We start from the raw sequence: 144,179 nt of genomic DNA, 5'->3' as shown, positions 1-144,179 counted from the left end.
GGGTGGACACGGAGATTTCAGAATTGACAGATGGAAGAGGCTGGGTGAGAGGTGGGAAGAAGGCAGGTAGTGGGCATGCAGGGACAGGTAGGCATTGCTGTGCACCAGGCCCCACAGATGACTTTTTTGCAGGGGGGGGGGGGACAGAACACACCAGGTACACCACTGAGGAAAACCAGTATTTTTTCTCCAAAAAAGGCAACAACCCTAGTCCCATTGCTTTTACCAACAAAGAAGTGTATTTTTAGTAGTCTAAACGCGGATGCAAGATGGTGATGTACAATATCTTTCAACCATTACATTAAAACTCTCACCGATACTTTTGTGTTGACATGAATTGAACGCATTTGCACTGCTAATCCTCTTCAGATACTGTCATTTCCTGTGCTCTGTGTCAACATGATGTCTGTGCTTGATTCTTTAGGTGCAAGTTTGCAGCAGAAAGGAAGACCCTTGGAATTTCCCCCTCAAACAGGGCAAGAATAGATGCCCCACTCACTGGGCTGCTGTGCACCCAAGCCTCTCTGATGAGTTTTCTGCAGGGGAAGCCCAGCGCGCTGTTCTGCCACTGACTGCAAAACCCCATAATGGTGTTTATGTGGTCCAGCAGCGAGGCCTACTTGAGCCTCTGCAGCCCACCTGATACTCAGGCACATAGCAATCCTTCCCCTTTTACTTAGGAGACAGACCCCCAAGGTTGGGGCAGTTTTCTGCTAACAGGAGCACCAGCCCAGGGTATCAGTAAGTAAGTGATTTCACCTTTCCTTCCCCTTTAAAGATAAATACAATCTCTTGTGTGTCCCCAGTGCTTCGCACCCAGTTCAGATGGGACTAGGTTAGATGTTGCTCATAATATCTGCCGCCCTAGGCTCAGGCCATCATCATAGATTATTGCCATCTACCCATACCATGAAATGGAACTCTCCCATTTCTCTCTGCCCCACAGATAATGTCTGCCTTACGCAGAGTGATAGCATCCCTTTAATGAAATTCTTGCTTCCATTGTTTACACTTATTGGCAACTAGATGACTCTACACCTGTTTTTCTAAATAAATAGTGACGTGTTGGTTTGTTAATGAAAGTTGTTAATCTGCATTGCACTTAGAGATAGCCTTAGACGAGAAGTGTCGTTCATCTCATTTTCTTAGGATTTACTTAAGAGATACAATGAAAAGATCCTCTCTAAAATGCTGTCACATTTAATTTATCTTCTATACACTCAGCATTTCACATTGCCATGAATGTGTTACTAAGTGAAGCTGCGGATAGAGTGCAGAATTTGCACGCTCAGTTGACTGTTTGTCCACTAGACATGTTTCATTATGACTTGTGACAGTCTGACAGCTAACAAAAATACCTCTTTTGCATGTGTTAGACAGTGGAGTTTTATCTTACCCAACTTTATTTTATGTTTCCCAAATTATCTGAATGTAATTTATTAGTTCAAAGCATAAGGTTTTTTTTTGGTTAGTTTTTTTTAGTATATATGGCTAAAGTAATGTCTCTGTAGGTGGCGTTCTGCACCTTGCACCCAATTAATAATCCAACATGAGGTGCAGAGTACAGTATTGTTTAGTACATGGAAGCGCTCTACTAAATGCACTGATTCTCTCACTGATTCTTGCAGCATGGCAGTGTTAAATCAGTTTTTATTGTGTTACTGCAATAACTGGCATAACTATAGAGGAAGCAGACCCAGACCGCGGATCTGCTTCCTCAATAGTTACACCACTGGTTGCAGTTCATTGTTTTTCCGGAACCTGTTCCAAATGATTGTAAATTATCACATCTTTGTGATTAATGGTGCAAAATCAAGAAAAAAGGAATAGCATGTAAAAATAAACCACATTTTATATGCAGAAAAAAAATAACTAAATATATTTTTTTTCCCTTAAAAATGGGCTGGCTGAATTTTCAATAGATAGAATATATAGAATGTTTTAATCAGCATTACACAACAATGACAGAATGTTAAATTAATTGTTCAGGGTAAAAATAAAAACTGGGTAAATAGATAGTATGTGCAAAATAAAAAATGTTTCTAATATAGTTAGTTAGCCAGCTTTGCAGCTTACTTGATTTCCACTGATTGGTTACCAGGTCAGTTACTTGAGGAGGGGCACATGGGTCAGAACTGTTGCTATTGAATCTGAGCTGAATGCTGAGGATCAATTGCAAACTCAATAAACAGTAATGTCCCATGTGGTGCCCCTTCAAGTCTCTGAATTAACTTAAGAGCTGAAAAGCAGGAAATAGTGTTCTGGCTATTATGTTAGACATCCAGTCACTCCTCTTTATAGATTACATTTTTGCCTAATTAACTATATTAGAAACATTTTTGATTTTGCACATTCAATCTATTTACCCAGTTTATTTATACACTGAACTGTTCCTTTAAAGACCCTTAAAACACAAACACTGCCACTGGTAATACCCCTGATTTTCAGTGACAGAATAAAGTTTTGGGCACTCTAGTTTAATTACTCCATCGTAGAACCCTGCCCTGGGTTTAGTGTTATGGTGTCATGAACATTGTTACCTTTGTGGACATTTGTGCTGGTCTAGTTATTTATATTTATTAAGGTGCCCTATATGCATTATATGTGATGTTCAAGTGATTATCGGCTCTGTTATTGGCTCAGTTATGCTAGAGGTCCTTCATGCATGATATATGACTTACAGTTTATTTGGTGTAACTAATTAGATGTCATTCTTATTCTGCTAGTTCATATATTATACTGGGATTAACCAAGGTTTCCTCCTCTGGAAAAGCCCCAAAAGCAATTTATAATCTTGCATATACAAATCGGCTGCTACATTACTATTGCATTCCAATGTATAATATACTTATATAGAATCAGCATTAACCAATCAACCTGCCTGTATGCTTTAGCAGCATTGGAGGCAACAACAGTGCCTGGAAAAAAAACGGTTCCCCCCAACATTTTCTAACATATGGAACATGAACTATACACTGGGCTCATGTGTAGGGTATTATAACAAATCTATTATATTTATTAAGGTTCCCTGGACTTGTGTTATGTAATGTATTTGCTGCAACAGATACATACATGTAACTTTATTATTTCCCGCCGTATGCAAATTAGGCAACGCTAACGCATCTTCACTTTGATTGCCGAAGTAACTGTCACGATCGCCGCCCGGAGCAGGTCCAGGAGCTCCGGGCGGCGCGTCCTTCCCTGCCGGCGTCGCTCCCAAAATGGCGGTGCCCATGGCCGCCACGTGGGTAGTGGCGCCGGCGCGATGACGTCAGCGCGCCCACGTCGGCGCAAGGACGCCAATGACGTCACTATGGCGCCAAATTCGAATACAAAAACGCTACCTAGACGCCAGAATGCCGCCCAAGTATAGGAAACATTTCCTGTGTGTATCCTGGGTTCCCTGTGAGTTATATTGCTAATCTTGTTCCTGATTTATATCCTGACCCTTTGCCTGGACTTTGGACTTTGCTGATATCTGCCTGCCTGTGAACTCTTGCCTGGATTCCGACTACTTCTTTGATTAACCCTTTGGACACCGCGACCTTGCTCGCTCAAGAGGGCTTCCTCCTCGATCCTGACTACCTCCCTGGAGGGAGCTCCCGGCTCCCTGACATTATACTTGGGCCATGGATCCTACTGAGGAAGCTACGCCTGATGTCGGACGAGCGCTCCGCGGACTGGCATCCCGCATGGAGGAATATGAAGCCCAGCAGTACTGCATAGGGCAAACACTCTATACCCTTCTCTCTCGAGTGCCTCCAGCGCCTCCTGCTTCTCAAGCTCCTGAAAATCCTCCCATGGCGGTCGTCTCGTCTACCACAGGTTTCTCGTCTGGTGAGCCTCGTATTCCGCCTCCTCCTCGCTTCAGTGGGGACCCACAGGCCTGCAGAGGTTTCGCTACACAGTGCCAGATCCAGTTCGAGTTTCAACCCTCGCACTTCCCCAATAAACGTTCCAAGGTGGGCTATGTGATGTCTCGTTTGGTGGGCAAACCGCTTGAGTGGGCAACATCTCTTTGGGAGAAGAATTCTCCACTGACTTTTGATGCCAAGGCTTTTCTTCAAGCATTTCGTACTGTGTTTGATGCCCCGGGTCGGGTCACTAATGCCCCGTCTCGTCTTCTGCAACTCCAGCAGGGGAACCGCAGTGTCAGTGACTATGCTATTGACTTTAGAACTTTGATGGCTGAGACTTCCTGGAATGACGATGCCTATAAGGCCGTATTCTATCAAGGTCTGTCTATTCGCATTAAAGATGATCTTGTCTCCAGGGAGTTCCCTGATCTGCTGGAAGATCTGAATGCACTATCCATTAAGGTGGACACTCGTCTCAGAGAGCATCAAGTAGAGAGGGAGCGTTGTAAAAGATTTCAACCCTTGTTGGCACCCCGCTTCCAGAGACCCCTCTTGCATACTCCAGCTTCTCAAGCTTCTACTTCTCCTCCGGAGGAACCGATGCAAGTTGGAAGGGCTCGTCTCTCTGAACAAGAAAGACTCCGCAGACGAATGGCTGGCCTATGTCTGTATTGTGGCGGACAGTCTCATTTTGCGGACTCTTGTCCAGTGAAGCCCACGAGTTCTGTTACCCGAGGTATATCTAGGGTAACTCATGTAGGGGGCACTACTCCGAAGTCTCAAGAGAACACTCACAGGTTTCTCCTCCCTTTACAGATTCGTCTATCCACTAAGACCATTGTCGGCTCAGCTTTCATTGACTCTGGAGCTGCTGGGAACTTCATGGACGCTCTGTTTGCCAAACACATGGAGGTTCCCTTATTCCCATTGTCCACTCCTCTTCGTGTCACTGCCATTCACGACAGACCTCTGGAGGCTGAATTTATCTCTATGACGACTGGGAAATTGCCTGTGCAGGTTGGGACTCTGCATAAAGAAAGACTATCGTTCCTAATTATTTCCTGCCCATCCGTTCCTGTTGTTTTGGGTCTCCCTTGGCTGCGCCTGCATAATCCCACCATTGATTGGTCCGCAGGAGAGATTTCCCGTTGGAGCCCATTTTGCCAGCAGCATTGTCTTCCTGCTGAACCCCTCCAGAGGGTGAATATCTCTATGTCTGATCTGAAGACTCTACCCTCCTTTTACAAGGAATTCTCTGATGTATTCTGTAAGAAGTCTGCAGAATTCCTTCCTCCACATCAACAATACGATTGTCCTGTCGATCTTCTGCCCGGAACCATGCCCCCTAGAGGTCGTACTTATCCTCTCTCTCCAGCAGATACCACTGCCATGAAGCAATATATCCAAGAGAATCTCCAGCGGGGGTTTATTCGCCCTTCTACGTCTCCTGCCGGGGCTGGATTCTTCTTCGTGGAGAAGAAGGATGGAGGCCTACGTCCTTGTATTGACTACCGGGGTCTTAATGAAATCACCGTTAAGAACCGGTATCCCTTGCCTCTGATTGCTGAACTCTTTGACCAACTGAAGGGGCTAAAATCTTCACTAAGTTGGATCTCCGTGGGGCGTATAACCTTATCCGCATCCGGGAAGGTGACGAATGGAAGACAGCATTCAACACTCGTGATGGGCACTATGAGTACCTCGTCATGCCCTTTGGTCTCTGCAATGCCCCCGCTGTCTTTCAAGAATTCGTGAACGACATTTTCCGGGATCTCTTGGGAAAGTTTGTGGTCGTGTACCTAGATGAAATCTTGATTTTCTCCAAGGACCTTGCAAGCCATCGCTCTCAGGTGAAGGAAGTACTCTCTCGTTTGAGGAAGAACTCTCTCTTTGCCAAACTGGAGAAATGTGTGTTTGAAGTGTCCAAGATTCCTTTTCTGGGCTATATCATCTCCCCAGAGGATTTCAAGATGGATCCGGTGAAAGTGTCTGCAATCCAAGAGTGGCCCCTACCCCTGAGCACTAAGGCAATCCAGAGATTCATTGGTTTTGCTAACTACTATCGGCAATTCATTAAGGGATTCTCTTCTCGTATTGCTCCAATCCTTGCCCTCATCCGAAAAGGGGGTAAACCCAGCTCATGGCCCCCGCCTGCTGTTGAAGCTTTTCAATCTTTGAAGGATGCCTTCACTTCTGCTTCGGTTCTCCGCCATCCTGATCCAGAGTTACCTTTCTTCATTGAGGTGGATGCTTCTGAAGTTGGAGCTGGAGCTATCTTGTCCCAAAGACATCCCTCTGATGGGAAGCTGCACCCATGTGCGTATTTCTCTAAGAAGTTCTCTCCCGCGGAGCAAAACTATGATGTAGGAAATCGTGAACTCCTGGCGGTTAAGCTTGCCTTAGAAGAGTGGCGTCACCTCCTTGAAGGTTCCTTGATCCCAGTCACGATCTACACAGATCATAAGAATCTTGAGTTCATTCAATCTCTCAAGAGGCTGAATCCCAGACAAGCAAGGTGGTCTCTCTTCTTCTCTCGATTCAACTTTGTCTTGACTTTTCGCCCTGGCTCCAAGAATCGTAAAGCCGATGCTCTGTCTCGAAGTTTCACTCCGGTGGATCGTACTCCTGAAAGACTAGAGCCTATTATTCCTCCTGTCAAGATCATCGCTTCTTTGTACCCTCAATTCGCTGATCAAATTCTGGCTGGTCAATCTTCTGCTCCTCCTGATACCCCCATTGGGATGGCGTTTGTTCCCTCCGAGTTACGTCTGCCCATTCTTCAACAGACCCACTGTTCCAAGCAAGCAGGACATCCTGGTCCTGAAAAGACTCTTGAACTCCTTCGACGTTTAGTCTGGTGGCCGACTATCCGAAAAGATGTCAAAGACTTCGTTGCTGCTTGTACCGTTTGTGCCACATCCAAGCCTAGCCATTCCCGCCCCAGTGGGTTATTGCAACCTTTGCCTATTCCCTCTCGTCCATGGACTCATTTAGCAATGGACTTCATAGTTGAGCTTCCTCCCTCTTGTGGGAACACGGTGATCTGGGTTGTGATTGATCGCTTTAGCAAGATGGCCCATTTCATTCCCCTGAGGAAGCTTCCCTCTGCTGTGGAGTTGTCTCAGCTCTTCATCCAGTATGTTTTCCGCTTGCATGGTTTTCCTGTGGAAGTTGTCTCCGACAGAGGTTCTCAGTTTACAGCAAAATTTTGGCGTTCCCTGTGCAAAGATCTGGGCATTACTCTCCAGTTCTCCTCCGCTTATCATCCCCAGACAAATGGAGCAGCTGAACGAGTAAACCAAGCTCTGGAACAGTTCTTGAGGAACCACGTCTCCCTTTGTCAAGATGACTGGTCTGATCTCCTCCCATGGGCGGAATTTGCCCATAACAATGCATGCCACGCTTCTACTGGAAGGTCTCCGTTCATGACGGTGTATGGTCTGCATCCTCAAGCCTTTCCCCAGGACTTTGTGTTGTCTGACGTCCCGGCTGCTGATGACCATGCAGCCCACATGTCTGCTATTTGGGCTGCAACCAAGTCGAACTTGGAGAAGAGCGCTCTGGTTCACAAGACGTTTGCAGATCGTAGACATAGACAAGGTTGGTGATAAAGTCTGGTTGTCTTCTAGGAACATTCGGTTGAAGTTGCCTTCTCCTAAGTTGGGTCCGAAGTTTTTGGGTCCATTCTCCATCTCGGAGGTGATTAATCCTGTGGCTGTCAGACTTCAGCTTCCCCCTGAGATGCGAATTCCCAACGTGTTTCATGTCTCTTTGGTGAAACCCGCTACCTCCAACCGCTTTTCTGTGAACCAGTCTCCTCCTCCTACGATCTCTGTGGATGGTCAACAAGAATATGAGGTGGAAAAGATCCTTGACTCCAGAATCTCCAGGGGCTCTCTTCAGTACCTCATCAAGTGGAAAGGCTTTGGCCCTGAAGAATGCTCCTGGGAAGGACACTCTGATGTTCATGCTCCTCGTCTTGTGAAAGATTTTCACTCCAAGTTTTCCCAGAAGCCTAGTCCTGGTGGTCCAGAGGCCCCCCGTGAGGGGGGTACTGTCACGATCGCCGCCCGGAGCAGGTCCAGGAGCTCCGGGCGGCGCGTCCTTCCCTGCCGGCGTCGCTCCCAAAATGGCGGCGCCCATGGCCACCACGTGGGTAGCGCAAGGACGCCGATGACTTCACTATGCCGCCAAATTCGAATACAAAAATGCTACCTAGACGCCAGAATGGCGCCCAAGTATAGGAAACATTTCCTGTGTGTATCCTGGGTTCCCTGTGAGTTATATTGCTAATCTTGTTCCTGATTTATATCCTGACCCTTTGCCTGGACTTTGGACTCTGCTGATATCTGCCTGCCTGTGAACTCTTGCCTGGATTCCGACTACTTCTTTGATTAACCCTTTGGACACCGCGACCTTGCTCCCTCAAGAGGGCTTCCTCCTCGATCCTGACTACCTCCCTGGAGGGAGCTCCCGGCTCCCTGACAGTAACACAAGCGAAAATTCGCCAGCATTCGGCGCCCTGGTTGCTACTTTGCACTTTAGTGAATTAGCGTGGTCGGAGTGAATTTACGACTGGCGAAGTGTTGCGATAGCTGCGAAGCCGTCGCTGGTGAATTTTTTGCCACTTAGGGAATTTGCCCCTAAGCCTTGAAAAGTGGACTTTTAGCTTTTTTTTCTCTAGTGTCTTGTAGATAGTGTGCTTCCGAGAAACTGGAATAGCAATCAACTGTTATTAGAAACTCTTTGGCATTCCAAGTGGCCAAATTAGTACAAACTTTTTTCGATAGTCTGTCTCCATATTTCACATTATGTTAGGAAATGTGTAATTTGCTCATTTATTCCAGGCCAATACATTCCCTTGCAAGATGTAAACACCCTTCTATGGCTTTATATGAGATGTGTAATCTTTTCATGATATATCACCTAGGACCCCTGGTATGACCCCTCTTTCTCCCAGGATTATATTGTGCCCGGGTGTATTGACAGTTCATCTCTGATTTGAAAAAAAATAAATTTCTACAGGGCTTTATCGTTTATTTTTGCCAACCCTGTTAGTTGTGACAGGGTTATACATGGCCTGTGCATTCACCACTTCCACTTGCCTGTGTATTTATTCTACACCCCAGGGTGCTATACAATTAGCTTTCAGGAGCAATGTGAACATATGTCTTGCATTTACCTTCTTATTTCTTTTTTTTTTTAATAAGACTGACAGTTTTGTCTTCAGAGCATTTTATCCTGTTTATTTTACAGTTAGAGGTGATTTCTACTTCCCTTTTCTGTGTAATTTTTATATTTTACAAGATATTTGCCCTGATTTTCTGCATTTATTTTAATCTACTTTCATGACTCAGAATACGTCAGTAGCACTTGTCACTTCCCTATAAATTATGTAGACTTAGAATAGATCACGCAGCGTTTTACTTCCAGAGGGTAGCATTTTTACATCACTTGCTTGCACAATTTGTTTTCAAAGAACAGCATTGTGATGCTGACTGAAATATCCTGCCCCCACCAGGCTTGCCCTGCTGGAGCATATGAAATAACAGGATTGATATAGTTCAGATTTAGCCATCTTGCAGGTTCAGCTGTTACTGTTGCCATTAAATATCCCCTTTCCCTGTATGGTTTCTTAATTATGATTGCCTTGGCACAGGAGTGTAAGTGGGTTGCTTCAGTATCATAGCAGATGAGTAGATAGCAACCTATGCACATATGTATGTTCTACTTTTACAGGTAAAACCAGAAGTTAGAAAGAGAGAGAGAGAGGCTCTATTTCAGTACATTCACATTCATGAAGCTGGTCTGTTATAAGCAAACATATGGCATCTCTTTATAACACTGATGATACTAGAGAACAAGAATTATGGTTTATCTTATTGACAGTTGCTGTTCAACTTCTTACATTTTGAGGGACAGTTATTTCTTGTACCACATGTCTGATTATACATGCATAGGACCTGTTATCCAGAATTCTTGGGACCTAGGGGTTTCTGGATAAGGGGTCCATTCAGATCATGATTCCTTATTTATTTATTTATTACTTAATGCTGCTCTGAGTCCTCTGTCAAAAGAAACATTGCATTTCTTTCCTTCTATTGTGTACACATGGGCTTCTGTATCAGACTCCCTGCCTTCAGCTTAAACCTCCTTGCCCTGGGCATGAGCATGCTCAGTTTGCTCCTCTTCCCCCCTCCCTTTTCTGCTGTAATCTGAGCCCAGAGCTATAAGTGAGCAGGGGGAGACTCAGGCAGGAAGTGATGTAGCAAATCCTATAGCTGTGTTAAAATGATGGGAGTTGTAGTTCTGCAACATATGGTACCTGGGATAGGCCCTCTCTGGGCAGTTTCCCATCATCGGGAGGGCCAGGTTTATACAATGGCCAACCACAAGTGTGGACTGTTTATGGTTGATGCCCCTGTGGTTTCGCCAAAAGAATCTGTGCTTACATTTTGATTATGGACAATTTTTTGGACTTTTTTTAAACCATATTTTCTTTTTGTATTTATAATGCATTTTACTATTTGCACTTATATGCCACATTGTATTAATAACTTATTCAATTTTTTATATATGAATGTTACGGTTTCAAAAAATGTGTATAGAATCACTGTGTTAGGAGATGTTCCAGCAAGTCGGAAGCTAACTGGCAATCGCAACTGGCCAATCAACAACAGTGGGCAGGGCCATGCCGGGCAGTCACCCTGGGCAACCTGGCCGGTCCGGTGGCTGCTAGCCGCGGGCATGCGTAAACTGAGGCTCCTGCCTGTGCATGCGCCTTTTGATGTTCGCTCGCGTATGCACCAATTGATGTTCGCGCGCATGCGCAGAAGCACAACTACGGGGCCACATAGAAGAAAATTTTGGAGAGAAGCATCCGGACATGGGGTAGGTGTCAGAGAAAATCCAAAAGTAAAGGTGGCTAAGTGTGGGTTAACTGTAGGCTCAATTCTGCAGTACACACCCCTACAGGTGTAATCGCAATTTGCATTAGGAAAACAGGAACTGTTAATGAGCCAATGAAGCAGTACTTGCTGCAAAAGTGTTTATTCCAACGAGATGTTTCGTGCACACAGGCCCTTTATCAAGTATAGTGTACAAATCACATAGTGCACATATTTATAGTGAAAACAGGATATGATGTCACCCAGAGAGTGGGGTGGTAAATAGTCCATTAGCATATCAGTCCATTAAATCCACCGTAGTGTATCTTCACATGTAAATCAATATTACAAAAAAAGTTTCCAGAAAAGTGTACAAAAATGATATACAGAAACCAAATGGAACTGCCCTGGACTCAAGGGCCTACCAATGACATGATATAACATTAATTCGAATAAACAATAGGAAGGAATGCCCGATTCTTACCATTATCCTGACTGGTAACTTACATTAATATTCGAATATTTCATGCTTGTAAAGTATGGGCATATAGATATATAACTTTATCTGTAGGGGAAAAAACACACATGTTAGTCCCTTATTGTTGAATTACCCCAAAAAACATTTAATTCTCCAGCTATCATTTAAACCTTTTGGTTGCAAAGTATCCAATTTCTTAATCCAAAAAGCTTCTCTTTGTAACCGATATTTAAGCATGTCTCCTCCTCTTGTAAGGGGTTTTACAATCTCCAGTACTGTACACTTCAGCTGGGAAAAAGGTTATGGTTAAAGGTATTGAAGTGTCGTGAGACAGTAGTATCTGTGGCAGTTCCTTGCTTAAAATTCCGTATACTACCTCTGTGTTCTTTTATATGGGTTTTAACTGATCTTAATGTCTGGCAACAGATGCAATTAAAACAAGGGAAGGTGCCCATTTTTGGTGTCCCCAGAAATCCTTGTGCGCCTTTTTTCGTGTGGCTAATTTCTGCCTGACATAAGGAATCCCTTAGGCTTTTACCTTTTGTATAGCTGAACAAAGGGGGTTTGGTTAAAACTTTTCTAAGGGTTTTATCCTGTAACAATATAGGTCAAAATCTATGAACAATGTGTTCAATTTCTTTGCTACAATTATTGTATTGGCTTACAAATGGGAAACATTTTTGGTCACTCTTAGCTTTGTACATAAGTAACTGGTCTCTTTTCATCTCCCCCACTTCTTTGGAACATGTTTCAACTGTTTTAGGTTTGTAGCCTCTTTTGATAAACCTTTCTTTCAGGTTATTGGCAGCTAATTTATAATCTTCTGCTTTAGAGGAGATTATTCTAGCTCGAATAAATTCACCCTTTGGTATGGCCTTTATTACATTATGGGTGTGGTAACTTGAGGCATGTAGGATATTGTTTTTGTCTGTGCTCTTACGGTATAGGCCAGTATTAATTCTCCCATCTTCGAATTTTAGAGTGACATCCAAGAAATTGATACTGTGGCCCCCAATTTCCGTTGTAAATTTGATAGTGGGGTGTGCTTCATTAGCCACTTGTATCATTTCCTCAAACCTCTTAACTGGTCCATCCCATATCACCAATATATCGTCCACAAATCTATAGTAACCAACTATAAACTGCGTGTAGGGTTCAGTTAAGAATAACTGTTTTTCTAGCTTGTGGACGAAAATATTGGCAAAGGTGATATCCCTTCTGGTTTTGGCGTTTGGTACCTTGCTTACTCTGCATTGACCTCGGACCGGCTCAGACTTCCCTTTGGTTTCCTCCACCAGAACCACACCGCTCGGCACTCGCAGTCCTCCCCAGGGAGCTTAGCGTGGTGCTGACGCTTCTTGCACACGATACCCTCCTCACCTCTGTCGAGCTGCAGTAATTCCGGGTTCCTTTCCCAGGGTGCTCCCCAGTGCAAGCTCACCAAGAAAAGGCTTCTAGCAAGAAACCATAGCACAATGTGGGCCTAATGAGGTCTAATTGAAGTTTTAACCCGGAATACCCTAGGTTTAGTTGGGTTAAAGGTTATTTTGGATATATATATACGAGCACATGGTAATGATCTTTGTACACTTGATAAATGTATCTACCTGAAACATGTCATGTAACCACAACCTGGAATAAAAGTTTTGCTGAGATTCTGCTAGAGTTCTCCTTCCTTTACTATTTTGATTTACTACCATACAAACATGTATGTGAAGGGCCTAAGAGTTTCTGGTTGGAAAACCCCAATTTAGACAAAAGGCACATCTGTTGTATTTTTTGCTGTCCTGGAAGTAATTTTTGTTTGCTTTTGTTAAAAACTATGCAGCTCTGTATCCTGATATTTATTAATATTCAAGTAACTTTGGCACCATATTTAAACAGAATCCCTTAATACTTTATTGCATATAGCGAAAACACCCGATACCCAGAGTGGTGATTTTCTAACCACTGTTATTAGAATGTTCTGTGTGCGTTTGTGCTTTTTTAATACTTGAAAAATGTTCCCCATTTCCTGGTAGACCTGCATACTTGAGTTATATCTGTGGGTGAATCTAGAAATTAATATGCTTTAAAGGAGAAGGAAAGCTATGATCACTGAGGGGTGACAAATGTTAGGCACCCCCTAGTGATTATAATCAGTGGCATAACTAGATATTTTTGGGCCCCACAGCAAATGATTTTTCATGCCCCCAAAATGTGTAGAAGTTGACCTGTTTTACCAATATTTATTGAAAATGTATATGACTTAGGGCGTCATGGAGACCCTGTAACTCCTGGGCCCCCTTGTTGCTGAAAGGTCTGTTTACCCCCGATGATAATTGATACAGATGCCAGTGCTTCTATTGCTTCTATTAGCTGTAAGAACTGCGCTGTCCAGGCACTTCCGTAGAACAGAGCATTGTAATCTTCTGAGCTTCTTCCTTCTTTGCGTCGAGTGTGCATGCACTATAGCGAGAAAAAACAAATTTATGCAAAAAGCTGCCTTTCTTACTCTATCACACATTTTCTGGTCTGGAGCTGCTGAGGAATGAAAATGAAAGAACAATATTTGCGTTGTTTATGCTCGTACAAAAGTATCCCAAGCTGGTGCCGTTTTCAGAAAACAGGAGCACTGGCCAAGGGTAAGCTATTATGATTACTGGAATTGCCTGATATTGCCTAATATTTGGAACCCCCAGGGATTTTAACTTTCCTTGTTCTTTAACAGGGTGGTTCACCTTTAAATTAACTTTTAGTATATTATAGAATGTCTAATTCTAAGCAACTTTTCAATTGGCCTTTATTTTTTAAAGTTTTATTTGCCTTCTTCTTCTGACTCTTTCCAGGTTTGAGATGGGGGTCACCCTTCTAAGAAAAATCCTCTGTAAGGCTACAAATGTGTTGCTATGGCTACTTTGTATTGCTCATCTTTCTTTCCAGGTCCTCTCCTATTCATATTCCTGTCTCTTATTAAAATCAATGCATGGTTGCTAGGGTAATTCGGACCCTAGCAACCAGATTGTAGACATTGCAAACTGGACACCTGCTGGATAAAATGCTCGAATCTCAAAAACCATAAATAATGATAATAATAAAAAACAATTGCAAACTGTCTTAGAATATCACCCTCTACCTAATACTAAAAGCTAACTCAAAGATGAACAACCCTTTTAAGACCAAAGGCCATTGTACCTTTACATTCCTCTGAGGTAGGTACTGATGTGAATGACATATGATCTCCGCATAATAATAAATAATAATATAAAATAATCTTGTTTGTATGCATCCCTGCCAGTTGTTTTCGATCCATGCTTATTTGATGTCAACCAAGAACATTTTAAGCATAGCAAAGCAGAGATATAGCAGCAGGTAAAAATACAAGTTAGAGTTATTTTTGAGCTAACCATTTATTTTCAGCTCTACAGACTTCAAACAGGATCGACAGCTACATGGTGAAAGCTCAAAGTAAATAGAATTTCAATAAAACAACAGGAGAGAGGTCCCCAGGGGGCAAAGGAATTGTGATTCTAAATTCAGAAAAGTGAAAGGCCAAAGCATTCATTGTAATAATAGCTTGTGCACTCAGAATTAATGCTATAAATAGAAGCGTGAAATAGAATTAGCACTGTACCTGGAAAATGTTACATTATAAATAAATGAGGAAACTGAATTCACCGAAGCCTACAAGGCCATGGTAAAAGAAAAGCATTCAATGTGACTTGGAAATAAGTTTCCAACCTTTCAAGTGCAAGAGTTATAATAATCCCTGTCATTAACAATATAAAAAATAAAGTTTATGTACATGAAACATTGGTGCGCATATCGGGAGAACGCATTTGATTGGAGAGAAAACTGGACTCATTGATTCCACGTCCTTCATGGCCAAAACCAGATTATGATGGCTGCATAGAAATCTCAGTGCCTCTCATTCTTTTTTGTCCAAGGCTTCACATGATTATCATACAAATAATTATCATATTATAATATATATTAGTGCTGATTTAGAAGAGTACAGTGTGAAGCAGCAGGGATATTGCCATGTAGGGGGGAGCATTGAGTTCCATCACCAGATTTTCAAGAGACGCTTGCATGCAAACGTTTATAGAACGTTTGATCACATCGGAATACTGTACATATACAGTAGAACCCCATTTTACGTTTTCAGGCGAGCAGAAAATCAATTATGTAAAATCCGGGAAAATGTAAAATCAGGGAAATGTGTTAAAGTAACTTTTTCTTCAAGTACTGAAGGATATGAGCACAGGAGTCCATTTTACTCTGAGATACAATATTTACTGTGTTAATAACAAGGATTTAGCATTGCAGCATTAAAGGGATACTGTCATGGAAAAACATGCTTTTTCCAAAACACATCAGTTAATAGTGCTGCTCCAGCAGAATTCTACACTGAAATCCACTTCTTAAAAGAGCAAACAGATTTTTTTTATATTCAATTTTGAAATCTGACATGGGTCTAGACATTTTGTCAGTTACCCAGCTGCCCCAGTCATGTGACTTATGCCTGCACTTTAGGATGGAACTACTTTCTGGCAGGCTGTTATTTCTCCTACTTAATGTAACTAAATCAGTCTCAGTTGGACTTGGCTTTTACTATTAAGTGCTGTTCTTATATCTTCCAGGGAGCTGCTATCTCGTTACCTTCCCATTGTTCTGTTGGTAGGCTGGGGAAAGGGAGGGGGTGATATCACTCCAACTTGCAGTACAGCAGTAAAGAGTGATTGAAGTTTATCAAAGCACAAGTCACATGACTGGGGGCAGCTGGGAAATTGACAATATGTTTAGCCCCATATCAGATTTCAAAATTGAATATAACAAAATCTGTTTGCTCTTTCGAAAAATGGATTTCAGTGCAGAATTCTGCTGGAACAGCACTATTAACTGATGCATTTTGAAAAAAAAACATGTTTTCCCATGACGGTATCCCTTTAATGTTACACTATAGGGGGCATGTGCAAGTCTCTCCGTCAGTCACATACACAACCTAAAGCAATAAGTGATTGGTGCAGGACTGCATAAGGGGCAGACTAATCGGACTTGACCATATACAGGCAGAACCATGGCAAAATATGCATCTGGTTAGTATTTTAAACCTCTTTATTTCACAAACAATAACATTCATAGAAGGAAAAAAAAGAAGTTTTTGATTACATAAGGACAAAATTTTGATGTAAACAGTACTTGAAATTAGGGTAATGCACCGATCGAAATGCATTATAAATTGGTGGGACCACAAATAAAAAATGTAAAATGCAGGAAAACTTAAAATCTGGGTACTTAAAATCGAGGTTTCACAGTATATCAGTTTGCTACCTCACTATGAAATTAATTACTAAACTTTCTGAACAGTTTGCCCAATATGCTGGTTTGTTACTAACACAATCTCTCACTTTTTTTTTTTATATTCAATTATTTTTTTTGATCCTTATAAATCTCAAAACCAACCACTGCAAAACTCAAAAGAGAAAACACTGGGTAGAAAAGCAGGATGCATAAAATATTTTGGCAAGTAAATAGCAAGCAAACAGAGGGACGTTTCTATCAAGCCTACCTTGCTGAACTGCATCGTTTACATTTCATAAAAATACAATAACTATTCAATCAGTGCAGCCCTAAGTGCATTTTTTAGACCTTACATATAATTGTTGAAGCAAATGCAAAGTTCCATCTTTTTTGCACTTTGAAAACTGCTTTTGCTTAGCACTCATATGCATAGTTTAGCTTCCCATAGTGCTCTACTTGTGCCTGGGGATTTAAAAATGTAGGTTGCTAGTAAATTTCAAAGGTGAGGGTCAGAGGGCTAGCAATAGAGGGCTACCAACTAGGCTAGCAACGTCTGTTAGTTGTGTCAACCACACAGAATCTGCCCCTTTTCCAGTAAATGTGGCATAAATGCAGAACAGAGCAACTGTGTTGGTGGTGCCACATCAGACTCCCTGGTGGTGATCAATCTGATCATCTAAATAGGATGCAGATAAAACACTGCTCTGCATTCTGGGATTCTGGGGTTGTGGGTGTGGTTTTGAGAGGAGGCTCTGTTTATTGAGGCTACTATATTTAAAAAGTAGTTTGGATGGCTAAAAGCCATTTTTCCCAAGAATACTCACATTCTAAGGATTATGGTTATCAAAGCATAATACACAGTTGTACAAAAATGCATTGAAATTCACAAACATGGAGTTTTCTTCTAATAAATGTTGTTTTTGAATTGCCACATGTGTTATAATTATGACCCCCCCTGTATTGGATATTCAACAGACACTGAAACTTCATTATGTTTACTCAAGTCACTATAAAAATGAAGTGGGGCAGAAGACAGACCTACAATTTAAATAAACATTAGATATGTTGACATTTATACAGTATGGACAAATGGTAGATCTATGGTCAGGGATCCAAAAGGATAGATAGATAGATAGATAGATAGATAGATAGATAGATAGATAGATAGATAGATAGATAGATAGATAGATAGATAGATAGATAGATTGATAGATGATAGATGATAGATAGATATATAGATAGATAGATAGAGGATAGTTGGATAGATAGATAGATAGATAGATAGATAGATAGATAGATAGATAGATAGATAGATAGATAGATAGATAGAGGATAGATAGATAGATAGATAGAGGATAGATAGATAGATAGATAGATAGATAGATAGATAGATAGATAGATAGATAGATGATAGATAGATAGATAGATAGATAGATAGATAATTTGTAGAAATACAATAAATTGTAAATAGCTAATACAATAGTTAATACATGCTTTCATGTATGCCATACTAATTCTGAGTGACTTTTTTATAAAGCCATTTCAACAAACCTTTAACAATCCTAATACTTTTGTTAAATAGACTATAACTTGAAGCTGTAATGACTATGCATTTGGAGGTGTATTTGAAAAAACCAGTCACTGATCAATTTAGCCAAATGATGGAAAGAAAAAGCATTTGTTCTGTCAGCTTTTCTGCGCACAATGATCATAAAACTGCCAGCATTATCAGTCTTGCCAGTTCGCTTGAATGCTTGGCTATCTTTCAATCATTTGCAGCTCACTGTGATTTTCCATCAGTGCAATTAGAGAATTTTAACATTGCCCATGAAATGCATTTGAATTTGAATGCATAGCAACCTAAACAAAGTAATAAGTGTTCCTTTCATCTCCATTGAGAATGAATAATGGAGGATGCCAATGGATGCTGATGTGTGCTGGAATTATAGTGGTGGAAAAAGTGTGGCAAATGTATTATAAAGAATAATGCTAATTATACCCCTTATTTATTTGAAACCTCTTTATAAATGCAAAAAAACTCTCAAAACAATAGCAATTATGGCTTTCTTAATGAATGCAAGATGTGGAGTTTTATTAAGCTGCCAGTGACCTTAATCCAACATAAATGTAACTGATAAGCCTGTTCTTCCCTGGCATGTCTAGTGACATCTAATCAAAACATTTGTGTTCTGTATTCACCTGAAAGCTTTATACATTTAAAAATGAGATATGTATATTATAATTTGAAATGGAGACTTAAAGTGATGGTTGGGTTGCTTGTCAGGTGTTTATTAATCTTTCACAACTGTAAGCACCAATCATGAGAGAGAGTTAAAGGTCAAATGGGCTCCAAAAAAAATCATCTTTAAATGACAATCTTAGTTTTATTTAATTTATATATGCAGCACTTTACAGAAGTGTATATTATTCACTTCAGACCCTGCACCAGCAGCATCTCTCTATCACATTCCAATATATTATGGGCAATTTTATCAGGAGTGTGGGAGGATAACAAAGTACAGGTGTGGGACCTGTTATCCAGAATGCTTGGGACCTGGGGGTTTCTGGATAATGGATCTCTGTAATTTGGATCTCCATACCCTGTCTACTTGAATCATGTAAACATTTAAGGGGACCCCTCACCCACAAAAATGATTCCAAATCCTATTTTATCATGTTAGTCAAGCAAAATGAACTTTAATTACACTGTATAAATTATTTGAATCTTGTTTTTGTCAGTCTGGGAACTCATAATTATAACAAGCAGGCAGGAGCCATTTTGTGGACACTGTTATAAAGATAACCCTTTCATTCATCTCAGTATCTTGATTGTGCACCAGAATGGGGGACCCGATGTCCATCCCCATGTCCTGCCTACACAATTAGATGGTAAGAGAACTGGGGGGGGGGGTGTGGAGAGCAGTGACCTCTAGAAAGTGCTGAATGGAAAGTGAAAGTAATTGCTTGCCCCGCCTCTATACTTAAGGCATAGAGGAGGGACAGGTAATACTTTATGACAGCTGAGATTTTTAAATGAGTTTACAGCAACTATGAACACTTTAATAAAAAAAGAATTTGGATTTCATGTGTAATTTGAAAAGGACTTTTATTATACAGCTTTTTATGTCTGGGGGACAGGCCAACTTTAAATAAAACCAACAATCTGCTTTTGCTTCCAATAGGCATTAGTTATATCTTTTGGATCAAGTACAAGGTACTGTTTTATTATTAAAGAGAAAAAGTAAATCATTTTTAAAAATTTTGATTAATTGGATAAAATGGAGTCAATGGGGTGGATTCACTAACGGGCAAATTTTCTCCAGCGTCAGCTTCACACAGCTCGCACCAGTTTGCCAGGCGCAAATGCGCTACGACTACTCCAATTTACTAATATGCAGAGTTTCACTGCGGGCGCCGAACGCTGGCGACTTTTCGATAGCATTAATTTGGCAGTGCGAGCATTTCTTAGCCAAGATGCACAAGCGTGCGTTTGTGCCTATCGAATATTCGCTAGTGATCTTGCGCTTAGGTCAATTTGCATACAGCGGGTAATTTAAAGTTGTATTGACGTCTTTATTATAAATGTTGTATCAAATGCTTGAAGTTACCAGCTTATATTACAAATGCCCAGGGAACCTTAATAAAGACAAGAGAGTTAATATAATGCCCTACACATGAGCCCACTGTAAAATGATTATGAAATGTTATGAAATGTTATGAAATGTTATGAAATGTCTGAGAGTTACCCAAAAAAAGTTTAAATTAGGACTTTTGCAGGCAATACCACTTCAAAAAAGGAAAAGTTGCCAACATTTTTGGAACTTTAATGCATTTTCGGCACACAGGATATGATGTAAGTGACAGAAGATTGAGGAAGATCTAGCTGCATTTTAGCACTTCGTCTGGTCTGAGGTGGCGAAGTCAACTCTGGCGAAAGAGGTAACGTTCTGAATTTGCGGAGTAACAGTTTTTCACCAGATCGAAAAGTCGACTGGCGATAGAGTGCAAACGAATGCTAGTGACGGCCTATTTCGCTAGTGCCTGCACCTGTTAGTGAATTGGCAATGTCCCTGTGGGTGGCAACGCTGGCGAATTGTCGCTAACATAAGCCACTTTATCTTTTAGTAAATCTGCCCCTATGGGAGATGGCCTTTCTGTAATTCAGAGCTTTCTGGATAATGGGTTTCCAGATAATGGATCCTACCAAGAGAAAGCCCATGCAGTCATAGGGAGAATACACAAACTCTTGCAGATATTGCTCTGGCAAGAATGTAACTCAGCCAACAGTGCTGCTTTTATCAGTTCATACCAACCCACCTTATATTTGGCCATACTAGAACTTGTTTTTTTCAATAGTTTTTATTTTGTTTTACAAGATTAATAAAAGAACAAAGCATCCAACAATGAGAAGTACAACATTCAGGAAAATTAACAGTTAAAGAACAAATGGTAAGAAGAGAAAAAATAGAAAGAAAACAACAAAAATGTGAACTAAAACTAGTTTCCATGGATCGGTAAGATGTACTGTAATAGCAGTATGCTGTTAAACAGAAAGGGATGGCAAACATGTAGACAAACATACGTGCAAACATTGCAAAATGCTATGTATGCATAAGTTGGGTGTTCAGGAATTCAACTCAATTCAATCAAATCCCTCCAGACTACTCGACAATTTACCCTAACTCATAACCTTTCTGATACAGCCCACCAGCATGTTGCTCTTCAGTTGTATGCTGTAAATGATATAAAATGGAATAACTGGCACATGTAGGCATATTTGTAGAATTTAGGAACAATTTTGTCTCAGGAAAGTCACAATAATGTTAAAGATTCCTGGTGGCTACTGGTCTTTTTAAAGTTCTAAACTAGAGTCAGTGGTTAAATTCAGTAAAATACATTCTATGGACCCCTAAATATGCTCACCTTGAATTGATTATTCATTTGGACCCTCAGGCCAGCCATTGGATCATAATTGCTGCTAGGCATGCAGTTGGGACAAGGACCACGTCAACATGCAGATATGGTCATCGATTTGATGCAAAAATAAAATATCTGCCCAATTTTTGGCAAGGTAATGGCTGTGCAGGCCCCCCAACTTGCACTATACACAGCCCCATAAGCTGCTGACTCAATTTGGAAGGCTGTTTTTATTGGCTTTTAAACAGGAAGATTTTTTTTACAGTTAAAGCTGTGAAATTATGAAATTCTATCCCTGAATTTATTTTTTTGGCAGATGCATTAGATAGCTTCAAAAAGGGGTCGGGTGTTATTTTTTTTATCAGATGAGGAAATACATGTTTATTAAAAATAGTTCTTTGTACGAAGTTGACATGGGAACTCATCCGATTGCCATCTCAAGAAGGGATTTTTTTTCCAAATAAGAGAAGCTTCAGAAGGGCTTTTTGCCTTCCTCTGGATCAACTAGCAGTTAGGCAGATTTTATATAGATATATAAGGCTGAACTTGATGGGAATGTGTCTTTCAACCTAACTTAGGTTATGTTAGGAGTGGGTGAATCAACATTACATCCAATGTAAATATACCAAAGGAATTTCCCACCTGCAGTTATTTGAACAGCAACTAGAAGCTGGAACTCAACAACAAGCATTTCATATACTGATTGGCTACCTGATTTCAATCAAATCAAAAGCTACATTGCTTCAATATTGTAAAATGATGCCTAGTTGGTTAGAATGAAGTTGGGTGCTCAGGAAGTCAACTCGGACAATTCTAACATGTAAGAGAACATATTAAACTGTTTTTTAAATCACAAAATTAAGACTGAAACAAAAAAAAATCCCATTTTGCAATTTAATATTATTTATTTAAAATAACATCTTTTTCTATAGAAGGTTTTATTACATACACTGTGCAAACCAAAAGAAGCCTCAAAGATCAAATGGAGCAGAACAGTAAAGCACTTCTTTTTGAAACGCATCTGTACTGGGAGAGAATATCTGAAAATAGCATGATATTCCACAATAACACATACATGTCTTGTTGATTTAGTGATTGTGTATGCAGCAGAAATCCAGTCTGGAATATTATAAGTGATTGTAGTGTGCATTTAAGAACACAGATGACATAACTAACTCAGCTGGTCTTATATCTTACTGGTGTTGTTTAATATGTTTTACATTAGCATGGAAATTCATAGCATTAAACATGTAATTGTTGATGCATTTAATCTAAGTCTGGGAAAACACTGTGGTGACTAGTGATAGACGAATTTATTCGCCAGGCGAAACCGCCGCGAAAATTCCCCAGTGTCAAAATTGGCAAATTTTTGGGCAAAGCAAAACGCTCCAAATTCGCCCATCACTAGTGGTGACAATGCAACAATGTTTCCTATTCCTATTTAGTCTATTCCTATTCTGGAAAAGACTAAAGACTAATACATTAAAAACTATTGTTTTTTTATTTTTGAGAGGTAGCTATTGTTACAGATGACAAAAAAGAACACATTATAAATCTACTCCTAAATTTGTACAAAAGCCTAAGTTAAAATCAGTAAAAAAAAAGTGATTAATGCAAAAAAAAAAAGTGATCATGTTTTTATTCCCACAAATGAGAGAATTTCAATAAATGCAAAGAACATAATTACGGGAAAAGTCACGATTGCATGTTTTGTTGCGATGATTCAATTTCACCCCCATAATTCCCCCCATATTATACCCTTAATAGTGACAGACTACAAATATTTTCCATCAAACAATTATTGTTGACTGTGTTTTGTATTTATGTAGTTCCATGGAGAACTTCATAAATGCAAAAAACAATCAGTGCAGAACAATATCCTTGTCACCACCGAAGACCTAAATAAAATCTATTATTTTCAATAAGAAGCTGAAAAATGTACTTGTGGCAAAGTTTCCTACTGTGACCTCAATTTAATAAAAAGTCACAAAAAAAGTTGTACAAGTAATGGAATTTCTGTAACTTTTAGCTATTTTTTATTACATTTCTGTTCCAGCATTAGTTGCTATTTCAACAGAAACTTTCTATGCCATATAAACAGATCATATCTACTTTAACTAAAACCAGTGAAATGCATTGATGGTTTAGAAATAGGGTGCCTAGTTTAAATTATGTGTTTGTGAAACTCAGATAAAATATGCTCTTTGCATTTTATCTCTGTGGGATAAAGGGATTATTTGATGGCAAAAATGAGGTTCTTTGTAAAATTAGTCTAGGAACTGTCTAGCTGCAATGAGGGCTACTGCCTTCAGCAAAATTATCAATGAGTAATTGATAATTAAATCTGTCAGGTATCAAGCATAGGCCTTCATATAATATGTAATTTTTAATATTTACTCAAGTTTGGACATTAATAATTCATCATAAGACCTATTTTTAATATATTTTTAACATACTTACTTTACTCTGAAGCCAGATAATATCCCAAATACAGGGGAAATTCATATCAAGAAAGTTCTGAATTACAGAAGGGCTTTCTCCCATCAATTTTATCCACATTTTTAAAAATGTACCTTGTACAGGTTTTTGGATCCGTTATCTGGAAACCCGTTATCCAGAATGCTCCGAATTTCTTTTTCTCTGTAATAATAAAACAGTACATTGTACTTGCTCCAAAACTGAAATATAATTAATCCTTATTGGAAGCAAAACCAGCCTATTGGGTTTATTTAATGTTTATATGATTTTATAGTAGTTTACTAGTGAAGGAATAGAGGAAAAATAGTTTGAATTTAGAATGTTTTTTTTTTGGCTACTTCGACCATCGAATGGGCTACTTCGACCTTCGACTCGAACGATTTGAACTAAAAATCGTTCGACTATTCGACCATTCGATAGTCGAAGTACTGTCTCTTTAAGAAAAAACTTCGACCCCCTAGTTCGCCACCTAAAAGCTACCGAAGTCCCCATAGGATTTGGTAGCTTTTTTGGGTCGAAGAAAAATTGTTTGATCGATGAATTAAAATCCTTCGAATCGAACGATTTGAAGGACTTAATCGTTCGATCGTTTGATCGAACTATATACGCTTAATCCTTCTACTTCGATATTCGAAGTCGAAGGATTTAACTTCGATGGTCGAATATCGAGGGTTAATTAACCCTCAATATTCGACCCGATGTAAATCTGCCCCTTAAAGTATAACGATCCAAATTACAGTAGATCCATTATCCGGAAAGCCCCAGGTCCTGAGCATTCTGTATAACAGGTTCCATGCTTGTGTAGTTAAACGACAGTGTTGAGAATGTTGTGGGTTATAAGCATACTGTATCTTGTAGGTGCAACGTTCCTATTGTTTCCTTTAATCCCTCTCTGCATGGAGCACTGGAGCAGCAGGTGGCTTCCAAACAAAAGCCTGGGCACCTTTGTTTCTCAGCATGACTATGGATCTGTAGTTTCCTGTGCAGAACATCTAGATCATATGTAATTTGGTCTAGTTCAGTAAATATAGTAGAGGAGAATTACAGGTAGAAAAATAAAAAATAATACATTTATTTGTTTTTAATAAACAACATTTTCTTTTCAAAACTTCCTAGCTCAATAGATGTAAGATATGAAAGTTCTACTTTTCACCTAACATTTTTCAGTCTGCACTCTCTTTGGAAATATAGAACCATATCACAAAATTAATATAATAAAATATGATTCTTCTAGTTGTTCAACTTTTTTCGTTTCTCCTAATTCTAGAAGGCAGAAAGAAACAATATTTATTAAATTACGTCATAAGGCTATTGGTATATCATTATTTTAACATGAGAAAACCACTCTGCTTTTTCTTTGGCCGCTAGACTCTTTTCAGAATCCCAGAGTACGTCATTAATATATAAGCTGATTAATGTGCTGGAAAGTTAAGTGCATGTAATTGTCATTTTAGTACCTCTTTCAGCTAAATCAGTAATTATTTGATGACTTATGATAATGTAAATTAAGAAGGATAAGGAGGGTTGGATTTTAAAAAAACCTACACCAGTTCGAAAACCAGATTAATGCTCTTTTCATCAGTTAATTCAATATAGATAAATAAACCCTCCAGAGAAGAGAAACTGTAGTAATTAGTAATTCGTCACCTTTTATTATGTAGTACTAAGAACTGCAAGTGCAGTATATTTTGCCAAATTATTGGCAACTGACATATATATATATACAGTATATATATATATATATATATATATATATATATATATATATATATATATATATATATATATATATATATATATATATATATAATACACAAAAGCCATGAATATCCTGTAAATTATAGCCTTATAAACGGTGAGTTCTGATGTCATCAGTTATAAACCGTGAGTTCTGATGTCATTTTGTCATTTCTGTCACATGACTCACTTAAACTTGTGTATTATAATAAATAAAGTACCCCCAGTTGCAAAATATGAGGATATTATAAGTTACCGAGGAGTTCCATGATTTCTATAAAAACACTTGGCCTTCGGCCTTGTGTTTTTATATGGTCATGAAACTCCTCGGTAACTTATAATATCCCTATATTTTACAATATACTTTATTCACTATATATATATATATATATATATATATATATATATATATATATATATATATATATATATATATATATATATATATAATCAAACAGAATGGAATGCACAACCATTAGTATGCAGAAACCTGGGTGCTAGTCTGAGAAGTATGTAGACAAAATGCAGGGATTGACAGCACTCCAAGGAAATACATCAAGTCAATAATTCAAATGAAAGTGGAGATTTATTGGTGATCCAACGTTTCGGCTCCGCACAGAAGCCTTCGTCAGGGAAAGAAAAAACGAAGGCTTCTGTGCCGAGCCGAAACGTTGGATCACCAATAAATCTCCACTTTCATTTGAATTATTGACGATGTATTTCCTTGGAGTGCTGTCAATCCCTGCATTTTATATATATATATATATATATATATATATATATATATATATATATATATATATAAAGCTCGACCAACCTCCCATCCACGATTTTGCCTTATTTATCATATCATAAAATGCACAATTTTTTCAGTTTTTTTCCTGAAAACCCTGCATTTTTTTTTGGATTATTGGGCTAAATGCAAACCACAATATTTTCAAATTGGGATAGGGATTGCTGCCATACATGACTTTGACAGGTTTGAGATGGCAGATTTTTGGATTCTGTTTTTTTGCAGCATTGAGGTATAATAAATCTCGAAAAACGTTATGGTTTTTTTTTCTATGAAAAATTCGGGTTTTTGCCCCAAAAAGCCCAACCAGAAAAAATTAAGTTTTAGTAAATAACCCCCATAATGTTTTAATCTCATTTAACCTTGATAAAGGTCCCAGTGACTGATTGTAAGCTCTTTTGGGCAGGGCCCTCTCCATATTTTGTATTGATTACCAGTTTCTATGTATGTAATTCTGTATGTTTTTTTTTGTATAAACCCATGTATTGTACATTGCTGTGAAATATGTTGTAGTATATGTATTTTTAGTAGACTTAAGACATGAAGATCCAAATCTCCAGGTCCTGAGCATTCTGGATAACAGATCCCATACCTGTACATGTAGTAGTAGTAGTATTTACAGTAAATGCGGGTTCCTCTGTCAATCAACATCTTAAAGGGCACCTGTTGGGTAAAAATATTATCCCTAACCAAAGTTATAAACTTATAGAGCCACATTCCGGTTGGGGATAGTTTTTTAAAAAAGAAAAATGCCCCCCACCAATGCTACGCTATGCTGATTATTCATTTTCTGTAGTAACTACAATGGTATGCCTGGGGTTAAGATGTCCTTTATTCATTTTATTTAGTAATTATACTGGCACATCTTTGCTTAATATGGCATTTATTAATTTTCTGTAGTAATTATACTGGCATGCTTGCGTAGGTTTATAAAGTAGCAATGGTATTGAAGAGGTGTGGCCACAAATGTGACGCTGTGTGCAGCAGAACTTTTTTGTCCATCTTTGTAATTTTCAGCTGTTGGGAGGTATGATATACTGTATATTGTATATATGTAATAGCCCTGTATATGTACATATGCATAGACCGTGGGCCATGTTTCGGGGTTGAACTATTTCACAACCAAAACTGACTGTGTAACTATGTAACTACAGTTTATTTAGCACAAGCTAATTATTTTCTGTTCAAACTGCTTTTGGTTTATTTGAAGCTTGAAAATATTGGAAATAAGGCATGTTTTTCACTTTGTAACTACAGAAACTGAAGTGAACTGGCTGTAATATTAATGGCCTCTTTATCCTTGCATGAAAAAACCACCAGGAGCGAGAATCTGATAATGACGTTTTTTTAGCTTTGACCTATATGTTTGAAAGTCATTTGCTTGATCATGTTCGCTGGCAGGATGAAAATGCTGGCAGGGTAGAAAATTATAGTTATTTATTTTAATGCACCAAAACGAAGAGTTTTGAGAAGTGAAATGCCACTATTCAACACTTTAAACGCTGTTCATGTCTCGTTTTCTTTGTTTTTCTATGTACATACAGTTTCTTGTTTTACAATCTACTCAGTATTGTGTACAGTTTACACTACAGTTCTAATCCAGGGTTTGATAGTTACTGCTTCATAAAACATTACCAACAAGGAACAATTTAAACTTAAATCTTAAATGTTTACTGCTCAAAGAAACCAAACATGCTGAAGAATTGACACAACTATCTGCTTTGATAAATGTTATTAAAGAAGTTTTAATGAATGGGTTAAAATATGGAACTAATGAGAATGTTTCATTATCCGCCATTTTGATATTTGGTAAATCAAATGTTTCCAAGGCCAGATGTGCTTCCCCATTATACTTGCAAAGGAAACCCCCCCCAGTGAATATAATCATTAATCTTAAAGGGATCCTGTCATTAGGGATGTAGCGAACTGTTCGCCGGCGAACTAGTTCGCGCGAACTTCGACTGTTCGCGTCCGCCGCAAGTTCGCGAACGTCGCGCGACGTTCGCCAATAGGCGTTCGCGTCAAAATCGTTCGACCATTCGGTCGCTAAAATCGAACGATTTTCGTTCGATTCGAACGAAAATCGTTCGATCGAACGATTAAAATCCTTTGATCGTTCGAATCGAACGATTTTCGGATGTTCGAAGTTCGCGAACAGTTCGCGAACTGTTCGCATTTTGTACCGGTGTTCGCGAACGGCGTTCGCGAACACATACTCGGCGGTTCGCTACATCCCTACCTGTCATCAGAAAACATGTTTTTTTCAAAACGCATCAGTAAATAGTGCTACTCTAGCAGAATTCTGCACTGAAAACTATTTCTCAAAAGAGCAAACAGATTTTTTTATATTCAATTTTGAAATCTGACATGGGGCTAGACATTTTGTCAATTTCCCAGCTGCCCGTGGTCATGTGATTTGTGCCTGCACTTTAGGAGAGAAATGCTTTCTGGCAGGCTGCTGTTTTTCCTTCTCAATGTAACTGAATGTGTCTCAGTGGGACATGGGTTTTTACTATTGAGTGTTGTTCTTAGATCTACCAGGCACCTGTTATCTTGTGTTAGGGAGCTGTTATCTGGTTACCTTCCCATTGTTCTTTTGTTTGGCTGCTGGGGGTGGAAAGGGAGGGGGGTGATATCACTCCAATTTGCAGTACAGAGGTAAAGAGTGATTGAAGTTTATCAGAGCACAAGTCACATGACTTGGGGCAGCTGGGACATTGACAATATGTCTAGCCCCATTGCAGATTTCAAAATTGAATATAAAAAAATCTGTTTGCTCTTTTGAGAAATTGATTTCAGTGCAGAATTCTGCTTGAGCAGCACTATTAACTGATTCATTTTGAAATCAGTACACAGTAAAACAGTATCCCTTTAAACTGGCCAGGGTACTGTTCCAGCCCACAGCACCTCCAAATGCCCAGCGATCCTCTTGCAAGTGCAGTACAGTAAAGATTGGGTGTAAAGTATGCAATTTGGGACAGTGTACTGATCTCTGGGCATTGGGAAATGTGTTGGTGGGGTCTACGGTTAGGCAATATATTCACTGAGGCTAACAAGTGGATACCCTCCAGTGAATTTCACTTTACTTGTCCTTTAAAGGGGTTTTCACCTTCCAACACTTTTTTCAGTTTAGTTGTTTTCCGATAGTTCACAAGAAATAAGGCTTTTTCAATATCTGTGTCTATTTTCTATCTGTAACTCTCTGGGAGGGGGGTCACAGACTCTGTTAACTGTTCTAAATTGTTACATTAGTTCAGTGCTGTCCAACTGGTGGCCCGCAACCCCCGTTGTGTGGCCACCACATCAATGTCTGCCTGCTGCGACTGTTTACTTTGTAGTACTCCAGAAGTTGGACAGCAATCCATTAGTTGATACATGTCATATCTTTGTGCCTGCTGAGCGGATTTCTTGAGTTTAATTAAATAGAATTGATACATTAGTTGCTAATATTCCACAGATGCTGCTGAGAAATGTATCAACTAATGTAGCAAATTAAAAAAAATTTTTTTTTTTTTAAAAAAAGTCTTTGTTTTTGGTAAACTATCTGAAAATAACTGAACTGAAAAAAGTGTTTGAAAGGTGAACAATCGCTTTAATATGGGACAGGATGATGTAAAGAGGAAATGTTGTGCGAGTATTTTGATGTATTGGGGAAAGAACAATTTAGTTCCTATAATAATACAATCATCAGAACATCGGCAGCTTGCTCAAATATGAGTGGCTGGTTGATAACTTGCAAGATACTTGGAGCGTGTCAATTGCTGACATGTTATCATCTCCCAAATCACAATAGGCAAAGTTTTTCTTTCAATCCCCACTTTCTTTGTTAAAATAGTCTACAGATCAGGAAACATCAGCCTGACATTTATCCAACAGCACAGCTCAGTGGCTTCTGCACTTTACTGTTCTGCACAAAGTGGCACGCAGAGCCAACATATATTTGGCTTATAAATCCCAGCCTTATTATTTTCCAGACTGTATTACAGAGCTGTAGGTTCATTTTAGCTAAACTGCATTAAAGGTGCATCAATTATTTAAGACTCTCAAATGCATTAATATATAATACAACTCTAGATACTAGTGTGTCAGTATGTTTTGAAAACATGCTTGTCTGGCATGAAAATGTACAGGGAGGCATAGATTTAAACTGTATCATATGGACTGAAGGGAGATACCTAGTGCAGATAGGGTTAATATTCCCTTCCAATCAGGTAATTAGATGGCAGCTGAGAGCAGAGCTGCTGCTTCAGGTAAAAGGGGTGTGCTGCTTGCTTATAGAGTAACAAGAAAATTGGTACAAAGTAGCAGTGCACCCGCAAGTTAATAAATGTAACCAATAAATGTATCAATTGAGGAATTACAGAGTGAAATACATAGTAGCTTCTGTATCACTCCTGCAATCCTCCAGTTAACTAGTTCAGGTGCTGTAGTATTTAATTACTTAAAACTCAACTTTTATTAGTCTCACTAAAACATTTTTTACCACAAAAACACATCATTGGGAATCTTCCTCAATGAAGCTGGACCATGTCCATAAAAATACACACAACTTAAAAACACATAAGTGGACAAATAGGGGAAATAGTGAGCTGATATACATTCAGCCACTATCTATACAGGTATAGTCAATTGTGGGGTATACATGAATTGCCCCCTTGTTCGTGTCTATATATAGACAAATAGTAAGACGCTCAGTATTAGTTCTGATTGTTAATTAGTTCTGTTGTTAATTAACTCCAGAATGCCACAAATCAATGGCTTACAATACAATCAATTGGTTACAATAAACAACTGTGCCTTATTGTAACCAAACGTGAAGGTTTTACACCAGAGATTACACTACCCAGTAAGTAGTCAGGCCTATAGCTCAGACCGCCCACCCAGACCACCCTTCCATTAGTTTCCCAGAGTGAATCTGCCTAGCTACGTAGGGAGCAGAAAGGAGCTAGTCCCCCACTGTCCACCTATGCCTCCCAACGCGTTTCACCGGAAAACCGGCTTCTTCAGGGGCATAAGTGAATTTTGCGTGTTTAGTAAGGCTTTAAATAGGGTTTGTGTACCTCCGCCGCTTGTAGATGCGCCTCTGTTTCCGCATACGTCATACGTCATGTGACGCTAGGTGTAGTCAATGCGTACGGACGTGCGCTACATGATGTCAAAGTGCACACGCGTGACTGAGTGTTACTAGCGCATGCGTTATACCAGACCTAAGATATTCAGTACCTTGCCTGCAGTTCGATCAGCGCTGTTCTGTGTCAATGTGCGCCTGCGCCTTCAGTATGTCTGTAAGCACGAGCTTTATCCCACATATTGATTGTAAATTCATCCAACGTCTGGATTACTACGGACTACAGAACTTGAACTTTTATCCCACATATTATTAATAAGATCTACATTTAACTGGATTCACTGCGGAATGTGGATTCTACATATAACATATAATATATGTTCCAAATATATTCAGTAATTTTACCACTTCACAGAACCCTTATTAAAAAGGAAATGTTTGAAAAATAATAATAAAGAATTCATAAATCAATAATTTTATAGGAAAGGGCTAAATGTAAAGCCTTCATTAAGGCCACCTGGAGCTTTGCTGTTTGTCCAGTAGATCCATTCAGCCTCACGTTTAAGCAGCTTATTATCTATGTCTCCAATTCTCGTGGTGGAATTGATATGTTCCACCGCTATAAATTTCATTACTCCACAATTGCCTTCATGAAGTGCATTTACATGGTTGGCAATTGATGTATTTCTTTTATTGCGTATGTCTCCCACATGTTCCAATATTCGTCGCCTAAATTCTCTTTTTGTTTTACCAACGTATCTGATACCACATACACATTCCATGACATATATAACTCCCATAGTCTTACAGTTTATAAAATGTTGGATGGTATATTCATTAATTTCGAGTCTGCCAGAAAAGATGGTACTTTTAAGTACATATGGACAGGCCAAACAGTGCCCACATTTGTAGCATCCCTTAATGTTATTTGTTAGCCAGGTTGATTTTGTTGGATTATTATAATGACTATGTGTGAGTCGGTCATGTAAGTTCTTGCTTCGTCTATAAGTTATTTGGGGATGATTCCCTATAGCTTCTCTAAGGTCTGCATCCTGCTCAAGGATATGCCAATGTTTTCGAAAGAATATCAGAAATTTCTTTATATTGTGAACTAAAATCTCCTATTACTCTTATTGGTTGTTTGTTCACACCTATTGCCATGTCCGATTTTTTACGATTCTTTGGTATTAAAAGATTATTACGGTCAGATTCTAACGCTCTTTTGTAAGCTCTTTTGAGACAGTTGTGACTATATCCCCTTTGTATGAATCTATTATAAAGTTTTTTAGCTTCGACTTTGAAATCTGCCAGAGTGCTGCATTGTCGTCTGACTCTGAGATACTGACCAGTGGGTATCCCCTTAATGAGGTTAGTTGGATGTTGGCTATTTGCATGTAGCAAATTATTCGTGGCTGTATCTTTCCTGTAAACTGAAGTTTGAAGATTATTCTCTTTATCACGATAGATGTGGATATCAAGAAAGTTAACAGCCTCATGGTTGATTTCAGAGGTTACCCGTAAGTTTATTGTGTTATTGTTCAGTTTTTTTACAAATTCATTGAACATTGATATTGTTCCGGTCCATAGCAACACTACATCATCTATATAGCGAAGCCACAACGTAATATGTTGTGTGTATTCTATTAATTCCTCACTGAACACTAGATTACGTTCCCACCAACCAAGATATAAGTTAGTGTATGTGGGTGCACAGGTACTGCCCATGGCCGTCCCCCTTATTTGATGGTAATATTTGCCATTCAAAGTGAAATAATTATGTTTAAGAATAAACTCCAACAATTCCAAAATAAAAAGATTATGTGTGTTAAATTGTTGACCTCTTTGATTTAGGGTGTCCTTGATTGCTTTTAAACCAATGTCATGTATGATACTAGTATATAAGGACTCCACATCCAGACAGGCCAAAAATTGATCATCCTGAAGGGTAATTCCTTCCAGGTGCCTTAGTGCATCCATCGAGTCCTGTACAAATGACGGTAGACTTTTTACAAAAGGTTGGAGTATTTTATCTACATAAATGCTACTGGGTTCTGATAAACTGCCCATACCCGATACTATTGGGCGTCCTGGTGGTGTGGTAGGATTCTTATGAATTTTGGGTATCGTGTAAAAGGTGGGGACTATTGGTGATTTTACCCTTATAAAATCAAATTCATCTTTATTGATTAAATGCATATCCTTGGCATTTTGCAGAATTGTCAGCAAGTCAGATTGGAAATTTTTGGTGGGATCCCCAGTTAACTGTACATAGCAATTCGTATCCCTCAATTGGTGCTGACATTCCTGTACATATGCTTGTCTCTCTTGTATAACAATATTGCCCCCTTTGTCGCTAGGTTTAATAATAATATTTTCATTTTTTGAAGTTCCATTAAGCCTTGTCTCTCCTTCCAGGAAAGATTGTTAATGGCTTGGGGCTTGTGTTGTAATTTACTATGTAATAGTTTTAGGTCATGTGAGCATCCTTCCAAGAATACTTCCACTCTTGTGCAAATTGAGTTTTGGGATGTGAATTTGCTCTTTGGTTTGAGCTGAGTGAAAGGACCCTTCTCCTCCACCCTATAGTTTTCATTATCCTCTAATAGGCTATAAAGATCTTCTAAAGCTCTAAGCTCATCTGATGACCATTGTAATTGTTTATTTTCTTTACTAAAATATTTATGTAACAGTAATTTCCTGTCAAACAGGTTTAAATCCTTAATCCAATTGAACAGATTAAAAGTGCAAGATGGTGCAAATGATAACCCATGTTTTAAAGCTTTAATTTGGTGCTCTGTTAGGACGTGTGTGGAGAGATTCATAACCTGGAGTGTATCAGGAATAGTTACTTGTTGTAACGGTAACCCCATTTTTGTCGATCCCTTAGAGTCCGTTCTTCCAGATGGCGTGTCTCCAAAAAAGGAGAATTAGCAGACAAAGTACTTGGGGGTGACAGGTTATGGACTTTGCCTTTTCGTATATATTTCTTTTTATTGCCATAGCGATTATGCCCTCTATTTTGTATGGAGCCATCACTTAACTCACTTTCAGAGGTAAGGGAGTCACTGGTGGAATAACCATGAACTTTACTTTTATCCACCCCTCTTTCTATACGGTAAACCTCCCCTTTATCAAAATCTGTCAAGTCCCTGTTGAATTTTTTCCATTTTCTAGTTTTGAGTTCAGATGCCAGTTTATCAATATTACTTTGTAAATCCGCTTCAAATTTTTTAAAAACGGTTTCATCTTTAAAGGACTGGACAGATTTTAGATCTAATTCTACCTCCTTATTCGTTTGTTCAAGTTGGATTTCCTCTGTTGTTTTAATTAGATTTGTTAGTTCCAGCGAACACGAAAAGGGGTGTGCTCCCTTACCTATCTGCACTTTTTTGAATGTATTGAGGAGACAGGACTCTCCAGATCATAACAAAGGTCAGTATTGGGAGAGGACTGCAACAATAAGCCGATACAGTCCTTACCCCAGTGTGATTTTTAAACCTTCCTGATTGATATCTTGCTGCTTTTCTTACAGATATCTGTTGGGGAAGAAGTCAGAGAGGAATTATAAACATGCAGATAAGCTGTCGAAGAGGCCAAACTGTTTACTTCTGCTCATATATCTGTCCACCTTTAGTGATACATCCAACAAACAATCTTGAACTGCTTCATTAAAATGTGGTAAAAAAGACAAAGAACTGAGCCAGCTCGTTTAATATTTTGAATGCGTATAAGCCACACTAAGCTAACCAGTGTGCATCACCAATTTCTGCATCACTTATTCACCTCCTCTTTAATAAATGCATCTACATACAGGCCACTGGCAATGCAGAACTATACATCAGAGTGGGTGCTGCCCCTGCAGTTATTGTTGTGCTACTATGTTTAAAATGCAAGCTTAAAGGAAAACTATACCCCCAAAATGAACACTTAAGCAACAGATAGTTCATATCATATTAAGTGGCATATTAAAGAATCTTACCAAGCTGGTATATATATTTAAGTAAATATTGCCCTTTTACATCTCTTGCCTTGAGCCACCATTTCGTGACTCTATCTGTGCTGTCTCAGAGATCACCTGACCAGAAATACTACAACTCTAACTGTAACAGGAAGAAGTGTGGAAGCAAAAGACACAACTCTGTCTGTTAATTGGCTCATGTGACCTAACAAGTATGGTTTGTTGGTATGTTTGTGAGTACAGTGAATCCTACGATCCCAGGGGGCGGCCCTTATTTTTCAAAATGGCAATTTTCTATTTATGATAACCCAATGGCACATACTACTAGAAAAGTATATTATTATGAAAATGGTTTATTTACATGAAGCAGGATTTTACATATGAGCTGTTTTATGCAATATCTTTTTATAGAGACCTACATTGTTTGGGGGGTATAGTTTTCCTTTAATTATTTATCAGTTTACATGGATACATTTTGTCACATCACTAAGTATATATTTCCTTCATCTGTAAACCTTTATATTATGTATAGTGTAAGTTCTTCCCATAGTCATTTCCTGTTCCTGTTCTGAGTTTGTGGGAAGCTGCTCCAGAGGTTGGGATAAGCAATAACTTTTGACTTCCAGCATTTGTCATCAACCTTAAATAGTCAACATTTGTGAAATCCAAACGTTATGGTAAATTCAGCTACAGTCATATGAAAAAGTTTGGGAACCCCTCTCAGCCTGCATAATAATTTACCCCAACCCCAACAAAAAAAGATAACAGTGGTATGTCTTTCATTTCCCAGGAACATCTGACTACTGGGGTGTTTTCTGAACAAAGATTTAGTGAAGCAGTATTCAGTTGTATGAGATTAAATCAAATGTGAAAAAACTGGCTAGGCAAAAAATTGGGTACCCTTGTAATTTTGCTAATTTGAATGCATTTAACTGCTCAATACTGATTACTGGCAACACAAAATTGGTTGGATTAGCTCATTAAGCCTTGAACTTCATAGGCAGGTGTGTCCAATCATGAGAAAAGGTATTTAAGGTGACCAATTGCAAGTTGTGCTTCTGTTTGACTCTCCTCTGAAGAGTGACAGCATGGGATCCTCAAAGCAACTCTCAAGAGATCTGAAAACAAAGATTGTTCAGTGTCATGGTTTAGGGGAAGGCTACAAAAAGCTATCTCAGAGGTTTAAACTGTCAGTTTCAACTGTAAGGAATGTAATCAGGAAATGGAGAGCCACAGGCACAGTTGCTGTAAAACCCAGGTCTGGCAGGCCAAGAAAAATACAGGAGCAGCATATGCTTAGAATTGTGAGACTGGTTACAGACAACCCAAAGATCACCTCAGAAGACCTGCAAGAACATCTTGCTGCAGATGGTGTATTTGTACATCGTTCTACAATTCAGCGCAACTTGCACAAAGAACATCTGTATGGCAGGGTGATGAGAAAGAAGCTCTTTTTGCACTCACGCCACAAACAGAGTCGCTTGTTGTATGCAAAACCTCATTTAGACAAGCCGCAGTCATTTTGGAACAAAGTGCTTTGGACTAATGAGATAAAAAATGAGTTATTTGGTCATAACAAAAAGCACTTTGCATGGCTGACGAAGAACATTGTATTCCAAGAAAAACACCTGCTACCTATTGTCAAATTTGGTGGAGGTTCCATCATGCTGTGGGACTGTGTGGCTAGTTCAGGGACTGGGGCCCTTGTTAAAGTTTAGGGTCAGATGAATTCAACCCAATATCAACCAATTCTTCAGGATAATGTTCAAGCATCAGTCACAAAGCTGAAGTTACGCAAGGGTTGGATATTCCAACAAGACAATGACCTTAAACACACTTCAAAATCTACAAAGGCATTCATGCAGAGGAAAAGTACAATATTCTGGAATGGCCGTTACAGTCCCCCGACTTGAATATCATGGAAAATCTATGGGACGATTTGAAGCAGGCTGTCCATGCTCGGCAGCCATCAAATTTAACTGAACTGGAGATATTTTGTATGAACGAATGGTCAAAAATACCACCATCCAGAATCCAGACACCCATCAAAGGCTATAGGAGGCATCTAGAGGCTGTTACATTTGCAAAAGACAAGGCTCAACTAAGTATTGATTTAATGTCCCTGTTGGGGTGCCAACATTTTTGCACCTGTCTAATTTTGTTATGATGCATATTTTCTGTTAATCCAATAAATTTTATGTCACTGTTGAAATACTACTGTTTCCATACAGCATGTTTTATATTAAAAGGAAGTTGGTACTTTGAAAGCTCACCCAATGATAAACTACAAAGAATTAAGAGGGGTTCCCAAACTTTATCATATAACTGTATCTGTCAAAGATTGCCCGCAAAGTGTTTACAGATTTAGAAGTCACAGAACTCCTTCATGACTTCTACTAACCTTGCAAAATTAGTGTAAATTTACCTTTAATTACTATGCAACACTATAGCTGATTTACCAAGGTCATTAGAATGTACAGTGCAGCATTTTGCAAATGGTATGTAACCTATTGTAAGGTCAATGTACTGTTCTTTATTTCTGAATATTTGCATATTTCCAGATTTTTCTCAGAAAGCTTGCAAAACAGGTAAAAAAGTCATAAAACTTTTTTTATGATAAAAAGTATTTTTTTTCTGTTTCAAATTGCTGCTTGCCTGCCCAGATCCCATTAATAAAATAAAGAATGTGAACTATAATTGCTATAAGATTTGTGTTCTAGCGAGAAGGTTACATGACAGTTCTTCCCCAGACACGATTCACTTGCTGCTCATTGTAATATAATTGGCATTACTTAAAAAAATGCTGATATATGCTGATGGAACACTGCAACATCTTGATTACTATTCCTGTTTTTATTTGCTTGATGAAGGGACACTGTTCTTAGGCATTCAGCACATGGGGTGATCAGATCTTCAATATGCTCAGTAAGAAAATGGATGGTGATGCTCAAAATGCATGCTATTGTTTTTTCATCCTTTGTCATAACAAAACGTAGAAAACTTTTTACTATGGAATATTCTGGTGGTGACAGGTGACCTGTTCTGTCCAGTATGTACCATAACAGAGCTTTTACTATCCTCTCCTATGGCAAATGGAGACAGTTGACATTAATTTTCACTGCAGTGTTCACATGTACCATAGACCTAACTACAAATCTATCTTGAGCCATTTAAGTGGATGGTTTTAGACACAAATTTGCTAATACAGATATAGGATCCTTTATCCGCAAACCCGTTATCCAGAAAGCTCCGTATTATGGGAAGGCATTTTAAAGGGGACCTGTCACCCAGACATAAAAAGCTGTATAATAAAAGTCCTTTTCAAATTAAACATGAAACCCAAATTTCTTTTTTTATTAAAGCATTCATAGCTGTTGTAAACTTCAAAAATCTCAGCTGTCAATCAAATATTGCCTGTCCCTCCTCTATGCCTCAAGCATAAAGGCGGGGCAAGCAGTTACTTTCACTTTAAATTCAGCACTTCCTAGATGTCACTGCACTTCCCACATGCCCCCTCTCTCTTTGCAATTTAATTGTGTAGCCAGGGCATGGGGATGGACACCAGGTCCCCCATTCTGATGCACAAACAAGATTTTGAGATGATGCGAGGCTTGAATTAATAACAGTGTCCATAAAATGACTCCTGCCTGTGTGTTATAATTATTAATTCCCAGACTGAAGGAAACACTATTCAAATAATATATAATTAAATGAATTCAAGTTTATGTTGCTAGACTAAAGTGATAAAATAATTAATTGATTTTCTTTTTCTCTGTAATAATAACACTGCACCTTGTACTTGACGCCATCTAAGATTAAGTTTATTTAATGTTTAAATTAATTTTAAATGCACTACGGGGCATATTTATCAAAATGTGAGTTTAGAACTTAATAACTAAAAACTCACTCGCATTCTATTTATTCCTATGGGATTTTTACCATTGCATTTATTAATGGGTGAAAGTAAGTATTTACCATTTGATAAATACTGTTTTAAAAATCCCATAGGAATGAATAGTACGTGGATGAGTTTAATTTTATTAAGCCTTAAACTAAAATTTGGAGATCAAATTATGATCCTTTATCAGGAAAACCCCAAGGTCCTTACATTCTGGATAGCAGGTCCAATACATGTAGTACTCTCCTTATAGTAACAGATGGAAGAGGTGGAAGCTCCCTTGGGGCCAGGTATGTCTGGATTTGTGGCTAATAGTGGTTTCAGCACTTGGGATCCACAGAAGATTTGTGGAATGCAGATTCACAGTTGGAGATGTAGGGCCATAAATTCTACAGTTGGAGATATAGGGCCATCAAACCCTAACTGTGAGGTGTTATTTGACACTGTTTCCTTATGTTTCTTCTTTTACTGTCTTGGCTATGTCCAGTGTGTTGGCCTTCAGTGCACTCAATTGGCATTCCTCTTTTACTTTGTCATGCTGAGAATGCTTAATATCAATTCCACAGCCTTGGATAGGGGTGGTGGGTATAATCCAACCTTCCTTACTTGTATTTGAGAAGAAGTATTTAGTCTCTCAGGACTTTCACATACTTGATGTTTAAATGACTTATAAAGGTACAGAGAAGGATTTGCAAACTATTAAAATATAATGTTATCTTTAGACAGATTTGACAAGTCAAAAAAGCCAATTGCTACTTTTTTTCCTTGTTAACTGGGGAAAGTTGTGGCAAAGTCTTAAAACAAAAAATTTTTAACCAATATTTGTAGATTATGGGGCAGATTTATCAAAGATCGAGGTGAATTTTCAAATGGAAAAAAAAATTGAATTTCGAGCAATTTGTGTTCTTCGACTAGGGAATAGTCCAAATTTGATTGGAATTTGAAAATTTTTTTAAAATGCGAATATCGAAATTTGTCATGTACTCTCTCTTTAAAAATTCGACCATTTGCCTTCTAAAACCTGACAAATTGCTGTTTTAGCCTATGGCTGACCTCCTAGAACCCACTTGGAGTCAATTGGTGGACTTTAAAAAAAAGTTTTGGGAAAAACTTGGAATCAAATTCGATCGAATGCGCTATTCCTTTGATTCTTGCGATTCAAATTTGTCTGAATACGGACCTATTCGATTGAAAAGGGACCTATTCGACCAACTTCAACTTAATTTCAGTTGGTCTTTTTGAATTTGAATTTCGAAGTTTTTTCAATTCGAAATTCGACCCTTGATAAGTATGCTCCTTATTGTAGACTTATGTTATATGTAAATGAATTTACAAAGAGAATGTGATGTCACTTTGATGCCTTTTCACTTTGAGAATACATAAGGATCTAAAAAAATGCTTGACAATATCCTTGCAAGAGATCCCTATATTTGTGATGTAAAATTAACTACAGCTAAGAAATGTAAGGACTCATTTATGGCTGAAAATGACTGCACTGTGCAGCATTTTTTCCTCATATTCCACCATTATTGAAGTCACAAGGGAGAGATGCGTCTGACCCAGTTGCAGCCGATGCATTAAAGGGGTGGTTCATCTTTATGGTAACTTTAAGTATGTTATAGAATGTCCAATTCTAAGCAACTTTTCAATTGGCATTCCTTTTTTATCATTTTAATTTTTAATTATTTGCCTTCTTCTTCTGACTCTTTCCAACTTACAAATGTGTTGCATGTGTTGTTAAGTGTACTGTGGCTGCTTCAGGGTTCCTCTTCAATAGACCTGGACCCAGGAGTTTTTGGATAAGGGATCTTACCATAAATCTCCCAAGAAGGGTTGAAAGGAACAGTAACACCAAAAAAAATGGAAGTGTTTTTATGTAATGAAAATACTGCATTGGTACTACTGGTGTATATTCTTCAGATACTCTACAATAGTTTATATAAACAAGCTGCTGTGTAGGCATGGGGGCAGCCATTCAAGCTGAAAAAGGAAGAAAAGGCAAAGGATACCCAGCAGATAACAGATAAACTCTGTAGTATACAATGGGATTCTTCAGACTTATCTGTCATCTATTGTGTATTCTGTGCTTGAATGGCTGCCCCCATGGCTGCACAGTCTTTTTATAAACTATAGTTGTGTTTCTAAAGCAAATCCAACAGTTTTACAGTGCAGGACAACACTATATTATATTGTTATTCATTTAAAACATTTTAATTTGTTGGTGTTACTGTTCCTTTAAACATGTACTAAACCCAGTTGGATATGGATTCATGCAGCTAAGGGTTTTGAGAATATTTTAGTTTAAATTTTTAAGTGCCACGCACTGCACAAAAGTCCCCAGTTTCAAATTTTTCTTTGATTTATGCCAAGCTGCATGTTTACAACACAGATAGATCAGAAACCCTAGACACAATAAGGGTTAAACACTCTGCAACTATCAACATTATAAATTTACGTTGTATTGACACAGGGATTCTTTGTTATGAGCTATTTAACACTTTGCTGTAAGTTTTGTATTCATAATCTAAAGTGTTGCATCAGCATGCCAGTTAGTGATGGGCTGTGTAGCGTGTGTATATTTTATTGCTTATTAATCTTAGCAGGGGAATACTCCAGCATTTATCATCAAAGAAACAAGCGTTCATGAGTGCAAATCCATTAGCTAAATATTTTTGCGGAAAAAGTGGTGAGCTATGTTAAGAACCCCCGAGCTGCTTCGTTATACAATTTTTCTAGATGAGACACAAAAGGCAGTTACATAGTGGTCTAATTGTGCGCATCCAGTGGCATCTTTATTGAACCAGCTGCAAAATGACAGCCAGGATTACAATGATGCACTTTACAAGAAAAGTTGAGCTCAGCATCTGGTTTGTAAAGCTGCCAAAAATATATTTTCATGTTGACACAGATGTTGAAAGCGAAGTTCTACCATGAGCCACAATTAATGCACAAGAAATCCATAAATTCTTGGAAAGTGATAAGATAACATTTCTGCACAGACAACACATCTCATTTCACCTTTTGCAGAGCCAAGCTAAAAAGCACCAATCGGTGTGGCCTTATTATATATGGGAAGAGCACTTTAATTGATGTTGAAGGGTTTTTAATCTGAACACGTTTTTCTTTACAGTTTCAGAAGAGCTGCAATGATACAAATCAGTTAAGGGGGGAGCTCAATGGTTAGAAGCAAATGGGAATTAAATGGACAGACAGAGGAAAAGACAGAGATAATGATCAGACTTCAATAACAACCAGGTATTTTTTTATATCACAATAGATTGTGAACTAAAAACTAATTACATTTTAATTGAGGAATATACCATTTATACCACAATGTCCATCAATATCTATTTTCTGTTTTGTGGCCCACTTGTCAGCCATACTAATGAGTAATACTAATTTCCCAAACCCAGACACTAGCACCTCCCCAGCTATAAAATAAATAGTAGGTGCTTTTTCATTTCTTACTACTGAGCAGGTTGGGGGATCTTTGACAGCATCCATGGGTGCAGGTTTTGGGTTTTTTTATCCTGAATCAAGTAAGGTTAGACATTGGTTTTGTTTTTGCCTTCCCTGTCACACTGGAGTTTCTGTAAAAGCTGGTCTTGACAACTTTCAAAAGAGAACAAGATCCAGTGCTGGAAGTGCTCTCACAAAAACAGTTCTATATAAAGTTATAGTTAATGGATAAAGTAAATATGCAGAGGTAGTTTCATACACACATATATATATTTGCAGGAATAGCGACACTCACGGGACTCTTCTGAAGCTTAACAAATGTGATACTTTATTGGAGACTCAACGTTTCGATCCCCCACAGGTATAGCCCCAGTTATAGGATGTGGCGTGTAGAAAATCCAAAAGTTGTGTGAACTCCTCAATATTAATTATAAACATAAAAATCGGCTTTATTAGGACATGACAAATGTCCTAACACGTATACGGGGGGATGTAATAAAAATCGCTAACGGAAAAACTATTCGCAATGCGAAAAGTTATGCCTTTGCGCGAATTTAATATAGCTTTTGCAAGCCCGGAAACTGTTTAGCGACCACTTCCGACAGTGAAAGACCGTTTGCGAATTTTATAGTTTGTGCCAATGCGCAGTCAATGTAATAAAACTTCTTACTGAAAAAGTCGTTATTGTCACGGTTGGCACCCTACACCAGAACAGATGCCAAGCACCCTGGTCACGGCTGGACTTCACCAGTTAAGTGACCGCCTTTGGCGTCGGGAGGAGCCCTCGGCTTACTCAGATGCCACCTGGACTTAACGAGAGGTGCAAGGCATAAGTTCTGGCAGGCAATGGGGCACAACTGTTTACAAGGGTACTAGAAGATAGGAAACCACCAGGAACAGGCAGGCCGGGCCAGCACAAGCAGTAAGAATAGTCAGACAGGCCGAAATCAGGATGGAGAGCGTAGAATCTTCGATAGACAGGCTAGGTTTCAGGATAGGAGAGATCAACGTAGTAATAGGCAGGCAAAAGTCAGGATTGGAGAAGTCAGCAAAGTTTCAGTCAGGCAAGAGTCAAACACAGTAGATCAGATCAGGAATCAAGATAATAACACCCAGGAACAAGCAAATTGAACCTAACAACGGGCAACTTGCTAAAACCTAAATTCCCCTTAAATACATTTGAATTTGGCGCCATTGCGCGCTGACGTCACACGCCAGCGTCACTGCGCCTTTAAATAATGCACGCGCGCAGCGCGCGTGCCCTAGAGGAACCGGCAGAGGAAGAAAGCAGCACAGCGGGTGTCCACGCCGAGGACGCGGCGTGGACCCCGCTGCCGCTAGACCACCAGGGTAAGTTCCTTACAGTTATGTTTGCTCTAAAAGATTACGACACCTTCAAGCACTTCTTATGAGTGCGCAATTAAAATTCGCAATGCGCAATTAAAATTCGCAATGCAATAACAGTTTAAGGAACAATATTACATTGCGAGATGTGGATTTTTAGTCTTACTGGTGCGAATTGTTTTGCTCTTTGCGACTTTTATTACATTCCCCTGTTTGTGCCTAGTGGGACACTTACTCATAGGCTATAATCACTACTTGATTTTTTTTTTTGTAACTTTAGTTTTTTTAGTGTAAACAAAGCTTGACAAAGAATGTTTATGTAAATGACCCCTCTTAACTTTTCTGCCTTTTTAAATTACAAGAAAATGTCAGAACCGGCAATTATACATGATTTACAACTAAAACCAGAAATCAAGCACATTTCCAAGTGAGAGTTTTGTAAATATGTATTTTGCGGGTGTTTTATTTGATTCCCATGTACCTCCTTGTGTTACTGTGATAAAAATGTAGGAGGCAAAGTATCTACCCAAAATACTGAAATTGACTCTATATTTTCCTACAGTCGATGCTCAGAATGTGCAGGTCTTTTTCTTTTCTAAGAATTCCTTTTCTGAATTAGATTATTCAGAATAAGATATATTTTTAGCAAGAAGTTAATGAAGAATGACAATTCCTTGTACCATTGGCACTTATTTGTAGGTTTGCTACATTCAGTAAGGAAAATTCTGTTGGTGTAAGATAAACTTCAGACTTTTCCTTCTTGACTTTTGTGTGTAGAAGAGTTAATAGGAATAGATTTTGGAAAGTAAACAGGCACAAAAAACAGTTCTATGTTCCTTCAAGGATGAACTGCCCTGTAGTACAAAGGAAGGAATTGCACAATCTTTATATTGTACAGGTCGTCTATCAAATCAAAATAAAAATTCCACCAATTATGTTTAACTTATTACTGTTAAACCAATACTAATTAGCCTAACTGTTCTGGGTTATCAAGGCTGCCCATCTATTAAAATGGCTATCCACCCAAGTTTTTATCATGCAGAGTTATCAGAATTGCTTAATTGAAAACAAAACCTATTCTGTGCCCTTGTAACTGTATTTAAAATACAACTCTCAGCTTCACAGTACAGAGTGCATGTTGGAAGGATCAAGAACCAACTGCTGCTACTATGAGGATGTAATGCAACCTGTTGTGAATTAATTCTGCATTTTATGTCTGCCCCAGGTGTTTTCTTGTTAGCATGCCCTGTAAAATGAATTCATCCTATACTTATTAGAATACAGTCTAAGGATTACCTTTTTAGAAGTACTAATCCTAATGTATTTGTTGGATTTGTTAGAATTTTCTTTTTCTTTAACAGCTATAAAAACAGATCATGACTCGTCTGCACGACTGCCGCCAGCAGTACATCCAGACCTCTTTAGCCTTCTGAAGCTCCCGTGACCCGTCACGTGGCCCGTGACCCTTCTCTACCACAACTCCACCAGCAGTGTCCCTAGGCCCCTCCTGCCTGCCACAGCTTTACCAGCAGCAAATTATCCTCCTTAAAGGAATAGTTCAGTGTAAAGATAAAAACTGGGTAAATATATAGGCTGTGCAAAATAAAAAATGTTTCTAATATAGTTAGTAAATGTAATATATAAAGGCTGGAGTGAACAGATGTCTAATAAAACAGCCAGAATCCAACTTCCTGCTTTTCAGCTCTATAACTCTGAGTTAGTCAGTGACTTGAAGGGGGGCCACATGGTACATTTCTGTTCAGTGAGTTTGTAATTGACCCTCAGCATTCAGCTCAGATTCAAAAGCAACAGATATGACCCATGTGGCCCCCCCTCAAGTCTCTGATTGGTTACTGCCTGGTAGCCAGGGTAACCAGTCAGTGTAAACCAAGAGAGCTGAAAAGCAGGAAGTAGTGTTCTGACTGACTTGTTATACATCAAATCACTCCAGCCTTTATACATTACATTTTTGGCTAACTAACTATATTAGAAACATTTTTTATTTTGCACAGCCTATCTATTTACCCAGTTTTTATTTTTACACTGAACAATTCCTTTAACGTCAACTCCACCAGTGGTGGCCCCAGGCCCCTCCAGCCTGCAGCAGCAAAATCTGCTGCAATCCCTCCTCCACTGCTAATCCATCAGTGGTGCCCCAGTCCCCTTCAGCTTGCCCCAGCAACACTATTGGCACATCACCCTCCTCTACCACAACTCCATCAGTGGTTTCCAAAAACCACAACATCGGTGGCAAATCACCCTCCTACATACCTCCCAACGTTTTGGAAATAGAAAGAGGGTCAAAAGATTTGCTGCACGGAACACGCTGACATTTGTTGGCAACGCCCATTTTGTGACCACACCCCTAATTACCATGTTCATTTACAAAATTTGGCAGGTTATGAAAGTTTGAACACATTTCTCTTGTTTTTATGCATTATTACAGTTTTGCTAGTGAAGGTGAATTTCCCTTTAAGCTGCTAATCACAGTTTCCCAGAGAGACCTGCTTATCTTATATTGTTACAATTGCTCCTTTGCTTATCTTAAAATGTTACAAATGTATCTAAGTGCACCAGGCACATATTATGGGCTCTCTGCCAAAAAGCAATTAAGTTAGAAACTTTGTATCTTTTCCTGGCTGTTCAGTGCAGGAGATCAAAGAGAAAGTCGGGACATTTATGTACAAATCTGGGACTCAGGGTTGAGTTGTCAAAAATGGGACAGATGGGAGCTATGCCCTCCTCCACCACAACTCCACCTGTGCACAAACCCCTTCATACTGCTGCAGCAACATCAGCTGCAAATTCTCCACTGCAGATTCACCAGTAGTGCCCCCAGACCCCTCCAGCCCGCAGCCACAATAACGATGGCAAATTACCCTCCTTTACCCTACTTCTACTGAAGATATAGTGCTAAGTTTATCATTGCTTGCAACTCCATCATGGAATGTTCACGATTCACTGTTCCGCTAGGAAATTTTTACTAGGAATTCAAGTATATGTCCTGATTGCTCTTCAGTGAGAGTAGATTGCAGTATCTTGACTTCAAATTATTGAAGCTTCACCAGAGGTATCTTTACTTGGCAATCCAGTTTCTGCAGCTCCACCAGCAGCATTCTTACAACAGGCTATATTTTTGAATAACATTTTTACTAATGCATACTTACTCAACCAGGAGAATATAGTAGTACATATTACTCATATTTAATCCAGGACAGGTGAGTGTCTCAAACCTGTACACTAATTGAATACATATATAAATTAGACAACCCCACCTGAACCACAATTACATTTTAAAAAGTAAATATTAAAAAGATTAATGTATTAGTCTCACCCAAGAAAAAGGATACAATTCTCCCTAACCTTTAAAACTAACACAGTTCTTCTACACAGCAGTATTAAGATTTATGACCATATTTTTACTAATGTTTCCTTGCTTAAACTCACTACATTTTACACTACATCATATTATTGGTTAGTTTTATATTATTATTATTAGTTTATTGGCCTTCCTATCTATCAATCTCACAAGCAACTGAAGCCAGATTGGTAAATTTCATCAATAAACGTCACTGGGTTGAATATAACCATTGTATTTAGTTGCTGCCATGCTGGAAATGTCCCAGCTACCTCAAACAAAGCTTGATCTTTTGGCAGCTTTATTTTTAGCTGTTGCACAATGTCAAAGGATTTAATAGATTTATTGCTTAAAATAGGTGGTCCCTGTCTCAATCAAACAAGAGTGAGTGGCAAGGACTATAGTCCTGTAATCATTAACAAAAGAGTTGTGGAGGCTTTGTGGAAAGGAACAAACTGACGTGCTAAAAGCTGAAATGTTTCTACCTTCTACTGAACAGCTTTGACTTATTGTAAAGTATCACCATGTGCAATCGCTCAAGCACAGATTTAATTTTCCTTATAGACTACCCATTACTTATTCCGTTTGCAGGAGAAAATGACTGTTGATATGAATTCTGGATGATCCTGGAACAGATATGTATTTAAAGAACATGAAAGCACAGAAAGGTGGGAATGAAAATTAGTATGGTGCCCCCTTTGGGACCCCAGGCGTTAATCTGCAAGCATTGACTGGTGCACACTTATTTCAAATATGTGGAAAAAGCCGGGCCGACCGGCACTCAAACGGATCCACGGGACTGAAGAAAGTTAGTTAAATAATATTTTTATTTATACCAAGTTAAACGTGTATTTGTAACTCCATCCGCCCAATTTATTATTATTTCAAAGCCATGATGCTCTTAGTACTTGTTTTTTTAGAGGCATGATGGCACAGTCTTACCTGCTGCCCCAGTGATTCCTTGATTTAGCCTATGTGCAGTACTTGTGGAGCAAGTAGATTAAGTATGCTAAACACGCATATTACAATAATTATTGTCCTGTGGTGAGTGTTTACAAGGGGTCAGTCTTAATCTGCCGTTGTTTTGTACTTTGCATACTTTTCTTTATTCCTGTATTGCAACAGGATCACGCTCTATTGAAAGAGGTGGGCAAGGAGAGCCCTCTTGCCGGGGAAATGTAAATGACCCCTACTGACTGGTGTGCCCAGTAGTTCCTTGAAAATGATCAGTCCCCTAACTTTTTGTATCTTCATTATCCTTTTGTAAGAAACTTACCCTGGTGGTCTAGTGGGCAGTGGGGTCCACGCCACGTCCTTGGCATGGATGCCCGCTGCACCTCTCCTTTCATGCCCTTGCTGGCACCATCTTCGATTCCTAGGGCGCGCGCGCGGCGCGCCTGTGCATCTCTTAAAGGTGCAGACGCGCTGGCGTGATTGTGACAGTGCGCAACGGCGCAAAATTGCGCACATTTTGGCGCCAATTGGATCCCTATTTAAGGCTTATTCAGACCTGTAGCCAGTGCCCGTTATAGGATCATATCCTGGGGTTTCCTGAGCGTTGTGCTACCTGTTCCTGAATTTGCTATCCTGACTGATTATCCGTGTTTGACCCTGCCTGATCCTGACTACTCTGCATTCTGTATCCTGGCCCTTGCCTGCCTACGACAACTCTTCCTGCTTAACCCCTTGAATGACAATCCGGTTTGACCCTTGCCTGCCTGACGATTCTGATATCCGCCTGCCTCGACCCAGCCTGTCTGACCATCCTTCTGCCTTATCCAGTCTGTCTGATTATCTGGTTTTGACCCCTTGCCTGCCTGACGATTCTGTTATCTGCCTGTCCTGATCCGGTCTGTCCTGTTTCCATTTCCACCAGACGCCTTGTCCTTGACCTTCTGCCCAAAGACTCTTGCTATCCGGTCGTGCCCCTTTGCCAGCCAGAACACTTCGTCTGGTACCCCTCGTTAAGTCCAGGTGGCACCCAATTAAGCTGAGGGCTCCTCCCGAAGCCCAAAGGTGGTCACACTACTGGTGAAGCCGAGCTGAGACCAGGGTCCTTGGCATTTGTTCTGGTATTGGGTGCCGGCCGTGACATTATAACGGGCCCTGATGGATGAAGAAGGTCAAGTCGCTGCTGCCGAGGCTCCCTCCACTACAGAACTGCTTCTCTCTACCGCAGCGTTTGGAGAGTCAGGCGCAAAGACAAGAACACCTGCTGCAAGGCTTCCGTGACCTGTCGAATAGTGTGGATGCCACTGAACAGTTGCTAGTGGGTCCTTCTGCAGTGTCGGGTAAAATCCATGAGCCTAAGATCTCCTTCTCCGACAAATTCAGTGGGGATAGGACCAAATTTTATGTCTTTCAGGAGGCATGTAAATTGTATTTAAGTTTTTTCCCACACTCCTTTTCTTCTGGAGAGGATAAAGTGAGGTTTATTATGACCTTATTACAGGGCGACCCACAAATATGGGCGCTAAGGTTATCCCCCTCTGACCCTGCCCGCCTTTCCCTTGAAGTTTTCTTTAATTCTATGGCAATCCTTTACGATGACCCGGATCGTGCCTCCTCTGCCGATGCCGCAATTCGTAAACTTCGCCAGGGAAAGAGGGTTGTAGAAGAGTATTGTACGGAGTTTCGCCGGTGGTCAGTTGAGACCGGTTGGGATGATGCGGCTCTTCGCTGCCAATTCCGTTTAGGGCTTTCTGTGTCTGTAAGAGACAGCTTGGTAAATTACCCCCTATCAGCTACCTTGGATGATCTAATGAGTTTAGCCATCCAAGTTGATAGAAGACAAAGGGAGAATAGGGGGGAAAAGGGTACTTATTCTCTTCCCGAGGATATTAGTGTAAAAACTAGGGATGTAGCGAACGGTGGAAAAAATGTTCGCGAACATATTCGCGAACTTGCGTCAAAAATGCGAACGGTTCGCGAACGTCGCGAACCCCATAGACTTCAATGGGAAGGCGAATTTTAAAAGCTAGAAAAGACATTTCTGGCCAGAAAAATGATTTTAAAGTTGTTTAAAGGGTGCAACGACCTGGACAGTGGCATGCCAGAGGGTGATCAAGGGCAAAAATGTATCTGAAAAATACATTGTTGACACAGCGCTGCGTTTTGTGCTGTAAAGGGCAGAAATCACACTACGTCACTCAGGTGATGTTTCTGGACACGGAATGTGAAAAAGCTCACACAGCTAGGTGGCACTTGGTTAAAGACTGGGCAAACAATGCCTGCAAGGGCAACGTATACAGTAGTGGATACGGAATATATTATTGCTGCTGTAAAAACATCACTCAGGTGATGTTTACGGACACGGAATTATTATTGTTATTTAGACAGAATGTGAAAAAGCTCACACAGCTAGGTGGCACTTGCATACCTCCCAACTGTCCCTCTTTTGACCACTCAACCCCCTGTCCCTCTTTTGTACTGGAAAGTCACTCTTTTCTCTGCACTGAACAGCCAGAAAAAAAACAGTTTCTAACTTAATTAGCTTTTGGCAGAGAGCTCAGAACAGCTAACAGGTGCAAATAAGATACTTTGTAACAATTTTGACTCTGGTTGGTGCTGGTGGTGGTGAACTACTAGGAGGAGCAGCACACCAGTCCCACTCCCCAACACAGCTAGACTAATAGCACTGGGCTCTTACAGTAGCAAAGTAAAAAAAACAAAAAAGAAAATAAAAGCAGTCCTTACAAGGACTATTGGGTTACAGGCAGCAGTCAGCAGATGAGAGATCAGCAGCAGGACAGCTGCCCACAGCAGCTACATACAGAGCACTGTAGTAGAAGGTAGATTACTAGCCAGCAAAGCTACCTAACCTAAAATGTCCCTCAAATCCCTGCAGAGTTCTGTCCCTACAATACAGAGCAGTATCAAGTAGATTACTAGCCAGCAAAGTTACTATCAACTGTCCCTCAAATCACTCAACAGCTCTCTCCCTACACTAGCTCTTCCAAGCACACACAGGCAGAATGAAAAAACGCTGCAGGGCTTCAGTTTATATATGGAAGGGGAGTGGTCCAGGGGGTGTGGGGGTGGTCCAGGAGGGAGAGCTTCCTGATTGGCTGCCATGTATCTGCTGGTCTGGGGTGAGAGGTCAAAAATAAGCGCCAGCTAAGGCGAACCCAAATTGGCGAACGTCGCGCGACGTTCGCGAACATTCGGCGGACGCGAACAGTCGATGTTCGCGCGAATTAGTTCGCGGGCGAACAGTCCGCGACATCCCTAGTAAAAACTCCTTACCCCTCTGTGTCTCTGCCTCAGGAGGAACCCATGCAATTGGGTACTATTCATTTAACTCCTGAGGAAAAGGCTCGCAGACAGTCTCTGGGTCTGTGTATCTATTGTGGGGAGATGGGTCATTTCCTTAACCTGTGTCCTAAGAGACCAGGAAGTTTCAAAAACCTAGATGAAGGTAGGGAGCTCCATTTGGGTCAAGAAGTTTCCTTTCCCCAAATTTCCTCCAGGATTGTGGTTCCTGTTAATTTAATTTAGCCTTCTGGTTCTGTAAAGGTTTCCGCTTTGGTGGATTCTGGGGCGGCGGGGAATTTCTTAAATGCTAACTTTGCAAAGAAGTTTAATATTCCCTTAACACCTCTCGTTCCTCCTGTAAGGATTCTGGCCATTGATAAAAACCCTTTGAAGTCTGGGCTGGTAACCAGGAAATCTGTGGCTTTGACTATGTGCATTGACAACTTGCACTCAGAGGAGATATCCTTCCATGCTATCAAGGGTTCTCTATCTTCTCCTCTAAGTTTAGGGTTACCATGGCTGCAGGCACACAACCCCCACATTGATTGGGTAACTGGGGAGGTTATTCAGTGGGGTTCTGGGTGTAAGGATTCCTGTTTAGTTTCCACACTTGGGGTGGCAGCTGCTTCCCTCATAAAACTCCCTTCTGCTGAATTTTGCTCCAAGTCCTGTTCTGGGGTACATAGTTCCCTTTTGACTAACCCTGTTGCTCTGAAAAAAACAGCTGTTAAGTCCCATGGGGAGGTACCTAAATATCGGGTTGGGGATTTGGTTTGGGTTTCCACGGGGAATATCAAGCTTAAAATACCATCTTTTAAGCGGGGGGCCCAGGTTTATTGGTCCATACCCCATAGTGGAGATTGTAGACCCAACCTCTGTCCATCTTGAATTGCCTGATTTATTTTTGTTATCTAATTTATTTCACGTTTCTGTTTTGAAACCAGCCATACAGGTCCCTCAGCAATCCTGCCCTTCCCCAGTATTGGCTAAGACTCTGGCCAAATGAGATGTCAAGGGTAACCATCTTAAGAGACAGTCCCATCCCTGGTCTCCTGGTAAGGTTGAGGGTCCAGTGGCCCCTCTTAGAGGGGGGGTAATGTAAGAAACTTACCCTGGTGGTCTAGTGGGCAGCAGGGTCCACGGCGCGTCCTTGGCGTGGATGCCCGCTGCGCCCCTCCTGTCCTGCCCTTGCCGGCGCCATCTTCGATTCCTAGGGCGCGCGCGTCTCTTAAAGGTGCAGGCGTGATTGCGCTTGGCGTGATTGCGCCAGCGCGCAACGGCACAAAATTGCGAATGTTTTGGCGCCAATTGGATCCCTATTTAAGGCCCATTCAGACCTGTAGCCAGTGCCCGTTATAGGATCATATCCTGTGGTTTCCTGAGCGTTGTGCTACCTGTTCCTGAATTTGCTATCCTGACTGATTATCCGTGTTTGACCCTGCCTGTTCCTGACTACTCTGCATTCTGTATCCTGACCCTTGCCTGCCTACGACAACTCTTCCTGCTTAACCCCTTGAATGACAATCCGGTTTGACCTTTGCCTGCCTGACGATTCTGATATCCGCCTGCCTCGACCCAGCCTGTCTGACCATCCTTCTGCCTTATCCAGCCTCTCTGACCATCCTTCTGCCTTATCCAGTCTGTCTAATTATCTGGTTTTGACCCCTTGCCTGCCTGACAATTCTGTTATCTGCCTGTCCTGATCCGGTCTGTCCTGTTTCCGTTTCCACCAGACGCCTTGTCCTTGACCTTCTGACCAAAGACACTTTCTATCCGGTCGTGCCCCTTTGCCAGCCAGAACACCTCGCCTTGTACCCCTCGTTAAGTCCAGGTGGCACCCAATTAAGCAGAGGGCTCCTCCCGAAGCCCAAAGGTGGTCACACTACTGGTGAAGCCGAGCCGAGACCAGGGTCCTTGGCATTTGTTCTGGTATTGGGTGCCGGCCGTGACACCTTTAAATACAAGGTAAAATTACATCTCATATCTGAGCACTGTCTTGACAGTTGCTTAGCAGAGAACGAGTGGTGCAAGGTGGTACTAGAAGCAAAAGGCTAACAAAGAAACCCCAAAGCTCATTTCTGGTTTCTTTCTAAATAATACATACATTCTCAAATAGTTTTTTTATCATAAAGAACCATTATCATGACAATAAAGTCATGCCTATGTCAAAGGCAACCTAATATAATGCTTATGATGATTTACTTCTGGACATAATTTTATTACCCAGACCCTCACTGCATAGTTGCCTTTTCTTTTGGCCCTTGACTACTATCTACTGTTCCTACAGTGGAGGCTGTTTAAATGGTGGGAACATTGTGAGCCTCTGGTGGGTCCAGGACAAGTTCTCTTTTGATGGGCCCTCCTCTCCCTCCAAGCACACGTGTGGCAATACACTGCATCAATAATCCCTTATTGTGGGAGCATTCCAAGATGCTATTCACCGATATACATGTGCACACAAAGTAAAAGTATGCAAGGGTTTCTTACAAATGATTCCAGAACTTGGCAACAATATTACTTGCATTGTCAACACTTGCAGGTTTTTCAGGAATCACCCATGTTTACTCCACCAGGGAGAATGGAGCAAGGTGCATGGTTGGGGAGTAATGAGTTGGGGTCTGGGTGTGCTATCGATCTGAGCAAAAATTCCCAGGATTTAATTCTCTGGAGGTAAATTCCTGTGTACAAGTATGGGAACTGTTATCCAGAATGCTTGAGACCTGGAGTCTCAGGGATAAGGGATCTTTCTGTAAAGATTGTTAAGCCTCCAATAAGGATTAAAGGGGTTGTTCACCTTTGAGTCACCTTTAAGTATCATGTATAGAGTGATAATCTCTAATACTTGTATATTTGTGGTTTTTGAGTTATTTAGCATGTTATTTAGCAGTTCCCTGATTTCCAATTTCAGCAGTCTAGTTGCTACCCTCCAAATTGCCCTAGCAACCATGCATTGGTTTGAAGAAGAGACTGAGATATGAATAGGAGAGGACCTGAATAGAAAGATGTGTAATAAAAAAGTATTGATAACAATAAATGTGTAGCCTTACAGAGCATTTGTTTTTTTTTTTGATAGGGTCAGTTTGACAGGGTCATTAGAAAGCTTGAAAGAGCCAGAAGAAGAAGTCAAATAATTCAAAAACTATAAATAATAAAAAAAGATCAATTGAAAGTTGCTTAGAATTGGCTATTCTATAACATACTTAAAGTTAAGTTAAAGACAAAACACCCCTTCAATAATATTTTAGTTAGGATGATGTGCAATGTACTGTTTTATTAATACAGAGAAAAGCGAAATTATTTTTAAAAATTTAAATTATTTGCTTAAAATGGAGTCTATGGGAGATGACCTTCCCATAATTGAGAGCTTTTTGGATAACAGGAATCCAGATAATGGATGAAAAATAAAAAAGACATTATACAACCTACCTCTGCTACTATCTATTGATAAACACACTTTCATATGGCAGCTCACAAATATGGCAGGTAATATATATATTCAAATATCAAGATAGGACTTATCAGATACTGGTACCTCCGTGAGATACAGAAAGATCCATCTTGTTCTGTTTATGTGCATATGATGTATATACCATATTGTGAATGTAACCCTTGCATATAGACATGTTTGAGCCCTGCTCAGCAGCCATGCTAATGACCTATAACACTCAGCAACGTGAACATTACCTAAAGGAAATAAAATGAGAGATATGCAATACTTATGAATAGGGTAAAGTTAGCCTAATAGCATCACATCTATGGATGAAAATAAACCTGCAAGACCGAGATTTTTTAATATCCTAATATCTACTTGCCTTCCTAACCGAGACTATATTATGCAGAGGGCGGCATTTAGCCAGTAGCTTCTAGTTGTGAGATTATCAATAAAACTGTCTACATACACTTCATCCTTCAAGTAACCCTCATTAACATAAAAAAAAGACTTTAATTGCCATTATTGTGCCCTTTAACCGCTCTTTCATTAAGATAAGTAGGAAGTGACTGGCATTTGGTTTATAAATGCCACAATTTGAAGCACTATGTAGTGTAACATGATGTCCCCGCAGTTAATAAAATTGGATTGCAATCATTCTTCTGCAGCTGAGAGATGTTCTTCTCATGTTGGTTAAACAGTGCTATCTGGTGGCAGCAAGATTAATTGCACAATCCAAACTGCATAATTTAGATTTTATTAGTTCACATACATATTCAGTGTTGTGTCTTAATTATAGTCAGGTTAGAGTGATTATCAGTCTTAGTTTCAATGCTTAGTAAATGTGTAAATGCAAAATCAATACACTCTATGAGCTTAAAACTCTGCTAATTTGCTGCAAGCCACGGCCGAGCTTTATCTGCATCCCTTAGCAGTCTCTAAAACTTGATGGTGGTGTGTCTTTTCATTCTTTCCACCATATCTGAAGGGGACTTACATTCACGTTATTGATGTGCATAGTATTCAAAGGGGTTCACTTTTAGTATGGTATAGAATGGCCCAATGCTAAGCAACATTTCAATTGCTCTAAATTATTTTTGAATAGTTTTTGAATTATTTACCTTCTTCTTTTGGCTCTTTTCAGCTTTTAAATGGGGAAGAAGTCACTGACCCGATCTAAAACAAATGTTCTGTAAGGCTACACATATATTGTTATTCAGGCCCTCTCCTATTCATATTCCTGTCTCTTATTAAAATCAATGCATGGTTTCTAGGGTAATGTGGGCTCTAGCAACCAGATTGCAGAAGTTGCAAACTGGAGAGCTGCTGAATAAAAAGCTAAATACCGCACAAATAATAAAAATGAAAACCAATTGCAAATTGTCTCCAAATATTACTCTGCGCATGATACTTAAAAGTTAATTTAAAGGTGCACAATCCCTTTAATGTGTGCAGCTGTGCTGGCATTGGAGTGGTAACCATGTCCTATAGGATGATGGCAACAGGTAGAGTGACAATCCAAATCTAAGCTTTCTGTATATAACACTATGCTTCCTCTACTACTTAACCATCAAATATAACAAGGGATGGTGTCATGTACTATATTATGGTTTAAGTTTTTGGTTGTCAATGGTTGCTAAAGCAACAGTACAGCAATGCACTAAAATATTGATTTTAGTGCGTGTAGGCGCCGAACGCAGGAAAAATGCAGCATGTTGCGTCCGAACCTGCGTTCCGCGCCTACACGCGCCTGAGTGAGTACAGCCCCATTTGAAATAATGACTTGCGTCTATTCCTGCGCTCCCCTGCGGCTGAACGCCAAAAAACGGAACGCAGGGGAGCGCAGGTCAAAACGCCAGTGAGTAAGAGCCCTTAGTCAGCGGGACAGGCACCTATCTCAATTTAAACTTATCATGGGCTCTGGGTTTAGCTCAAAAATCCAGTAAATTCAGGGTTTTTGGGCTAAAACCCGAACAAATTGAGAGGTTCGTGGAAAAGTCTGAAAAAAAAATCATACGATTCGGGTTTTCACTTCGAGTTATATTATTAATAAATCGGCATGGGAGTTTAGTCGAACTTTTTTTATCTTAATAATGAGATAAATTTGGATTTTAGTAAGTAACCCCCTTAATGTTTAAATTATTTTTAGTAGACCTAAAGAAAAGTGATTTAAATTGTGTAAAACTGGTTGAACCCCAAGCCCTGGGCATTGTAGATAATAGAGGCTATACCTGTATACTGTGATATCCACACTATAGCTATATTTACGCTTTTCCTTTCCACACAAAAAAAAAACATGCCTCGGCCATGGATCTTATTGTATCTCATCTTGGAGGAAACAATGTGGTTATTATTTTGAATGTTAGATCTTTTATATTTTCCTGCATAGCCAAGGAGCTGCATATTTATCCTGCTGGCTGTCTCTCCTGGGCCTGGCACTGACAGTGGAAAACTGTCTGATCTGTATTTGTTTTTCTACAGAATTACGCAACAACTTGATTTTATTTTTCTCAGAAATTCATGGGTCTGATGAAATAACTGCAGTGATACAAGTATGGATACACAGGGACAGACCAGCAAACAAACCATCCCTAAAACCCAAGTAATTGCTTTCTTTTTCTCAGATCAGCCCCATATATTGGTACAGCAAATACTCTGCTTTTTGTATTTGTATTACTTGGGAAATGTATTTGGGTAACTCATTATTTTCTTATATTCGCACATAACCTTTAAGTGTATCATTTTACTTTTAACCAACATGAATCACAGGATCAACACCCACATTTGTCTGTGAATTTAATTTGTCATTGGCTCCTGGCAGCTTAAAATGGCTTGATGTCCAGTGATATATTATATTTCACTAGTAAATAACTCATTTCTTCCTGAGATTGTAAAATGATATTTTATTTATCAGAGCCACTTTTATTGTTGGTTTAATGAAATTTATAGGGGAGAGAAATGCACTTTAGTTGCTAAACTATTTTCATTCTCTAATCAGTAACTGCATTACCATCCCTTTATCAGCAACGCTATTAGTACAATTAGCTCCATCTGTATAATGATTTTGAGGAGCACAGAAGAGCTGAAATCAGATGTTTGTTATTGCCAGTTTGATTGTGCATGGGATTGGGTTTTGTGTATAAATGGATAACATATGAATTCATAAATGTGTTGTCTTGTTTTGCAGACCAAAGGAATGAACTGTGATTCATCAGTGCATCCAACCATTGCCAGTGTATACAAATCAGACTTTGGCACAGGGCTCAGAATGGATTCCAGGGAACGTCTGGTTCGTTTTTATGCACAAAGAATGGTTTAATAACCTGTTACCAATCTATTTTATTTTTATACAGGGGCTACTGTAAACGAACATGGTAATAAAGGATTGAATACTCTCCGGTTCAAATGAAACATTTAGGGGTTATTTACTAAACTCCAAATGCAAAAATTACGAAAAATTAGTGATTTTTTTTTTATAAAATCTGAATTTTAAAAAATCACGAATATTTTGATGTGCGCTGGGTTTCGTGCAATACCTCAAAGTTTTCTGAGTTTTTGGGCAAAAAACATAAGAATTCAGAGTTTTTGGGTAAAAAATCAGCAAAAAACGTGAAAATTTGACTTTTTCCCGCAAAGCAAATTTTTGGAAATATTTAAAAATAAATACGTGTAAAAAACCCAAGCGGATTTGATCGGAGTTTGCGGCGTAAAATGTTGAGATAAAATCGGACTTTGATAAATAACCCCCTTATAGTGGGGAAAAACTAACAATTTACCTAGACCGATCCTTTAATCAGTTAAAGTGGCCATACACAGGCAGATTAATGCTGATGGTTCAATCCTTTCAGACCAAGGGGCAAATTTACTAAAGGGCAAAGTAGCTAACGCTAGCAAAACGATTTACTAATGAGCGCTGGCGTAAATTCGCTAGCGGACCTACTCTAGCGCTACTTCGTACCCTTTCGCCAGGCGAAGTTGCGCTATGGCGAAGGGACGTTACTACGCTAATTCACTAACTTGCGCATTTTACTGAACTTTACCTCTTGCGCCAAACTTACCTTCGCCACCTCAGACCAGGCGAAGTGCAATAGAGTAGATAGGGCTTACTTCAAAATTTTTTGGGGGTACCCTCCTTCCCCCCTACATTTCCTAACATATACATAAACTATACAGTGGGTACATGTATAGGGCAAAATAACAACTTTATTTTATTTTATAAAGCTTTCCCAGGCTTGTGTAGTGTACTGTATTTTCTGCTACATATACGTCCATTGTACTTTAACTTGGCGCCTTATGCTAATTAGGCATCGCTAGCGTGACTTCGCTTTGCTTGACAAATTAACGGTAGCGCAACTTCGCTACCTTTCACCTCCCTGAGCGCAACTTTGGGTTTTAGTGAATTAGCGGCGCCCTGGCAAAACTTCGCCTGGCGAAGTGCGACGAAACCAACGCTGGCGCAACTTCGAAGGTAAGTAAATTTGCCCCCAAGTTGGATGCTTTGCTCCCATGTATTAGGCTCAACAATGGTCCTGCCAAACTGATATCATAAATCATACCATAAATCAGCCAGATATCAATCAGGCAGGTTCAAAAATGCCATAGATGAGAAGACCATCAGCACATTTGTATAGTCCTCATCCAATGGGCCAAGGTAGGCTCCAATGGATGAGCCCTAGGGCCAAAAATCAGATCAGTACAATTTGGCGCAGAATGCCGGTGGTAAGAAGGGTCTAGATCTGCTTGTTTGACAAGGTTGCTGGTGAGGTGTATATATGGCCAGCTTTTTTTATTTCTAAATTACACTGTTTACACTACAAATAATTAACTCAACCATATAAAATTGTAGTCCAGAACCAAAAAGTTTATTTTTTAGCTGTAATATTGGAGTGTAGGCAGTAGTCTCAGGCTATTTTGCCTGATCGTGTGCTTTCACAATGAGCCAGCACTTTGTCTGCTAATAAGCTATTGTTTCTCCTACTCAATCTAACTAAAGGAGTCATAGTAGGACTTGGATTTTTACAATTGAGTGCTATTCTCATATCTACCAGGGAGCCGTTATCTACTAGGGAGCTGCTAGTTTGTTACCTTTCAATTGATCTGTTGATGGGCTGCTGAGGGGGGGAAGGGAGGTAGGTGGCATCACTCCAACTTGCAGTTCATCAGTAAAGAGTGCCTGAAGTTTATCAGAGCACAAGTCACATGACTGAGGGATCCTGGGAAAATAGCAGCATGTCTAGCCCATGTCAGATTTCAAAATGAAATATAATAAAATCTCTTTGCTCATTTGAAAAACGACATAACCCAACAAGTCTTTGATAACTTTTTTTAAAAAAAGGTATAAAACTAAAAACCTGTCTGAAGGTATCTTTGCTTAGGGACTTGCTGTATTTAAAGAACTGTTGATATCCCTTAACCGCACTGCAATTGAGACACACAATATGTTTTTCCCTATGTATGTGTGCAAAAAATGGTATCATTGTAGCAGTTGTCAACTCTAATTACCAGAAATGGTCAGTTTTGCTAATTCCAGGTGTTTGCTATGAGATTTAGGCTACGGCCAACCTAATCTGGTTTTGGCACCAAAATCAGCTGTTTCTGCCTGCACCTAATCGGAAGTAAATTTATGGGTGCAGACTCAATGGCCACAAGTGCAGCAGCGGAGGAGCGGAGAAATGCAGGCTAAAATCTGACTTGTGTAGCCCTAGCCTTAGGCTGATCATCCAATAGGGCCAACACTTGAGAAGAAGGTTTGTTCCAGTTGTATTTATCAAGCAATACACTCTACTGAGCAAGGAAATGAGCCAAGATTCCATGAGTACAACCCTAGTGCAGAATCACTGCAGCTGCCTCACTGAAATCAATGTATTATCCCTGAGCAGAGGAGGCATAATTATTTAGGTATTACTGTAATATCATTGAAACTAAACCTCATTAAGGTTAGGTCTGAAAGGTTAAAGGGACACGTATTTTAACTATTACCCAATGTGACAGCATGAACCAGCACTGCTCATGTCCTTTATTTGTGACACACAGAGTCACTTTTATTTCCTTTCAACTGCATCCCCCTAGCATATAGTGGAGCATTCCCAGGGGTGCCTTAGTTATGCGGGCTCAGCTATTTATGTAAAATATGATATGTGGGTACTGGAGGCAAGTTGATTCTGAATACATTTTCCCTGATGTTATTTTCCATTTAGAGGAACCCAGTGGAAATCAAGTGGAAATGTAAAACGGCCCTTGAAATGCTGCTGCAGGTGGCTTGGCTTGAATTGCTGTTATAATTAAATCTCTTTTTAATCATCCTCCCACATTTAATCTGCTGCAATAAATGATTCGCTCAGTGTTAATCATGGAAAAATTCATATTGCAAAATAAAAATATCCTGTTTATTGTATAATATGTCAAATCAATTAACATAAATGCCACAGTTGAAATGCCGTGACTTGAGTCCATGCAGCAAGTAAAGTGGCTTACAGTTTAATTCTTAATGTGTCTGATTCGAACCATGTAGGTCATACCCCCCCCAACATTCCTGATTTAAACTGGAATATTAAAATACTCATTGTGACCTGAAGATTCTCTCCACATCAAGTTATTATCCTCACTGAATGTTACCTTTTTTTTTGCATTTTTTTAAAGTTTAAAGCTAATGCTGGATTCTACGGCAATTTATATGAGCAGTTCCCTGTATGTATACAAACTTTGCCTTGATTCAGTTATGGTATTTTCGACTTATAATGTTACCAAAACATCCTGAGTAGATTGCTTTTCCAGGGTACAGATTTGCCCCTTCGGGAGAGCACATTCACTAACAAATATTTGGTATAATATCAAATAATTTTCCTATTCATTAATTCTAAAACTCCAGATAATTACTTTTGTTTTCTTTAGATAAGTGGTTGCCAAGGAGCAGGTTTGGCATCCCTTGAAATTTGTACTTTTTTTAAGATTGGTGTCAGTCTTGTGTGTCTATAGTGCCTGAGATATATCTTGCACTGTTCGGTTATTTATCTAATGGGGTGATCCAATCAATATGTTCTGTACTTATACTGTATATGTGTGTGATCCACCATTAGACAAAATGGGCTGGCACCCCGTATCTCAGTCAAATAGCTTCGGCTTAAAAGTATTTATTGTAAATCTATTACATCTATTCCACTTTATTACCGGCACTCTCGACAAAAGCCATTATTATGCCTTGGTGCAGAATCATCAAATAATCTCCATTCACTCCAAAAGATCTGCACTCATAGGGCTTAAAATTGAAAAAACTATTTTATTGACTGATGTTTTGGTCAAACCCATGGCCTTTCTCAAAACTTTTAACTTTTGGACATTAATTGATGGATTGTATAAATGTGGAGTTTTAGTTTATTGATGGGTATGTATTTAAAATTGATAGGTGTATATGTTGAATATTTTAAATGGTCGCTTTAGTATGACATCATTGATCAGGGGGCTGTTTTCCCACAATTAAGTGTATTTAAGGCAGGTACATTATAGATTTGGCACTTTGAGAAAGGACTTGGATTTGGCCGAAACATCAGTCTTTAGTTCTGCAATAAAATATTTTTCTGCCCAGCACAGAGGATATGTCTTACTTTTAAATAGACTGTGTACTATACTTTATATAAACAAACTGCCGTGTAGCCATGTGGGCAGCCATTCAAAGCTGAAAAAGAAGAAAAGATACAGGTTACATAGCAGATAACAGATAAGATCTGTGTATACAATGGGATTATCTATTATCTACTATGTATTCTGTGCTTGAATGGCTGCCCCCATGGCTACACAGCACCTTGTGTATATAAACTATCGTTGTGTTTCTATAGTAAACACACCAGTTGTACCAGCGCAGAGCAATAATACATTATATTTTCATTACTTTAAGACACTTTCATTTTTTGCTGTTACCTTTAAGTCTGCTAAAAATCACTTAGACATTAAATAAACCCAATAGGACTGTCTGGCCACAATATGGATTCATACAGCTTAGTTACCACTGAGTACGGTACTGTTTTTTATTACAGAGAATAAGGAAATCTGTTTTAGAAAATTATAATTATTTCCAATGCCCTGCCCATAATTCAGAGCTTTATGGATAACGGATTTCAAGAGAAGGGATCCCATACTGTGTATGCATTAGAAATACAGTAAAATCCCACTTTTACATTTTCGTGAGGAGTTGAAAAAATGTACATAAAATTCGGGGAAGCAAATATTCATCTCTTTCTATTCATCAGTGGGAACACAGGTCTCTGTACTCATTTTTGTCAGGCAGAGAACATGAATGATCCTTGTACTTACTGCCCCCCTAAGGGTGGCCATGCACTCACTGGAGCTGCATTCTGTATTTCATGTTTGATGAAAAAAAATCCAGGGCAATATGCAGAGCACAACTCCAGCAGGTACAAGGTAGCCCTGTTCTTACTACCTGACACGTGCTTGCACCCCTTAGTCTTCTACCACTTGTGTCCAGTTTCATTGCAGATGACCCCAACAGCCATTGGCTGTAAAGATAATAAGAATAAGAGACTGGGAAATTAATTGGACAGGACCTGGATAGAAAGATACTGTAAGTAGCAAAAAGTAGCAATAACAAAAATTTTGTAGCTTACAGAGTATTTGTTTTTAGATAGGGTCAGAGACCCCCATTTGAAAGTTGGAAAGAGCCAGAAGAAAATGGCAAATTATAAAAAAATATAAAATAAATCATGGAGACCAATTGAAAAGTTAGAATTGGCCATTCTATTACATAATACGAGTTAGCTGAAAGGTGAACCACCCCTTTCATAATACATTGTTTGTAATGAAACTTTTTCACAATAACAATATAACAGCAGAATAAAACTACGTAGCACAAAAGACTGTGTGTGACACATCTTGCTCCAAAATTCTTGATGCCTGCGCTAGTCGTGGGGTTGCCAATGTGGACGTGCACAAACACGAAGGGTTAGTAATGGCATTTGTGAGAGATTCCGTTGGAGCAAGTTAGCACAGCATATAAAGGGAACCCTGAAATGACTCCATGTTAATGGAGAGTGTGCAGTACAGAGCTCCATTGTACCAAGATACTATGATCTTTGCCCCTTATTTTGCACAGTTGGCACACTGAGAATATCTGGGAATACTTCAAGTATAGATGCACATAATTTAGCCCCTTACAATTGTAAATAAGTATTTATTTGTTGGATGGTTTTCTTAATCATCATCTGCATTGGATGTGCTATAAAACTGTTGGTTCCTCTGTTCTTTCCTGTTGTTTGTGTTTGTATGATATACAGGTATGGGATCTGTTATCCAGAATGCTTGGGACCAGGGGTTTTCTGAACAAGGGGTTTCTGTAATTTGGAAAATTCATACCATAAGTTTAATAAAAATCATTTAAACATTAGGGGGCAGATTTATCAAGGGTCAAATTTCGAAGTAGAAAAACGTTTGAAATTCGACCATCGAATAGAATCCTCCGACATTCGAATTTGAAGTCAGAGGATTTTATACATCGTACGATCGTATTCCAATCGTAGTACGATCGTACTCCGATCGTACCTCGAATCGAACGATTCTAACTATTTTATCGTACGATCGTACGATTTTCCCAAAAAATCCTTCTTAGCAAAACACACAGGAGGTCACCCATAGGCTAAACAGCAATTCGGCAGGTTTAAGTTGGCGAAGTATTGAAGTCAAAGTTTTTTTAAAGAGACAGTACTTCAATTATCAAATGGTCGAATAGTCGAACGATTTTTTTACTTAGAATTGAAGTCGTAGTATCCTATTCGATGGTCGAAGTATCCAAAAAATTACTTTAAATTTCGAAAATTTGAAAATTCCCTCGCATTGACTTCGACCCTTTATAAATCTGCCCCTAAGGTCCAGGGAACCTTAATAAAGAAAATAGAGTTGTTATAATGCCCTGCACATGAGCCCACTTTATAGTTAATGTTCCATTTCGGTTACCCCAAAAAAAAAAAAATGTAAGGACTTTTCCAGCCTATCACTCTGAAAAAAGGAAAAGACGCCAGCGTTTTTTGGACTTAGAAGCTTTTTCCACTAAAAAATATGATGTAAGTAACAGAAGAATGAGCAAGATCTATGCACTCCAATGCACTTCGCCTGGTCTGAGCTGGCAAAGGCAAGTCTGGCGAAAGAGGTATCGTTAAGTAAAATCCACATTTTTTTTGAGTAACATCCATTCGCCAAAGCGAAAATTCACATGACAATAAAGTACGAATCACCGCTAGTGTCTATCTCCTTCGATAGCCATCGATGCTTTGCTCTCCTTTATTCCATAAGAATATCTCCTAATGGTTAAAACCAACTATTTTGATTGACTGACAAGGTATGAAGGACTACAAGGCAACCTCTCTGGCTATTAGATCTGCAGTGCTGTGCTGCTGGCATTGCCGGAACTGCTTGTATAAACAAAAAATCGCGTGAATTCACAGCGATTTTGCGCCTGGCGAATAAATTCGTCCATCACTAGTTGTCACCAAGTAATTGGATACCGATCTGCAGTTACACAACGCTGCCCGGGCAAATGCTGTCTATACATAAGCAACTCCAAATATCCTCTCAAACTAATACCTTGGAAGTACATGTATTTTTCAAAGGATTTTTAAAGTTTGGGACTTTTTTGCCTTTTTAACTAATTATGTTGATTTTGTGTGCTTTTTATATGCCTGCTGGTCTAACCGTTTGTATTTTTTATTAGTGTTGTTTTAATAGATTGTGTATTGTTTTTAAAGCAGAGGTAGATATTCAGATACAGGTGAGATCTTTTTATTCACTTCAACGGCAGGGCCATTTTAGTCTTAATTCTTAAAGGGGGTGTAAAGGCAAAAAAATGAAATCCCATTTTTACTTTCTTTAATGAAAAAGAAATCTATCGCCAATATATTTTAATTTAAAAATGTGTACCGTTTTTTATAAGAAACCTGACTGTATGCAGTGAAACTCATCCTTCGTTTTACTTGCTCTGACTGCTGGAGCTAGGAAACTTCAGACGGTCCATAACTGTGCTGCAGGGAAACAATCATACTTTCAACGGGCAGGGGGAGCCCCCCCCTTTCAACGGCAGGGGGGAGCCGCCCCACCTTACTTCCCAGAACTCGAGCAGCTTTGTTTGTTTCCCAGTAACAACTGTGTAGATTTGCATCCACAGACCCAGTGCAGTCTGTATATTCTGATTATTAACCAGTCTTGTTGTATCAGCTTCTGGCAGATATTATTTGACTTGTGCTGTTTTGATCATTTATGATGATCCCTAAGCTTAACCTCCAAACTGAAGCCCAAACCACACTGAGCATGTGCATAGTCTTGGTCTTGCAAAGATGTTTAACAAAGACATGACAGCCCCCTGCGCTAACTTTAAAAGCATAAATCATTTGTTTAATTGGGCTTCTGGTGCAGTAAGTTCAAGTTTATATTTAGTATACAAAATACAGTATTTCTAACATTATTCTATTTTAGACTTTAGTTTAGTTAAAGTAAGTCCCACATTCTACCCTACTGTCTCATATTTAAGGGAGATCTGCAGCCTCTACCCCTATAAGCGAATCAGTTATGGTCCTGTACTCATAGTAACACTGGTATAGTGACCCACATACCTCTACTTGGACAAACCTTGAGTGTCTGCTCTGCACAACTGCAACTGACCTACTCAACCTAAACATTCTCATTCAATGGGTCCCTTTAGCCAGGGCCAGATTTCAAGATGCTGTGGCCCTTGCCCTCCCCCCCCCAAAGATCACACTTAATGCCCCCCCCCTGTTCGTACCCCCGTCACTCACAATCCTCACACCAACCTGCTACCTCCTCAGGCTCTGCTTCTTGGGACGCAATGTGATCTTTTCCACTGGGGACTGGGTGGGTGGGAGATTAAAACCACTGTCAAAATCTCTGGTCCAATCCCATGTGGTAATGTGCCCAATTGGCAGTATGCCACCCTCTTAATCTTTGCCGCCCTAGGCCTGGACTTTTGTTGCCACCCATAAATCTTATTTACAGTAGCTTCCTAGTCAAGGTCTAATGGCCATAATGTATTCCTTTTTAGGGAAATATAAATAGCTGAATATAGCTCCCTGCTTACTATTTTCCCTAGGGAAAACTCAATTCACACCCACACAATTAAACCATCTTCATGAGATTTCAGGGATCAAAAATATTTTTACAAAGGAACCCAGAAACACTAACACCAGTTTACATATGGTTAATAAATCAAAGTGCTTTAATAATAATTAAAACGGAGTAAATACATCTATGCACAGAGTTTCTGTAGGGTCTTACTTTCTCCCTGCTCCCTGTTCATGACCCGTATTACAAAGCCTTGGTTAAAATAACATGGTGAGAGCATAATTTTGTTGACAGGTCATAAAGTTATCAGTACAGATGGGATGTTATCCTACTGATCTAGATACTACATAAACCCCGGATTGAAAATGCAAGTCCTGCCAAAGAATACAAATGTACAACATTCAGACTTGGCAAAAGGGATAAAAGCATTCTCTTGAAAATAGTCACTTCCCAGGTATCTGAGCATAAGATATCAATAACATTTCCCCCATTGCTAAGCCTGGTTAAATAATGATTATGGGCACATAAAGCATGCAGTATATTATGTAATGCATCACATTACACTGTAGGCACCCACCAATGTTTGCTCAGACAGTATGATCCTTAATGTGCATCTGATTTGCATTACTGTTACATGACTTCATTTGTTTAATGCCAAGGTGTGTGCCCTGTCTCCTTAGAGCAATTTCTTCATTCCTCTCTTCACAATTTACTGTCTGAATTTAAATCACACTCAGTCCAAGTATAAACCTGCTTATTTCAATTTACAAAACAAGGCCCTAATTGTGCGTTGGTAATCCAATTTAAACGGAGCTGTTGTTGAAGAACAATAATCTCATATCAAAACAATATAAATGACAGTAGCACTGCAGTGTAAATGTGTCTGTTCAGTATATCCCTGGAATGGATCCAGGCGCTCACAATTATACTTGGGCTTGAGCAGTATCATGCACAAAAATCATACAGGAGTACTCCTTTATCACAGGTACATGAACAAGTGGTGAAATATGAAGGGGCACAACGTTGCCCTGCTGCATTGCATAAATAAGTACATGCACACATCTGTAACCAAAGGCACAACGTTTGCACAGGTGCAGTAACCCATAGTGACCAAATAGATGTTTGTATTTAAACAGGTGGCTAGTAAATGCTGCCTGCTGATTGGTTGCAGTTAGTGGAATACTAAATGCCCTACTAAAGATTCCGTCCTTACACAGAATAGTAATTTGCATATCAGCAAAAGGAAGAATCTGCACCCTTCTAATAAAGAGAAAAGGAAAGCTCTACCATAGATTAAGAATGATATAGTTTGCCAAACACAAATCCCTTGTAATCTCTACTATCCCACCATGCATATAGGAATGGCTTGTGATGTGTTTATAGGGAGGCCACCATATTGGTGACATAAGTGACACCAACAGAGGTAGATTATCTACTGCTACAGTTTGCCTGAATCTCTCTTCTTTTGAAAAAGTTTTTCTCAGATCTAGTTTGTTATGGGGTTTTTCTTTGGTCAACCTGCTACCTGCCCACTTCTTTAGCTGCCTTTGGGGTGAAGTTCATGTTCACTGATCTTTACTTAGGAGTAGGGTACCAGTGTGCATACATAACAGCCCTGTGCCTTATCCTCTTGTCTGCCAGAGATCATTGATCGTTTCAAACAACATCCAATTTGGCAGAAAAAAAAAGTAAACTGGAAATGTTGGTTCTACATGAGAAGCCTGACAGCCTAGTCTATGGCAAGCAGTTAAACTGGCATCCTTAGAATTAAATTGAGACAAATTATGGATTGAGATATATATATATATATTATATTATTTAAATAAATATTATATAAATAATGTAATATATAATATGTTTTAATTGGTTTTTGAATCAGCATTCTCCACAGTGAAATTAAATTCTAAGTGGTTCTTCGCTGCCAGGGTCAGTGACTCCCATTTAAAAGCTGGAAAACATAGGCAATAATTCAAAAACATTATGACCAATGGAAGCTTTGCTGGTTATTCTATAACAAACTAAAAGTTCAACTAAAGGCAAAATACCTTTTAGTATTTGAATCACAAATCACAGAAGCTCCTGTTCTGTCAGTGGAGCTTGCTTCTGACCCAGAAAAAACTATGGAATCCATTATAAGGAAACCTGTTATCCAGAAATCCATACCTCTACCAACTGTACAACTGATTGCACATCTCAGGAATATATCCAGCAGTTATTACATAGATAGAATATCTTTTATTTTGGGCCCCCTTATTCCTGTTTATTCACCTTTTAATCACACTAATAAATGTTAAAGTTGAAACGTTTGTGAATGTTAACTTCTAGGTCACTACCCCTTTAACACTAATAAAAAAATGCACATATTTTGTGCACTTCCCTCATGATAAACTGTAATGTTTATGATTAATCCAACCTTGGGAGAGGGTAACTGTTTGGCACTGCAGCCTCCTAGCTAAAAGATAGAATGTATAATATTGCAAACAAACTTGGAATATTAGATGAAATGCTTATCTGAGTCTGTTCCCAGCAATGTTCTGGGTTGCAAGGTGCAGACCATACATCAATTACTCTGATTTGCTGCACTCACAGTACATACCATAAGAACATACTGACGTGTTGCTAAATCCTGCCAGATGCATTCCTTACTGGGAATAGAAGAAATACACCAATTGTATTTATATGACACATATTCCAGATTCATAGAACCCACTACATTATTAAAATACACATTTGTCCTCCCATTATGGTCATAAAGAAATCAAAGTCCTTTGCGGGAAAAGCTCAGATTTTCACTACTTTTTCGTGAATTTTCCGCAAAAACTCAGAATTTATCGGAGTTTTGACTCAAAAGCTCAGAAAACATTGTGAAATTGCCACAAACCCCCGACACAACCAAAAATCAATGGGACTGTCCCCATTGACTTTTATGCAACCTCGACAGGTTTGAGATGCCTTGTTTTTATATTCGGGCTTTTTAGCCCTCGGGGTTTAATAAATTCTGAAAAATGTATGATTTTATAAAAGTCAGATTTTATTAAAAAAATCACAAATTTTTCGGATTTCGGGGAATTTCGGGTATTCAGAGCTTAGTAAATCACCCCTCTAGTGTGGGAATATCTAGGAAGCATGCAGCTTTTGGGGGAACTTCATTTTTACCTGATTATATTTCTTAATTCCATTTAGTGCTTCTTTCATTAATTTAGATTTATGTAACCCAAATTATAACGTAAATCTTAGAAAACAGGAATATTTGCTGATAGACTTTGCTAGTGAATTTATTAGATAGAATTTGCTAGTGGTAGAAATGTTGGGATAGTGTAGAGAGAGAGCACTCTTACTGTACTGGTATGGGATCTATTATCTGGAAACCATTATCCAGAAAGCTCCGAATTACGGATAGGCCGTCTCCCATAGACTCGATTATAATGAAATAATCCAAATTTTTAAAAATGATTTCCTTTTTCTCTGTGATAATAAAACAGTAGCTTGTACTTGCAACTAAGATATAATTAATCCTTATTGGAAGCAAAACCAGCCTATTGGGTTTCTTTATTGTTTACATGATTTTCTAGTAGACTTATAGTATGAAGATCCAAATTACGGAGAGATCTGTTATCCAGAAAACCCCAGGTCCTGTGCATTCTGGATAACAGGTCCCATACTTGTACTAAGTTTCAAAAAAGTTTAACTTCTGTTTAAAAACAATAAAAGGGGTACTTCAACTATTACATGTACCTGCAGATAGCTTTTTACCACCCCTTGTAAGATGCGGAAGGTTGTATCACTTTGCCTCAAATGCCACTGGAAATAAAGGAAGATTGAGCTAAAATGGGGAACTGAAGGTGAGAGGAATTATGGGGATAAGGAGAGAAAATGGCACAAATTAAAATGTGAATGAGGAAGGAAGTCACAAAGGGTGAAGGGGAGAAGTAGAGAATCAGCACAAGGGGAATGAATAAGAGAATAGAACATGGTAGATAAGAACTGCCCAATGAAAGAAAGAAAATAATTAAAAAACTATAAAAAAAAATGAAGACCAATTGAAAAGTTGTTAGAATAAGGTTATTCTATAGCATACTAAAAGTTAACCTGAAGGTGTACCACCACTTTAAATATACTGTATAGCTGATGGGGGTCATTGTCAATTCTAGTTTCCTTGGTTGGGGACTTTGGACAACGAATCGCTCCGATTGCTGCCGGAGATTTTCATTCTAGGGGAGGCAGTTTGGGGAGATAAATCGCCCTGAAGAAGAGGAGATTTTTTTAATCTCCCCCGAATCTGACCGTGCGTCTCTGCCCTAAAGGGGACAGTTTCTGAAAAAAATGAAGCAATTACAAAAAAACACAGACAATAAAAAAATGAAGACCAACTGAAAAAAAAAGTCAAATTACATTGCCTTCAGCTTCATCATAGTAAAAGTTATTTTACAGGAAAAGTATTCCCATTCATTATTTATTTAGTTGTTACCATGAAATGTATGGAATGTTGCACTACTGACTAATACCACTAGGTGGCAGTGCAGCTCGGCTGGTAGGAAATGGAAGCAGCGTTGAAGAATCTTAATTCGGAGCGATTCTGCTCTAAAGTGGGAAAACAAACTGCAGTCCTGATAAAGTTGCACAGAAAGCTGTAGGTTGTTGTCGCACGTCGCGCTACAGTTTACTCGACTCGACTGAAGTCTAACCCCAGAGCAGTGACTGTGCCTCTCAGTTGTCCCCAGAACTGAGTGCGAGACTGATCCCTACGCACCGGGGCGCAGGTGGAGCTGTCATACTGATCACTTTCAGCTGGAGCTGAGCTGCCCCACACTTGTAAACTCTCAGCAACACAGATCTGCCTCCTCTTGCCATAGAGCTGCCCTGAGACAAGCGCCGACTCCAGCCAGTCTGCCTAGCAACGTGTCACCGGCGCGTCCAACCAAGTAAGTGCCTGGCAGGGATCAATCAGACTGCTGCTCCTGGGGATCACTTGCGCTACTACCCACAACTCATGTTTAGAAGGAATCCCTCTACTTGATTTGAGCTGTCAGTGGATTCACTAGAAGTTTACTTCATCTGGAACACTGGGCACCCCAGGCAATAATAAGGCTGCATAGTTCTAATTCATGGGGAGAACTGTTTAACCCTGGGAGTGCTGGTGCTATGGGGCTCAGCTAAAAGTTAGACAACTGTGTGTGTGTTGTGTATGTGTGTGTATGTATGTGTTGTATCTGTGTGTGTTGTATGTGTGTGTGTGTTGTATGTGTATGTATGTGTGTGTGTGTGTATGTATGTGCGTGTATGTGTGTATGTATGTGTGTTGTATGTATGTGTGTGTGTGTATGTGTGTGTGTGCTGTATGTATGTGCGTGTATGTGTGTATGTATGTGTGTTGTATGTATGTGTGTTGTATGTATGTGTGTTGTATGTATGTGTGTGTGTGTGTATGTATGTGTGTGCTGTATGTGTGTGTTGTATGTATGCCCAAGCAGCCACCCTTCAGTTCATGGGTGTGACACTCAGAACATTTGTGCCAAGGGGAGAAGTTGGCTCAGGGGTTTAGAAGTGGGATGTGCCGGCTCAGTGCAGCCCAGGGATCATTGCTGGGTGCCAGTATTTAGTATTGGGATCTGAGTTGCCCTGAGAGTATCCCGCTTACTACCTGTCCCAGCATCTCTGACAATGTTGTGCTGTTGTGGGTACTTTTGCCTTCCTTAATAGTCCCAGCAAAGGCTTGTTGGGAGGTTCTGGAAGGTGTAGTTTAACAACATCTAAAGGTCAGCTTGATGTCCAAAACTAATCACACCACCCCCATGTGACTGTAGGTCTCCCACCCAGTCGTCTCCATGTATATAATAGGGATCTCCTGTATCCCTCCAGCTGGTTTTGAACTAAATGCAAGTCTGTGTAGTTTTGCAACATACATAGGTCTGTGGGTTTGTAGCCCATAATCTACAGCTATTTTTTAGGATTTTGAGTAGATACAGGCACAACTAGTGGATCAAGTTCTCCCATAATATCAACATATTTAAAGAAAAATACAGGTTTACCCTTTTCTTGAAATCAACCTTTTTTTGGAACTATTTAAAAAAAAATGTGTGGTTCCCTAGAGATTCCCCTTGAGAGCAGTGGGACATATACCTGCTGTTGAAACTGTTCTTGTAGTGTTTGATATTAAGTATTTTGGGGAAAGTTCACATTTAAATCTTTTCATTGATGCCCCTTTTTTCTGCCAGGTACAAAATCTGTTTTCTCTTTCCCTTTCTCCCATTGCACATTACACAATACTGAGTGTAGCCTTTGCTAAAGGCCAGGTCTCACTGCCGCCAGCTCCATATTCCATTTCAGAGAGAGAGAGAGAGAATGGCACCACAACGCACTGTGTAAGAGAATAATCTCATCAGACAGGTTTCCAAACCCTTTATGGCAGGGGTTTCCAGCTACTGAATCTTCAGCAGGAGACATGAGAATGTGACAGCAGAAATACCTCGCTGCTAGAATGTCACCAAACTCTTCTAACAGTATGCAGAGGAATGCTAGAGTGCTCCTGCTCATGAGTGGGCCAGCACTTCTGCATAACAGTCGCACTACTGTAGAATAAACAAGCAACTCTCATATTTGGACACATTAGTAGTGAGTAGTGATGAGCAAATTTATTCGCCAGGCGCGAATTCGCAGTGAATTTGCCTGATTCGCCGCTGGCGACTAAATTTGCGAATTTGACGTGAAATTTCGCTGGTGAAAATTTGCCGGGATCACGATTTTGAAGCCGGCATCACATTTTTTCCAACACCTGTGACAGTTTCGGCGGCGACAAACGGACACCCATTTACTTTAATGGGTGCTGGCATCAGCTTGGACGTTGGTACTCATTTTGACGCTAGCAAATTGTCACCAGCGTCAAAATCTTGATTTTTTTTCACCAGTTTCGCAAATTTTGTGGGAAATTCCCGAAATTCATGGCGAAGTGAAACGGGACAAATTCGCCCATCATTACACATTAGTGCTCCTCTGGTGCACCGCATGTCATTTGCAAGAGTTTAGGGTATTTGTATAAAGCAGGGATGACCTCTCTGCCCTCAAATACTTGCTGTGGGACTACAAATCCCAGCATTCTTCATTAGACAAATTAATTGTTCTTAGCATAAGCTGGAAAGACATATTTGGACACACCAGTGCTCCTCTAGTGCACCTCGTTCTTTAGTGTCACATGCAAGGGTTTAGGGTATTTGTATATAGCAGGGATGTCCTCTCTGCCACCATATACTTGACTACAAATCCCAGCATGCTTCAGTAGACACATTCCTTGTTCTTAGTATCAGCTATGTTTACCTTTTATGTTTATTTTTCCTGCTGTGTAAGGCTCGCTGGCACAAACTCAGTTACATTTCAGCAATAGTTATAGGACAATAGTGCAGCTTTACCACTGATAGGTAGCTTCCAAATACAAATGTTACGGACTCGGTAGTGTACATAAAAGGGAATTGTAGGAAATGTATATTATTTGGGCTATGGGTGGGGTGTAGTGCCTGTAAATAGTTTACAGCTGGGCACCATTTGCTTGTCATTGTGTATGCAGCTGTTTGACTCATTTGTCCGTACAAAGGGATGTAAATGATGGGGGAATGCATAGGGCAGCTTCCATCCTGCAGTGACATTAACTGGACAACTGTCTCTGCTGCAGTCATTTTGTAAGGCTTCTCAGTAGAAATGGATTTTAGGACATGCTTTCATAAGGTATTATAGTTATTTTAGGTGGGCTTTCCTACCCCTGGTGCTAAACAAGTTCTCTTTTCTAGGAATGGAAGTGCCGGTGGAGAGTTGTTAACCTTCTCTGAATGCTGGTGGCTCTTTAGCTTTTTCAGGAGGGAGGATGAGCAGGCGTTGCTATGGAGGAATGTGAGGTGGAGTTTTCTCATAATGATGTTAGGGCTATACCATTGTGGAGGAGGATGAATCCTCACCAAGTAGAAGGACTGTACAATAGTCTAAACCCTAGACCGAGACCGCAGTCTTATCAGAGTCCAAGTGGCTTGTTGGTCACAGATTTCCCTGTGGAGGACAAACATACTTTTACATTGACCCAACCAGCAGAAAGGATTACAACTTCTCCAGACAACAAACTCTCTCATCAAGGGGGAACAAGTTTGTATAGTCCCAATGGAAGAATACTACCGTCATCATCCTTGTTGTCTCTGGAATACAACTCAATTGCATCAAACCAGAGGCACTCGCCTCAAGTTGTAAAGGTGGTTTCAAGAAACTCTATCAGTTTTACTTCCAATGGGGTCCTGTCCTCACCGAGTCAGAGGTCAATGAGTTCCAATAGGACATCCAATAGTATCACCCTGACACCTGACAAAGAACAGATTGTGTTTGGATCCAACTCAGCTAATGGGATGGTGAATGCTAATAACAACAATAACCCTATGAAGGCTTATGATGACCCACAGGAAACCAATACCTTGTGCTCAGATCCTCTTCGGGGTTCCCCAAAATCTGATGCAAATGCCAAACCGGTTCTCCAAAGAACTCCATCAAACTCAAGCTCTTTGGCTGAAACACAGTCCCTTGTTTTGAGCACCAACAGCCCTGCTGCCCTCAAAGTGGGGGTACAACAGATTATACCCAAGGGATTGGCCTCTGAAATCAAACTGTCAAACAAAAACAATTCTCACAACAGTCAAAATATGGAGGCCAACAAAAGAGTACTCAAGACCCGCAGCATGGTTGAAGCAAGCTCCCTTCCTCTGGTCGTGGTTCAAGAAGATGGAGACATAGAAACAGACAGGGACAGTCCAGGCACCCTAAGGAGAGGCCTCCGATCTACCTCTTACCGTAGGGCAGTTGTAAGTGGCCTTGACTTTAGTAATACGACAGAAAGGAAAAAAAATAACAGGATGTCTCAACCAATCCTGAGAACTGTCTCAGAGGACAAGGAAAAGTTTTCAAGTTTGGGAAGAATAAAGGTAATAACAGTTTAATTGTGCATAGTTACAAAATACCAGTTGTCACAAAATTGATCTGTCTGTCTATCTATATCTATCTATCTATCATCTATCTATCTATCTATCTATCTATCTATCTATCTATCTATCTATCATCTATCATCTATCTATCTATCTATCTATCTATCTTTAAGTAGCTTATGTAGGAGCAGTTTAAGGGGGTGTTTGTACCAACTAGTTTCTTATAGTCTGTTCCAGTGTATATAATTAAAATGCCCTCAAGTAACTGTGCCTACATGACACATTATAGTAACTATTTTATTAAAGGAATCAGACACCATTGCTGTACTGTCTACATTTAATGAGTTAACAGTGGGCAATATTTTATTTCTCCCACTAAATATTCTGTAGATATAGTGAATATTTATCAGTGCTGGTGCTTATCCAGATACTGGTATCTTCTCACTGCCAGCTGGGTATGGCCATGGTATATTTAAACTATCATATGCTCTTGTCTATAAATAAGTGTTGTAGAGATTATTCACTATTCTCTATTTATCTACCTGATGTAGTGCTGTAGAGGTAGGAAAGAAATACCATTATTCCTCGATATATAATGCCTCCCAGTGGGACTAAAAGTAAATGTATGTGATGTTTATATAAAATTGTTGCTTTCAGGTTATTTTTCTACTAATATTTAGTAGAGTTTACGGAGAATGCATAGCACGCCTGATTTGTTTGCATACTGTGTCTCTCTATGTGTGCGGGTGCTGCCATACTGATCTTTTTATTACTGTTGTAATGATCCTTTAGCCTCTGTTCTTGTATCAGTACAAAAAATGCAATACTGGACAGCCCACATTCCTGTTCTAAAGCCAGGATTTTACTCTATTTTGGAGCAGTTGCACACTCGCTCCTTACATAGTTACATAGTTAAAGTTGGTTGAAAAAAGACAAAGTCCATCAAGTTCAACCCCTCCAAATGAAAACCCAGCATCCATACACACACCCCTCTCTACTTTTAATTAAATTCTATATACCCATACCTATACTAACTATAGAGCTTAGTATCACCTTACCTTTCCTAACTCCTAACTAAATGTAGGAGGAAGCACAGGAGATGAAAACAAAACTCCCATTCTTTCTCCGTTTGGTCAGCACTATAGTATATATTATAGTGTACAGCCCTGAACCACGAGAAAACAATTTATCCAGGTTCTTCCAGAGAAGGAGTCCCATACCTGCAGCGGTATGGGATCCGTTATCTGGAGACCTGTTTTCCAGAAAGCTCCAAATTACAGAAATGCCATCTCCTATAGAGTCAATTTTAATCAAATAATCACATTTTTAAACTTGATTTTCTTTTGCTCTGTAATTTTAAAACAGAACCATGTACTTGATCCAAAATAGGATATAATTATTAATTATTTAAGGCAATACAATCCTATTAATGTTTAACAACTTTAAGTAGACAGTTAATGGCGATCCAACTTACGGAAATATCCCTTATCCGGAAAAACCCATGTCCCATACCTGTATAACAAAAGGGTGTTCCCAGTAGCAACATTTATCATGCTACCAGATTTTGATCTCAGCATCTTGCATGAGTAACATAAAGCTTGTCATGAACACTGAGCCATTACCTTTGCCAAATCTGCAGTTTGGTAAAGCATTTTTGCATGCCTGTAAGGTCTGATCTATTCACCTGTGATTGCACAGAGCATTACCAGAGATCACAGACAGCAGCAGGCAGGGCTTATACTTGAATATGGGGCACAGAGATGGCAGGGAGGTGAGCAGATAAAATATACCTCATTGATGCTCAGGGAGTTTGAGGAAGATCATGCTAATGCATATTAAAGTTGTTTTCACCTTTAAATTAACTTTTAGTATGATGTAGAGAGCGATATTCTAAAACTATTTGAATTGTTTTATTAATTTGTTTATTATTTTTGGTTTTTGAGTTATTTGGCCTTTTTATTCAGTTTGAAATTACTGTAATCTGGTTGCTAGGGTCTAAATTACCCTAGCAACCATACACAGATTTGAATAAGAGACTGGAATATGATTAGGACATGGCCTGCATAGAAAGATGAGTAATAAAATGTAGCTTTGACAATACATTTGTAGCCTATAGAGCATCCGATCTTTAGATGGGATCAGTGACCCTCATTTCAAAGTTGGCAAGAGTCAGAAGAAAAAGGCACGATAAAACAAATGAAGGTCAGTTGAAAAGTTGCTTAGAATTGGCCATTCTTTAACATACTAAAAGTTAACTTAAAGGTGAACCACCTCTTTAATGGAAGTAATCCTGGGCCACAGCACTAGCCAATCAGTCAGCTAGCATTTATTTAAAGTGAGCCCCCTGTACAGAATTCCATTAAATATGTTGCCTGAGGAGCAGGGACATTATGTGTCTTGCCCAAGGCTACCTAATCTCCTGGTACTCTTCCTAGTCATGCCCCTCTGCACACCTTGAGTGGCTCAGGCCTTGCACATGTTATAGCCAGTGGGCACTTGTGCTGAAAAGGGGCCCTAAAATGTGCAGACCCCTCCGGGGTATTTTCCTCATTTATACACATGCTTCTTACTGACAGGCTCTTTCAGCATCCTGACTTGTGGAATGATCACATACCTGCAAATTGGATTTAAACCAAGAAACAAAACAAAATTCATTCTTTTTGTCATTCATTACAAAGCAGCATTGGCACCCTGCTCAAATGAGTTCATAGCTTGTTCCTCTACTGCCAGATGCTGCAAATTTGTTGTTATCTCTGTGCCACTATTAGACATGTCTCACAACTCACACAACTACACACCCAGTCTGGCCAATGTACATTCAACATCCAGTGAGTGACTTTGAAGTGAATACTCGGGCCGACTGAACTAATGGCACAGGAAACCTAAAATTAGAAGCCTTGCCTGTGGTTTTTTTTTTTTTGTGGAATTCAAGAAACCTCAGTTCATGTTGGTGTGAGTGCTGTACAGTATGTATGGTATGTGATTCATGTGTTTGTCAAGTCAGAATTCATTATATGCTTTGGCACATAAATATTCTGTGGCCTCACAAGCCTTTTTGCTTAACTTTGTTTGTGTTATTGCCTTTATTACAATGGCCCCAATCTCTGATCTCAGAATTGGAGGCATTATTTAGCATTGATAAGATTGCTGTCATCTGAACGGGTTTTACGCACAAGCCACACAAAGCGTGTAATAAAATATAAAATATCCTGAAATATTAAATATCCTGAAATGTGTCAGCTGAGACTTCCATTAAGAACCCCCTCACCCATCGAGGTTGAAAAATCTCTTGTTGCCTCGCTTCGTATTCCGAAGTTTCCTCTTGAGGCAACTCCGGCAACTTCGGAATACGAATAAATAAATAAACCCAATAAGCAGGTGCTCCTAGACGGCCAGGTCCTATCGCCCAACCGATTTTGTGTGCTGATACCCCCCCCACGCTGGGTAGCTGCGGCTCCTAAGAATGCGACTGGGCAGCATGCGGCCCCTGAAATTTTGCCACCACAAATCTGGGCCTGCCAATAGGTTTTGCTTCCAATAAGGGTTAATTAAATCTTAGTATGGATCAAGTACAAGGCACCGTTTTATTATTATTATAGAGAAAAAAGTAATCATCTTTGGATTATTTGGATAAAATTGTGTCTGTGGGAAATGAACCTCCCATAATTGGTGTTTGTGGATAACAGGTTACTGCAGGTATTGCTATTTAGGTAATAATGTGATTCTTATAACTGATTTAATACTTCTTTCTTCTGTTTCTAATAGCGGAAAATCCTAAGAGGCCATGGGACATTTGCTAGTGAGGGTAAGTAGTAATATCACTGGACTTTTCTAGAACCTGAAAACAATATTTATTTCCAAATCTTCGCAAGCAATACTGCCAATGTTTTTATTTTGCATTTTAAAATATTAACATAAACATAAGTGCAGAAAGAACGGTGAGAAGAATTTGTCTTTCTTTTCAGTAGAATATTCATGTTTGAGCCAGGGCCGGAACTAGGGGTTGGCAGAAGAGGCACCTGCCTAGGGTGCAACGATAAGGCGGGTGCTGGGCAGTTACCTGTTAAAGGGTCTGCCTACCCCTAGTCCATGATTGCTCCCCTCTGCCACTCTCCCCTGCCCTCCACTTTGTCGCTCTCCCCTTCTCTGCCCCCCTCCCTTCCCTTGCCCTCCCCTTTGCCTTTCTCCCCTGTTCTCACCTCTGCCACTCTCCCCACCGTCACCGCAACTTCCCCCCATCGTGCAATGTCATGACACATACACACAAGCACAAGGGGGCGTGAGTTCGCCAGCCGGGTTGCCTAGGGAGCCCGGTTGGCTTTTCCCAGCCCTGGTTTGAGCCCAACAAGATGTAGTACATGCACCATAGTTGGTGTTAAAAGTCAAAGCTTTATAGAAACAATAGACTGATTGATATGTAAACTTCTTGGTTACAATTCTGGGTTAGATGGTCATGCTCACTACAGGTTGCTGCTGTCAGATATAGCCATGGACCCCTAGCTGGTTACCCCCTAGCTAGGTATGCTACCTTCTGCAAGGGGAGAACCTCATTTATGGATTTTTTCCATGGAGACTATTGTGCTCATATATTTCTGGCCAATTTATTCCATGATATTGGTCAAGCAGACAGTTGGATGGCTCTATATATGGGCTAACAAGTTGTGGAATTGGTTTGAATTAGTTGAGGTGGCTACTTTTAGCATGGTACAAAGTTTATCATGACTTTTGACTGAGGTTGCTCACCATATTCCACAATGTCTTTACATTTAAATCAACCATTTTCATACATTTCCAATGCCTTGTTTGTTAGTTCCTGTGCCATTGTGCTCCATGTGATGCCAAAGCATCGTTTGTTTCCTTCTGTGTATAATAAACCTCAATTACAGACACTAAACACAGAGCTTTGCCATTTTAGGATTAGAACATGGTGTGTTTTCATACCATCATAGTTATCTCTATTTACTGTCGGTGAGGATTTTATTTAGACTTGTCCATTGCTGTAGTGAGCTGTCCAACCTTTAACTATCAAGCTTTAGGTGAAGTACATCTCCCAGAATTCCCTGACAAAATAGAGACTAATCGACCCTACTCAGATTTTATTTTTATTTTCAGTTATAACAAAATGAGAAACTCCTTTAATTAATCTGGATTTATCCATTAATAATAGTTAATAGTTCCTGAATATAAATTACAAACTCCCCAACCCCCCTGTATAGTTTAAACATGTAAATCTTCTGACCCAAGTAATATTAGGCTAGGCTTTTAGTGTTACTCTGGGATTATGGTGCTCTCTATTCTATTAAGAAATCCCTGACATACGTTTAAGGGGACTCTTTGTTGGGGATATTGTTGCTAAGCACATACGGTATCCTTCTACTAATTGTAGCTTCTTTGGCAGTTTAATATACACAATATATGAAGTGTATTCTACCTGGTAGTTAAAAATATATATATATATATATATATATATATATATATATATATATATATATATATATATATATATATATATATATATATATATATATATATATCATATGGTTTTCTGTACAAAATCTACAGGCAATTTATGTGCAACCAAGCAGAAAGGAGATCTATGGGTTGCTAAGACATTGCAATAGCAAATACACAAACACTTCAAGGACTGCTGCCTCGTGGCTACACTTTGGAAATGTGCCCACAGTATAAAGTACATACTCATGCCGTTTGACAGCCCTTCCCTGTCAGACCAAAGTACAGTAGCTTGTGAGTCTGAAACCACTCCAGATAATGCGTGGGCTTCTTCTACCAACACCATAGCATTTTGTTGAAGGGTTCATTTGTTTTCTAGGCGAAATAGTTATTTTAATGAAAATAACAACTTATTTGTCTTGTATAAATCTAAAGTTCTCGCATAAATAAAAGCAGTTTGTCAAAACTGCTGGTGCCCCAAGAAACAATAAATATTTTTACCCTTAAAGGGGTTGTTCACCTTTGGATTAACTTTTAGTATGACGTAGAGAGTGATATTCTGAGATAATTTGCAGTTAGTTTTAATGTTTTATTATTTGTGGTTTATGAGTTATTTGGCATTTTATTCAGCAGCTCTCCAGTTTGCAATTTCAGCAGTCTGGTTTCAATGTTTTAATTACGCTAGCAACCATGCACTGATTTGAATAAGAGACTGGAATATGAATAGGAAAGGTCCTGAAAAGCAAAATGGGTAATGAAAAGTAGTACAGGTCTGGCATCCGTTATCTGGAAACCTCTTATCCAGAAAGTTACAAATTCTGGAATGTCTGTCTCCCATAAACTATAGTTTATCTAAATAATCCAAACTAAGATCTAATTAATCCATATGGGAAGCAAAACCAGCCTAATGGTTTTATCTAATGTTTAAAATGATTTCTAGTAGATTTAAGGTATGAAGATCCAGAAAGATCCCTAACCCAGAAAGGTCCCATGCCTGTTATAACAGTGAAATTGTAGCTTTACAGATCATCTGGTTTTTTAGAAGGGCCAGCGACCCCCATTTGAAAGCTGGAAAGAGAAGATGGCAAATAATTCAAAAGTAAATAACGAAGACAAGTTAAAAGGTTGCTTAGAACTAGCCAGTTTATAACATAATAAAGGCCTGGCCACATAGCAATAATATTAGTTTGCCTGCCACCTCTGTCTATCCCTTCAGCAGTGCTTTGTCTCATTGGGATGTGTTTATAAGCTCTTTATATCTTTATTCAGCTACTTTTTGTAAACATGATTATCTGCTGGAAGATCTAGCCCTGCTGAGGTCTTCAGAACTGTCAAACAATTCTGTCTCAAACTATCTCGCTTTACTGATTTTACCTGATGGTTTCCACTTGTAAAATATGTTTGGCTTGTAATTTTTATCAGCAGACATGGTATTATAACATGGAACGTGTGAATTATGTCTGCCAGTGTTTTGTGATTTCCCCAATGAGTGTAGTGACAGAGATCTCTGATTTCAGAAAACGCTGTGTTATATCAAAATTATAAGGAAAAGGCTCTGGACATTGACTCGGATGAGGATGCTGATTCCAAGGAACAGAAAGAAGACAGGATAATTGTTGAATACAAACCTTTAAGATCTACCTGGAGCCAACTTTCGGTGGTAAGTTTCTTAATCTGCTTTCACAGTATGATACAGAGTAATACTGGTCTCCCAAAACCGCTTCATAGGTTTGAATAAAGAGTTAGAACAATGAAACCATATTGTGTATGTATCTTTATATATCAGTATAGCTGGGGTTTTTTTACGTTTATCAGTGTTTGCATTCACTTTACCTTCCCAGTAACAATGTATCCAACAAACATAAATCTGCTTTTAGGGCTATTAGTAACAGTGTTTTCTTTTTTTTATGCCCCATTATTGCAGCCTTATTTATGGACTGCTACATTTCTTACAGAGTGAGAGAGAAGTTGGCTCTGCTCATAAGCTTGAATATATAAGAGAATGTGAGTTTATACAGTAATTGCCAGGGACAGACTGGGGAAAGTAACTTTCATTACAGATGTTGCAAGTGTTTGTTTTTCAGCTTTCTTATCATGTACAGTACAAGGCCACACCATAGACAAATAAAATAACCTTATATCAACAGTGGGAGCAGGTTGCTTTTATAATATGCACTTTCTGAAAAACATGCCAAGAAATTAAACATTTTAGTCTCACAGATTTTATATGCTAGGGTTCTTGCTAGAATGCCTTAATTATGTGATCATTGATAGCTCTAATGTAAACCAGTTAGGATATTACCTATATTCAGGATAACTTGTAGAGCGCCTCCAACTAATGAAGAAATGAGCGCAGCCATTTATGGGAGTTGCCTTGTTCCAAAGTTATTGCATGACCCGTTTGTTGTGCAATGTGTATTAGTGCTATTGTTCTATTGTAAAACTGTCTCTTTTTGATCTGGTCCATCTATTTGTATAAGGTGAATATGTGCCTTTGGCATATGAATCTCTCCAAATATCCTCCACCATGTGCAATTGTCTCCCATTCAGTTAAATAGGAAACACTATGCCTATGACTGTGTTAGATGTCAGTCTCATGGTGTCGTGACCATTGGCTAGTTATTACTGTCATAACCAGGGCAACAGGGGCCACTGGTGATAATATTTAGAGCAGTGACCAAGGAGGAAGCTGAAACAGTCGGGACACATGCTTGGCAAAATGGAACACATAGCTAAAAACACAGGCAGTGGTTAACCTTGTAATCTTCAAAGCTGGTGTACCTTTTAGCAATAAAGAATTCTTGCATTCTGTTCTTACCATGCGTTTTGGCATTGTGTGTTGGGCAGTGTGTGTTTATGGGCAGTGTCAGCATTCAACGCTGCATCATGTCTCTCTCCTCTAATGTTTGTATGGGCCGCAGTTAAAATGTGAAAGTTTGTATAGATATAAGCCCACATGTTGTTGTATTCTTACCAGATGGGCTGTGGGGGTGCCTAAAATCCCCATTCGGGAGCGATTTAGAGCCTTTAAGTTGAGTTTTGTAGCACAAGGATAAAAGAAGCAAAACTATTTAAGAGTTCCCAGAGCTCATGGTGCCAGGTTTAGCACTGCATCTTAATTGCTTTTAACTGTTGTTTGGTTTTATACGTTAGATTTTTTTTCAGAATTTGTAGGAAAATGGTGGGAATAGATCTTACAGCAGCCATTCATTGTGTGTGAGTGCTTTATAAAGTAGGGCTTTGTAGAGCGATTGGCCGGGAGTTGCACTGTGCTGAGGGGAGCTGGGAAGAACTTTGGGAAGTACATAAGTAACAGAGAAGAGTCTCACTGTGTGATGTTCAGTGAGTTTAATGCTTTTTGTTAACGGGTTATTGAAATGCGGATTCCATTGGATGAGGCCTGTGTTTTAGTTGAATCGGAGCCAGGCTTTTTATTTCAAGTGTAAGAACGAGGAGGCAGCTGGGCACTGGCTTGTGGATGAACTCAACTCTCTGGAGGAAAACACAAACTTGTGTCCCTGCGATGTTTATTTATGCGCTTGCTGTGAACCATTACTACTGTGTCCTGCATTGTGTCATGTCCAGGAGATGTATCTGTTAATGCCCTGCTGCTTGTATATCAGAAATCTGAACCCTTTATGTCATCTACAAACATTAAACCATCCATAATTTTCTCCTAAACTGCGCCTCAATACTAGATATTTTCCAACAGGGTATTATAAGCACCTTGGGCCCCCTAGAAAACCTCACCAAAGGGCCTCCTTATACTCATGGAAGAAGACTGGCAGCACAGTGAATCAGGGGTAGCACATATAGGGCACAAATAGGGAGAGCAATGTAGTTAGTGGTCTCAAGCTCTAGATTCTTCATTTCCATGTTTCCTTTTGATCTCTGCCACATGTGTTTGCTGGCAATTAGCAGTGCAGGCAGATCAAAAGGTGCTGGCACTTAAAGGGTTTAGGAATTGTTTTTCAGCATTTCTAGCAAAGTATAATTGCAGCCATATAAGAATCTGGTGGGATCTTCCACTGCTCCACTTTGTAAATAAACAGAAAATATTTTCCCCATTGCAGAATTTCCTAACACTATAAGCAGTGTTGTGGGAAGCCTTCCCTACTTCAAAATACTGGAAATTTTGAATTAATGTGGCTTTTTTGTATGTATTCTCACTCATTAATGCAGCCTTGTTTTATCTTAGGCTTTTGAAACAACCCTTAACTGAGAGCAAAACAAGAGAACAAATAATGTTAGTGAATTAAAATATCCTAGCTTGTATGAGTTTGAGATGGTCACTGTGGCTGTCTGCCAAGCCCTAAACTTACGCATTCAATTCACAAGTCTGTGGTTTAGTATTCATAGAGAATCTCTCCGAGAGGAAAAGCTCCTCGGGCAATGAACATTCTGCTTCTGAGGCCATTGGTGCGACAGAAAGAGAGGGGAAAACTTGCTTCACGTCATTTATAAAGCAACATTCATAAACATGGCATGTGAGATGGGATTCGTACGGCTGTATGGGTCTCAATCGCCATAAATGCATAGTATAAATTATTAGGAAACAGAATTTGAGAAACACTGATTTAAACAGTTTAAGCATAAAATAATATATTAAAAAGGTACACGCGTGTTTAGGCAGGATGATGTTATTACAGACCATAAAGTTGACTGCTTGATTCCAGGGCCTTTAAAAATTGCTATAATTTCAACTTTTAAGTCAGCTGCTCGATGTTAAGCTGATGATAGTGATTGTGATGAGGCAGGGCCCTCACTTATAATTATATTATAAGTAACTATCGGATGAGGTTCCATCAAAACGACTTCAGGAATGTTTCCTAAAACGAGGGAAAATAACTTACTAGACATAATTGGAATGAGGCCCCAGGCCAGGGTGGGGAGCAAGGAGCAATAACAGTATATACTCCTTGTGTAGAAATGTATTATTATTCTTTATTTATATAGTGACCTGTTCTGCAGTGCTTTACAGTTATTATCTATTGTATAGCTAATCATCTGTCCCAGTGGAGCTTACAATCTAAGGTCCTTATCACATTCACACTCATCACTCTTTAGGATAGTGCAGTGTTGGTCTGGTGTGCCTGGGATCCACCAGGACTGCAGGAGAACTAAACCCTAAAAATGAATATGTCTAAAAATGTCATATTTTATATACTGAAATTATTGCACCAGCCTAAAGTTTCAGCTTGTCAATAGCAGCAATGATCCAGGACTTCAAACTTGTCACAGGGGGTCACCATCTTGGAAAGTGTCTGTGACACTCACATGATCAGTGGGCTCTGAGCAGCTGTTGAGAAGCTAAGCTTAGGGGTCATCACAAATTATCAAGCAGAAAATGAGGTTTGCCTGGCTGTAATATAAGTTGATGCTACAGGGCTGATTATTAAATTATGATGCTAGCTGCACTGGTTTCTGTGCTGCCATGTAGTAATTATCTGTATTAATTACTAATCAGCCTTATATTGTGGCGTTTCTATTCTATGTGTACTGTATATTGTGAGTGGGTCCCTAAGCTCAGTAAGTGACAGCAGCACAGAGCATGTGCAGCCAATCAGCAGAAAAGAAGATGGAGAGCTACTGGGGCATCTTTGGAGATACAGATCTTTACTGCTAAATGGCTGTGGTTGCTCTGGGCTGGTACAGAAGCACAATAAATAATGTACAACATTTCTAGCTACTTCTTTAGTTAAGCTTTAGTTCCCCTTTAAAGGACCCCCACCCTAGTTGCAAGCTCCTCCATGCTGAACCTGATTCAAGTGATGACAGTTCTTTGCAGGGAGCAGACCTGTGTTGACAGAGCCCACAAAAGCAGGGGCCCACTGGGTTTTTTCCCATTGTCCAACCATGGGCCAGTGGCATACGGGGAGGCCCATTTATCAAAGTCTGAATTTATCTCAATATTATCTGAAAAAACCTAAGCCGTACAGTTTTTTTCGGCTTATTTATTAATACACTTTCCTGAAAATTTTGTTTGCGAGAAAAAATCCGGAAAAAAACTTGAAAATTATGAATTTTTCGGAATTTCCACCCGTAAGCTCATTTTTTTTTTGATTTTTGCCCGAAAACTTTGGATTATTGCACGAAATCCAGCATAGATCAAAAAATCTTTGTGACTGCTCCCATTGACATATATGCAACCTCAGTCTCTAAATATTTACTATGTGGAAAAATAAGCCTGAAATGTGCCAGAAAATCTGATTATAGTTGTAAAGCAACTCTTCTCACTGTTTGGCCAGAACTGCCATTTGTTTCAGTAACGGCTAGCTGTGGGGTCACAGAAGATACTGTATTGCAAAATGCGGTGCACCTATAGCAAGGGATGCTCTCTACAGATAGAGAGAAAGAAAAGCAAACAAAAAGGTAATTTTAATGCCTTAGAATAAATGAGAGGTTAAGTTGTGAGAAATGATTCTGGGATAGCAAGTAGCAGACAGCTGTTTATTCTGTTCTCTGCTTCTGCCAAGTGCTTCTCTCTGCACGCTGGGCTTGTACCAAGCACACTGGTCCATGTAAGCAGCTGTTACAGATAAGAGCACACTGGGTGACTTCCAGCAGGGACTTCCAGCAATTAACAATGTTTAAATAGATGTGGCTGGCACGAAGCATAAAGAGAGCAGACATGTTTTGACACTCCAGGATGTGGGAGCCATACCATTTTGAGCTGTATTTCTTAAATAAAGATGCCAATACGCTTGGAGAATACCATTCCTTGGCCAGTCAACTAATGTTTTATTATTCTTTTTATTAGCATTTATGTGTATTCTATATTATGTATGTCAGTATATGAGAAGAATGGGGATCAGAGTCTGTCTGCCTCAATTGTATTTGACAGTATTATGCAGAAACGTAGACCCTCTCATGCTATCTCCTTACAGAAATACCATGCTATAATATGTAGAGTGGAATCTCCTGGGAACTGACATGTAGTTCTAAAGCAGTGGTTTTCTGACTTTGAGCCCCAACATTTAGTTAAGGCCCTCTTTAACTCATAACAAGGCTACATACATATGGAAACACTGTGGTATCAGAAAAAACATCAAAGATTTACTGGATAGCAAAATGGGTTCACCCTAATTTGTACTCTAAATAATCTTTAAACTGTCCTTCTGTGAGTATCTAGGAGGGTAAATAGGCATTCTATGTGTAGTAACATTCCTCAAAGCAGGTTCCAATTGCAGGGCTCCCTTGTGCCTGTAGGTACTGTACTTTGCACTCATTCATTGTTCATCTAAGTCCACTAAACTGCCACATTGGCACAGCATGGAAGGTATGGCAGTGATCCCCAACCATTGGCTTGTGAGCAAAATGTTGCTCTCCAACCCCTTTGATGTTGCTCCCAATGGCCTCAAAGCAGGTGCTTATTTTTGCCAGTTTTAGTTGCAAAACTAAAGAGTAAGAGACTAAGAGTCTTCTCTGAAATAGAGACTGCGTTCACACTCCATCAATCAGTATTCCATATTGGAAAATAAGACTAATAATAAGACGTCACCGCTCATGGAAGCTAACAAGGACACAAGGTTTCCATTCACACACCTTTTCCGGAGAGAAAACACTCTCTCTTATTTATAATACCTGCCACAGATTTATTACAAAAGAAATAATCCAATTACATCGCTTGGGGCATCTGTTCATACAATTAGCTGTTACTATAGCTATATATATATATATTTATTTAGACTTTTCCGTGACTCAGAATAGCTTTTTGCTTCATATAAAGTAAACATTTCACAAAAAAACATTTCCTTGTCCTCCAGCAGTCATATGGTTCTGATACAATGTGTTTGTATAAACTTTCATTTAAGCGCATGGCGAGGGCGGAAAATAGGCCATGGCTTGAATTTCCCCTTACAGTTTGCTTTCTTACTAAAGGCCAAGTCATAAGCAATAGGTTAAACGTAGGAAATGTTTGTTTGGAGTCATCTAATTCCTTCAATTGTGCCACATTTACATCTAGCCGTATAATCGATGGTATGCCTGGGTATTTATGGAGTAGCAACACAGACAAATTGAACATTTTTATATACCGCCCCCCTGTATCACATAGATGTGCCATTTGCTTTGGAGCCATATCTCCCTATAAATCTCAGTGATAATGGGGATTTGTGAAATATGAGCTTATTCATTGCAGGTTATAAAGCCATTTTATGTCTACTGTTCCTTTTATGAGCCTTAGGTGTAAGGAAGTAAACACCATACCTTAAGGTTAATAATGCTGTAAGGAAAGGAATTCAGCTAAACAAGCTTGGCAAGTACAGAGATATACACAGGTATAAATCTTAGATTTTCCATGCTGCAATAAGTAAGCAGCACGCTATGGGGAAAAGATAAAATAAATACATATTTTAAGCCTTTGATTGCGTAAGGCTCTGGCCAGAGAGGCAAAATATAAAACAATTGTGCCATTTTATGGGAATTGTGTAAATCGGATGTCTATCTGGATGCAGCACTCATTGCTGATGGTTGATCCCAATGTTATTGATAGGGAAAAAAGATACATATATAGGAAGGCCGGTATTTTTTTACAGAAAAGGTGGCAACCCTAGTCCTGAAGTGCAATTGCTCCACAGCACATTAGAGGGTTATTAATTAAAGGTCGAGTTGTGTGAATTTTTCGAGATTTATTATGGTTTAAAGCTACAAAAAGGCTGAATCCAAATATACTCCAGCTAAAACCTGTCAAAGTCATGTAGAAGTCAATGGCAAAGGTCCCTTGAACGATTTGAAGATGTTTTTAGCCTTTGTGGTTTTTGGTTTTTTTTTGTTTTTCACTTGAAAACTCAATCAATTTGAGGTTTTTTTTTCGTCAATAACTAAATCAATTTGAGTATTCAAGTTTTTTCATCCTGATTCCATCCATTATAGTTCTTTACATTCGTGTTTTTTTCATAAATCAGCAAACATTTGGAAAGCTGTTGAATAAAAAGCTAAATTACTCAAAAACCACAAACAAAAAACTGACAACAAATTGTAAATTGTCTCTGAATATGACCCTCTACCAAAGTTAACTCAAAGCTTAACTCAACTCCAAATAAAAGCACTTTGTAACTGTATTTCAGATCATTGAAACTAGTGGCATTTTAGGCATTTTTTGGAAAAACACACATTCGGGATCAGGTTCCATACGCCTGGAAAGGAAAATTGTTCAGCAGGAAATGTCTATGTTGCTAAAAAAAAAAAAAAAAAAAAGCAGGAAAGCGGTGCTACGTTTAGCACATATTTAAATGATGTGAGTTCTAGCAGGCAAACCATAATAGGGTATAAAGCTTCTGGTAGAGAACTATAAAAGCCGCGGCTTCAGATACTCACTGGCGTTCAGTATCCGTTACACAAAGGCAGGATTGTTGCTGCCATTCTGATGTTACCCACAAAATATTTGATTGGTATTTTGGGAACTAAATCATTCTTCAGAGGTGCTGTGTGATGAGTGCTGGAAACCCGAATCGCCTTTAGGATTTAATGAATTAGATCTCAGGTTGTCAGCAGTTCTCTTTTCCAATGTTCCAGTCCATATCTTAAAGGGGATCTCAGGAGGGAGGGTGCCAGCCGGACTCCATACACATATTTTCATTTGCAGAGGCTTCTGGACCACCAACCTGCTGAATTTGCTAAATTAAACATAGTAATGATGTGTAAAACCCTTAGCCTGAGTATGCTATGTATTTAAAAGCAGCCCTTTGTTTCCCATCTTATTTCCAAAAGCTACGATTTACAACCGAATGAGGCATATTTCCGTGGTCTCTGAGAGTTCTGCATGTTGCTAAATTTCAACTCAACTTTTTCCTCTGTGTAGCAATAGTATCTCATTCTGAACATAACACATTTGTGCCATTATTAAAGGGCTGTTTCACCTTTAAATTAACTTTTATTATGTTATAGAATGCCTAATTCTACGCAATGTTTCAACTGGTCTTTTTTTTTTTTTTAAATGATTTGCTTTTTTTTCTTCAGCAATCAACCAGACTGCTGAAACTGCAAACTGGAGAGCTGCAGAATAAAAAGCTAAATAACTCAAAAATCTCAAATATTAAAACATCAAAACCAACTGCAAATTGTCTCAGGATATCACCCTCTAAAAAGTTAACTCAAAGGTGAACATTCTATTGTGGCCCCCAGAGAGGTGTGTAAATGCAGAAATATAAGAATGCAAATTTTCATTATTATTGGGTAATTTTGAAGATCAGAAGGCTCCTACTCCAATGAGCAAAGATTATAAAACGTATTTGGATCAAGTTGGAGGTCCTACCTTTGGTCAGGTCCTCCCTTATCTCAAAACAGAGTAACATATTTAGGAGAACATTGGTGTGTCCGTCATTCTGACATAGTTCTAGACTGCAAACAAGTGTTCATCCAAAATTACGTCCTGACTAAACTTGATCGTCAAGGAAAGCAAATATGGGTTGTCCCCAAAATCTCACCCTAGTGAGATTTGAGGAGAAGCCACATGGTGGTACTACCCACCCATTCACATTATGGAGAGAAAGCAGCAGCATAATATTGTGTGTTTAAAGAAAAAATCAGGATAAAAGTTAGCACACAATATCCATACATCCTAAGTCCCGTTTTTCTCTGCACTGAACAGCCACAAAAAGAAACAAAGTTTCTAACTTAATTGGCTTTTAGCAGAGAGCCCAGAACAGCCACAGTTGCATATAAGATACTGTTGTAACAGATAAGCAAATAAGTAATTGTAACAATATAAGATAACAGGTCCCTTGGGAAAAGTTAGACTCACAGCTTAAAGGGCAATTCATCTTTATTAGCAAAACTGTAATAACTGAAAAAAAAACCACAGAAATATGTTCAAACTTTCATAACCTGATACATTTTGTAAAATAAACACGGTAATTAGGGGGTGTGGCCACAAATGGGCGTGGTCCCAAAATTTCACCGCGCTATGTGCCAACTTTTTTGTATTTCCAAAATGTTCGGAGGTATATGTTTGTATGTCCCTCTAATGAAATATTTAGTTCCATAAGCACTAATCAAAATGACATAATGTTCTGTACCACTGATTTCTTTCCAGTTTACTTTCTGTTTCCTTTGCCTTCCCTATCTAAATATGCAACTGGGCCAAAGACTACGTATGTCATTAATCATCAGCCGCTGACCTTACATTTGGCAGTTCAGTTCTAAGTCACAGAGCATCTCTACAATGTGTGATTGTGTTCTTTTTGTTTACAATAATGTGTAACCCCCTTGGTGACCACAGACCAGAAGTCTGTTCTAACTTTGTACAGACGAGGAGACTTTTTTTAAATAGTTTTTAACAGATCAAGTAGTAATGGCAGAGTGAGCCTTTATAACACCATCCCCCATATGTAATAAAAGGCACTAAGTTTGCCCAGTGGCAGTAACCCATAGCAACCAATAAGATATTTGCTTTTAAACAGGTGACCAGTAAATGCTACTTTGTGGTTGGTTGCTATGGGTTGCTGCTCCTGGGCAAACTAGTGCCTTTTATTACATAACCCCCCATATATATTGTTAAAATATTTGCAGGCTTGAATAAAAGGATGTCACAGCATGGAGTGTATATGTGACATTTATCAAGAGTGTGATGACTCACTGCATATTTCTGTTTAGGTCATTTTAACCCCCGTTTTTCCCTTTTAGTTAGAAAGTGTCACATTTATATACATCACATTAGATCCTATGTATCATACATTGATGTGTAGCTCCGATATTCATTCCTGTCACAGGTGAACCCATTGACTGACAAGTGCTTCACTAACTTGCAGAAATGTCTTGTTTCTTTGCGTCATCCTGTTTATTGGAATTTACATTGGCACCTTTTGATTCTGTATTAATGAACAGCTGCAGGCGCTAACAGGATGCTGCTCAGCATGGATTTGATTTATGAATGTATTTAATAACAAATTCAACTTCACATATCAAATATCAAAGGCGCAATATATTTATAAGATTCCTGAAATAAATACAACTGGAAATGTAGGCTTCGGAAATGTTCCAGAACAATTCAGGGCATTTCCACTTTAAACTCTCTGCCCTGTCGTCCCTTTTTTCTGGAGGTTCTTCTATAGTTCCTGGCTCTTTGTATTGTCTTTACCCAGAGTGTGTTAGCAAACCTCCTTCTGCCCTGGGCTGGTTCTACGGTAGGGCAGAGTGAGCAAAATGCACGGTGCAACAAAAAATGGATATTTTTGTTTTTTATCCAAATTGTGTATTGTTAATACAATGATTAACTTAATGTTGCTTTTCATGACAAAGCTTTGCTGGCAGACGGTGGCCCTGCTTTTGACTCTAAAGGCCCTGCTTACTGGCAGTCCCACCAAAGACTACCCTGCTTGGCTTCATTAAATTGGAGGCACATAATATTTAATTGTTTTTGGTTTATATGTTTCATTTCCAAAACAATCATCCTTGGAACAGCCAAGTGTTTGCATGTTGTACTTTGTGTTTATGTATAATATGGGATCAAAAAGAAAAATTAAACATTGTGATATATCTCTAAACTGTTTTCTAGACCTATACAGGGGTCTGACTTGGTCAGTGTATGCAGTTAATTAGAAGGAAAAGATAGAAAGTACCCCATATATTCCTAGAAAAGAGAAATTATAGATGGTGGAGCTGCTTGGGACAGCTCCACCATCTATAATTTCTCTTTTCCATTTTCAATGAAATCAAGCGCTCCAGTAAATGAATTACCCTTTTAACTTTTATCTGATCATCTATTTCATTCGTGTGGCATATTTTAATGAATTATAGGAATTTTGAATTAATCAATTGAGGCACCTGACACTTTATATTTATTAAATATCAATACCAAGGATAGATCAATTCCCCTTGTGTTCGAAGCACTTGCACTTTTTGTTTATTAGGGAATCACTTTCTCTTATCTATTTTCTAATAACCTTCAAGGAATACAATGGTGAATTAATTAATGGAGATAATAACTCATTACTAGGCACTTAGCACTTTATCATTTATTGAATTATTATATAATACAGATAATAGAAGCAATTTTGTTTGTATTGATTTGGCATTTATTATAGAACAATTAATTTAAAATTGATTTGAAGGGTTGCAAGTTAATGAATTGATTTCACAAGTTAATTATAACCTTAGGGTTTTATAATTATTTATCTAGGAATATACGGGGTACTTTCTATCTTTTCCTTCTAATTAACTGTATAATATGGGGTCTCATTTATTAAGATGAACCAATGAACAAAGCCACAATCAAGCCGTATCACTTGCTTACATTGTGCCAGGAAACTGCTTGTACTGAACATGTCCTAATAAACTGATTATTTAGCTTGAGAACCAATCTACCAGACTGGCCTTCAACCTGTATGTAACCAAACAGCACCCTATGGGCATCAGTTCCTTTTATCACTAATGGGAATCACTTGGGTTCTTTACATGGTTGACCTAATCCTACTGCAGTCTTAATTTAGCCTTGAGTTTTACATTACTGACCTTAAAACGAATCTATTCTCTCTCTCTCTCTCTCTCTCTTTGTTACACATTTATACAAGTCTGCACTGTTTCTTGCACATATTTCTTATTCTTTATTGTTCTTGCTGAGAAGAAGAAACCCTAATGCTCAGTCTGTGTTAAGAGTGTACTAGACTTCAAGCTTTTTATTTTGACAGTGGCTCCAATCGTGTCTGACCACAAACCCATTTCCACATGTTCTCAGTCCGTCTTAAATACTTATTTGCAAATTTCATGTGGACATGAGACTTTTTTTGTCTACGTAATGATATCACTCTTTTGCCATTTGGCCGTACAAGCTCACTTTATGCATTAATGGGGACATTCTTAACTCTTCAAAGTTTCCTCCATGCCAGCTGTTAAACTCTCTGTATTTCCCTAAAGATCCTGTCCTTATGCTCCTTCGTGTCTACGTGCTTATTGGTGGAATCTGTTTATATCTTTGTCCTTGTAGGGTCAAATGAGAGAATTGATATGTGGAGCAGTTTTTGTAGAGATTGGTTTTCGTGTTTGAATCTTTGCTTTACTGGAACACAACATTGTTTAACTGTATAAAGGAGAAGGCCGCAACACCCAATGTAGTTTTCATGCTGGTGTGTAAATGTGTTTTATTCCTAGTAGGGGTTTCCACAACATTGGGCAGTATTCAATGCATACAATATAAGCAAATAAACAGAAAAATTTCTCTCTTTCAACAGCAGAACAGACTGATCTGTCGACAGACTATATACTTGCACACCCTGCTTTTGATAGTGCCGCATCTACTATTAATGCTGTTTAATCCAGAATATGAACTTTTTCTATCAGCTTATTCAGATGCACAAGCACATTGCCCCACTTCCTGCTTCCTGGGCAGAGGGCCCACCTATAGCCACTCCCTTATTTCACAGGTGGTGTCTCATCAATTCCAGTCCCTGAATTAGATTCTCCAGCCCAACTGAACACAGTCCCTGTTTGTCTCCTTTATCTGCTTCTGGGAGAAACAAGGGAGTCAAGGGCTTTCCAGTCACTGTTTCATGGTATGTTTAAGTAGCAGTATCAGTCTTGAAAACAATAGGGTATTTTAAATATTCATGTGCTTTATAAGTAACATACTTCTACTAATTCTTTGCGACTGTCAAATGTTTTATCTGAGTTAGAGAGTTGCCAGAAATGTATCAGTTTAATAAAGTCACTTATTGGTGTGTCCTCATATAATCAGTATATTTTTAATTACCCTTCTACTCAGACTTCATGTGTATATGTGAATGCCCTATGGCAGTAATGAGATGGTGTTTAAGTATGCATATAAATTGTAACCCAAATTAATCATTCTTAAAGCTTAGTACATTTGGATATTCAAATTACCTAGATAATCCAAACATCCCCTTTACTTCCTTTTCCACTTGCCTTTTGTTTGTTTTTTTCCTGAAAACGCTGTATGGTAAATCTATTATCCTTTTCTCTAGGTGAGAAAGAATGGACTGTCTCAAAGTGTCAGCCAGGAAGAAAGAAAAAGGCAAGAGGTAATTAAACGTATTAGAAAATAATTTTGATGCTTTTTGAGGCTTTAAATATACCACAGCAATGGTTAAAGAGGCAGTATACCCCAGCATACACATTGTTCAGCAAAAGCAAAATAACGTGCTGATTATTATTATTTTTTTTAATTTATAAAACACCAACAGATTATTGTTTTGTTTTACACATAGTGCCTCCTTGTAATCAGGTAGTAGAGGTATGGGACCTGTTATCCAAAATGCTCGGGACCTGGGGTTTTCCGGATAAGGGCTCTTTCTGTAATTTGGATCTTCATAGCTTAAATCTACTAGAAAACCTTTTAAAGATTACATAAACCCATTAGGCTGGCTTTGCTTCCAATAGTGATTAAAACTAGAGATTTCTTTTTGTAGAATTTCTTTTTGTACTAGGGATTTCTACTAGAAAATCATATAAACATTAAATAAACCCAATAGGCTGGTTTTGCTTCCAATAAGGATTAATTATATCTTAGTTGGGATCAAGTACAAGCTACTGTTTTATTATTACAGAGAAAAAGGAAATCATTTTGAAAAAATTGGATTATTTGATGGGCTTTCCATAATTCAGCACTTTCTGGATAACGGGTTTGGGATAACGGATCCCATACCTGTATAAACCAAGATAACAAACTGAGTATAAGCAAACATCAGTAAGGGGCAAAAGGGGCTGCTAAACACTACTAACTCCTGACTTCAGGTAATCCATAGTGAGTGGTATGTAGAAGATGTAGATGGCCCAGAAAACTGGGCATTGTGTACAAATAAAAAGTGACATCCCTCGGATATTAGGTCCTGGAAATGGCATAAACAGAAATATCACAAATGTGTTGGTATTCTTTCAATCCCAATGAAACTGACACAAGTGTGTTTGTATGGTAGGAACATAAGTTTCACTTGGGCAGGAAATGAAATAAATGACAGTGACTCAAGAACGTTGTGTAATATGTTGACATATGTAATGAAAGATAATAATGGTGGACTGAAACTTGATTTACAGTTATTTTAATTACTGTCATTTATTTCATTTCCTGCCCAAGTGAAACTTATGTTCCTACCATACAAACACACTTGTGTCAGTTTCATTGGAAAGCTCATGTCTGTCCTTAGGCCTGATAAAAAAAATTACATGAGGACAGTGGGTGGTTTACTCTTTATGATACCAAGGACAGTTTTCACTTTGAACTTAACAAATATCATTCATATATTTAATATATCTTTCTATATAAATGTATTAATTTGCTTGCTTTCTCACAGGCAATGTTTGAAGTGATATCTTCTGAGCATTCCTACCTTCTCAGCCTGGAAATTTTAATCCGAATGTTTAAGAATTCAAAGCAGCTCAGTGCCACCATGACAAAAATAGAAAGCCACCATCTCTTCTCCAACATTACTGATGTGTATGAGGCAAGCAAAAAGTAAGCATTATGTCATATAGCTATCCTCAACCAGTTATGATAATAAGAATAAGAATGTATTTTGTTTGTTTGTGTGCTACCTTTGCTCTCATGTGTAATAAATAATGGGGAAGCTCAATGACTTTGGCTGGACAAAAACCATATAAACACCACCTGAACTTTCAAAATTAAATATGAATGTATTTGTTATTACACAGACATACCTGACTCAATTGAAAGGAAACTATGATAACTTGCATCTGCAGCAGGTTCAGTTCCCAAACCCCTTTAGTCTCAGAGTGTTCAACCTTGTTCCATTTTGAAGTGATGAATTCTGGGACTTAACATCACTCTGCTTTCAAGAGAATCTGAAAATAAATATACTACGGTCCGAGTGATTTCACAATCCTTATCTGGCTCAACTTGTATCCCTTCAAAACTGATACACAACACTTGCAATAGGAGCCAGCGCCAATGGCCCAGGAAACAAACAAAGAAGATATATAGTGTGATATTGTTTGGTATATAACACCTATTTTTGTGCACGGTGGGAATTATTGTTCAATTGGTTGTCAAAAAAAAGATTTTACTTCCCTTATATAAACTTTTTAGATGGGTACTCACAAACATTATCTTTCACAACTTCATATATGAATCTGTTCACCACCCACTATGGAAAGCAAAGATTTCAGATTCTACAATTCATCACTTCACAGCGGAACAAGAAGGTGAGGGAGGGGTTTGATCACTCTGTGAGCCTAAGGAGGAGTTGGAAATGGTTAGTACAATTATGCTTCCTTCTATCTGTGGAATCGGGAATGTCTCTGTATAAAAGAATACAGTACATTTATATTTATTACTGGAAGTTCAGATAATGTTTATGCACCTTTTTTACATAACTCCCAACTGAATGAGCTCCTGTTAAAAAAAGGGGTATATTTCCTGTTTAATATAATGCTGTACTAGATGCTGTGCAAAAGACTCCTATGGCTGGAGGGCAAACCGGGACAAGAGTTGCTTTGGTTTTTTCATAAGATGTTGTATTTATAATACAAGAATTCAGATTTGTGTGACTTGAGAAAGTTATATAAATTTGTAACTGATCTCCAGAATAATGTAAAAAATCCCCGTTACTAAGTAATACCACACAGTCTAAAGGGTTTTTGGCACATGTAAGGAAATGTACCCATTTTGCTTCTCTTTTATACTCTACTGTGCTAGATAAGCCTAATATATTGGACCCCCCCGGGTTAATTCACCTTTCCGTATACTCTAGTTGCTGCATGTGCCAAATGAATACATTTAATTCTTGTACTAGTAAGGTCTACCATTTTTCATTGTGGGAGTTGGGATACCATCAGGACAGATTCAGAAGACTTTTGGTGCCAGAATTCCGCAGCAATCTGGGGTTACGCAGAAACATCTGCTCATTTGGATAGGTAGCCAAATCATCACTCTTTGCCAGATGTGACCAAGATGGTGAGTTAAATTGGGCACTGATGATTGTTTGGTTCCTGGACTAATAATTTGATCAAATAGGAGCCTATACATTATCTGAATGTGTTAGTATCACTTTAGAGTGTTTTCTGTGGCCCCAAAGCATTTGTTTAGTGTTCCTGGTTTGGAGCGCACATCTACTTTTCATAGTGTAACGTAGTTAGATCATATTACTGAGGCTCCTTTTTTAAAGGCTACATAAGGACACATCTGTTCGATTTATAACCTTTGAACAATGTTCAGCTAGCCACGTCTTAAAAGATCCTTCTACGAGTAGAGACATGGCCTAATTATTTGATGTCTGTTTTTTAGTGTAAAACTTCAAGCCTGCAGCACCTGATCATATTTTGTCAAGAAAGAGACTTATCTTCACAGCAGCTTAACGTGTTCCTCTAATATTTAAAGTAAAAGAAAAACTATTGCCAGGGTCAGGGTTATATACTATCTATGACTCCTGAAGAACTTAGGAGTCCATTTAGTGTGGGTTTAGACATGCAGAAATGGGAGAATGTTCAGTTCCCTTCTGGCACTTCTAAGCTGAATAATAATAATAGAGAAAATCGTGAATGCTGTACTTCGAGATACAGCTTCCTGGCCTTTGGCCTCATACCTTTGGAATTATTAGTAACTGTTGAGACCATCATTAAACACAAACTAAAATCCAAACTGGTAATATAACAAAATGAGTGTTTCCTGTTGGGCAAGACTTAGGCTTGTTCATGCAGGGAAAAGGGTAAAATAGCTGTCTGGTAATTAAAATTTATCACTGTTGAGGAATGCACAAATCTAAGGAAAGCATGCAAACAAAAATTAGACTATGCCCTTTTAGAAGGGTTTGATATAAATATTCCCTCTTGCTGTCAGGGACTATCCTGAATAGAGCGGTCTTCAATATCTATGGAACAAAGCTATCTCTGTCGAGTTCTGAATGCAGGCAAAATGCCTTGTCTCTTTGGAAGCTCCTTGGAATCTCTTTCCCCGTTAAAAGAAGAGAATGATTTAGGCATTTGGTGGTTCCCAGCCATGTGTGTTTTGTCGGGGCCTTCCCATACAATACGCGGCTGTCAGCATGCATTCTTTAGCATCCATGAAATTTCCTTGGCTTCCCCATTTTCCAGATACCCAGTTTGATATCTGCTGTGTGCTGAATGGGAAACTAGTAAACAATTGTATTCTGTAATTCATTCCAGAGCCATTAATCAGTCCCAGTGAAGTGGAGATGTCCAAAATAAGAAACATCTGATGGAGAGTGAATACTGATCTCTCACACACACAGTCTTCCATATATTATATATTACAGTTATTTACAGTCACTAAAGCAAAGAAAGCTGTGTAAATCCAATGTGGAGTTGTTCAAATATTCTTTTTTTTTAGGGATTTATTATATTACTCAGAAAAAAACATCTGTATTGAAACAAGGGGATATTTAAAGCCAGTTCAGTAGTGCAGAAGGTGTTTTATATGTGTATATATAGTAGGTCACTTGCTGTCATAGTGATATTAAATATTAAAATGTTAATGGCATCAATTGAGTCTGTAAAACCATCGGGCAGCCAGGAGGCCATAATAATGCTTTGGAGAAATTCATCAGGCCCACAGGTACCATTGGACAGCCCTTCTTTAAACAATTCACTTATTTATTTATAAAAAAAAATCAGAGTTTCATGTGATTGAATGCCCCTTTCACTTTAGGAACATGCGGGCAGACATATATGAATGTAATATCTGAATTATGCGTTTGCCAATACGTTACAGAAAATTCACAAAACTTCTTTTGAAATGATGTAGTGCAAGAGAAACTGAGTCCTGTACCCAGCACTGGCATCTGCTACAGTTCTGTAATACTTAGAGAATAGAAAAGATTGTACATTCTCCATCATGGTATTTGCTAATTTATCTTGTTCAGACCAGTGGGAATCCATGTGGACAGTCTTGTAAACGTCTTTGCCCAGTTTCCCACCATTTGTCTTTGTAAAGCTGACCTTATTGTGCAGTTCAGCTGTGCAATAAAATACTAAGCCGGGCATCCATCCTGCTAGAGAGGTGATGTTATTGATTGTAAAACAAAGTGGGAAACAATGCCACTCAGTCTAGCTGTTATTTAAAGGCCAATGTTTGTGGTTACTCACAAAAGCCCTAAAATAAATTCCAGTCACATTCACAGTCTTTCTTTCCTTTAATTACAGGCCACAATATAACCTGAATCTTAACTACTGACGGGGCCAAATTTATTGCAGGTTTCAGTGCAGTATAATTTAGTATGATGTCCTAGTAGCAAAGACATGTCCAGTTAATCTCCTCCAATTCACCCTAGGGGCAACATGCATCCAATATAGAGTCAGAAATGTAACATAAGATATTATTTGATTGGTTAACCAGCTTTTCTGTATTGTTGATTAAAGTTAGCCACAAGGTATAATGATGGAATCATTTCCAAAATGGAATTTGCACCGGGAACTCACTTTCAGTATATGGGCATTCTACTTGTTGAGAGAATTTCCTGGGCCAAATAGTATTATTTAACACCATTGAAGTTTACACCTCTGCAAGGGGAAACAATTTTACAAGGGGCCTTTAAAAGGGTGCTTCACCTTTCAGTTAACTGTTAGTATGTTATAGAATGGCCAATTCTAAGCAACTGTTCAATTGGTTGTCAATATTTATTATTTATCTTCTTCTTGTGACTCTTTCCATCTTTGAAATGGGGGTCACTGACACCATCTGAAAAACAAATGCTCTGTAAGGATATAAATGTATTTCTGTAGCTATTGCTGCTTTTTATTACTCATCTTTATATTCAGGCCTCTCCTATTCATATTCCAATCTCTTAGTCAAATCAACCCATGTTTGCTAGGGAATTTGGACCCTAGCAACCAAAAACCATAAATAATAATACATGAAAACCAATTCCAAATTGTCCCAGAATATCACTCTCTACATCATACTAAAAGCTCTTTTAAAGGTGATCAACCTTTAAAACAGTTGGTAACATCACTTACAGATATTAAATGAGTAAGAAAAATGAAACATATTCCCTTTTAAGAGCTTAATTTTAGACAATGGTAAACAGTAGAAAATACAAAAGGCATTATTTGTAAAATACTGTTTAAAAGTAATAGTAGCAAATTCATTAAGGTTGCAATGTTTACTACAGGTCTAATCACCTATAGCATCCATCCAGAAAGTAATATTTACTGCTCAGCTGTTTAAAACCTAATATTTTATTGGTTGCTATGGGTTTCTGCACCTGGACAAACTTTGTGTCTTTTATTACATATGAGGCAATATGTTTTGTAAAAGTGAACTGCCCCTTTAATTGTCATTGTTACCAAAATACAAATGTTTCAGAAGCAGTTTATTTGGGTAACTATTGGTTACGAAGTTAAGTAGAAGTTGAAATTCTTCTTTACGGTTTGTCAAATCCAGGGATTATATCTTTAAAGCCAGTTGGTAATTACTGTATGTACAGAAAATGAGTGTAGTCTTTATAACACATTTAAAAATGCTTATTTACAGTATCTTTCTATACCAAGTCATATAAGGCATTGCTTAATGTATATCCATGTTGTGAGCTGTTTGTGTCCAGTATATGTACTGTATGCTTAAACGGAAGCAGAATAGGGAAGTTTATAATTGTCATAGAAATCATTCCCAAGACCAAACTAAGATCAAAGTCTGTGTTATTATTTTTGTTTGATCCCATTGTTGCTCAAGATGCCCTTTGGTTATACAGGCAAGAGAACTCATATGTCATGTTTCTGAATTATGTAATGAATAACCAAGGCTCATTTGCAAGCATACTCTCTGGACATGGAATAGGCTATATGTTTACTCTTTGAATCTGCTGAAGAGAAAATACAGCCAACTGTTTTTCCCCTTGACAGCAATTTATGAAAACAATACAATGTATTTGGAAAGTAGATTCCCAGAAGCATTTACATATATATAATTGGGAGCCATTGAACTGTGTGTTATTTTAATGGTACAGTGATAATTTATTGCCGTATGCAGGTTGCCTTGTTTTTGGGGGTGTTGGTGAATTAATACCCTTTTTACACTACTTTAAAAGAAACTTTACTTTGAAATAGATATTTCCCTTTGAGGCATATTTTTATACTGTAGTTGACTGAATTTTTAACTCATTATTGACTTTTTGCATAGCAAAACCACACCCTTTACTCATACAGGTTTCACCAGTGAGCCCAGATCTTTATCTAATGCTGACGCACTTGTAATAAGAAGAGTGCAAAGTGCAATGGATTAATATGAATACACAATATGCTAACATGATGTCTTAAAGAAATAATCAAAATTAAAAGGAACAAGGGCTATAAGGAGTTCTGGTATACTGAGACTTGGTACAACTGCTATAAAGGCAAAGTTTGGGCATTATATTTATATAAATGATGCGCCATGGCAATAGTCTTTAGATGCAGTGAAAGGGTCAGTATACACCATTAATTTTGTGAATAGAGCTTGTTCTGAATATATTTTTTACCTACTTTCTAAAGTAGAAAAGAGAAGTAGAAAAAATGGTTTATTAGAGGTTTGTATGATACATATATAATTGAGAGAGGTCAGAGCTGTTTCACAGGGGCTCAAGCAGGGGCATCTATCTGGCAGTGCCACAGAATTGTACAGTAGATATAGATTGATGGAGGACTGGAAAGTTCAAATAAGCACCCATTTCTTGACAGAACCCCTATAGTAGAAATAGGTAGGGGTAAATCATAATCTTTGTCTAAAACGAATCTAAAACTCCACAAACAGTAGCAAAAAGATATACATGCAAAATGGTTTGCAGGAAAAGAGAAAGTGCCTATAGTAACAGTGGATAATAGTCTCTGGGAAGGGAGTGTGGCTGAGGGATAGCAGGTATAGTAGGGAGAGATGGTGCCTATAGTAACAGTGGGATAATAGTCTCTGGGAAGGGAGTGTGGCTGAGGGATAGCAGGTATAGTAGGGAGAGATGGTGCCTATAGTAACAGTGGATAATAGTCTCTGGGAAGGGAGTGTGGCTGAGGGATAGCAGGTATAGTAGGGAGAGATGGTGCCTATAGTAACAGTGGGATAATAGTCTCTGGAAAACAACTGTGCCTGTGAGATAAAACAGGTAATATAGGATGAGAGGAGGGAAAGTATAACAAATGTATTAGTGTTGCCAACCTGCAATCTTGCTTTTTGTTATAATGCAATTTTCTTCTCTCACATGTATCAGGAGGCAATGAGAGTTGTACGTTGCAAGTGCCATAGATTGGTGAGAATTAACATAATAATAATTGGTCTCCATGAAATCTCTTGCCAAAGCTCTGCATTACTAAGTTCAACTATGAGAGGGATGAATTATCTGCATACAAAATTTTATTTGCAGTTACATTACACATACAAACCTGGTGGATGAGGAAATGTTACACAGGTCAATATATTTACTTGGTAGGAAAGGTAATTTGTAGTACAGATAACAATTTATAAATCTTGTAAAATATGTTAATCTTAGAAATGTTCTGCATCTCATTTAATGCTTTATTCTTTTACATCGCAAGTGTTTTTTATTGTTTGAATAGAAATTAAAATGAAACCATTGCTATGGTACAGCTCAGTGCTCCTTTGCATCTATCCTTGCTTTGATTACAACATTCCCAAAACTCTGTCACATGGGGAATTATTAGTCCGCTGGTATTTGAAGTTCGATTCTGTTTACTCTAGTTGGAAACGTTAAAGGAACAGTAACACCAAAAAATGAAAGTGTTTTAAAGTAATGAAAATATCATGTAGTGTTGCCCTGCACTGGTAAAACTGATGTGTTTGCTTCAGAAACACTACTATAGTTCATATAAACAAGCTGCTGTGTAGCAATGGCGGAAATTGAAAAAAGGCTATATGGCACAGGTTAAATAATGGATAACAGATAACACCTTATTGAACAGGGAAAAATACCTCAGTGTAGGGGGAGTCTGGTTAGACACCGGAGGGTATGAAACTTGTAAGGTGGATCATCTGAGGGTCAGTATGTACCATTTTTTATTAAATTAATCTAATAAAAACGTTTGGACTTTTATAATCAATGGTTTACGGGATTGACTTTTTTCAAGCAACAGATAACCCCTTTATGTTCTACAGAGCTTAATCTGCTATCTGCTGTGTAACCTGAGTCTTTACTCCTCTGAATGGCTTCCCCCATTGCTACACATCAGCTTATTTATATAAACAATAGTAGTGTTTCTGAAGCAAACACAGCAGTTTTACCAGTGCAGGGCAACACTGCATTATATCTTTATTACAGTGTACTTTAAAACACTTTCATTTTTTGATGTTACTGTTCCTTTAAAGCCGAATGGGACTGGTCAATATAACAGTAGGAAATATTCTGATTGTAAAGCTAGCTTTTTGGCACCATAGGGAGCATTATGCCCTTACTATCTTGAATCTGCTAAAAACCATGTAAACCTTAAGGAGCAGATTTATCAATGGTCATATAGTAAATTTGAATTCGATTTTTTTTGAGTGTCAAAATGCACACATTGGAATTTTAATCCCTCAATTGAAATGTAAATTCGAATGTGAGATTTATCACACCTTGACCATGAATATTCGCCACCTAAAACCAGCCGAGTTCATTTACAAGTCAATGGCAGAGGTCCGTTGAGCCATTTGGAGATGTTAATAGCCTTCCTAACATTTGAGGTTTTTTTCCAGGGAGAAAAACTCGATTCGTACAAATCAAATATGAATTTAATACGATTCAAATTTTTGGGTCGGAACCATTCGATCGACAGTAGACATTCAATTTTTTTTCTTAAATAACCTCCCAGTCAAATTGTGAGTATATTTAAATAAAAAACATTCACATGAATTTGAAATTCGACCTTTGATAAATGGGCCTCCAAATAAACCCAATAGGCTGGTTTTGCCTCAGTGAGGATTAATTATATCTTAGTACAAGGTACTGTTTTAAATTACAGAGAAAAGGAAAATCAATTTTTAAAAATGTGGATATTTTTGATAAAATGGAGTCTGTGGGAGATGGCCTTCCCATAATATGATGCTTTCTGGATAATAGGATTCTGGTTAACGGATCTCATACCTGTTTATAGGAATAATACTGAAGTTCAGAATGTGGACTAAACCTCGTCATCCAATGTTAGCCTGAGCACTAGATTCTCTTCAGTCTAACCTTACTTTAAATAGTTTTACATGACATACTGTTCCTAAAAAGAAAACATTCTTCATGTGTAACAAGTACCTAATTCTTAGAAGTCCTGTCAAACTGTTGTTAATATATTAAAAACTAAATTAGGATGTGGAAATTCGCTTGCTTTAGTTTTAACTGATTATAGTTTTTTTTTTTTACAAGTATTTTTAAATGTCTTTCGGAACATCCAAAAAGACCAAAAGAACTTAATGTTCTGCAAATGCTGCCTGCACTGTGCCTCTGAGCTGATCTTATTACTCAACATCATGGTTACGACTGGGATTAGCATGAATAAACATTGTGCTTGGCAACCAGCGACATAGCTGTAATATAACCCTGCCTCTTCCTTTGTATTATTATTTGAATAATTGCACCAAGTATAAGGCATTCATCTTTCCACTGCACGAAAAATAGGCCATTAAGTGTCAATTACAGGTGCTTTATAATAAGTGATTTTGAGCTGGAAGGCCTGTAAATAAAATAGCATTGCACAATTTCTTAAATCCTCCTACTGATCCCCTTAACATTATCGTTGTGCTTTGTTTTATTGTACAGGTTTTTCAGAGAGTTGGAAGGAAGGCATCAAAGAAACATTCTTATAGAAGACATTAGTGATATCATTGAAAAGCATGCCAAGTCAACATTTGATCCCTATGTGAAGTATTGCACTAATGAAGTCTACCAGCAAAGGACGCTGCAGAGATTAATGTATGATGACGTGGCAGTAGATTTGTAACCTTCTCCATTAATCCTTTATTTTAGTGGTTGTTTTTGTTGAGGGTGGGGACTGCTCCATGTTCTGGATAATTCATTGCATTTATATAGTGTTGTATGTTCCTGTATTCTGTAGTAGTTTACCATTTTCTGCTCAATATTGCCAGGGCACATTAAATTAAATATTTATTATGTTTATATCTGTTCTTTAAAATAAGTCTAAACATTATACCATGCTATTTATGGTAAGGTGAATTTTTGTTTAAGGTTTTTGTTCTTGGGATAAGGATTTCTTGGTCAAATGTCCGATATGTATCTAAAATATTATGAGCACAGCTTGAGGGATTAAGTAATTTATCTAAATTTGCTAGTGGCTGACAAAAAGTGGTGGCTGGAAAGGCGGCAAAAACATTGTCACCAACAATTGGAATTTGGGCCATTAATTCCTTCAAGATGGCATCTTCTAAAGCTTTGGGTCTCAAACTGTGGGCTGTGCCCTCTAGGAGTAGTGGAGTTGAGAAAAGCCTGATGGCCAGGCCATGTAAGGTTTTGAGAGAGTGCCTGTTCTTTTAGATATATCCAAATGCCTAGCTGGAAGGCCAGTTAGGGTGAGATTTTAGGGTGAAAACTTAATTGTTGGCTAGATATTCTTGAAACTATGGCTGAAAAACACTAATATTTTATCTATAACCTTGTTATTAGCTATTAGCTTGTTAATAGCAGAGACTTGGACAACAAAATCTAGCAACTACTTTTCTACTGACTGTATATATTCAAGTGTTATTGTTTTTTGCTTGTCACAAAATAGTTTAATAATCATATTTATTTTGCTTATACAGATATACCAATGCACCATTTAAAGAAGTGCTGTCTAAAATTGAATCACATGAAGACTGCAGGAATCTTCCCATGATCTCATTCCTTATTCTTCCTATGCAGAGAGTTACTCGCCTTCCTCTCCTCATGGATGTAAGCACTAGAGGCATGTTATTACGAACCAATGAGTGAAGGCACAAGAAACTGGTGTAATTTTAAATCAATCCCACGTAGTATAAATATAAAAAACAACTCTGCAAATTTCTAAATACCTGGCATAGTGTTCATGTGCTTTTGTAGATCTACTGATACATTTGATCATTAACAACCAACCAATCATATCAACAACCAATCAGATCTTTGCTTTTGTTTTCTGTTGAAATGTAATTGCTGATTGGTTGCACTGGGCAACATCACCAGTAATGCTTCACTCCACTTTTTACACAGCATGATAAATAGGCCCCTTGATCCATTTAATATCTGGGTAATTAAAATCCCCCCAATTATCTCTGAAATAATTTGCCTTCAGTCTTTCACCTAGAAATGTTACTTGAGGACTTCCAACCCCAAAAAAAATGATGTGGCTCACAGATTCTGAAAGAGTGGAATTACTGAAATGCCATTGGTTCAAGGGAATACCTAATTCTTACTACATATTTCTGCACAAGTAGTATACTAGTGAAATGCATCCCTAGAGTGGCAGAGTTAGTTAGTTTAGCAGGGTTGTATCTCGTTTAAGCCTGCAGAGTTTGATGATGGCTGTAATCATAAAAGAGGGAATATGGTTGATAAATGAGACAATTAGGTTTGATTCAGGAAGGTATCAAAACCTGGAATGGACTGTAATATCAATACAGTTTTTTCTTTGATGTATGAGTTTAATTTTTGCTTTGTTTTTCAAGTCACTTTGGTGGCAATGTACAAGATTATTATGTTGCAGATATTGCACTTGAAACTTGTTACCAGCTAGGGAATGGTTCAAACAAGTTACACATAGATAATCAGAACAAAAGAAAGATGTTAACACTCCAGTGTCTACATACTGTAGCCACCGTCATTACACTCTCTACAGGGACTCAAATGACTTTGCTTGTTGTGTAATCTTTGGATTTTCTCTATACTATTATTATTGCTGTCTGTTAGACTGAAAGAGGAATCATCAGACTTTGAGAAATAATATGTCTTACATTTTACGTCCCTGAAGTTGACTTGGAATATAGGTCCTCAACATTTGACAAGGGCCAAAGAGTAAAGTTTCATATTTTTCTGTGAAAGGTCCTTTAGTTTAAAGTCACATATTTTTTTATCTGAGCATGTAGAAAATGCAACATGTAACTCTCGTATATTCCATTCCAGACAATATGTCAGAAAACCCCAAAAGATTCTGCAAAGTATGAGGCAAGCAAGCATGCCCTAAAAGAGGTTGGTAAGGTAAGTTCTAAAGTTCTTGATCATTTGGTAAGAATTATAGTAGAATGTCATTCGCTGCAGTTGGGTGAGAGCAGAGCTACCCTACTACTACTGCTGGTGGTGGTTTGCTAATAGCAGCAGATCTAGGTCGAAGTACAATAGTGATGGACAAATAAATTTGGCAGGCACAAATTTGCTGCAAATTTTTACGTAACGCCGCTGGTGAATAAATTGGTGAAACTCCCGCGAAAAAAAATTCAGACCTGCGTCAAAACCGTCACGTCAACACTATTCGTATGCCTATTGACCTTAACGCTGGTGTCAAAATTGACACAAGTGTCAAAATGGACGCCGGCATCAATTTCCGCCGTTTCGCTAATTTTGCGGCTATTCGCAAATTTTTTGGTGAACCGTAACAGGAGAAATTCGCCCATCACTAAAGTACAATGGTCTCAGATTAAACATTATTTTTTTCTATTAATTTCTAAGGATAATAAAATAACTATTTAAAGGGGTTGTTCACCATCAAATTAAATTTTAGTATGATGTAGAGAGTGATATTCTGATACAATTTGCATTTGGTTTTCATTTTCTACTAGTTGTAGTTTTTGCAATGTCAGCAATCTGGTTGCTATGGTCTAAATTACCCTACCAACTATGCACTGATTGTAATAAGAGACTGGAATATGAATAGGAGAGCCCTGAATAGAAAGATGGGTAATAAAAAGTAGCAATAATAATACATTTGCAGCTTTACAGAGCATTTGTGTAGATGGGGGTCAGATACCCCCGTTTGAAAGCTGGGAAGAGTTAGAAGAAGCAGGAAAATTATCCAAAAACTGTAAAAAAGAAAAAAAATTAAGACCAGTTGAAATGTTGCTTCGAATTAGCCATTCTATAATGTACTAACAGTTAACTTAAAGGTGAACCACCCGTTTAAAGTTATATTATAAATCAGTTAGCCCACATGTTTTGAAAAACTATTTTCCAGTGCTCCTCTACAGTATATGGTTACTTGTAGTTATAGTTCGGTAAAAGCTTGAGGGCCACATGTTAGACACCTCTCATCAGTGTCTGCCTCATGTGTGGGTTACAGTATATTCCTCAAGTCCAAATTTTATGCATGTTAAGACTTAGCACCACCCAAGGGCATTGTACATACCTGCCAGTGGTATTCTATGTGCTAAAAGGAGTCACATTTCTTTCAGACTGGAGAGATTTAAAGGATTTATATTCGGAGGCCTGCAGGGTCCTTGAACTGCACCATCTTGCTCGCTGTTACTGAATCTAGGCATTGAATTCCTGACCTTTTCTACAGACATGCATTGTGTATTTACATGCCTTTAAAATTCAGTTTAAGATATGTGATTAAATAGCTACTGTTACAATCAACCGTTCCTGACTTCTTTTGACCAGTTCACTTTCTGTAAGGAGTTTGTTTGTGTGTTCTGATGTGCTGATTTAGAAAAAAACAGGGATCAACCAATCCAAGATTTGGCTAAACCCCAGTCCTCTCTGCAAGGTTCAAATTCAGTTAAATCCTATTTGTTCAGCCAAACCAAATCCATTCTTTAAGGATAATGGCTACTAAGCGCCAAAAGTAACCCGTGTGTTTCCCCAATCCATGAGACATCAAAAAAACTTGCCAGGTGAAGTTGACTTTTCAAATTTCAATATGAATATTTGGCTCGTTTTGCGGCCAGTTCTTTTGTTGAGAATTTGGTAATACAGAAATTGTGAATTCAGTGAATGGCTGTTATATGAATGGAAAGAGTCATATTAGATTTAACTTCTCCCAGTGTGCAGAATAGCATATACATTTTTATTTTTATATGTACGTTTTTTGAAATGATGTGTAATTCCTTTGCCTGTTCTCAGCTGGTCCGCCTGTGCAATGAAGGTGCAAGGAAAATGGAGAGGATGGAAATGATGGTTACAATCAATTCTCAGCTGGAATTTAAGATTAAGGTATTGGGCAACTTGTTTGTTCAAACTTAAAAGTACTGCATGCGTATAATATAATGTATGTAGAAATGTGGCCAAACTAGTGGTGCCATCTGGCCTGACAAGCAGGACTGGCTCACTCTCCATATCATGTAGCTTGTGTAAAAAAGCAAGTCTTTATTTCCTTATATCAAATGGCAGCAGTACCTGTACAGTAATTGGCACAGGTCCCCGAGCTCCAAAATATAGGGCAGAGACTTGCATCCCTGCATGAATACATTGCTGCATCCGTTCTATAGTAGGTGCTAATATGACTTGAGTGCTGACTCTGCACCTAACATTAACATTAGATTTCCAATCTGGAGCTGTGTACAGTATTCATCCAAGTACTTTTAGAATATGCGCTAAGGGATGTACTAACTTTTAAGTTTAACTTTTTTTTAGTAGGGAGTAAGACAATTTGCAATTGGTTTTGGTTTTTTATTATTTGTGGTTGTTGAGTTATTTAACTTTGTATTCAGCGGCTTTCCAGTTTGCAATTTCAGCACTCTTGTTGCTAGGGTCCAAAGTACCCTAGCAACCATGCACTGATTTGAATAAGAGACTGGAATATGAATAGGAAAGGGCCTGAATAGAAAGATGAGTAATAAAAGGTGGCAATAATAAAGGTAAGGTCACACCTGGAGATTCGGGGAGATTTAGTCGCCCGGTGATTGATTGTAGCAGGCGGAAGACAGGGGAAAGCCATTCAGTGAGATTAGTCGCCCCAAAGAATCTCCAGGTGTGACATTAACCTAATACTATTTTAGTGTTACAGAGCCTTTAATGTTTATATGGGGTCAGTGACCATTTTTTAAGAGCTAGAAAGCCTCAGAAGAAGAAGGAAAACAATTCAAAAACTATACAAGATAAATAAAGAAGACCAATTGAAAATTTGCTTAGAATAGAAATCACTCCATTCAAAGTCAATGGGAATCATCACCAAGCGCTGGGTTCTGCCATGATGTGCTTCGCTCTTGCGGTGCTGCTGTTCTTAAATATTTTAGAGTTAGAGAAACAGGAGTGGAGATGTTGGTGGGTCCAGCAGTTAATAATATGTCATTTTGTTACATTCCAGAGTGCTTTACTACATACATTGGCAGAGAATGGGTTAACATAAATGAGCCAGGAAAAACTGTGGCTTAGTAAAGTGGCTTTTAGGAAGTTGTTAATGCATATCTTGGCTGGGAAATTAAAGACTTAGGGACCAGGACAGAATTTACTGGGTATATTATAGAAAGCTTTAATGGCACAGCTATGTGTGCAACGGGGGAGGAATGGAGAGGCTGCTGAAAGGAATATTTGGAGTATATATAACTAAGAGCTAATGTGCTATTCAGTACACCACTTGTGTGTAATCAGCAGCATTTCCCAAGCAAATCATACTCTAGTGATACAAGCTGAGCATTTCAGTCCTTTGGCTTAGTTTGAGGCAGGCAATGGGTGGCAGGAGAATGTCCCCACAAAGTGATGAAGGAGAATGTAATCCTAAGCGAATTCCTAAAATACATAATGTAAACGTGTTCATGGTTTCATTATTATTTGTAATATGATTGAAATGTGGCAGCTTCTGTTTGGCTGTTTACTTTCTCTGCACTAATGAAAGACTTTTGAAAAAATGTACCAATGCTGGCTAATTAACAGAGCAGGAGGAGAAATGCATTGCTTTGGGTGGAGATCCCCTTTAAAAGCAGCTATTTTTTTTAAATTGTTCTAATGTTTAATTTGTATAAGGTCTGGTTTCCCCAGCTGCATCTGACATCCCCAAATTCCATACCACTAGAAATCAGTGCAGTCAGCGACTGAGCTTTCTACTCTCTGCTGTGGGAATCAGTACTAAACGGTAAAACAGTGCAGAATAGCTGCTATTAAGGGAGACTTTTAGAATCTCTAAACGTTGTGAGAATCCCTAACTTCCCTTTTAATAGAAGCATGTGAGTGTGACATATCCCGCACTGTTGCCTGTTTTTGCTGTCATATTTTGGTGAGCTCCTTCTGCCCCCACACAGGGGTGATTCAATTATCTCTTCCACAATCCTATGATGTGTAGTTTGCTAAGGGTGAGAACACATCTGATGTATTATTGCCTGCATAATCATAATCACCTGAAAATGTCTCCTTCCCCATTCTCACGCATCAGTTTATGCAAAACAGCTGGTATAGACACAGATATTCACTGCGTCACCAATACAAAGGTATTTTTTTTGGTGTTTTGTTGCCATCACTGGAGACATTTTTGTATGTGACAAATCCTGGTTGTTTTTACCCTACAGGCATGTGTGGCCTTTTGCGAAAAGTTTTGTTAATCTGCTCATGATAGTGCTTGGTATCCATTTTATTATGGTATAATCCATTATGTTATTGACTCCACTGAAATGCTAAAAGCTTCTTGACCTTCAAACTGTCTGTAAGTTTGTTTGCCTGCATTTTATAAGAGTCGTCTGTCTCACTCACCCATTGTTGTTCTGAATGTGCACAATAAAAAGGGAGCAGCAACACATCTCTCAAAGGGTTATATATAAAGCAAAAACGCAGTTTGCTGCAGGACTTATCTCCTAAAGAAACCAATCAGCAGGTAGCATTTACTTAAACTGGGGAAACTTAGTCAGGGACACTTTGCTGCTCCTCCCCTTGCCCCCATGCTTATCTTCAGGAGATTCTGTGCGGGTCAAGATGGGGCCGGACAGTTAGAGCAGAAAGCCCAATTGCACTCTCTGCACTAGAAGAACTGAAGTACAGAATAAAATAATCAGAATTTCGGCTCTTAAAGTTACCAGAAGAGGCTTTTTGATGTCTCTGGTAAATTGTGAGCTGCAGCTGCATAAGGTGGCTTTCTCTACTAGCCTCATGGCAGCGTCCCTGGGTGACTATTATTACACATGGAGTAAGAATCCTACCTACATATTGTACTCCTGCTTTCCATGGTTGGATAAAGGTTTAGCTGGATCCACACTACCTTCCTCCTGTGTGTCTGTGTATGCCACTGTGTATATCCAACTTTCATCAGGATTTTTGAACTAGTTCAGTCATAAACTTTAACTGTAAAAAAATATATTCCCATGTCAACAACTCACACATGCATTTGTCATGTAATATTCATTGTATATTTTAATTGGGAATGGCTCATGGGGTTTGCAAAAGAAAACTTTTTTGGGATTGTGAGGATTTGATATTAAGAACTTCTGTTAATTCCCCCATTTATATTTCTGTACACTCAATTACCTTTCACACTTAGCAAATAATTTCATATTAACCTTTAGGCCATACAAAGGAGTGGCACATTACAGGCCCATATAGGCTCCAACTAAAGAAACAGGTTTCACTTTCTCGGGAAAGGCAAACTAAATTATTGTCACAGCTGGGTGGGGAAATATGCGTGTATACATATTTCCGAAACCAGAGTTGTTGAACTATAATTGTGTGACGTGCAATTAAACGAGGGGCAATTGGCAGTGTTTGTGCACTATTGCTCAGTTTGCCATTGCCCATAAAGTTATAAGGCCTGGCATTTTGCTAGCCATGAAAAAGTGCTGCCTGGGACAAAGTTCCTACCTTACCCCATAGCAGAAAAGGCACATCTAAGGTGCCTTCTTAACCAGCTTAATATCCATACTAGGAATCACTAACAGTTTTCCACCCCTAGTATCCACGTATAATATTGCTCAGCCTCCTTCATATAAGATTGTGTCATAACCTGTATAACCTCTTTTTTTGGAAAAGGTCACCTTTATATGCATGTTGCTCTAAATGCTTACGCCCATTAGGCAATGCCAGTGCCAGCTTTAGTGCCTGTGGGAAATAGTATAATAGTCACACTTTAAGCATTGAACAGAGTTTATGAAGAACAAAATCCTCCCTTTCACTATATACCAGTGCTGTGAAATATGCCGGCGCTATATAAGTAAATGTTAATAATAATAATAAAATACCAGGGAGCAAATATTTAATAACACATATTTATTTGGTGTTTATATGTAAGTATAATGGACAGTCCATCTACCTCTAGGCGCCATGTGCAGCCACCTGTCACCCACCCCATTCATTCCATGTAAATGTAAATTGAGCATTATATATAAAATCTTTATGTATCACTGAGAATCCATTTTTGGGGGAAACAAAAACACCTGATGTGAGTGGCTATTACAGAGCAGAATTCATTTACCCTCTGCACAATATTAGAGAAGCATGTGTGTATTCATCCTGTGCATGGAGAACAAATGGCCTTCACTGTTCACCAAGATTTGTAGGAAAACTTTACCAGCAAATTGATGTATCACATTTCCAGCAGTAACAAAAACAGTCATCAAAAGCCCCTACGAACTGTCCTACTCTAGGCTTTATTGTATTTGTCTGTTTATGTTACTTTGAAGTCAACTGTTGGAGGAGAGATCAAAGTGACCACAAAGCAGATAGTTACAGTATGGGGACAATCTGGGTCATGCCACCTTTGGGGATGGGTGTTGGGGCACACTCACTGTTCAGCTACTCTGCACATCTCTCCTAAAGGCATATCCGAAATACAGTGAGGCCGTTTCAGCAGAGTCCAATTAAAACCTTTTTGTATGTCTTAATTTTTCTAATGACTATCATGATCCTATACCTGTATGGCAAAACTGTGCTCTCACCTTCTAAGCAATTGTAGGTGCAGTGCTATTCGTTATATATATAGGAGTCACACTGGGATGTCTTTGCCAGGCTAAAGCCCATGAGCTCACAGCCAGACAATTTAACATGATGCAATGTTGCATTCCTGTATTCTTTTGGGGAATCTGAACAAGATCTGCTGAAAAGCAGACATTTGAATTAAATATGTGTTTTTTTTAGTATGGGCTCAGAAATCTTAATCTGCCAAAAATCTTTTACAAGGCTCTGTAACCACAGATCTCTCAAACACATTGAGTTGAATAACCGCTTTCCGCCTGCCCTGGAAATAATACAATTGTGTTTCAGTTAGATTTCCAGCGAGATTTCCAGCAGCCCAGACAATAATATTTGAATTCTATACATTTAATACTGCTTACATCATTAGGGTTAAAATAAAGTTCTGCTAATACTTTTGGATTTGGGGAATGTACAAAGGTCCCATTTGATATTGCAGATCTGTTAAATTATAATAAAAAGGAACGTGTTGCCAGATCTACGAGTAAAGGCCCCACCCTGAGCAAGAGTGCAGCTAGAGCAAGTCCTGTTAAACTATTTGTATTATTAGGGAAAAAATTACTTCTCTTTTAGTCTGTGCTCCAGCAATTCATGCCCAGCCCTTCCCAAATATCCAGCAGTTGCCATCTGTGATCCATTAAGTTTATCTTTCCAGCCCAGGGGAGAGGGTGTGCATAGACAAGAACTAGCTCAGTACCGTGCACACTTTGGCTCATCTCCGATGGGTAACTTTCTCTCCCTCTTCTGCTGCAGTATATAGCAGCCAAATGGTATTCAGTAGCCGCTTAGGCTGTGAACCCTGAGATCATGATGTTCTGCTATACCTTCCAGAGGTAACTGCTGCTCATTGAAGCAAAATAAAACAAACAATAAACAATGAAGGCAAATTGCATACAGAGATATTGTGGCTGTGCATGTACAGATTCTGTCCAGTTTAAACAGATTTAAAAGGAACTGTGTGTGTGTGGTCCTTGACAACAATTGTTTTGGCTGAATATCACACTCTATAAAATGGATCAGCCAAAACAAAAAGCCATTACCCTGATTCAGTGCATGTATTGGGTCACCACCAACCTAGAACTAAATTTGGCTTCTATTATCTGCCTCAATGGTCACCTTGGTGAGGGCAGTTTGTGGCCCTTGGAAATCGTATCGGATCCGTTATCTAGAAAGCTCCAAATTACGGGAAAACTATATCTCATAGACTCCATTTCATCCATTTTTATCCATTTTTAAAAACAAATATTTCCTCTTTTGCTGTAATAATAAAACAGTAGCTTGTACTTGATCCAAACTAAGATATAATTAATTCTAATTGGAAGCAAAACCAGCCTATTGGCTTTATTTAATGTATAAATGATTTTCTAGTAGACTTAAGGTATGTAGATCCAAATTAAGGAAAGACCCATTATCCAGAAAACCCTGGGTCCCAAGCATTCTGGATAATAGGTCCCATACCTGTATCAAATAATAAAAAAATGAATCAGTTAATAGTGCTACTCCAACAGAATTCTGCACTGAAATCCATTTCTCAAAAGAGCAAACAGATTTTTTTATATTACATTTTTAAATCTGACATGGGGCTAGACATACTGTCAGTTTCCCAGCTGGCCCCAGTCATGTGCTCTGATAAACTTCAGTCACTCTTTACTGCTGTACTGCAAGTTGGAGTGATATCACCCTCTCCCCCCCCCCACCAACAGCCTAACAACAGAACAATGGGAAGGTAACCAGATAGCAGCTCCCTAGCACAAGATAACAGCTGCCTGGTAGATCTAAGAACAACACTCAATAGTAAAAATCCATGTCCTACTGCGACACATTCAATTACATTGAGTAGGAGAAACACCAGCCTGCCAGAAAGCAGTTCCATCCTAAAGTGCTGGCTCTTTCTGAAAGCACATGACCAGGCAAAATGACCCGAGATGGCTGCCTACACACTAATATTATAAATGAAAAAAAATACACTTGCTTGTTCAGGAATCAAATTTTATATTGTAGAGTGAATTATTTGCAGTGTAAACAGTGTAATTTAAAAATAAAAACTACACCATAAAAATCATGAAAGAATCCCTTTAATGTTGCTCTGTTTACAGTGTCCTGTTACACAGGCTTTTCATAGGAAATGCCCTTTTCAAATAGGAAAGGAGTTACCAGGGTTGGCAGGCTGCTTTTAGAATCTTGGCATAGTTTGCAGGTATTTGATCATGCATTCAGCAAGCCCATGTTTTGGCCTTGGATCAGAAGGCCCAGTACTTCACTGTTTGTAGTGATTAACCTTTTGCATTTATTAGTTTTCTTTTTAACGGAACAGATAATAAGAACACATAATTATAGTACAGTGATTCTTCAGCTCTTCTTTCTCCCAGGCAATAGCATTATATAATACTGAATAATATGTATAAAGCACAAAAAGCACCCTATGATCATGTTATAACTAGGGTATTATCAAGCATTTACAAAATCCCAACATATTTCAACGCACTAGAAAATCAAAGTTTGTATACAATAATCATGGAACAATACAAATTATATACAAATGCTGACATAAATAGAAGGTTAAAGGGGTGGTTCACCTTTAACTTTTATCTGTTATAGAATGGCTAATTCTAAGCAACTTTTCAATTGGCGTTCAATAGTTTTTTTTTATATTTTTTCAATTATTTGCTTTTTTTTTCCCTACTGACTTTTTCCAGCTTTCAAATGGAGGTCACTGACCCCATCTAAAAAGAAATTGCTTTGTAAAGCTACAAATTTATTGTTATTGCTATGTTTGATTACTCCTCTTTCTATTCAAGCTCTCTCCTATTCATATGCCAAATCAGCTCATGGTTGCTAGGGTAATTTGACCCCTAGCAACCAGATGGCTAAAATTGCAAACTGGAGAGTTGCTGCATAAAAGCTAATTAACTCAAAAACTATATGATAAAAAATTAAAACCAATTGCAAATTGCCTCAGAATATCACTCTCTACAGCATACTAAAAGTTAATCTAAAGGGGAACAACCCATTTAAGCGAGCCCTGGTCATAAGAGCTTACAAACTTTTTAAGACAAAGGACCATATTTTTTAAAAGCAGTATAAAACTTTTTTTAACCTGAAAGTGTGTTTAAATGTTCTTACTATTCAGTTTTATATGGTACAAAGAACCAGCCACAAAAGTTAAATTCAAATGTTTTCTGCTATGCCAAGAGAATGTTTGGTTACACCTAGGGGCACATTTACTTAGCTCGAGTGAATGAATAGAAGAAAAAATACTTTGAATTTTGAACGTTTTTTTTGGCTACTTCGACCATCGAATTGGCTCCTTCGACTTCGACTTTCGAATCGAACGATTCCAATTAAAATTGTTCGACTATTCGACCATTCGCTAGTCGAAGTACTGTCTCTTTAAAAAAAACTTTGACCACCTACTTCGCCACCTAAAACCTACCGAGGTACAATGTTAGCCTATGGGGAAGGTCCCCATAGGCTTTCCTGCCAATTTGGGATCGAAGGAAAATTGTTTGATCGATGGATTAAAATCCTTCGAATCGTTCGAATCGAAGGATTTAATCTTTCAATCGAACGATTTTTCCTACGATCGATCAAACAAATGAAATGTGGTAAATCCTTCGATATTCGAAGTCGAAGGATTTTACTTCGACGGTCGAATATCGAGGGATAATTAACCCTCGATATTTGACCCATAGTAAATGTGCCCCCTACTGTCATCCCAGTCCCTGCAGTCAGACACATTTATAGCGGGACAGGAAAAAGCTTTCTTCATGTACTACTGGGAGCTTGTAAATGAGGTACAAGCCTTCCAGTCGAGACTCCTTGGGATTCTGGGAGTTATACTTCAGCGACATGTAGGGCAGAACAGGTTTCTCACGACTTGTTTATACTCTTTCTAATCTTTTTTTCTAGTATAGTTGCATAGACATTTTCCCATGAAACAGGCATTATAAATACTGATGGGGTGTTAGTATTAAAAAAGCACCTTTTATGTTTACCTTGCCCTTTCTATGGCAATAGTAAGTTGCAATATAAATAGAAAAAGTGATTTCATGAAAATGAATGCAACCTTCCTGTTAAAGGGACCTTGAAATGAAGGTGTAATAATAATAAAGGCAACAAAGAAGTAGGAAATCTATCATTTATTTGTTGTTATTTTGGTTTTTATTGAGACAGAAGTAGGGTTGGCACCTGGCCAGTATTTTACCGGCCTGGCCGGTGAAAATGATGGTTGATCCCAATGTTATTAATAGGGAAAAAAGATAAATTTATAGTAAGGCCGGTATTTATTTCCAGAAAAGGTGGCAACCCTAGACAGAAGTGAAGCTCCCATTGCTGTTTTAACTTGTATATTGTCTATTTTGCAGCCATTTCCATTGGTTTCATCCTCCAGATGGTTACTGAAGAGAGGAGAACTCACGGCCTATGTAGAAGACACTGGCATCTTTTCCAAGAGAACAACAAAGCAACAGCTCTACTTCTTCCTCTTCAATGACGTGCTCATCATAACCAAAAAGAAAAGGTAAATGACTTTCCGCCATTACTAGTGCCTTGCAAGTAGCCTTTTTTCCAGAAGTTTGGTGTACTCTGAAACTCTGTTGTTTACAGAACTCTGATATGGTTTATATAAATCTAAGCATGCTGCCTATGATTATAGTGCTTCTCGAATTATGCCCTTGTAGTAAAGTGTTCCACATTGTTAAGTTATTAGAAGGATTGGGAAAAAAACATGGCTGTAGCACTCCATCCTTTCATTCCGTGCAGGAAAGCAAATGAATAGTAGCAGAGACACACTTGTGTGGTATCACTGTCATATCCTGATACTTTTCCAAAGTGCTCTGCTCAGAATGATGTCACTAATAACATGGAATCCGGAATTACACAGGCAACAAAGCTGACACAAAGCAAGGATATCCTGGGGTTTTTCGAGGATAGGTCATCAAACATTGATTCAATTACAGGCAATATTTCCATTTATTATAACGCTGGCTATAATAAGCCTGCTATTTATTCTGTGGCTGGGCTAAGGTGCGGGTGCATTGTTTCATGTCTCATCCTTCAGGAATTTAACTCTTTGTTACAATCCTACTAAATAATAATAGACTCGATATATCTTAGTAAAAGGTTCTTTCTCTATTCAAGATTAGCACGAGGCTTGCAAAGTAATGGTACAGGTATTGCATATGTTATCCACAATGTTTGGAACCTGGGTTTTCCATTCTTACTGTAATCTGGATCTCCAAAAATGTAAAAAAAACAGGTTTGTTTTGCTTCCAATAGGGATTAATTATATCTGTGTTAGGATCAAGTACAAGGTACTGTTATATTATTATAGAGAAAAAGGAAATAATTAAAATAAAAATGTAATTATCTAATTAAAATGAAGTCTATGGGATATGGCCTAACTGTAATCAGGGCCAGATTTGTGGGCAGGCCACAAAGGTGGCAAACATTGGGGGTAGCATGCTGCCCACTGGCCACATTACCAATGGGAAGGGGCAGGTGGGAAGAAGATGGGGGGTGTGAGCGCGGAGTAGTTGGGACCGGGGGGGGGGGGGTCGGGTGCAAACTGTGGGGGCCTAGGGGAGAAGCATCTTGGAATTCGACCCTGCCTGTAATTTGGATCTTTCTGGATAATGGGTTGCTTATGATGCTGCTCATCAGCCTCTTGGATGTTGCTCCCAGTGGTCTCAAAGCAGGTCCTTACTTTTGAATCCCTGATTTGGAGGCAAGTTTTGGTTCTATAAAAACCAGATACTGTATAATGCCAAACAGAGCCTCCTTTAGCTGCCAGTTCATATAAGGGCTACCACATGGCCAATCATAGCAATTATTTTGCACCACCCAAGAATATTCTTCTGTGTTGCTCCCCAGCTCCCTTACTGTACATCTGACTGTTGCTAATGAGTAAAAAAAAGTTGGGGACCCCCACTGTATATGATATAATAGGTTTTTTATTGGTTGGTAATACAATGCCTGATGAAACATTGAGTAAAATGTACTTTTTTAAATAAACGAGGAAAAGAACAATGATGGGACTAGCTTTAAAATGATGTAGTATTATACAGGTAGCAATCCAGCGGCTGATAAAAGACCAATTGACGGACTGAAAGATAACAAGTAAAGTCTTGAATCAAAATGATAACGAATAAAAATAAGGATACAACTCTTCTGTTTCAGATTGTATCTCTTTTCTGCTTGTTGAGCATTGCTGACTCCAGTAACCACATACAGCAGATTAAAAAAGCACATAATTCAAACAACCACTATAAAATAGACAACGAAGACCAGTTGCCTCCAAATAGCAATGTTTACTAAAAGTGAATTCAGACATGCACTTCCCTTTAATGAGGACTGTAGGGATGATATGCTGCACATGCACGTGTCTCTGGGCAGAGATATGCTGAGTACGTGAGTAATATTGAGCCTGTTAGCGCTCATTGTTAAAAGGCCAATGTACATCCTGCCAGCATATGTCCGACTGCATCCCCAGGGAGCACTGTCTTTCTCTAGAAACTATTCTGCAGCATTATCAGAAAAGAAGTTGAGTGCGCACCGTGAAAGCAAAGCTGTGGTTGTCCACTTTAATAGTATAGAGAAGGCAAGAACTGTTTTCTTTCCCAGGGAAAACCGGTATAAACACTCATTTTCTGCACAGTTCCTATTGGGAATCTTAAAATAAATACTTGATTACTTTGACCTTCCTGTGAGCTCTTGTTCAAGGAAATTCCAATTATCAGATCTCTGCAAAACACCATGCAAAGGCTCTGCAACTCAAGCAGCAATATAAAGGAACTTGAAACGCTTTGTCTTTTTATTTCATATTTTAAGCTGTTTTTTTTTTTTTTTTGCTCCATGTTTCAGACTGCTCTATAGAAAACAGAGTTTCAGCGCTTTCATGCTGCAGGCATCTTAAATACCACGAATGGGTCAATAGGCTTGTAGTGGCGTGAGATCACCCGGGAATGTCACACACAGTTACAGTGTCCTTACAGTGGAATACAAGGCTTCACTTTACAAAACCTTCTTAGAAAAGCCATAGTGTTGGTATAGATACTGTATAGCCACAAACTCTTATGCCTGTTTAGTGTTTATGTAGGTAGTTGCTATTGCCATCACGACTAATGTTATGCCAATGCTCCTTCTTGTTTTTCCCCAGTTGGAGGCTGTTTATATAATGACTCCTGCTTAGCTTTCATCAGAAAGAATATGTTGTTTGCAATATGACAAGGATACTTCAGAGTTAACTGGTGCAGTAACATGTCTCAGGCCAATGTCTATTAGCTGTCGTCAAGCTCCTTGAGTCACACCTGCTTCATCATACCTGCTTTCCTCCTGCTTTCAGGCATATGTTTAAATTGTAACTGTGTACAAGAAATCTTAGTTTTTTCCCCCCCACACCATTACTTTTCAGTAGTTAACACATTTCATGGCGTCCCCTATAGGGAAGTAGCAGCCCAGCACTATGAGAATTTAGAGTGATAACTCTCAAGTCTGCTGGGAAATTCTCTGCTAGTTCTATAATTTGACTTTTTATTCATGCAATTTAAACATAAATCAAAGTTGTATATTTTGATATTACAAAAGAAACTTTTATCATTCAGTAAGTCAGTTTTGTCATTACAAGAGAACCATGCAGCAAAAGAAGGCTATGTATTGCAACAGCAGCACCAACGTTTAACAGTTCCCAATAAAAACAACTTTATCAATCTGTCATTGGAGGAAATTTCTCAGGTTTCCTGACTGTGTCATTAGTCAGCACCATGTGACCATATTTCCCTCATTTAATTGTCATTAAAATGGTAAAGTCGACTTTAACAGGTTGCGTGTCTGTCAGCCTGAAATTCATTTAATATTAATTAATAATGACCAATCTCCAACCAATATGGGGTTTGGCAAGCTATGGATTAGGTTGGCTTGAAAATTCTGAATGGCAAGAACTGTGTTAGGCTCCTCTCCCAGCTGGTCCTCTTATTTCGTCTGGATTCAGACCCCTTATTTGGATCATCCTGTCTGACACACCCCCCAAGCAAAATATTATATTTTATATTTTTTGTGTGCGTATAGTCAGTTTTAGGAAAAACACAAGGCCTAAATAATGACCCACCTTACCAATATCTGCTTGATATCAATCAAGAAGGAATGAAAATCTCAAGGGTCGAGAACTGCAATGCCATGTCAGATGAAGGCAACTTGTTGCTGAAATGAAACTGGGAGTGAGCCACTGTTCTTCTCTGTGTTTCACAACCTTTTTTCCCAGGGAAGCTAGGAAAACTGCGTAGGAATCACTGTAAATCACAAAAAAGGGAGACCGCTGAATCTCACCGCTAATTCCTCCCTTTGCCAGGTGCTCAGTTTTCAGTGTCCCCACTGCATCCAATGACAAAACTCAACGGAGACAGCACTTCTGGATAAAATTTAATATGGCCGGTAGCTGGACAGTGACCTAAAGCGTTTCGTGATCTACTTCCTTAAAGGGAGTAGATCCCCAAACGCGTTTGGTCACTGTCCAGCTACCGGCTATATTAAATTTTGTTCAGAAGTGCCGTCTACGTTAAGTTTTGTCATCAATCACTGTAAATCCACATGTATCACACTATCCACCTACAAGGGGAAAAAGCAACGTGTTCACTATTGAGATAAGTGAATCTTTTTTAATTCAGTTAACAATTTTATTTCTATATCTATTTGAGTTGTACAGTTTGGATTGATTCAGGTAAAATCAAGGTATAAATCAGTGCAAGATAAACCCCTATCCCTGACACTAAAGGCCACGACATGTAACCACATCTGTATTTCTAAACCAAGAAGCATTTTTTCCCCGATATGTGCAAGGAAATTGTGTTTGGTGCACATGCTTGGATAATCTGCCGTCGTATTATTGTCACATCTTTGTGTTTCCTTATTTTCCGTGGTAGGTATGTGCAGCTCTTACTCTTTTAGCCATAACTGGCATGCACATGTAATGGGCACCAAATTCATTATGGTCACAGTCACGGCTGAGTTTCCAGTGGGTGATATAAAATAAAATGCTTGGCACAGTAGAAATGGGAAAATGTAAATACGCCGTGTTCAAGGCAAACAGTATTTTGTCTTGGGTATTTCACTGTGCAGCGTTCTGTTCTTTGTCTGGTTACACTGGGATTCCAGTAAATTGCTGAGCTTTCTGGCACAGTGCCCCGTGGAGAACAGATATATTTGAGAAACTGCAGCTGGAGTTCATACATTGGATCCCAACCAAAAATTAGACAATGCCATGGAATGTTACCTGTGTGCAGCTGCAAACAAGATTCAGGCTGTATTTATTCCTTACAGAAGCATAAGCCTCCTTATTGCAAAGGCAATTGCATTTTCCTTTATTACGTATACAGTGATTCCAAGGGGATAGTTAGGAGATGTGTTGTTTTTTTAGATCTCCTTGTAATGCAAGTTTCTTGTTATATTCCAGACGTGTTTCTTTTTTAACTGTGATACATGAATGAACTGAGAGAATGACTGAAAATAGGACAGGTAATATACTATCACAATAGCTGTGAGAATTAACCTCACAAAAGCATCTGTGTAAATGATTGCAGGTTTGGTAAATGAATAGCTGCCCATGCACACTGTGATCCATCCATTTAGCCTGAATACTGAGCAAGGGGATCTGTGACCTGTGACGTGACTACACCCCCCCCCCAGATAGCACATGTAATTGGTCAAATTCAGCCAATGACTGGATTGCCAGAGAGTTCAGTTAAAAATCACATATCACAACGCTATTTTCGAGCACACCAACCTCGCACATTGGGTGCGCTTGCGCAGACTCCCATCTCATTTGCACGCCATTTGCGAAAATTTATTCACAATGCGAATTCTCAAAAAATTGAAAGATGGGCAGAGCAGTGCAATATATTAGCGTTCAGGAAAAAACACGGGCAATACAACCATTTGCGAAAAAATATGTGCTGCGTGAACTTTATAAATGATCCCCAGTGTTTTTGAAACAGTCCATAGGTTCTTTGTTTTTTTTTAAATGGAGAATTGCTTTACTTTCACACTTACTACCTCCCCTGTAATCAGCTTAGTTAGTTCATATACAGACAGTGAGCTCCGTATAAGCCAACCCCCCACCATTAACACTTTGTTGTGACAGATTTGATAATGGGTTTTTGTTTGTACTTGTAATCTAATTGACTGCCTTGCAAGAACCAGGAAATTGGAAACATGATGTAGCTGCTGTTTCTCTGTTTGCCCGGCTTAGGCCAAGAAATAACAAAAAAACAAATATTTAATACAATATATTGTAAAATATAGGCAGGAAGGTTCGGCACAAGCCTTACTCATTGACCTCACATTGAATAAATGGGTGTACTGGCTTTTTCATTTGCTGATAAATAATTGCAGAAATACTACAGAAAACAGTTCTCCACAATGAATGGCAAATCAAACGTCACCACTTAACTAGGTACAAATTATAAAACATAGATAACAATGTCTTCAGACATCTAGAGTTAAGCTTTTATTGGCAGCCCAGCATTAGTTCCCCTTACTCCATAACAGGATATATGAAGTATTGTTATGTTAATCTCACTTCTGTAGTTTCAGGAATATCTTGGGCAAGACCTAAATGTCTAAGAGTTTTCAACCCAGTTTGCATTTCAGTTGAGCTCCCTTGAATATCCGGGACAGTAAGTAATCATTTTGCAGCATGGTTTGCTCCCTGAAGGAGGAACAACCTCACAATTTTGGAACCTATAGATTATTCTGGTTTTGGGGTTCCTCTTTGGCCTACCTGCCATGTAAAGCAGATGCAGCAAAGTGTTTTTTGCCACCAGACCTCCTGAGATAACCGAAAAGGTCTAAGGTGTGATACACATGCATTGGGTAGTTGCACCCAACTGAGTAGCAGTTATGTTGGATCTTTATGTGTATTGTGACTGTATAGCCACACCAGAAGCTGCCTAATATTCCCTCTGTGTTTTACCTTAAACAGTAAGTGAAAGGTCTTGGCATGCTAAGGTCTGCAATAAACTGAGAGCCAAATTTAATTTGCAAACCAGTGACCCACAGTTATGTGCTCTAGAAAAGTATTTCAGTCATGCTCCTTTCACAGAAAGCTAGATAGATTACAGAAATATGTGGGAAAGGTTTCTTATCATGTTGGTTAAATATTAACATTATACATATTGGCTCATAGTTTGCACCTGACAGTTCTACTTTCCATCATACGTTTGCATGCTCAGACTTTATACAGTGAAACATATACAAATAAAACAGTAAAGGCACTAGGGGGATATTCAGGAAAGACCAGTTTAACTGCTGACATTTTTTGTAGGACCTACTGAGAAGTTATTATTATTATAATTATTTTAATGCATTTGCTGCAGATCTGTGAGATTTTTGTTGGCTAAAGCTGATCATACTTCCTCAGGCCTGTGTATGGGTGCTCCTTGAGAGATAGCTGGCCAAAAATCAGGCATGCTTGAAAAATGCTTGAAAATCCTAGTACTACACTATTGGCACATTAATGCTGTCCTGCGTAGACCTTTGTTATGATTTGATAGTAGGCCTGGGACAATCAGAGCAGGTTTTTGCCTAGCACCTAAAAAAATCTGCTTGTTTGGTGACCTCAAGATTATTATTTCTTAGCACGTCTAGTAAATAGGATGTTAATAAGACAACTCAGTGATCTTGAGAAGAAACCCACAAACAGGCTTTCATAGAACTAATATTATCAGTATCACATAGAATAGTTCCTACATACTAAAGAGTGTCCACCAATTCTTATGTATATGGCTGGAGTACAGTAGCACAACATAAGGGTATGAAGTCATATGGTGTATTTACTTTGACACACTAGGGGTGTTCATGGTTTCCACCCCACAGCACCACAGTGTTGATTGATTTTAGTTTGTCCCTTCGGTACCAAGGAGACCGGCATCATCCTCTTGGTCTTGGATATTTTTATTTTCACGTTTGGGTATAGACCCACACAGTGGACTGAAATGAATATGTTCTTTTGTAGGTGTAAATTAAAAATAACAGACCCATGAAGAGATTTGCTGTAGCATAAATGAACGTGCAGGTAGATAAGAGCCTGTTGAAATGCCTAACAAGGTGATCAGGTGTCAGCTGTACTAAAGGAGTTGTTCACCTTTAAATGTAATTTTAGTATGACGTAGAGAGTGATATTCTGAGACAATTTGCAATTGGTTTTGCTTTTTTTATGGTTTTAAGATATTCAGCAGCTCTCCGTTCAGCAGCAATTTCCGCAGTCTGGCAGCTAGTGTCCAAATGCCTTAGCAACCATGCATCGATTTAAACAAGATATTAGAACAACATGAATAAGGAGAGGGTCTGAATAGAGATATGAGAAAGTAGCAATAACAATAAATGTGTAGCCTTACATTTGTTTTGGTTTTTTTTTTAGATGGGGTCAGTGACCCCTATTTGAAAGCTGGAAAGAGTCTAAAGAAGAAGGCAAATAATTTAAAAACTATAAAGAAGAAAAAATTAGGGCTTATTTAAAAGCTAAGCATTTTTATATTCCACATACAGCTATTGTACACTTTAAAACGTTCTGCTTATTTTACCCCCTATCATGTGCAGGAGGGTGGCGGTTTTCCTTTTGCATGTTTTGATCACATGGGAGGCACATACAGAAGCTCTGATAGGCAGAGATCCTGCAAGGATGCAATAACCTGTCTGACACAGATTCCCATAAGACTGTGGGGCACACAAGTCAATTTTGGGTGCTTTGTACGCTGCGTTTTTAAATAGGCCTAAAACCACTGGAACCATGCCTATTGGCTTATGTGTAAATCAAGTGCATGTACAGGTGCTTGTCAGGTGGGTGTTGCCTTGAAATGTGTAATAGTTCACCTGGTGGTGGCTGAGCATTTATCACTATATTAAAAATGTGGTTTTCAAAGATCATGATATGACCCTATGTTGTGTGGCATAGGAGAAGGTGGGGGAGGGGTTAGCAGACCTAAGTGGTCATTTGCAGGTACAACATCAACATAAACAAAAGAACAATCATAACATTTCTCAGAATCACTTCACAAATCTGTCGTGTCGCACAATTAGCGTGATATTTGTACCGGGTTGGGGGGATTTGGGTCAATCGCACAAAATTCCGAAGGTGGAGGTCATGCATTTCGCTGACAGCTCTGACTCATTTCTTTCCAGGCAATTCCTGCAATGTATTTTAGCAGCTCTACGGCCCCTCCGTGGGCTTTTGTTAATGACAGCCAGAGGATTATGAAAGATTTAGCACAGTGTGGCCAAATAAGAATGATGGGAATGTCAGTTCAGATAATGACTGGAGAGCCCCAGTCTGTCCTTCCGTGATTTATAGAGTGATAGGACAGAGCTCTGTCAGGTTCATTTTTAACTTTTTTCCCCTGCATGTGACATACAATGGCAGGAAGCGTTTCTATTAACAGGCCTCCCCGTGCCAAGAAATTATTTAAAGTAAGTGTATTAGAGAACAACCCTAATTGTAATAGTGAGCACATTCCTTTGGGGAGATTGTCTCTCTACAACTTTCCATATACTCACAATCCGGCAATTAAATGACTCTCTGAAATAAAACCTTATATGGACATTAATATAGCGAATCATGTTTCCCCTATTGTAAAATATTAGGATATTTAGGCTATTAAGGAGTTCTAAGACCATGACCTGCTGCTATTCAGATTATGGAACTCCAAGCTGGCTTCTAATATCTTCATATTTTACAAAATGAGATACATTATTTATTATAATACACAAGTTTCAGTGAGTCATGGGACAAAAAGTACATCACTGAGAACCGACTATAACTGATGACTTCACCAAGCACTGTTTATAAGGATAGAATTTACAGTATATTCATGGCTCTTGTGTGTTATAAAGAATTATGCACGACTTCCAGGCACCTGCTCAGTAACAATCATTCTAGCTTTGCTACCGGCCCCATATTTGGGAAGAAAATGCATGTGTATGCAGAAGCTATCCTTTTGGCCACAATATGGGATAGTCCTGAAGTCATTTTAGCATTACAAGTATTCATTTGGTCTGGCTTAAGAGAGCAATTGTATATATTGTTCTCATATTTCATTAGTAAGTGAAGTGCAGAAGGAAACACCTTGCTCTTGCCTTACTTTTCCTTTAATAACATACCAACAATAAACTGTTGGACTGGGGTGTCCGGGGCCCACTGGTGCTGCTGCCTGGGGGCTCTCCACCACAGTCGCCAGTTGGGACCCCTCCATGTGACATGGGCCAGTCCCCCACACCACCACCACCACACAGCGCAGACTGTACTTCTGATTGTGACCCTGATCAGTAGGGGGGAAGCATACCTCCCAACCAATATATTGGAAATAGAAAGAGGGACAAAACGATTTGCCGCACAGAGCTCTGCAAAAATATTTTGACCACGGCCGTTCTTGTGGCCACACCCCCTTATTACCATGTTCATTTTACAAAATTTGGCAGGTTATGAAAATTTTTACACATTTCTGTGATTTTTAAGTATTATTACAGTTTTGCTAATGAAGGTGAATTGTCCTTCATTAATTCACAGTTTCCCCAAGAGACCTGTCTTAAATTGTTACAAATGTATGTTTGCTTATTTTAAATTGTAACAAGTGCATCTGCCACATTTTGTTGGCTCTCTACACTTTGTATCTTTTTCTGGCTGTTCAGTGCAGGAGATCAAAGTTGGGACAATTCAGTAATCAATCCGGGACTGCGGGTTGAGCTGTCAAAATCGGACTGTCCCGTGAAAAATGGGACAGTTGGGAGGTTTGGGGAAGGTTCCGGCCCTTCATGTCCTGGTGAGGGGAGCCAGCCCCGGTTGGCAGGGGCTGTGGGGCCCATTGTGTTTTTTTCCCCGGTGTCCTACCTGTCCTCTCCGACCCTGACAATATATACACATTATTCCCTAATTGATCATAAGTACAGTATAATACAGAGCATATTTTAGCTCCAGAGCAGGGTCTGGGTATGGAATTCCAGTGTAATTTATTACTGAGAATGCAAGACGTGAAATATTATTATCTTTCTGTTTGAGTGGGAGTCAATTACGTTCTCATCCTGGGGTCACATTTGATTGACAGGGGCCCTGCAGCAGAAATGCCTTACATATACGCGCCGTGTGTGCATTGCTTGTAAGGAACAGCACTCAATCTTTAGTAACTGGCGCAGGATCAGAAACTGCAGATGTTACAGTCATTTCACTATGTTAGTTTTTTGATTTCCTTCCAATGTGTTTCCTATCTAAAGCTTGGAGCCATAAACAGGTGGTGAGCTTATACACAAAATACAATGAAAACAGCCCAAGTTATCCTTGTCTTTAGCATACAAATTCATTGTTTACGTTCCCCAGTGACAAGCATCTGCTTCACTATGTGCCCTCTCACCTCAATTGCACATGGTAAGAAAGAGAAGAGAGTAAACAGGTAGAAACAAACATAAGCAGAGAGGAGGTTCTAGGTGGAGAGGCACGTAGACTTACCACTCTTATTATCTTTATAGAAGCACACCACAGGGTTAATACTTACAGATCATTGAGGTAGTACAGGTATTATCTGGAAACCTGTTATACAGAAAGCTCCGAATTATGGGCAGTTTCCCATAGACTCCATTTTAATCAAATCATTTTTAGATTATTTCCTTTTTCTCTGTAATAATAAAACAGTCGCTTGTACTTGATCCCAGCTAAGATATCATTAATCCTTACTTGAGGCAAAACAATCCTATTGAGTTTAATGTTCAAATTATTTTTTAGAACGCTTAGGGGCAGATTTATCAACGGTCGAAGTGAAAATTCGAAGTAAAAATTTTTCTCTGTGTACTCCGACTAGGGAATAGTCCAAATTTGATTAGAATTTGAAAAAAATTCGAAAATTAGAATTTTGAAATTTATCATGTACTGTATCTTTAAAAATTCGACTTACGATTCGCCATCTAAAACCTGCCAAATTGCTGTTTTAGCCTATGGGGAACCTGCTAGAACCTATTTGTTGCAAGCAGCTAATATTTTAGCAACTAGTTCATTATAAAAAAAAACTGTAATAGTGTCTGCAATTATTATTTCTGTGCATGTGTAAGTTAATATGTGCAGATTGTATATATAGATTTTAAAACGGCCCATCAGGCTTTTATTGTATACAGTATATAGAGTGTATGACTGCACCCCAGGCTTGTGTTGTATATATAGATTGTATAACTGCACTTCACATTTCTTCAGATTGTGGCCCACTGCTTTGGCTGAAAACTGTAGATCTGCAGTTGGAGAACATCAGAATAAAGATCATACTAGGGCTATGCTATCCAGGCATTGAGTCTGGTGTAGTTGTGTTTATGAGACTGATCCGACCTGTAATCTTCTCAACTTCTCCCACCAAGACTAGAGCCATATTTTGGACTGTTGCCTGGGAGAGGCCATCTGAGACAGGGAAGCCATTTTAGCAGTTGAGTCCCATGGCCCTGCAGTTGACTTTTCACGAATAAAAGTGGGGTGACTTGCAAACCCAATGAGCTGTATGGTGGCATCAAATATTGTCAAGAGAATTCTGATGATTTTATTGCGTGGCTGGCAACAAAGGAACTCTCTAGTGGGGCGATAGACCCAATATTTTGTGATTTCCCTTTGTCTTTTACTTGTCCGGTGAGGCTGTTCTTCATTACCAGTTCTGTCTTGTCACCAATATCTCATTTGTTTTACAATCTATATCCGAAAATAGGCTTTTCCTTCATTCAAATGTTTCAGTGATTTGCAGCTGCCTTTGCAGAGTCATTCTATCCAATACTAATTCATGTTTCAGTTACTCATTTCCTAAATGTGGCTTTCTTGCAGCGATGAGAGTTACAATGTCACAGACTATTGCTTACGAGAGAAGCTCGTGGTGGAGCAGTATGATAATGTAGAGCCTCCGTCTCCTGTAAAAAACAGCACCCCCATGTTGTACTCAAGGCAAAGCTCGGCCAGCCATCTCTTCACGCTGACAATGCTCACCAACTATGCCGGGGAGGAGGTGGAGATACTTCTTGGAGCTGAAACTCTGTAAGTACCTTCTATTCCTTCTGTACCTTCTAATTCTGATTACTGCCCTGAGCTCAGACATAAATTATATTAATGCACTGATCAAGGGAAAGAGATTGGGTTTATTTCATATGGAAACTTCTCCCTGTAAAAATCTTTCAGTTTAAGGAAGTGTTCTCTGCTGTTTTGGCATAACATGTCATTGAGATAACACTTCAGACCACCCCTAAAATACTTTGCATTTTCAACAGAAGTCACCTCTAGAAAGAACTGGAATTATGAGTAGAACTTGAAAGACTTGTCTATGCTTATCACATATGAAGATGCCATTCATAGCATTCACAAATAAATATATATAATATATATAACTCTGAGAGTAATTAGCATTTGTGTAACATGTAAGTGAGTTTTTCAAGGTGCTAACAGATGAATTAACAACAAGGAGTAATATAATTAGCCCCAGTTAAAGGGCAAAATACGGAAACTTCATTGTGAATATGGAGATCTCAAAAAGTATTCCAAAACAAGTAGTTTTAAAAGTAGAAATAGTTTCCTATTATGACATACTGTAAAAAAAAGTGTAATGTGTTTCATGCCTAATGGGCCACAAAAAAACCTTAAGCACTTTTTTATGTCTTAATTAAAAAAAAAGTTCCACCACTTGGAATACTTTTAAAAGGTCTCCGTATTCTCTTTGAAGTTGCAGTGTTTCCAGAGAGCCACCTCTCCACATATACAGGTATAGGATGCGTTATCCGGAAACCCGTTATCCAGAGTGCTCTGAATTACAGGACAGCCATCTCCCATAGACTCAAATAATTTTATAAAGATTATTTCCTTTCTCTCTGTAATAATAAAACAGTCCCTTGTAGTCCCGTGATCCCAACTAAGATATAATTAATCCTTATTGGAGGCAAAATAATTCTATTGGGTTTATTTAATGTTTAAATACTTTGTTTTAGTTGACTTAGGGTATGGAGTTCCAAATTATCTGTAAAAAAAACCAAGGTCCTGAGCATTCTGGATAACAGGTCCCATACCTGTATTGCACTTTCTGAGCCTAAAATCAGCACATTTCACTAAGGGCTATTCCACACGGGGAGATAGCGACGCGTTTGCGGTCGCGGCGACAAAGCGCCGCGACAGTCGCCGCGACCGGCGCAGGCGACAGTTTTGTATGGGCGCCTATGTAAAAACGCCTGTGCTAACCACACGAGGCGATGCGCTTTTCAACAGTCGCCTGAAAAAGCCTGGCGAGGCATTTTCAGGCGACTGTTGAAAAGCGCATCGCCTCGTGTGGTTAGCACAGGCGTTTTTACATAGGCGCCCATACAAAACTGTCGCCTGCGCCGGTCGCGGCGACTGTCGCGGCGCTTTGTCGCCGCGACCGCAAACGCGTCGCTATCTCCCCGTGTGGACTAGCCCTAAGTCTGTCAGCTTCTGAAGTGTTATAACATTCTTGCTATTAACCCAGTCTGGGTTGCTTTAGGATGAAAGAAAACCTTCTAAATCAAGTAGTAACCTCAGCAAAACATTTCCCTATTTCCTAGCACACATGTTTGCCTTTCTAGCTTATTGCTCTAATGCTGCTGTGTTTCTTTTCTGATTGAATGAAATGTAAAACACATCAGTGGCTTCAGATCTCGAATCATATGGTACATAATAGGACAAGACGGCTCCTCAGTGTTGTACATTTATCTCTCTGGGTCTGTGTGTGTTTTCTATCATCTCCGTCTCAGTCTGTTAGCAGTGACAGGGAATCCTGCTGTGATGCCTGGGGAGTGCCGAGAGTTAAAAGCATTTACCACTGACACCCCAACATGTGCTGCCCATGGGAACAGCTTGTGCTTGTAGGAGTCACCCTTCATCTTCCCTGCTTCCTTATACTGATTCCTTCTTTCCCTATGTTGTTCCTTGGATGGAGAGGCAGCTGGGCAGTGTACAGAGCACTCTCCTGCTTTATATCCATGGCAAAGTTCAGCCGGCTTTCGTTAGCATGTAATGTTAAAGGGACCAGCTGTGTGAATCCAGAAAAAGCCTACATAGTATTATAAATTGGCTTTTACAATAAAAGTGCAGTGTTTTAATGTGCCAGATTGCTTTATAGGGAGCCCACGTGCACCACTTAATATATATTAATAACTGTGGTATTGGGGCCGGCTAAATGCCTAAAAATAGATAATACCATTAGAATTCTTTATATTGCTCCAGAACAATAACCCTTGCTGGTTCAGAAATTCTCTATTGCTTGCAGTGAACATTACGGGGGTTATGTAATAAATGACGCTAAGTTTTGCCCAGGAAGTGATGGGGGCGAATCCGTCCTATTTCGCTTCGCCAAAGGTTTGTGAAAAGGCAAAAATTTACCAAAATGCATTGAAGTCTATGGGCGTCAAAGTTTTTTTTTGTTGCACGATGTTGTACGTCAAATTTTTTTTTGTTGTGACAATTTTTTTTGCCTATTGGGGTCATTTTTGCAGCGAAACATGACGAAAAAATCTCACTCATCACTACCCAGGAGCAGTAAACCTTAGCAACCAATCAGCAGGTAGCATTAACTGGTCACCTGTTTAAAAGCATGCATCGTATTGGTTGCTATGAGTTACTGCTCCTGGGCAAACTTAGTGGCCTTTATTACATTTCGGGGATAGTATCAATAATATGACTACAATAAACCCATTATTTCTCTGCTTATTTTGTAACTAGTTTTCTGGGCGTATTGTAAGACCATTTGGTTTGTAAAGTAGAGTATTTGTAGGCCGCGCACTCCTGGGCATCAACACAAATCGCTCTTCTCCAGATAGTTAAAAGGTAAATTCTTTATTAAGACATAGTATCAATCAAACAAACTTAGCACCTGAGGTCTGACGCGTTTCGTGATACAACACTTCCTCAGAGACCTCCTTTTGTACATTTGGTTTGTAACCCCTCATTTACTAACATAGGTGATGAATTACTCAAGTGCAGTTGCTAATTGCATAAGACTGGTTGCTATGGGTGACTGCACACTGGTGCAATTTAGCACTTATGTTTGTAAATGAGCGCCTATAGTGTTCCTACAATACTGACAAGTGTCATGTTCTCAGACCTGCCCTTTGGCTTTCGTTTTGTGAGAGGTGAAACGGAGCAGTTTGCAGGTCTCTGCCCATCAGCAACATGATAGCTTTAGTGGGGAAACGGCAGTATCCAAAAATCCCCCTCAGGTGTTCAGGTAACAGGCACCGGGCAGTGGAATGTAAAAGCAAGTTAAATGCATGAATCCTGATTAACACATTCATGGTCTCTTACACAGTGAGACAAAAGGGAATGAGATGACATAGACCCACTGTAAAATTACCTGGAGACATAGATTTTTTTTTAGTATGGATGTGGTTACAGACCAGGGGTTTCACATACACGGTGCATCCTTGCTGTTGGTCTTTTAGTAACTGTGCACTATATTTTGCAGGAGTGACCGGGCACGTTGGATCACTGCACTGGTGCACAGCAAAGACAGAGCAAACACAGACAGGACAAGTAAGTAAAGTTTACATTGTGCCACAGTGCCCTCTGCTGGTTTATTCAGAATTAGACATGTCAAACATATATCATGGGTGTTTTTTCCTTTGTACTGGTGATATTTGACCAACTCTGTTATTGCCTTCTTAGCCCTAACTCAGGTGGAAATCACCCGGACATACACAGCCAAGCAACCAGATGAACTTTCCCTACAAGTTGCTGACGTGGTTCTGGTTTATCAGAAGGTTAATGATGGTAGGTTCCATTTGCTGTATGTCTTGGATTTATCTAGCATTTTGTATCTATGAAATTGTCACTTTCACAAGCTTCTGATAAATATACGAACTCTTGGGCATTTAAAATGTTATTTGTGCCTTACACCAAACAGATGCCATGAATCTTTGTCCAGGCCCTTCAGAGATGAATAGGGGGCATGCGAAATTTGTCTGCAGCTTGGCAGGGAAATACCCCCTTTACAACCAGCTTGTGGGGCCCCAGTAACATGGGCAGGGGTGTAACTATAGAAAAAGCAGACCCTGCGGCTGCAAGGGGGCCCAGGAGGTATAGGGGGCCCCATGTTGATTCCCTACTGAATAAGCCATTTCAATATATATTGGTAAAATAGGTCAACCTCTGGATATTTTTGGGGCCCTAAAATAAATTTGCTTTGGGGCGCAGTAGCATGTAGTTACACCACTGAACATGGGCTAATGCCAAATGGCAAACACTTGCATATAGAGAAAGATCTGTGGCTAACTAGTCCCGCAGCTTTGGCTGCAAAGAGATTTGTTGACCCATGGTTTAAACAATCACCTTTTCTTTTCCTCTGCCTGTAATGTCTCTGCTGTCTCTTCCTGTGGGTCTCTTCTGGGATCTTGGCTCAGTGTAATCAGTGCTGCTTGCTTACCTGTCAACTGGTCCCACAGTCTATCAAGCCAAGCTGAGATCTTAAAAAGAATCAGTGGGAACTACTCTGGGCCATCAAGTATGATGAATTAAAGTCAGGGATGGCTTCTTAAAGGGGTTGTTCACCTTTAAATTAACATTTAGTATGATGTAGAGAGTGATATTTTGAGGCAGTTTGCAATTGGTTTTCATTTTTTATTATTTGTGGTTTTTGAGTTATTTAGCTTTTTATTCAGCAGCTCTCCAGTTTGCAATGTCAGCAATGTGGTTGCTAGGGTCCAAATTACCCTAGTAACCATGCACTGATTTAAACAAGAGATTCAAATATAAATGAGGAGAGGGCCTGAATAGAAAGACGTGTAATAAAAAGTAGCAATAACAATAAATTTGTAGTATTACAGAACCTTTGTTTTTTAGATGGGGTCAGTGACCCCCATTTGAAAGCTGGAAAGAGTCAGAAGATTAAGGCCAATAATTAAAAAACGATAACATAAATAATGAAGACCAATTGAAAAGTTGCTTAGAATTTCCCATGTAACATGTAATTTAAAGGTGAACCACCCCGTTAAAAATAGGGACTGCATGCAACTCTGCCCCATGCTCTGGGCACACACCCAACTTTACACAGGCGCCTTCTACAGCCTAAACAGTTTGGACACCCTGATTTATACTGAACTATCTCAAATCAGGGACTGGGCCTCCAACATGTAGAAGTTGCTATGGGAAACATGAGCCAGGCAGGATAAAAGGCAAACCAATAGCAAGTTGTTTTTCATGTCGGATGCTTACAGATGTGTATATGTGTATTTTTAGGATGGTATGAAGGTGAAAGACTTCGGGATGGAGAAAGAGGATGGTTCCCTGTAGAATGTGCCAAAGAGATTACATGCCGTGCCACCATAGAAAAGAACATGGAGCGAATGGGCCGCTTGCTGGCGCTGGAAACAAATGTGTAGTCTTCACTCTCCCTTTATTCCATGAGGATTTGCACTACAGTAGCAGCACTGTGTATGGCAATGTCATAAAGAGATCTCTGAATGAGACTCACCAGCTGGGCTCTGGATCTCTTCATAAGGACCAGCTGGAGTCTCCTCTAAGCCTTTCCTTTGTAAGAACAACCATTTGCCCACGCTCCCTCACTCCACTTTGTCGGATTTGTTTGGGGCCCCTTTTATGTCTGAAATCCACAAGGGACGGCCATTCTGCAGACCAATAAACACAACAGGAAACTGTTCCTCTTTGCACGGCATGGAAAAATGAAGACATCGCAGGCTGCAAATTAGTTTGAGCTTGATACAGCAGAATGGTACATGACAAAGGACTGTTCTAGCAGGAACACTGAGAGGGCCGGGGAAAGGCACCACGAATTGGGACTTAGAAGTGGATTGTTAATGTGGAATGTGACTTTCAAGCTGCCCATGTGCTGTATAGGGCTGGGAGGGTCTGTGGAGCAGGATCTAGAATCCACATTTAATGAATAGTCTCTCTTGTCACACAGGGATACGTTTTCCACAACCTGTGGGATTTCATTGTGAAGGAATAAAAGGAGATGTAAAAACAATGCTTTTATAGGCAACATTTGTACATAAAAAACGTGGCATTGACGAGACAGTGTGACTTTAAGGCAACCGGCAGCCATTGTCCAATTCCAGTTTCCGGGATTTGCTTGTTACACTGACAGTTATACTGGGGATTTTATTGCAAGAAAGGCTGGAGAACTGAACCTCTAAAAAGTAGGGATGCACTCAATCCATTATTTTGGATTCTCCCGAACCCCCGAATCCTTCGCAAAAGATTCGGCCGAATACCGAACCGAATTTGCATATGTAAATTAGGGGTGGAAAGGGGAAACATTTTTTACTTGTTTTGTAACAAAAGGTCATGCAATTTCCCTCCCTGCCCCCAATTTGCATTTGCAAATTCGGTTCAGCCGGGCAGAAGGATTCGGCCGAATCTGAATCCTGCTGAAAAAGGCCAAATCCCGAACCGAATCCTGGACTCGGTGCATCCCTACTAAAAAAAAGTCACTTTATGCCCAACAGCAGACAGGGGGTTCTGGGATTTGTAGTTGAAAAGCCTTTTTGGGGGGCAGGTTGTTGTTACCTTCTTTAAGGGCTCAAACTCACAGTGAGCTCCAGGAGGCTCTCAACTATCACTGGATAAATTATATTCATGGGTTACGTTTACATCGGTAATGTGTATATTTCAACCAATCAATAAACTTGATTTCAGCTTCATCTCCAGATAAATAAATGTACAAATAACTCATCACAAGGACATGTACATGATAGTACAGTATGGGGGGGGGGCAACATCACCCCCAAGCATCAGAGCCCACAATGTTGGTTTACAATATCATACATCTGTGTATAATATGTGTAGATTTAACCTGTCATTGTTTCTGTAGCTGTCAGCAGTGCAAAGGTTAACATGTTAAAGGGATGGTTCACCTTCAAGTTAACTTTTAATACGTTATAGAACGGCCAATTCGAAGCAACTTTTCAACTGGTCTCATTTTTTTTTTTTTTTATAGTTTAATTATTTGCTGCCACCTGTTGACTCTTTCCAGCTTTCAAATAGGGGGGTCACTGACCCCATCGATATAACAAATTCTCAGTAAGACTATAAAAGGTATTGTTATTGCTACTTTTTAGTGCACATACTTCTATTCAGAAGTGCCACTAATTATATTCCAGTCTTTTTTCAAATCAATTCAGGGTTGCTAGGGTAGTTTGGACCCTAGCAACCAGATTGCTGAAATTGCAAACTGCAGAGCTACTGAATAAAATGCCAAATAACGCATTAAACCACAAATAAAAACCAATTGCAAATAGTCTCAGAATATAACTCTCTACATCATACTAAAAGTTATCTCAATGGTGAACCACCCCTTTAAGACTATAATGTATGTTTTTGGGGCCAAAAGCCACCCCTATTGTTCTATAGACCCTAATTACCCTAATTAACGCTGCTCCAGGGATTCTAACTCATCTTAGATAAATCACTTGTAAGATTTTTTTTTAAACAGAATACTGTGACATTTTATAAATGTTTACCACTGTAAATAAACAATTTTAATGATAACACAGATCTCTGCTATGAGTATTATGAGTTACTGTTCTATATTTAATGGGAACATATATCCACCTATGTAAGAATGTCAGATTGCTCTTCTGAGCACTGTTGCAGTTTTTGTTAAAAATTAGTTTTTATTATAATAGCATTTGCTGATGATGAATGTGTAACAAGAGCACCCTCTGCTGGTCAGTTCTAGCAGACATTGGAAAGAACAGCAGCAACTTAATTTGCTGCTACACAAAGCATCTACTGATCCTTCACTGCTCAGTTCTGTTGTGAAGGGAGTGAGCAGAGAAGTGTCGGAGGATGCTTCCAGTGGAACAGCAGAGGGCGCTGCGATTACACATTCATGACATGACATACATGACAGATTTATTAAGGGTTGAATTGAAAATGTAATTTTTTTTATAGTCAAAACTGTCAAATTTGACTAGGGAATTATCTAAACTCGATTAGAGGTTTTTTTTTTTTATTTTTTTAAACTCGAATTCGATTTTCGAGATCTATCATACTCCAACCCCGAAATATAATAAAAGGCTCTAAGTTTGCCCAGGAGAAGTAACCCATAGGAACCAATAAGATGTTTGCTTTTAAACAGATGACCAGTAAATGCTACCCGCTGATTGGTTGCTATAGGTAATTTCAACTGGGCAAACTTAGTGCCTTTAATTACATAACCCCGTATTACTTTTATCATACACATATCAATACTTTATTTATATAGCCCTTTAAGAATTCAAATTTGACTATTCACCACCTAAAACCTGCCGAATTACTGTATAAGTGATTGGGAGAGGTCCAGGGAACAATTTGGTGAAGTTGGTAGCCTTCCTGACTTTCAAGGTTTTTTCGGAGAAAAAACTCGAATCGAGTTTGGGCGGTTTCAATTCGAGTTTTCGAGTCGGTAAAATGATTCCGAGTTTTACATATTCTATTTTATTAATAAATAGTTGAATTTCGAGTCGAATCGAATTCATGTGAGTTAAAAAAAAAAAACCTCACATGAATCGAAATTTGACCCTAAGTTTGCCCAGGAGCAGAAAAACGAAGCAATTCTTGTAAGACTATAACTCTCAGCATCACTATATCAAGTGAGGCTGTTGGGCAGTTGTAGTTTTGCAACATTATGCAGCAAAGGCCGTCTATCCCTAGTTTAAACTATAATACGGATCAGAATGAGGTTCAGCATCATTCATGTGCAAAAGAAGAGAAGCCGTTTATATATTCTATAGAACCAGGTAACTGACAATCATTGGGGCATTAAACTCGTGCTGATCGGAGTACAGGTATGAGATCCGTTATCCAGAAAGCTCCAAATTACGGAAAGGCCATCTCCCATAGGCTCCATTATAATCAAATAATCCAAATTATTGAAAATGATTTCCTTTTTCCCTGTAATAATAAAACAGTAGCTTGTACTTGATCCAAACGAATATATAATTCAGCTTTATTGGAGACAAAACCAGCCTATTGGGTTTATTTTATGTTTACATGATTTTCTAGACTTAAGGTTAACATGCCCCATACCTGTTTATTTCGGTCTTTAAGCTGATGAGAAAAAATGGGGTAAAGCTCTGATATTGGAGGATTCTGTTTCTGCTATTAACAAATTTTCATTTTTAGGCTACTACTGGCCTCTCAAATTCTGAAAACAGGAGCAGACAATTGCATTAGGGGTACATTGTAATAAAATAGTATAAAGAGAGGCGGCATTCAGTTTTATTAAACAAAAATATAATATCACACAGCAGTGTTCTCCCAGATCCAGGACCAAATTTGTTATTGCTTTTTCTCTGTAATAATAAAACATTACATTGTACTAGATCCAAATTAGATATAATTAATCCTTATTGGAAGCAAAACCAGCCTATTGGCTTTATTTAATGTTTATGTGAGTTTCCAGGAGGCTTAAGGTATGAAGATCCAAATTACTGAAAGATCCATTACCCGGAAAACCCCAGGTCCCGAGCATTCTGGATAACAGGTCCCATAAGTGTATTTGATTCAATCCCTGCAACGCTAACATTATATATAGTGAATAAAGTACCCCTCTTGTAAATCATAAGGATATTATAAGTTACCGAGGAGTTTCATGACCATATAAAAACACGAGGCCAAAGGCCTAATATCCTCATATTTTGCAACAGGGGCTACTTTATTTATTACAATACACAAGTTTTAGGGAGTCATGTGACAAAAATAACATCACTACTCACCGTTTATAACTGATGACATCACTACTTACCATTTCTAAGGATATAATTTACAAGATATTCATGGCTTTTGAGTATTATAACCGCGGAACGCCTTTCTGACCAATATTATATAATAAGCACGAACCTCTGACATTCTAATGGAATCTGTTGCTGAGAATAAGATTCATTCATTTGCCTGTATACATATGCAAAAACTCTTCTCAAACTAACACAGATAAAACAGATCTTAGTATTTCACCACTACTGTATTTATTTTTTGGAAGGGTTTATCCAGTACAGGTGTGGGACCGGTTATCCAGAATGCTCAGGACCTGGGGATTTGTGGATAACGAATAGTTCTGTAATTTAGATCTTCATATCTTAATTCTACTAGAAAATCATGTAAATATTAAATAAACCCAATAGGCTGGTTTTGCTTCCAACAAGGATTAATTATATCTTAGTTGGGATCAAGTACAAGGTACTGTTTTATTATCACAGAGAAAAAGGTAACTACATTTAAAAAAATTGGATAATTTGGATAAAATGAAGTCTATGGAGACGGCCTTTCCTTAATTCTGAGCTTTCTGGATAACAGATTGGAAAATTATACAGCCACACACAAGAAACCAGTATTGAATTATTTTATTGTACATTTAACAGATGTCTGAGTATATGGGAACTCCAAGCATTTCATGGCAGACAAATAATTTCTGAGAACTGAAAGGTTTTTTTCTTTTTGTAAAATAACTGGCCATTTGTTTGTGAGATATAGAGGAACAATCCTAAAGAACTGCCCGTTGCAACTAAGGTTGCCACCTTTTCTGGGAAAAAATACAGACCTACCTATATATTTATATTTTTTCCCTATTAATAACATTGGGATCAACCATCATTTTTACCGGCCAGGTGGCAACCTTAGTTGGAACAGATGCCTGACTGTCTGTGTGTAACAAACCAGGATCATTTTAATAAAAAAATGGCTTCTACCTGCTGAGAGACATATGGTGGGTAAATGACATGGGGACCTGCAATTAGCAAAGGCAATCTAGACTTTTTCTAAGGGAAGACTCCATTAGTAACATACAAAACTGCTCATGTGTAATGTAGAAATAGCAAATACAGACCATGGAAAGATTTTTACTACAGAAAGTCACAGC

General features: G+C 38.9%; 1 protein-coding gene across 3 annotated transcripts; it reads left to right on the top strand.

Moving 5' to 3' along the window:
• The first annotated feature begins 71,832 nt into the window (after positions 1-71,832).
• Positions 71,833-140,830, top strand: arhgef26.L (Rho guanine nucleotide exchange factor 26 L homeolog). Of its 3 annotated transcripts, XM_018263777.2 has the most exons (15): positions 71,834-72,196; positions 75,053-76,222; positions 79,988-80,027; positions 83,191-83,333; positions 96,592-96,648; positions 97,918-98,078; positions 107,302-107,454; positions 108,300-108,429; positions 109,633-109,707; positions 111,565-111,654; positions 120,693-120,847; positions 133,157-133,363; positions 136,791-136,858; positions 136,991-137,095; positions 138,560-140,830. In XM_018263777.2, exons 2-15 carry the CDS (start codon positions 75,143-75,145, stop codon positions 138,700-138,702), a joined length of 2,607 nt encoding a protein of 868 aa, XP_018119266.1. In that variant the 5' UTR covers positions 71,834-72,196; positions 75,053-75,142; the 3' UTR covers positions 138,703-140,830. The 3 variants fall into 3 exon arrangements, with proteins under 3 accessions (XP_041419300.1, XP_018119267.1, XP_018119266.1); XM_041563366.1 differs by lacking the exon at positions 111,565-111,654 and having other exon boundaries at positions 71,833-72,196; positions 109,633-109,698; XM_018263778.2 differs by lacking the exon at positions 111,565-111,654 and having other exon boundaries at positions 71,833-72,196.
• The last annotated feature ends 3,349 nt before the right edge of the window (positions 140,831-144,179 follow it).

Source organism: Xenopus laevis, chromosome 5L (genome assembly GCF_017654675.1).
Source record: "Xenopus laevis strain J_2021 chromosome 5L, Xenopus_laevis_v10.1, whole genome shotgun sequence".
Taxonomy (NCBI): domain Eukaryota; kingdom Metazoa; phylum Chordata; class Amphibia; order Anura; family Pipidae; genus Xenopus; species Xenopus laevis.
The sequence above is the reverse complement of the archived record's forward strand: the minus strand, read 5'-3'. Positions and strand labels throughout refer to the sequence as shown.

Coding starts and splice junctions, on each gene's coding strand:
- arhgef26.L (XM_018263777.2), top strand. CDS start 75,143: ATGGAGGAATGTGAGGTGGAGTTTTCTCATAATGATGTTAGGGCTATA. Junction 96,649..97,917: donor AAGAAAGAAAAAGGCAAGAG/GTAATTAAACGT, acceptor GCTTTCTCACAG/GCAATGTTTGAAGTGATATC. Junction 133,364..136,790: donor CTTCTTGGAGCTGAAACTCT/GTAAGTACCTTC, acceptor TATATTTTGCAG/GAGTGACCGGGCACGTTGGA.